This window comes from Vanellus vanellus (genome assembly GCF_965231255.1).
Source record: "Vanellus vanellus genome assembly, chromosome: 2".
NCBI lineage: Eukaryota > Metazoa > Chordata > Aves > Charadriiformes > Charadriidae > Vanellus > Vanellus vanellus.
The window spans coordinates 13,414,459-13,558,637 of NC_138906.1; positions in this window are offsets into that span (position 1 = coordinate 13,414,459).

Below are 144,179 nucleotides of genomic sequence, written 5' to 3' on the forward strand. Positions count from 1 at the left end.
GCAGTTTCCTGGGGGTGGGGGTGGGGGGTGTCCTATTGACTAACTCCTTGAAGAGCTGGAATTTTGCTTTCCTAAAATTCAGGGTCCTGACTTTGCTTTTTGCCTGACCCATATCCCTCAAGACTGCAAACTCCACTAGTGCTCCACTCCTTTTAGTCTTTTTGCAAGTACAGTAATGGCTTTAAAACATTTTATTTGAGAGAAAGAAAGAAAATATTTCTATCAAATGATTTTTTCTTTTGTAAGTGTTTATTTCTGTATTTTATTTTACATTTTAAGGGGAACAAATAATATTATTGAAAAAATACAGAAAGGCAGGGAAAAATTATTTAAAAAATACAGAAAGGCAAGGTAGGGATGAATTTGCAATTGTCAAGGAGAATCAGGGCAAAAATAGCCCATTCCTAGTCAGACAAACACCCATTCACTCAAGTCTAATGACAGAGTGCTTCCCCCTTCTAAATTTTACTTCAATGGTACGTGAAAAATATCCACGGCAATATATAACCCTCAGCCATTCCTCTCAGAGTTCGGCTATATCTAATATTAATCTTTTCTGTCTTTACTTCCCCCTTAAATCAAAGACAGAAAATAACAGAACTGCGTCTATTCTGCATGAATTCAGAGACTTCGATCAGAGTTACAGTTGATATGAAGAAATGTCACTGGGGTGGCTCTGCTCTCACACTGAGCCTGCATGCAGGCTTGCGGCGGCTTACTGGGGTACCATAGTCTGGATGAAACAGTGCTTGAATATCGTTGTCACCAAATTTTGCTCACATTTAGGAATTTTGCCTTAGCTGAATAAAATTAGCTCTTGAAATATATTCATTAACTTAAAAAGTTGGGTTTTTTTATATCATTCTTGTACTATTTTTTCCCCTCCCATAGCTCACTGAAGTTGAAGGTATCCTTTCCTTCTCTTCCTTCTCTCTTCAAACTAGAAAATCGCTTTCTTTTAAGGACTTGGCTCTGCACTGAATTGTCTACCAGCAAAAGAAAGGCTATTTTCTGACCATATCAAATTTATTTTACTATAGATTCTCCTTAAAATCTGTCTCTTCTCAGGTTTTTAACACTTTCTGAAAATTCTGTAGTGAAAGTGTTTTAAGAACACAATATAAAAACAAAAATAGAGACAGTGCCATAAAAATATCAGTTTTTAGAACCAAACTCATAAAGCTTTTTACATTGTATTTGTATTACTAAACTTATTCTCCTGTATCTTGTCCACAACAATTCACTGTAGTTACTCAAGAAGGGAAAAATAGCAAAAAGTGGTGATGGAAAAGAGCAGGAATGTGAAGCTAACTCCTTAATATCTCTGAACCACAGGAGAAAAAAATGGTGGAATAACACTTATCATTCCACAAAATCGTACAAATATGTGAAGTTAGTCTCTGAAGATTTTTATAAATGACAATTTTCAATAAACGTCATCACATAAACTGACAAGCTGATGCAGAGACAAGTCAAGTTTCTGTTACTGTTGGTTAGGGTGCTTTCTTCACCCATTGTTTCCCTTCATTTCCAAAGGATGCAAAACAGATGCAGGAAATCAAATAAATGATGCTTCTCTTAACAAGAAGAAAATATTATCTATACACTAGATTTTCAACATCTTCCTTAAATAGAAGGTTAAAATTTTACATGAAGAAATATTCTCAATTAAACTTCTTCCTGTAGTGAATAGTATATGATTGTTGCTGAGTGTAAGACCAAACTAAAGGGTTTAGTCACACTGCCATTTCCACATATTTTAATGGGAAGTTTGTCTGAATCAGGATTAGGGCACCAGGTATCTTACTAAATTATCCCTTTATGTAGCACTATTAATGTAGGCTGATCCTTTCATCCGTGAACTGGGAAATTAAAAATATATTAATACCAAAGCCTTCATGATAACTGCATTGATGGACAACACATAGTTTATATTTAATCACCTCTTATTCATAACATGTCATAATCATCCATCATGGCAGCAAGAAAATTGTCCAGCCTAACTCCTACACTGAAGGTAGTAATGAAAATATAATAGGTGAAAAAAGTTCAAGGGGAAAACTCATTGCAAAATTGATGTCATGGACTGGTGATCTTATAGGAGATGATGTCTTTATTCTGCATTGACATATTTTATTCAAGCACAGAGACATGTGTGAAGATGTATAGAAGTTACATATCTCAGACATTTCATGCTAAGCCTCTCACATCAAAAATCATGGGTTAACTCTCATAAAGGATACAATTTCATTGAACAACATAAAATGTCATCTATCTAATTTTTATCTTTGTCCTGACTACTTCCAGATCCAAGTATGTTCTAAAATTCTCAATAGAAAAGAAGGCTACTACTTGCTATTTAGAAAAGGCTTCTAGTCATCCTCTTTATTTCAAACACACCTCTCACAGTTTCTTATCCCTCTGGGTGAATATGTGTGGTCATTCATCTAATCTACCCATATCCATCCAAAACTTAAGTCTGTGGTCCAAACTAATTCAGTGGGCTGATACTATCATTAGCAAAGGGAGACAAGCACTTCCTTAGCGCGATTCACTTTTCCATAAAGAGGTGTCTAATGTAGGTGGGATGATTTGGTCTCTAGAGACTCCTAACTTTAAAAGAACCAAAGTTTAGCAGAATGATGCCAACCATGTGTAATACTACACAGTGTGAGCTCAAGGATAGACTCGGGCAGATTTTTACCCAGGACACTCATTACTCTCATTCACCAGAACAGAGGTACTTTAAGCTGCCTCTCCTGCTCTCCTATCTCATCCCACAGGGGAGCACCATGCTCAAGCTGGAAACTGCCCTAAAGTCAGGAGGAGGATGCAGTCTACTTCCTTCTTCTCCCTTAGTATTTTATTTAATGTATTGGACAATATAGCTCTCATAAACAGCTCTGATTTGCTTTAAAGCTGTCCTGACCAGCTCTCCTGAAGTGTATTCTGTGACTGTAATCTATTTTGGGTATCTCTGAGGGTTTTGTAGATGTAGATGACACTGACTGTAATTTATTTAGTTCTTGAGTAGATTGCCATTGCCTTGTAATATGTTATATGCATTAAGAAGTTCTTTTGCTCTGTAGATACTTTTTATTCTCTTCCCCTTGGCACTGAGTTTTCTGTGTTATGTTCATTCTCTGACCTGTAGCAGTGTTTTCACTTTCCTACGGCCCTATTGCCAGCCTTTTCTAGGCAAAGGAAAGTTCATTTCCTAAACTTACAATCAGGCTGACGGAGTTAGCCCTGTACTTTTTGTTATTTGGCCACAGACTCATCCTTTGCTGTGGTTATTTCATTCTCATTAGTATCCACTTTATGAGCACCAGGCCCAGTGTCATGCTGATTAGAACTCGCTACTTCAAGGCAAAAACTTCAAAGATCTCAGTGAATAATGGTATGAGTCATGGGTGCTACAAATATTGCGTTAATAGCACATTAAAATTAATCATATAGTCATTGGTCTAGTAAATTTATGTGCAAGAACTTCCATGAGCTTCAACGGGTATATCCACACTTCTGTAGCTCTCTGTATTCCGCCATCAACGAGAGATTTGGGAAGGAAATTATGATAGTTACATTGTTACGATTTTTAAAATTTCTGAATTAAAAAAAAAAAAGAAAGAGATGTCAACGATCTTAGCAAGGACAAGCATAAAATAGGTAAGAAAGTTCAAACTTCTTGATTTGTTAATATTTCATTTTACTTATCATCTGACAGATTTGTACCCCAAAAATGAGCTCCTGCTCTAAGTGCACTGCAAATTATTTCCTTTATCCCCCCCACCCCCCCCCACTTTGTAAAGCATATGGCTAATCCAGCCTGTGAAAACTTCCAATTATTTCAGAAATCATGGACCTTTATGACTAATTTCCTGTGCCAAACTATAATTACTTTAATTCTACATTGCTGGAGAGAATTTGAAAACAGGATTTCTTTAGAACAAAATTAACTTATATAATGAGTGAAAAGATAAATCATATTAGCTTAATTAAAGTATATTAACATTTTTGTTGCGTATGAATAAAAAATCAGACACAATGAAAGCAGGTTTCTCATAAAGAGACAATTTATGGAGATTTATGAAGATTTTAGGAACTTGCAAAATTCCATTACTTAACATCTCTATTAAGATCTTTACAAGCATACATAATGAAAGACCTAATAAAAGATTTAATAAATGGACTTCTGTTTAAAGTCACATTGATTCAATATAAGAAAAGGATCTGGAAGTTAATTTATACAAAAGGGATAATCAGTAGTCAAAATAAAATTAGTAAGTCTCTTTTTCAGGATTGCTAAACAAACACAGAACAAGCAAACATTGCCTTAAAATGCTTTTGAAAATCAGTCCAGTGCTGACTTTTTTTTTACTTTAAGTGTCAATGTTCTTCTGACCATAGGTTACCTGAAAGCAAACCTTAAAATGGGTAAGCAAACCATATTTAACAGGAATTCTCATTTAAAACTGAACCCATTGGACAGGCTACCCACAAATAAGCATGATTTAACTGTTAGACTATTCAAGCTAATGCATGTCATCTCAATGTTTCCTTGTTGTTTCCTGTAATCTGCTTTCTCTTGCTTTGACTCAAAGTTAAGAACTTAATGAACTATTTTTTGATTTTGTATTTATGAAATAACCTGTAAAATGAGGTCGTGGTTCATGGCAGGATATACCACTTCTCCTGCCATACAAAAAGGTAATATCAACATCGTCGTACTACTACACTTATGCCTGAATCCTTTTCTGATGCTTCAGCTATTTTTCACTATTCAGTTATCTCGATTTTCTTGATGCACGGGGAAAATTAGCTGGTGACATAGGTGAAGATAAGCATTTCATTTTGAACCGGATTGTGTACTTCACAATTTCTTTCTGCTCCAGTGAAGCTCCTCTAGTCCACAGACTTTCTTTTTATTGGTGTTGTAGAGCAGTGGAGTCTGCAAAGTTTCTGTCCCTTTTCGACAGGATGACAACTTCCTTCTCCAAGTGCTTGAGGAGATAACAAGGAGAGGAGCTATGCTGGATCTCGTTCTTACCAACAAGGAGGGGCTGGTAGACAGTGTCAAACTCAAGGGTAGCCTGGGCTGTAGTGACCATGAAATGGTCGAGTTCGAGATCCTTGAGGCAGTGAGGAAAGTACACAGCAAACTGACCACCCTGGACTTTGGGAGAGCTGACTTTGGACTCTTGAAGAATCTGCTTGGTATGGTGCCATGGCATGAAGCACTGGAGGGAAGAAGGTCCCAAGAAAGTTGGTTAATATTCAAGGACAACCTCCTCCAAACTCAGGAGCGATGCATCCCTACAAAGAGGAATGCAGGCAGAAAAGCCAGGAGGCCTGCATGGATGAACAAGGAGCTCCTGGACGTGACCAAAAGGAAAAAGGAGGCCTATAGGGAGTGGAAACCAGGGGTGGGTAGCCTGGGAGGTATACAGAGGAATAGTTCAGCCCATGAATTCTGAAAGAAACTATTGTGATATATAGATACAAGAGAGAGCCCTTATCTTTATAGGAGCTGAAAGAACTTGATATGATCTCCTCTTCAGTTGTGTGGGATGGTAGGAAAGCTGCACTTTTCTGAAAATCCTCTTGCTAGCATGCCCTAGACATCGTCACAAAGCCAATGTGGAACAGGGCTTAAGGACATAGATCTTCCTCCATTTTTCCCTGTCTCCTGAGGCCTTCTGAATTACATGAAGGACTCTCAATACAGATTTGGTGTTTCTGCACTCACTCATAAAACTAATCATTTTGGCTAGCTGCCTACCCACACTCTTCCTTCAACAACTGCACTAAAAGAAGTGCCAATTTCAAATAGTAAGTTTTATTAAATGTTGGTGCTTCCCCTGACATTTCCCAGAGCTGTGGCTTTGTCTCTGGTGGTTGTCTAATACAATTTTTTTCAAGAAAACTGAATGACTTCTTGATCCCATGAGGTATTCGAGCAGCCAGGGATTGGGTTAGACAAGCCCAGATAGAACTAAACCTGTCCAGGGACATTAAGACAAACAAAAAATCCTTCTTTAAGTATGTCAGCGAGAAAAGAAAGACTAGGGAAACTGTGGGCCCTCTCCAGAAGAAAACGCAAGAACTGGTTACTCGGGACAGAGACAGAGCTGAGGTACTCAATGACTTTTTTGCCTCAGTCTTCACTGGCAAGGACTGCAGCCGCACTGCCCATGATGCAGAATGCAAAGACGAGGATTGGAAAAATGGGGAACCACCCACTGCCATAGGTGAAGATCAAGTGTGAGACCACCTGAGGAACCTGAAGGTGCACAAGTCCGTGGGACCTGATGAGATACATCCGCAGGTCCTGAGGGAACTGGCAGATAAAGTCGCTAAGCCACTAGCCATCATACTTGAGAAGTCGTGGCAGTCTCGCGAGGTTCCTGCCGACTGGAAAAGGGGAAACATAACCCTTATTTTCAAAAAGGGAAATAAGGAAGACCCAGGGAACTACAGACCAGTCAGTCTCACCTCTGTGCCTGGCAAGATCATGGAGCAGATCCTCCTGGAAACTCTGCTGAGGCACATAGAAAACAGAGAGGTGATTTGTGACAGCCAGCATGGCTTTACCAAGTGACATTCCTCAGGGGTCGGTACTGGGACCTCTACTGTTCAACATCTTTGTCAGAGACATGGACAGTGGGGTCGAGTGCACCCTCAGCAAGTTTGCCGATGACACCAAGCTGTTTGGCGAGGTAGACATACTGGAGGGGAGGAATGCCACCCAGAGGGACCTGGACAGGCTGGAGAGGTGGGCCCAAGCCAACCTCATGCAGTTCAACAAGGCCAAGTGCAAGGTCCTACATCTGAGTCGGGGCAATCCCAAGCACAAATACAGGCTGGGAGGGGAATGGCTGGAGAGCAGCCCTGAGGAGAAGGACCTGGGTGTGCTGATTGACGAGAAGCTCAACATGAGCCAGCAGTGTGCGATCGCAGCCCAGAAGGCCAACCGTATCCTGGGCTGCATCAAAAGAAGTGTGGCCAGCAGGTCAAAGGAGGTGATTCTGCCCCTCTACTCCACTCTCGTGAGACCCCACCTGGAGTACTGCATCCAGCTCTGGAGTCCCCAACATAAGAAGGACATGGACCTGCTGGAGTGTGTCCAGAGGAGAGCCATGAGGATGATCAGCGGGCTGGAGCACCTCTCCTATGAGGAGAGGCTGAAAGAGTTGGGGCTGTTCAGCCTGGAGAAGAAAAGGCTCCGGGGAGATCTTATTGCGGCTTTCCAGTACCTAAAGGGGGCCTAGAGGAGAGCTGGGGAAGGACTTTTTACTCGGGCATGTAGCGATAGGATGAGGGGGAATGGCTTTAAATTGGAAGAGGGCAGGTTCAGATTGAACATTAGGAAGAAATTTTTCACTTTGAGGGTGGTAAGGGACTGGAACAAGTGGCCCAGAGAGGTTGTTGAGGCCCCATCCCTGGAGGTGTTCAAGGCCAGGCTGGATGTGGCCTTGGGCAACCTGGTCTAGTGAGAGGTGTCCCTGCCTCTGGCAGGGGGGTTGGAACTCGATGATCTTTAAGGTCCTTTCCAACCTAAACCATTCTATGATTCTATGATTTTGCTAAGACATGTAAGATGTGGAGGTGAAGCTGATGGATAAGTTGACAGCACAGTTCTGTTAGAACTTCAGAAATTTTGAAATAATCTTATTGTCTGGATGGAGTTGTCTTCTAGAATTTTATTACTCTATTAAAACAGTATATTGCTCATGTGCACATAATCCCTTGCTCTGGTCACTTATTACAATATATATGATCCAATGTAATTAATCTAGCTGCTTATTTTAAGAGAACTGGACTACCCTTCTAGCTGCCTCCAGAGAAACTTCACTGTCTCCCTTATACATATATAGCAATGTTAAACAACTGATTTCTTTAAGATTGTCTCAGCTCCCTCTCTCCACCCGCTTCCCTGCCCTGAGCAGGTACCTGGGTCCGGTATCCAATTTTGCAACGGTGTATCTATCTTAGCAACATATATGTGAAGTAAGAATAACATTGATTAAAAAAGCTATGTAGTGATGGTAAGGTGCACTCCCTTTCATTTCATATTCAGGGGGAATATAATCTCACTTTTGCTTTCAGGTTTACAACTGTTCGATTATTATATTTCAAAATCCTTTTGACAGAAATGATTAATCAGGATAGATAGATCCTGGAACAGACAAACCCTTTTATCCCAGAAGATCCTAAACCATTTGCAAATTATGAAATTTTGAGCTTGTTGAGGCTGTGTTTTTGGCATAAAGGCTTCATGGAGAAAAATTATAATTAAACAGATATACATAATTCAAATAGGCTTTTTGAACATTGTGTTGAGTTTCACTGAATCTTATTTTGCTGTTAAAAGTTCATAAAGAGCATCCTTTAGCCAGCATCCTTTAGCTGGCTTTTTCAGTGTCATACAGCCAATGCACGTTCATGGAAAATGAAAATAAGTCAGTCTCATAGAATAAATAAAGTATAGAATAAAGAATACAAAAACACGTAGCAAAGCACTCTGGCAAGTCATCTTAGACAAGACAAAATAGTCAGATCTAGATCTAAACCCTGAAAGCAGTTGCAGCAGGAAGGAGAGGATGTGGGACACAGAGAAGAGAAACCTCCATTGTTGCCTTTTCACCATTTAAAGGGTTTAAGTTGCCTTCTGCCTTTTGCCTTCAGGCAGCTGCTTCAGCTTGCCAAGGGTGTTTGTCTCCGTATTGTCTAGAGAAAACATTCATGGAGAAATCTGAAACATCTGTTGTTTGTCCTTCTACATTCTATTATTTAGAACAACATGTTAAACTAATTTGTAAATACATTCAAAAATCATAATCTCAAGGACTAAGCCCAGGAAGTAGGCGGCACAAGTGATGGCAATAATAATACAGTGCTCTGAGCTAGTCTACTAACGAAAAAATAAAGGCAATTTCTAGGCATAAAGTACCAGCATCCATTCATAAGTTAATTCTCTCCCACTACTTGTGTTGCTCTCATCTCATGTTATGTGCTCTTTAGACTGAGGTGGGAACAGTATAAATATTTGACCTCCGAGCATCCTTCCAGTGAATGAAATTCCTTCTGTAAAGGGCAGCAGAAGACAACAACTTATCTTTCTGAAGACCTCCATATCCGTTCTGGAGTTAGGAGCCCTCTCCCTTGCTATTTGCTGAGCATGAGCCCTAAATAGCTGATTTGCTAAACAGGAGTTTGAAAATTCTTGCAGAGGTTCACAGTCTACTTCATATACCAGATGGCTTAAAGAGAGACAATGTTATTACCATTGCTGCTAGGCAAAAAAAAATAAACAAAACAGTTTAAGTTAACAAATAGAGTAATTACAGTAGCCTGGCAGCACTGAATGTTTCTGAGTTCTCATAATGTGCACCATGTTTTAGAAATTTTTGAGTATGATCCCCATGAAAGAAGTAGGGAAACAGAATATGCATAAAGCATGTCGTGTAATATATTGCATGATATATTCAGAATTATAAAACTGAAACAAAATGTGTTGGATAAGTTGGAAACAATATATTATAATAATGTCTTTCCCAAAATGCTGAGATTGATCTGTTCAAAACAGAAATAAATGTCAACTTCCAGGATTTCTGTGGACTACATCTCCATTTTTTGAAGTGCTGCAATGCTAAGAGCTCCTAAAATTTGAAGTAATTTTTAAGTGAAAGTGCATAGGAATAGTAATGAATATTTTCCATGCTAGGAATCACAGAATCACAGAATGGTAGAGGTTGGAAGGTACTTTCAGAGATCATCTAGTCCAACCTCCCAGTTTAATTTCCAGTCTCCACAGAAAATTAAAATTATCTTTGCAGTCTTATTTCCCCCTCATTTATGACTTGGAAACAACTATTAGCATGACTTTTTGCAATCAGAGATTATGTTGATTATCTTTGGTAACACTACAGTAGTGAATGATCAATCTCATGCTAAAAGGTGGTATTTGTTTTATATTTGCTTTCACAAACAAGCTAATATAAAAACTCCCAAGTGTAACAAGATTTATTGTATGTATTTCCTGAAGAAAAATTTTACCACAGGATTGGTAGCCACTTTTTCTTAAATATTAGCAAATTTTCCAACATTTTGTATTTTACATCAAACTAAAGATTTTTAATCTTTTTGAAAGACATTTGGAAATGATAAGCAAAAAAAAAATAAGAGAAGGAAAGGAAAAGAAACACTTGCCCTGGGTTTTTTAAACCTTACTTAAAAGTGTATGAGGGGGGAAAGGTCTCTGACAGATTGGAGTGGCTCAGGGGATTGGTAATGGGCTATGGAGTTATATACCTCTAGGTCACCATTTCAAATCTGGAGTGTTACTAATTAAAGACATAGCACACACTGTTATTTGTATTTTTAAGGTCTATAAACTTCTTTGGGCTCTTGGTTAATGACTTGAATTAAATTGATTGTGAAAAGGGACGTCTGTCCTTGAATGACTTTACTGAAGACTGAGGTAAGAGGCTATTTTTCAGTACAATAGTAACAATCCCGCTGTTAGATGTAGAAAATAAATATTTCAGCTCTCAATACCCAAACTGAACTGACGAGGGGATGATTTGTTCAGAAGTAGAGGTAACTAGGAAGACTCTAGAATATTTATAGGCACCTAATGTTACCTGTCCAGTTACTTTTTCTCCTGCTTTCTTCCTATAATAATAACAACATTTAATTCGCACAAAACTCCCACATGTACCTAGTAACACAATGCTCAGTATGGATGGAGAATCCAGGCAAAAGGCAGATACAAAAGACTGGAAGAAAATGGTGAAGAGGCAAATACCTTCCTGTAAATGAAGAGAAAAACAGACACTAGGAGAATATGAAAATTCCTGTATTCTCAGTCTTAATATATTTTAGGCTACTGCTGTATCTTGGGTATTGTTGAGAGTTTGGGGTAAAAAAAAAAAAAAAAAAGGAAGCTTTTATCACACAGGAAAAGTTGATGGAGGGGAAAACTGTATTATTTTAACTGCCTTAGACTTCAGAGTAATTAGGAACCCAACCTTGCACACAATTACTTACAAAGTCGTCTCTGGTCACATGGATGACTGAATTCACAACTCATTTCAAAAGTGTTTCAACGTACACAAATGCTGAATTAAGAAACTTCTTAGACAAACGATTATAACAACACTCCTTCACCCATCTTTCATGCTAATAACTATACATTTTATGGCAAAAAAAAAATCACCTCTGTGTTGGAATATGGACGCTTTTGTGAAGAAATTTCAGGATTTGACAGAGCACCATCATGAGTCCTCTTTTGACCCCCTCAGAATACCAGGTATCTCATCTTTCAGAAGCTTATTGAAATAACATGTTTAACTGAAAAAGGCAAAATGAATATGACTTTTACAAGTCATGGATAACATAAGACCTGAATAACATTATAGGAATTATTGGATTGCCAGTTTCTAGAGGATGGAATAGAGCCTAAATGACAAAAATGGAAATTTCAAGTACTTCAAGATTTCAAGTTCGTCTTCTATATGGGGGTGTGGGGGAGGTGGAGGAGAATAGGGAGGGACATGGGACTCTAAGTCTTCCATACTTTCCCCAAACACGTTCTGTTTCTTAGTCTGAAAAAGTTTACTAGGAACGGACACTTCTTACAGGTTAATCAAATACAGAACACTTTCACTGCAATTCAAATACTGCTCTAAATAACAAAAAATACCTTCCAAAATTTCCTGTCTGTTTCCTCAAAAGTCTATATAATTCTTGTATATAGGTTTACTAAATCGCTCCAAAAACTGCTTCAAAATGTTTGTTCTCTTGTCTCACTTAGCGTTAACTCTTTTGTCAACTTGCTCTGAAGTTTGCAGTCGCAACCTGTCATACAACAGATACCAATTCGTACCTGGTACTTTTTATCACTGATTTTCATTCACTGCTGCTTAGCTAAAAAGGCTATTGCAATTTTTTCTCTCATGCTTTTACAAGCATGAACAACTTTGAACAGCTTTGATAGTTCTTGATCCTTAGCTCCTGGGAGCAGATTTCAACTGCTCCTGAAAATGGTGAAATGCACTACAGTTCTTATTCTGTTTGGCTTTGCCTATGTAGAAGAGAAGACAGGAGAATCTACCATATGCCCCATCAACTCAAGTTTGCTCTGCCAAAAGTGGAAAAGTAAACCTAATTACTTTCAAACTTACTTCCTTGTTCCCTTTTGTGGGATCGAGGCAGAATCTGCCACAGTGAGGAATGAACGCAACATGTTCTCCTCTCCCCATGTCCAGCTGGAACCAGCCTCTGGACTCTTCTTTTTGTCAGGTCATATCTTCCCATCATGATTCCAGATGGTACATTTGTTTCCCTCTTACATTGTTTTCCCAAGTCCGTAAAAAGGAGCCCAAAGCAATGTTCTATTATTTTAATGTGAGAGCTCTCTCTAGTGGTAAGGATATTATTTTCCTTTATGTTTGCTTGAATTGTAAAATATCCCCAATGGATACCCTTTCATACTGAATTGAACCTGTAAGCACTGACACTACATTAACACCGACAAGTATTTTAAAATAATTTCCAAAATTTCCATTCCACATTTTTGCTTTTGTACTAACATAGCTACAAACTGTTTTCAACTTAAAACAGTAAGATTTATGTCTGTCAACATCTCAAACACTAGACCCTGTAATTGTTTTCAGCTTCTAATTTAAGACATTCAGATATGGAGAATGAGAGGACACTGGGGATACAGACCGGCATTCTTGCGAGTCTTCGTGGGAAAGTACAGTGTGATTAGGTTTGAAAACAGCCCTCATATTAGGATAAGCAGGAAGGTCTGTTAAGATTGCTCAGTACAGGCGTAATTAAGGCCAGGAGAAAGATTTCAGATGAATAGAAACAAACTTTTCTAACAGTGGCTATTCATAGGAAGAAAAGAATTTCTCTGAAAATATTAGGAGGATAGTCAAATCCTGTCATGGAAAAATGTTAACTAAACAAGGGAGGATACCAAAACGGGGGAGTGTTTCAAAGAAACAATGGAAAGGTTAGATACAGCTCTTATAAGCAGGCAGAATCTCTATGATTTAAAGTACATATAATTAGACATCTGGTCATTTAATTTGGGGGCAAAACCAATTTAGAAAGTATTTTTTGCAAAACAAGAATGAAAACTCAGGAAAAAATATCAGTGTTCCATTTTATTCCCTTAACATTTAGTTTCTGGCTTAAAATTGAGAAGAATGAAACTAAATCCAAAGAGAATGTTTAAAGCCTAAACAAAATATTTCAAGTTGATCAAAACAGTTGATCTGAAATAACCTTTTCCATAAAATTTTGGTTGAGGAAACAGATAGAAATGCAATCATGTGAATAGTTCTATGTAAAATGTCATTTGAAATAACTTTTGAATTAAACCTAGGCACTGCTGTACCTAATTTAAACTTTGGACTTCATTAAAATTAGTGTACTCTCTTTCAAATAATCCTGTACAGTAGCAGTTGACTGGAAAATTGCCTGAATGTGAAACTGAAATTTAGCTTCTAGACTCCACACACAAACTAAAATCCTCCACAAACCCTCAGCATCAATGCTAAAGTACATATGCAGTGGTAGAAGTTTGAATTGCATTTCCCCAAACTACTAATTTATTTTAAGAATTCTTTGTCCTGTATTGACCATAGAATTGCCCACGCTCTTTAAACACAGATACATATGTTCTCTAGCAATTTTCCTTTTCCGCCAGTGACTGGTAAAGAAGTCTGAGTAAAGGCTTGCCAGGAGAAGGCTGGTTTGCCGAGGGTCAAGGCGAAGGCTTTGCTCACCGGCGAGTGCATGCTTTGACAGTTGTATTTCATTCTAACAGAGCTGTTTCCCCTGCTGCAATCCCATTTTGCAGCCCTGCCCAGTTGCGGCGGTGGTGGGTATGTCTGTAGGTCTCATTCAGAAGCCCCCAACATCTAAATTAGCTTATTCAAAAAATGCTGAGACTAGTGAGTAAATCTGAATGACATGTTCTCCCTGATGACAGTAAATTAACACATTTTTATCTGCAAATCATCTCAGATATTCCAACGATGAGCAAGTACTTGCAGTTTCATTTCTGCTTAGCCTTGCAGACTCTCGAATTATTCTGAAGCCACCAGCATTTCTAAAAGCAAGACACATTGATTTCCTCATTATATTAGGAAACAGCAAGTTAAGCAAATTTCAGAAGTCTTTTCAAACTCCAGAGTCTGTTCAGAAGTGATAAGACAAGACATCGTATTCGACTCTGTAAGCTTTTGTGTGGAGATAGTTCTCAGCAAAAGTACTTCTGTCCTAAGGAAAAAAAAAAAAAAAAAGAAAAAGAAAGAAAAAGAAAAAAAAAAGAAAGAAAAAACTATTTCCCTCTTCCAGCTGGAAGGGGAAGGGGAGGATGGAATCTTCAAATTCTAATTCATGTACTGCAACTGCTTTACTTGCTTTTTTCTATGCAAGGGAAACAGAGAATTTGGTATGCTAAAATTGACTTTTACACCAAAACCCACCGTGCAAAATTTTCCTAACCTCAGCTGTGCTTATCAAAGGCAAGCAGGCAAAAATAAAAAAAAAAAGAAATTTTATGATCACGATGGCAAATTAGTCCTGTTCACAAAAGAAAAAGGCAATGATTTTTCCCCAGAAAAAAATTCTAAAAGGGTATGTGTGAAAATCAATTCAACAAGCTGAAGTTTTCTGCATTTGTCCAACAAATGGCTTAGAGTGTGTTCATTTATTTTATTATATATTCCCTAGTGAACTCAAAATAATTACTGCTTATATCACATAGCGATAACTGACTATATTCAGATGCTACATTAATAATACGGAGTAAATAATCACTAACACTTGCTGCACCGCACTAGCTACTATCATACAAGTCATAAATGTGTTGTACTTCAGATTTCAGTATATGGTAACCGCAAAACATAGAGAATACTGTGGAAATAGTAATACCTCTTTGTGCAACTCCACTGTATCTTAAAAGTCAACTTGAATAATTTTTACAGTGAAATATATGAGAAAAGGATATCTACCCCAAATGACAGTCACAATTTCTACTTCTGTTCCAGTATTGTGTTCCAGATGAACGTCATAGTCATGGGCATAAGCAGAGAAAATGACATCCCTTTATATGTTTTTAGGGAGTTTGGATCTGGGTTTGGATTTTTGTGTGTGTGACTTGTGTCAGTCCAGAAGACATATTTATTTATCAAAAGTTGCATGTAAAGTCACAAGTGGTCCCAGGCTTGCTGATGGCCTAGAGAGACGCTTTTGTTGCTGTGGGTTTTCTGTGACCTCTGTATAGAGAAGGGTACGTTACCCGCAGCATTTACAGTGTCACTTTACTACCTCACGCTTCAAAAGATTTTGAATAACATCAGATGGAGGAAAATTCTGTTCAACAGCAAAATGCGTACGAACAAAATAAGAGCAGGGTATATGCAAAACAACATGGCTCACAATGAGCAAATTATTCCAGAGGGAATGATTTAGTTGTCTAAGCGTAATTTCTGCAATAGCTCGACTTGTAAAACAGATGTTAGAAACCTCCTGGTTAAGGCAAACTGACCTTCTTTCAGAGTAAATACATTTAAAAAACATATATCTTCTCTTGGCCTTTGGATGAGTTCTCACTCCTTGCAGTACCAGCACACATTGGTTTGCCCACGCGGCTGGCTAACTCAATTTCAATTTTAATAGCCAAAGACATCCACCCCATCAGTTTACATTGATTTGCCGGAGAAAAAGGGTGTGCTGCTTTGAATCGCCAAACATCAAGAGACGCCAGGTTGTATAGAGGTAAAGCAACCTTACCTCATCTTCGAAAAGACACGGGGTGGTTTAGCTAAAACATTCGGTTCTACAGACGCCAGCTATACTGACCTCTGCTCCTTGCGGCTCGGCATGTGCTGTGTACAACAGTGAAATGTCTCACGGAGTATTTGCGTTGGAGAAAGAGTGCTGAGTTGACAAGGAGGTCAGTCAAATCCCAAAGCCAGAAATCTAACAGACGAGGTAACCGAGAAACAACTGTAGCTGATCTGGAAGATGTTTCACCTACACACACCTACGCAGCCATTAAATCTTAAGGGTGCAGTTGTAAAGGATGAAAATGCCAGCGGCTGGTAAAACAGAACGGTAACTTATAGAACTATAAATTAAAAGAAGCCTGTGAGTGATCTGAAAGGTCAAAAGAATAAAAAAATGAGGTCTTCAGAGAGCCATATGTTTCTGAACTGTGGGGGAATTTCTGCACCTTAAGCAAAAAAGGCCAAACTTGTCATTAATATACTTTTCTTTGACAAATTGGTCTTTCATTTTGGATTAGTGAAGAACACAGTGCATTTGCCTGCTGATTTTTGTGTCTGTGAACATTACTTGAAAAACGAAAATTTCATTAACACCTATTTTCTTTCTTTGTAGAGCAGAATATACACAGGATTTAGTTTACTGATAACTTTGTAAAGTTTACAAATTTCATCTGCTAAGAATGCAAAAGGGACCAAACTAAAGCACACGGTTACAAAAAGCGAACAAAACCAGCAGTGAAATTCATTTTGCCCTGTGTCACTGCTCAAAATACCCACTCTCCTGAAGGGCGGCTTTTTCTGAGACACTTGTTTTAGATGCATGCAGATCTCAAAAGTAGTTTTACTTTTAGCAAATCACATGATTCATCCTGAAGTATTCATCTTCTTTTTGTATTGAAATGTTTTGATCCAAGTCTAAAACATTTATTATATGCGTACGACTGTCTTTAATCATCTTTATGCATCTTCAGTCAACTGACTCACTATTAAAAAATTAAATGGCTCTCTGGGCACGTTGTTCACTCCTAATGAAGCAAAAAGGATTAAGTACTGGTTTTGATCCCATTAGCTAGTAGCTTCACAAAGCCTTTTTTGGCCCACCTGATCATATTATTTTTTACTAGTTTGTATTATATTTCTGCATGCAAATTGCCAGAGCTTATGATCATTTGGATCACACACTCTCTTTGATCATTGCTATCTACGTTCCTCACTTAGATGCAACTTCACCTTTTTGAATGACATCTTCCTGATTCTAATGCTATGCTTCACTTTGCTGGTTAGTTATGCTGCCTTCCTCCTACTCTTTCTCCAGTCTTTCCTAACAGTTGTTTCGTGCTGCCACTGTGCCCCCACTATGGCATTCTTCAGTAACCTTAAAACTGACTATATGGACTCAGTTATCTTAACTGCATTTTTGCATTATTCCTCTTAGTGAAGTTGAACTAACCCGGAGTTATTTCTTTTGCTTCTCTAGGGTTGTTTAATATGAGCCAGTTGTGGTCATTGTTGTTGTTCTGGGGTGCTCCTTTGCCCATGAGGCTTTGAGCCAAGTCCTGCACGTTGCTCTGAATCAAGTCCAGGGTTGCAGTTTTCTTCTGGGCCTGCTATCCGGCCACTCCATGATAACACCTAAAAATTTAATCTCTGATTGACATCCCAGTGTGGCATTTGACCAGTCTACGTGTGGGCAATTGCAGTCACCCAATACAGTTGCATTTTTGGCCTTTAGTATTTCTTTGATATCTCTCAGCATATCAGCTAATGACCCCGTCTTGGCCAGGCAATTGGTAATACAGACACAGTACTATATTTGTCTTTTTGGGCTTGAGACTTCAATTCATACAGAGTCTGTGCTACTTACAGAGGCAGTTAAGCTGTTTCTTTCCTTTGTTTTGTCTTTAAGGCCTTTTACCACATAATAAAATTCTGCTGACAGCAAAATTACTTGTCTTTCCTGTATATTTTGTATCATGACATTACAGTGTTCTGCTTGTTGTCTTTCTTCACACAGTTTTCTGATGGGTTTCGTACATTGACATCTTTATTTAAGGCTCGATATTCAAATCCCTCCATCTTCTTCATTTATGTTTCTAGCATTTGTGGAAAAACACAATCATGCTGGGAAAGATTACTGATTTTGATTTGAAAAAGCAATACGGATTGTGCTGGTTCCGTTATCTTCCTAATTTGATTAGTTTTTCTAGCAGCAGGCAGAGAGTTGCTAAAAATGATACAGATAGCCAAAACTGAATTCCTATTTTGACTCAATAGTAAAAGTTGTAAGAAACATTTTCTAAAAACAACCCTATCACACTTTGTGGTGTCTCCCTCTCAAATGGTCTCATACTATATGCTAAAATCAACAGAACCTATTAACCTATTAAACAACCAAAAATTTAAAAAAGTAAATTCTGGACACGATCGGCAAAGCCAAGACAGAAATACTTTATCCAATAGAATATACATTATTATTATTATCTGATCTAAGTTACTTCTAACAGGTAATTAAAGTCCAAATCATGATATGCCAGTTCCCATAATTATTCTGCATGTCTTTCAGATGTCTGCCTTATCAGCTCACTATTGATCTTTACAGAAACTGAGTTAAGAAGAGAATTATCTTCACTCCTGAAGTAGGACATGGCTGTCAGGAAAAAAAAAAAAAATTGGAATAAATTTGGGGAGGAAATGTCATTCTTTTATTTCATCCTTTAAATACTCTATTTTAAAGCAACTCAGGATTTTTTTCTCTGTTTGTAGATTTTTTAATTTTATTAGAAAGTAGACAAACTCATTAAAGCCTAAATATATATACACACACGTATATATTCCAGTTATATAAATATAAGCAACTATTGAAAAAGGGAGGAAAGGGCTTCTGATGTGCAGCGTAGAATTCTTCAGAAGGCGACTTACCTGAAATAGAAACAACCTCGGCCAGGGGGACTCCACCCGCATCACAAACACAACCCTACTACTCAGCACAGGCACTGCGATCAGCAGTAGCTACCTACATGCTATTATTGTAGTTGGAAAACCCAATCTTCGTTCTTGCAATGGCATTTTAAGGTTAGCTCCCTTGTGGGATCTCAAAGTCTATTCCCCATACATCTTTCTTGTGGTTACAAATGTAAGAGACTTGACTGTGGTTAAGGGTTATGGGTGCAGGGCTTGGTGGGGTGCAGAGTGGTGGCCCAAAGGCTCTGCGCCCCTGCCCTGACACCAGCCCTCTGACCACACTGGGCTGCACCCGGAGCTGCTCTGAGCCCATCTGCCCTAACACGCAGAAATGACAAAAGTATCCCCATAGCTCTTACCCTGGAAATGCATCTAACCTCTTCCTACACTTTTATGCCTCTACGTTTGCTTGGGTTTTCTTTTTGCCAGGGGCTGTTCCCCGATTCATCCCCGCACCAATCCAATCAGTGATTTTCTTAGGCCACTCTTGTTCTTCACCGATTTCAGCTATACTCCCGCAGCTTCAGGAGATGGCGCTGATTCTAACGAAGATACAGTTGAGCATGAGAAGCAAGCATGGTCCCCGGAAAAGGTTGCGTGAACGTTTGTTTGACGGTCACCTGCTCAAGAGGCAGAGGGGAACAACAATCAAGCAAAACCCCAAGAGTGCAGAAATTTCGAAGGTAGAACTGTGAAGCAAAGTCAGGCTGATGGCAGATCTTGCTTTTACAGGGCTTAGTCTGGTTTAGGGGCAGAGTGTTCATTTAAATTACAAATCAAACCAACCTAATTGCTCATTCCAAGTCCACGAATTACTTTTTTGAAAGGCTAAAATATTTTTAGTAGAACACATCTGGCAGGAGATGAAAGACTTCTGCATTTGGACAGGGGTCTCAACTGTTTCATACCCAGCCTGAACAGTTCTCCAGCACAGTCTGGGTCTAAAATTCACCTTTGCTGTGTTTCTAACCAACACAATTACTTTATGGGGTTGCTGACGAGCAACATTTCCCTGAGGAGCCTGTTCCAGTGACCAACCACCTTCTTAGTGAAGAACCATTTGCTAATGTCCAATCTGAACTTCCCCTGATGTAGCTTCATTCCATTTCCTCGTGTCCTGTCACTGGTCACCAGAGAGAGATCAGTACTTCCCCCCCCCGCTGCCTTCCTTGAGGAAGTTGTGCCCATGAGGGCACTCCTCAGCCTTTAGTTTTATTTTTTCTATGTGGCACTGCACTGTAGTAACAGCTGTCCCAAGCCAAGAGTTGAGTTTTGTACGGCCATTTCAAATTTCACAGCCGCCTGTCATGCTTTTTCTAATCCCATGTACTGCACGTTGATTTTTTTTTTTTTGCATTTGTTGTTGGGTAGATGAATAAGAACGCAAGGTGCTGCAGGCAGGATTATGCCCTTTGCAAGACATGCAGAATCAGAGCGTGCTCTTGACTTGTATACAGTTGCTGAGTCTTGTCTTTCCCATCTTGCCCTTAAAATGATCTCTAATGAAATGCAGCAGAATCTTATTCCCATAGGAGATTGATTATTGTGCAGTTTCACACTCATTTACCTCTTCCTTTTCTGTTAGAAGGGTATGAGCTGGTTATTTGCACCACTGTCCACAGCCTTCTGCTTTGTCCTTTACGGAGTTTTTGCAGCGTCTGCAAATTTCTTTAGGAAAACTTGTATTTTTTGAGATCTCTTTATTATATAAATATAAAGGAAAAAAAGATTGTTTTCCTCTTTTTATTAAAGATAAGAAATGAGTGGAAATAAAATATGTAATACATCATATGTGAATAAAGAGCATAGATTATAGGGGGATTACAGATTATAGGGACCAATCCTTTTGTTTATACTGCTTCAGTGGCAGTAGAATTGGTTTAAAAACTGCAAAATCAAAAGGCAGGAAAGGCAAAGGAATACACCGGTGATGGGCAGTGTGGGAAAGGGAATAAAAAAAGAAAAGGAAAAGGGAGGAGAGGGAAGGCAAAGGCAAGCAAATCTTAATATAATATTATAATAATCTTAAAATCAAGTTGCTGCTAATGTCACTTCTTTGTACTCTGCCTCTTGTCCTTGCAATTTTAATATGACTTTGACTTGATGAGGAAAGCTGGAAAAAGAAAACTCACAGCAAGTGAAAGAGTGAAGTATGTTTCCCCAACACAGGGAAACATATCCCTTTAAAGGGAAAGGAGACAAGAGACATGAGGGAAAGAAGAGAATTTAAGGGACTAGGCCTCTTATCGTAAAATCAGTTTTAGTAAAAGCCTGAATGCCTGTAAAAAATCTGTCCCTAAATTACCCATACTCTTGACTATGCAACATATGCATCCTGAAGACACGTGCATCCTGAAGCACACCAACTCTGTTTAAATCTCCATATCCTTATAATCTGCAATTTAATTCTTTAGACAGATCCACATATATTCACTGCGCATTACAAACAGGAAAACTTACTGGTGCCTTCTCCAGGGAGCTTGAACCATGCTATCCTCATAATTCAAGTAGAGCTTGGTTTTGTATAATTGGATTATGCAAAATAGTATTATATATACAATTTACAACTGTTTTACTCCAGGTTAATGGCTAGCTTGACTGTAGGTAGGTATGGATATTGTCTATACAGAGGGTATTTCACTCCTACTTAAGCCTGGAATCTCCCTCACTGTTTCATGTAATTCCAGAAGTCTTCTTTCAAAGCGGTTATTGATGTTTTCCAGCCTCATTAGGTCCCTGTCATCTGATGCCTTGATGACTTTGCAATGAAGGCTGAATGATTTAGGATACTTCTTGACAGTATCAAAGATTTTCTTTTAACTTCGTTGTACTGTGCTCTGCTGTATTGATGAATCCCTCTTGCTTTGCATCATCAATTGTATCTCCCAATCAAAGTCCCTACACTCCACTCATTCACTTTCACTGTATGATATTTCCATGATTTCAGCACTTCTCTCTTCTTCACAGTGCCTCATCCTTCATAACTTATCCATGCTTATTCTATGTACCTTATTTTTGACCCTGACATATGACAGCCTATTTTCAGAATCACATATCTAAATCTTTCCAGCATTAATAGTTATTTGTTTCCTTTTTGATGATATCTTATAAACTTATAAACAACCGCTCAATAGCTGTAACATATAAGTACACATTCTGCCCAGTTTATGCTTTATGCAGATGTAATCTTTAACTTGGTATTTCAGCAAGCTACAAAGTGATCATACAACCATAGTCGAAACAACCTATTTTACCCTAAAGTAAAATGGGATAATTACATGCAATAATAACATCTATAAACAAGTGTTGTTTGGGTATTATCCAATCGCTGGGGTTGGTTGGTTGGTTGGTTGGTTGGTTGGTGTTTTTTACTTAAATTGGTGATGGATAAAGGTTAGGGAGAAAAAAAGAATGATAATATAGCCATGTCTCTAAATCACAGGTGAGTTTCCATTGTTTTAAATAAATTTACATTTAAATCACACAAGTGTTGTAACATACTTCACTATTTTTTATATGATTTTTATTATGCATTTAAACATTCTAATATAAATATTCTTTTCTGTAAGGGAGGAAAAAGGGAAAAATATAAAGTTAAAATATATATGAAGTCTTCAACTGAATGACACATGCAACTTTATATTACCTAAAACTTTAAAATACCACATTTTTAAAACAAATGTTTTGAAATATTTTATCATCTTGAACCTTTAGTTCTCCCTTTTCCTGCTTATGCCAACACGGTATTCTACAACAATGTTGAGGCAAAAGCCTCAATTCAAGTAGAGTCTCAGTCTAACAGGAACACAGGAACTTCTCTCAAGTATTCCGTATCAAAACATTTCAGGGACCTCTTTTCAAAAACTGTGAAAACTAATAGAAGATGCTCCAGAAGAGACCAAACACAATTATCAGAGGTCTAGAAAACATTAACTTTTCTGAAAGGTGGTAAGAACTAGGTTTTTTTTTTCAGTTGAAAACAGACACACAGGAGAAATTTGACAAGTCTTTAGAAGTGTGAAAAACTCCACAGAGGGCAAAGGGAAATAAAGATTTATCTTTGTACTTTTTAAACAAAAGCAAGACGTAAGGATTTTAAACCACAACAAAGAAGCTCTACATTGGAAATTATGAAGAAAAACATCTAGCAGCCCAAACCATTCAATACCGTAGGCAGGATCTTGGGAGGGCACAGAATCTGTATTACAGAAAGGCTTTAATAAGACAAACATCTGTCAGGAAAGGTTTGGTATATGTGATGATCTCCTTTGTGGGGAAAAAAAAAAAACGGCCAAGGCAATGTTTTCTATGGGTTACCTTTACTTGATTCTGTGAATACAGAATGAGTAATTGACTTCTCGATCTTCTGCTAAAACAACTGAATGTAATTAATAAAACAACAGATAGATAGATTCAATTACATCAACCCGGCAACTGAGGATACTGTGGGTCTGTTCAAGCAGAGAAGGTAACGCGCCTGTCTTACCTGCTGCGTTGCTGTATATATCCTTGCAATTCTGGAAATGAAAGTTGCTTCCACAGAGCTAGCAGCGGATAACTGCAAGGATCAAGAGAAGATTTGCGGCAGGATTATCCATAATATGAAATGTGTAGGTAGCAATATGGTTCTTAGCTCTAGTACCAAAAATGATCAAAGGAAGCTATCAGAAAAAGTAACTTCAGTGAAATATAAAAGTCAATCCAGAAAAGAAAAAAATAATAAAGGCTCAAAACCCCCATAAAAATGGTAAGGAAAGAGATACTTAAATGAGTCTCAAAGGTATCCGTGGTGTAAATTATCATGGAAACAGCATCAGCATACTTCATTTTTATGCCGTGTCAGAAAGTGTTTGAAAATAATTGCATTTTTTAAATAGCTTTTATTTATCAAACTAACGAATGGAAATCTAAAATGTCATTTGTTTTGGAATATAATTGAAAATTGTATTTATTAAAACGTCGTCATGTCCAAACAGCTATTAGCTTTGTTATATCCGTATGTGAATTTTTTTCCTGTACTCAGCTTAAAGGTAAGTATTTGTCTTACGTAGCGCTATATGGATGCTATTTGCATCTTTGTAACCGTGCTGAGGAACAGTTGCACTGCATCAAGTAAGGGTCCATCTAGCCAAATATCTTGTGTTTTGTGATGGCTATGAGTGGGTGCCTGGGATTAGCATATAAAACAGCCAAATACACAGGAATGTTTTCCTCCCTGTATGCTTCCGTTTTCACCCTATTTCTGCCTGAAAGAATTCCTAACATTTCTGTTTACAAGTCTTTCATGGATTTTTGTTTCAATACTTTGCATAATTACTTTTGGAAACTATCTGAGCTATGGTATCAAGAATGTACTGTGACAAAATGTTCCACGGTGTAATTGAGTGACGCTGAAAGAAAAACATCTTTTAATGGCTACCTGACAATTTTATACAAATAATCTCCATCCCCTTGATCTCTGTTGGGAAAACAGTGACTAAATCATTTCCTAAATAGACTATTCATGGCCCTTACTTCTTTCCTCTAGTCATCTCATATTTCTAGTCATCTCTTGCCAGACTGAGACTGAGACTTTCCAGACTCATTTTAATATTCCCTGCTGTAAAAATATGGGATTCCCTATCTTTGGTCCTCCTGTTCACATTTCACTTTATCTTTTGCAATCTACTATTTCGTTTTTAGAGATGTGAGAATTACAGGTACTACTGAGATGTGGGATCACCACAGAATTACACACTCTCTTTAAAATAGCAGCAAACTTCTACTAGGAAACTGCTCTCTTCCAGTGTAGAAAGGTTGTGCAGGAACACATTCATAGCTCTTGCTATGCAGTGACTGTTAATATCATAGAGTAAATAAAAATTTAGAATTTTTAGACCTGTAATATGAGTAGCCTATCCATGTGCACAAAAGCTGTCAGAATGCAAAAACCGACTGCATTTCTTGAGGTAATGTTACCTCCTAATTCAAATCACACTCAAAATATTATAAATAATTGATTTTCTCTCCTACTACTCCCCATTATATTGCCATCCTTCCAGCAATAGTGACCATCTGCTTCCAGCTATTATCTATATACTACTTTAGATACCAATGGATCCTTTTGACGTTCTTGCTCAGGACTGACTGCAGCAAACCTACTTTGGGAATTAAATATTACTAAACACAAGCAAAGCTATGTATGTCTGAGGAAAAATGAATAAAGAGAGAAAACCCCTCAACTTCTCTATTTTTTCAGACTTTGGAAAAAGTTCGTTTGAATTTTAGCTGAAAGCATCTCTTGGTTATCAGTTTGTCCAGACTCATTTCCCAAACCTAAATTTCAGTTTCTGGTTTTCTTTATATTAAATTGCACCCACTTTTTGCTTAGAAGAATGTCTCTCTTCTCCTGAGTTTGCATGTCTGCTTCTCTTCTGGTAATATGTTCTGTAGGGACAGCACTATTTATCTGAAATAGTTCTGTATATATTCTCTTTCTTTTGCCAATTTTGTAAGTTCATTTTTCTCTCAGTGTTTTGTTCTTTGCTTCTGCTAATCTTCACTCTTCATAGTTTTGGAAACTTCAGTTATGTCACTGTGAAGTGTCCTCTTCTTAAATGAGAAAAAAAGCTGAACTTCTTTAATCTTGCTTCATAACCAGTATTAATTTAGATTCTTTCACTTGCACCCCTCTAAAGCAATTATATTCACTCTTTTCCTTCTTAAGTGCAGATGCAAATTAGGATAAAGGCAGTGGGGATTTTTTTCCCCCAGTTTTTATTCCTAGCAATTTGCATTAAATAGATGTCCCTACTTTTCTCCCTCCATGACTCAGAATGAAACATATACTGTATCTTAAATTAGAAAAATGTAATCTCTAACAACCTAAGTGCAGTACTTAAATGACCTTAATCCCTCCTTTTGCATTTCATATAGCAGTTGTTCCCTGAGCAGAGTTTCATCCGACAACTTGGATATCTGGCTGTCAGATACTCTTTTCAAAAGCACTCATGCTTTTATAGCCAAACTTTTATAGCTAAAGTTCCCAGTGATAACCTGCACAGCACTCAGATTTTATTTAGATTACAGTCATCTCTTTCCTGCTTTTTTCCTTCTTTGCTTTAATTTTTCACTCATGCCAAAACTAACAGATCTCCTATAACCTTATTCACCCCCAGCACTGTATCAAAACCACATGTAGAATAAATGTCCATAAAACTATTTGAGATCACTTCATGTTTCAACAGGAAAAACTTAATTTATAACTTCAAATTGCTTAACTGCTATAGTCTACTTCTGTGACACTCTTGTTTCTCAAACACTTAACAAAGAGTTAGTAAAAATCCTTCAAATGATTATAAATAAACTCGTTCAAATTTGAAGCATGAGAGCGTGCTTCTAGCATTTGAAATTTCATCAAAAGGGAATTCAAGCATTTTACTTGTTTAATTATATATCCAGCTTTGAAAATTATTTCATCTGTAAAATATAAAATATAATAAAATATATCTGCTTACATTCTTTTGTTAAATAAAAGACTTCCAATTAAAATTATTTGCAATGAAAAAAAAATAAAAGAAAAGAAAAAGCTGGGGAAAATCTAAAACTACTTTTCCAGCAGATTTAAATCATTTCTCCGATTAGACATTTTGGATAGGCTTTTTTAAAATCTTTGGCTTTATTTTGGTAGTGGCTTAATATTTACCCATTGCCATCATTCTAGATCATGAATTTAAAAATTAAGAATCCCTGACAAAAAAGTTCAAAATCATCCTGACACTTTTTTTTTTCCTCAAGAAATAATTATCAAACCAAGTGGAAACTGCTTGTCTCAGAGGACAACTTTTGATTTTTTCCCCTCATTTTTAATATATTTAGGTATATAACTTCAAAGTTCTCAATAACCACTTTTTCCTGGGAAGACAGCTTGAAAAAGTTTCTTTATAAATTTAAACTAAGAAGTTAAATATAAAAGGGCAAAAGAGAAAAGTCATAATTATCAAACACTTAAAACTATATGACTGAAGCTGTTTGATCTGCATTAAATGTTATTAACTCGTGGAAAATTCTGAGACTTCAACTAATTCTTTGGCTTGGAAAGAATGTAATTTTTATTCTCTCTCCCCTCCCAAAATCAGTAGCCTAGGGTGTAAAAAACTAGGGCATTTTAGCTACCTATACTCTGGAAAAGTTTTGCCTAGGAAATAATTTTAAAATTATGCTTCCTAATTAAGGATGAGTCAGGGAGGAGCAGCCCCTTGAGTCTTGTGCTATTCTTAAACTATTGAATGTCATCAGTATCTCTCTTGCAGACATCATAGCACAGATGGATGTAGCTGTGGTGTGGGTGGAAAACGGACATCGCTACAGTGATGTAGTCAGCCCTGTCATGCTCGGCCTGTGGTATTCAAGATATGTGTATGACAACCCCCTTAGCCTTTTCCCTGCCCTCGTAACGTCTGCTCCCTCTTCTCCCTTCAATAAATCTTCATATTTCTCATGTTCATCCCATTATGATCTCGGTCTGTTCAGTTGCTATTCGTAGAGCTAGGCATGTAAGACATGCACAGCAACTATTTCTTTAACACATACGCACTACTCTTACTATTATTACCATACTTTGGTTTTGCTGAAAAATAACTATGACAGGAACAGCCAGCAGATATTATAACATAACTTGCATCTTATCTCCTTGTTTTCAGCTGCACGTACTTTTTTTAGATGTTTAAATCTTCCCATCATAATTGCTAGAAAAGATTTTTAAAAATTCACAATAGGTAGATAAGCCCTCATGACCATTTCCCATTTCAAATTTTTCTTTATGCAATTATGACTTTTTTAACAGGACAAAGTAAAAAATGCTGAAATTTTACCCTGAAATGTGCTGTCCCTAGGGAGGAGTTTCTCAGGAAAGTTCCTGCAACAGATCGCACAAATAATGCATACCAAGCCTATACAGTATTTTTGTTTTTTGTTTTTTGTTTTTTTTTTTAATTAAAGCAGTCCCACATTTGCACCAGTTATGGATTAGTATCTAGTGCACTAGTGCTAGACAAACTGAATAAAGATACAACTCAGTCTACAGCAGCTTACAACAGCAGAAAGTGGTAGGGAGTGCTTTTGTTCATAGACATGAACTTAAACCCACATTTGCCTGATACCACTGCTTTATCAACACTAAACTTATCACATGGGGATAGTCGTTACATCGATTCTTAAGTCAGTGCATACCTTCCACACTCATAGAAATTCTCATTCCAACTAGGTCACTTACACAAAACTAATAAAACCAGAAATGCACTTCAGCCTTGCTGGAGTTTATCACTGCAGTCGTGCTGGTAAGTCAGCAAGAGAGGCTGTCAGCTTTTCTAGCAGAAAATATTCATTTACTTTAGGAAAGCTGCCACACAGTAATAATAATCATAATAGCAATAGCAATGATAATTCTGGATAATGCTATTCAAGTTGCCATAAAACTAGTGTTACAAAAGGCTGACTTTACAACAATGAAAAAAAGAATCTTAGAATTTCTAAAAAAAAACCCAGCCCAATTAAGGCAGTCTTCAGGTGATACCAAGCTCTGGCTTGTGTGTGATCCCTCCATCCATTGCACAAGCCCAAGTCCACTGACATCAGTAGCAGGACAGTATTGTTTTAAGCTGATGTACTGGAAGAGAGAAACAAGCCTTTGCCACAGTCCTCGCTGAGTTGCAGTTGGTAACATCACTCCCAGAATACCTGATATCCTTCTTCCTGGCTGAGTAATTTTTCCTATTTGCTCTTATCAAGGTACTATTAGATGTTGCAAACTTGATCCTGAGCCTTTTAATGTCAGCAGTTAAAGTCTGATGGCTCTAACTGCACCAAGTCAAAGCCAGTGCTAACACGTTTGGGTTTGGGTTGATTGCTTTGCAATGAATTTGGGGCAATTTATAAAGCTAGTAAGTGCAGTAAATATACTTCAAGAAATATACTTATGCTAAGTACCCAATCACTTTCCAGCTTGAAAAGTATCACAGATCGATCACCTCATGTCCATTTTCCTTCCAGGTCTGTCATTCCTCTCTTAAGCTTGACTGATAGTTTTGTGTAGCCCTATTATGCCACGTGGCTAAAGAACATCTCAACACATAGCATGCATATAGGGCACAAGCATACTGCACCTTGGGCCAAAAGTCTCCATGGGCACTATATTCAGAAAGAGACAGTTTCTGAGTTGTGACAAAATATTTTTCCTATCCACTGACCAGAAGTGTGCACCTAAAGAGGTGGTCGCCCCATGTCTGTCAGTGTTTGAGGCATTTGGACCATGGCCTTAACTTTTGGTTAGCCTTGATGTGGTCAGGCAGTTCACAGGTTCACAGAATGGCAGGGGTTGGAAGGAACCTTCAGAGATCACCTAGTCCAACCCCCTCGCCAGAGCAGGTTCACCTACAGCAGGTTGCACAGGATGGCGTCCAGGTGGGTTTTGAATATCTCCAGAGAAGGAGAATCCACAACCTCTCTGGACAGCCTGTTCCAGTGCTCTGTCACTTTCAAAGAAAATAAGTTTTTCCTCATGTTCAGATGGAATTTCCCATGTTCCAGTTTGTGCCCGTTGCCCCTTGTCCTGTCACCGGGCACCACTGAGAAGAGTCTGGCCCCATCCTCTTGACACCTGCCCTGTGGATATTGATAAGCATTGATGAGATCCCATCTCAGTCTTCTCTTCTCCAGGCTAAACAGACCCAGGTCTATCAGCCTTTCCTCTTAAGATAGGTGCTTCATTCCCTTGCTCATCTTTGTAGCCCTCCACTGGACTCTCTCCAGTAGTTCCCTGTCTTTCTTGAACTGAGGAGCCCAGACCTGGACACAGTACCCCAGATGTGGCCTCACCAGGGCAGAGTAGAGGGGGAGGATAACCTCCCTCTACCTGCTGGCCACGTTCTTTTTAATGCACCCCAGGAGACCATTGGCTTTCTTGACCACAAGGGCACTTTGCTGGCTCCTGGTCAACTTGTTGTCCACCAGGACTCCCAGGTCCCTCTCTGCAGAGCTGCTTTCCAGCAGGTCAACCCCTAACCTGTACCAGTGCATGGGGTTATTCCTCCCTAGGTGCAGGACCCTATACTTTCCCTTGTTGGACTTCATTAGGTTCCTCTCCACTCAACTCTCCAGCCTGTCCAGGTCTCGCTGTATGATGGCTTCTGGTGTGTCAGCCACTCCTCCCAGCTTTGTGTCATCAGCAAATTGGCTGAGGGTACACTCTGTCCCCTCTTCCAGGTCGTTGATGAATATGTTGAACAAGACCGGACCCAGTACTGACCACTGGGGAACACCACTAGCTACAGGCCCCCAACTAGACTCTGTGCACCACTGCTCACAACCCTCTGAGCTCTGCCATTCAACCAGTTCTCAGTCCACTTCACCGTCCACTCATCCAACCCACACTTCCTAAGCTTACCTGTGAGGATGTTATGGGAGACAGTTGGACTAGGTGATCGTTGTAGGTCGCTTCCAAGTGAAATATTCTGTTCTGTTCTATTCTATTCTATTCTATTCTATTCTATTCTATTCTATTCTATTCTATTCATCTAATACACAGTTTAGCAGTAAATTTAAACAATATTGTGATAAGTATAATTTCAGTGGCCGTAGTTCTATTTCTGGTGTCTCATTGTAGTATTTTTAACTGTCAATTTAACTTAATGGGAACAAATTAGAAAAATCTAATTAGACACCTACTAACAATATCTGAGTAGATGGTTGTTCTGAAATCTTGTTTTGCATCCGTAGTGTGGAAGCAACTATCCCTGAAATATATGGGGCTGTTTGAGTACCCAGGTGCTACTCTGTATTAGTAACGCCTTAAATACCAGTGATGGGATCACAGGCACATAAAAAAACCAGGGTAAAGCTTCTGGCTTGGAAAAGAAGTGTTTCAAAAAATATGGCTATCAATGTTTTTTTCTGTTTCACTGTGGTTCTGACCAAAAATGTCCATATTGTTTGGGTTCCCTCTCTCTTTTTTTTTTCATAAAACTTTGTCTCAGAGTTACTGCTGCAGAAAAGGCCACTTTCTCCTGCTTTATTACCTGTATCATGTCCTCAAGAGAGTTTCATTTTAAAAGGCTTCAGACAGTAAATAAATTCCCTATATAGTTTGTTGGTGTTTTTTAACAAAGCCCATTTGTGGAGTAGCAAAAGAAAAAACCACCAAAGTTAGTTCTACGTGAAAAAAGAAAACAAACTTCTGATCCTCTTTCATATATGCGCAGCCTTCCATTATCACCTTCTATACAACAATTCTTCACTTACTGTTTTTGTGTTGGCTTGGGGTTTTTTTGAGACATTTTTTTTTCTCAATGTACATTGTCTTTCATTTCTTCTAATCTGTATATGAATAGAGCTAATGTGCAGCTATGTTTCAGCAGCCTCTGCTTGCTCCTCTGGAGGTGCTCAGATGACACTGCACTTCATGGCTAATGGGCACCTGGTTTTGGTCAGGTGTCTGTAACTGTGGGCGCCGTACAGCAAAGTGCTTGGTGGATGGTTCTTACGCATGCTCCATTGGGAGCTGATCATCAGTCTTAGTAAATGTCAGTGATGGTGAAACTTAAGCAAAACAAAAATTAGGAAAACAATACATTAAAGTCATTATTTTGTGTTTCACATTGCTTCCCCAACACTGCAATACCAAGAATCTATACAATTTTTAATTTCTTGAAGTTGTAGTTACTAAAAAATACACTCATTTTGTGGATACCACTAAAGACAGTAAAATGATTAAATAATATCATATTCTGTCTGTGCTGTTTGGAAAAAAAAAAGGGGGGATGGTACACCTGAGAGAGGTCTATTTGTTTAGTTTTCTCCATTTGCCATCCCCAGGTTCTTTCAGTGAGGATTTTTTCAGTAGACACTCTGCTCTGGAACATAGGTTTACTTCAAGGTTATCTGATGTATTCTAGAAAAAAAAAAAAACACAAACATTAATTCTGGTATCCAGATTCCCAGGAACACTGCTTCATTTCTCAGTACTTGTCTAGACTTGCAATCCCAGCTGTTAGCCTCTGTTGTAACCGAACTTCCCTTTGTAAGTGGTTCAATCCGACTCAGAGTGGTGTCCAGCGGTTTGGAAAGGTTGTTAATGTGATGTGACAATCTTGATGTTGGCTGCCTCGGTTGAGGCCAAGAAGCAAATCATGTAAAGCTTAACAGATCAGAGACAACACCTTGAATTTTACATAGAAATGAACCGAAAAAAGTGGAGATGCTGACGAAATGAAACTGATGCTTCCTAGGTAAGCAAATGTATTAAGAAGAGTTTTGTTGTTCTTACAGTCTGTGCAGTAAATTGAGCACTGTGCAGTCGTGCAGTGCAGCGCTCTTAATGGCTTGGAGACATCTTTTGAAGGCTATGTTTGACAGAAAAGATGATAAGTGCCAGGATAAATGGAGGTTTAATGAAGCCTTTAGGCGCTGATGACACTGGATTTCTGGGAGAGGTTTAATTCCATGGACGTGTCCAAATTTACTCCTTCCCTTTGCTGTGTGTAAACTTATATTAAGCTAGTCCTTGTTGACCCTGAGATTTTAAGCCCCATCCCTCCTTCGTAGGTGACTGACAGGCACACAGCTCAGATACCAGAGAGATGTAGACATGGGCATTTCTCATAACCCAAGTTGGCAGCCTGCCTTCCACTGTCGCTCAACGGACACTGAATAAAATTGTGAAGGGAAAACATGTTCTGATGAATAAAATGTGATAGATTGTGGCTCACAGGCCATGAATTGTCCAGGACACCCACCCTAAGATCTTTCCAAGAAGAAGAGAGAACCATCTTACCAGGCTTGGAACATCCCTGTCTGTCCCCTGCCACGCAATTACTGTGATCCAGCGCTCTCAGCCAGTTAGACTGCTCGCTCCAGTCCCATATGTTGAATGTAAAAGCAAAGCTACATGAAATCCTAATGTTTAAGAGAAAATAATAAATGATACTAAAGGAAGAATATTTACATGGTCGGAAACTTAGAGTCTTTACACTTTAGCCTGCCATGCTGCACTGTAAGGATGTACTTGGGCCATAAAGCCTCTGTCAGCTAGAAGTAATGGATCTGGGTGGTAACATGTCTAACCATTCTTTATTGTTACTCTGGGAGATAATGGCTAGCCACAGGAGGCCTTGACCTGCCGACTTCATTCATCATGTGCGCCGCTATTCTAACAGAGGTAAAACACACCAGACAGTTGTTACCTTGGCTTGTCTCTACTTGTTTCAATTTTTGGATGCCCAAATAAGCATAGACGACAATCTCAGCAGAGGTGTAAGCGCTAGAAGAGCTGTACAGAGGTATATTTTACAACTAAAACTTAATTTTCTGTAGCTTTCTTTATCTTATGGAATTCTGAATATTTTCTGCTTCTATTTCTGGAGGTTGGCACCTTTATCAACAGTAAGATGAAAGCAAATTAAACTGGAGGCCCAGAGACTTACAGTTTGGGGGAGGCAAGGGAGCAAACATGTTGGTGTCCATAAGGCATCACGTAACCTGTGAGGGATTACTGATGCTGGTTGAAAGCGAGCAAGTCCATAAACAGTGTTGGCTTTGGACAGATGTCCAGCTGCAAGTCTCTTCTGCTGTGAGACTGATTCAAAGAGAATAGAGACACAACTACTGCTGTGGTCTGAACGTGCACAGATGAGTTGTCACGTAGGCACTTGCCAAATGCCCAGAGCCCTTCACAAATCTCAGGGATTCGTGGAGGGTAAATGAGAAAACCTCTGGAAGCCAAATCAAACATACTGGGAGTGTGATTCCTCTCGAAGCATTTAACTGTGGCCACAAACTCTTTTTGTACAGTGATGACTTCATTTATTCATGAACAACTGCAGACTAATTGTCTTGTCATATGAAAAGGTAAAAAGTGCAGCTTTGCTGACTTCACTGTTAGCAGCAGAAGTGACAGAGGGGTTGGATCTCTCCCTTTCCCTGTCTGATCAGCTAAATGCCTTTATAGCAGTAGTATCCTTTGAAACCAGTAAGTCGTGTTTTCGCAAAAGCAATTAGGATTTTCATAAGCTATCACTCGAGAATTCAGTGTTCACCTCTAGGTCCCACCATCTTAAGAATGAAATATTGAAGACAACAGTGAACATGACAGCATGGCTTTTCCTTGGCATAAGAAATATCTGTATCAGATGCAGATGTTGAGATTGTTCTTTAATTTATAATTTAAAATCATCCAGCTCCTGTACTTTAAGCCCAGGGCAAGGATACTTCCTTCACGCTAAATAAATCGATCCTTCTTTATAAAAAAGTACATGGTGCCTAGCTATTCTGTGTGAAAAATGTTTATTCAAGAAAATAATATAGGACAAACTGGAGCAATAGATCCATTTATCTGTGCCCAGGCCAACATGTGAACAGGAAAGGGCAAATATATATTTTTTTTCAAATTTAATAAAATATATGATTAAAGTATTCACATTCTAAATATAGTATTAATATCAACAATATTCACATATTTTTATTATATTCATGTTTTTATAATAATGAAATATTAAGTATATACGCAATATATTGAGTTTAATTCCTTAATGAGAAAAATTTTCCCCTGGAAAATTCTTTCATTAAAAAGGAGAGTAGTGGGGAGAGAAAAGAGGATATTATTTTAGGATTTTTAATTTAATTTTATTTTTATTTTATTTATTTTAATTTTTAAAAGTTTATTTTTTTTAGAAAGATTTAAAAGATTTGTGTTTTTTAGAAAAAATGGATAAAAATCATCCTTTCCAAAGGTAATATGGGGGGTGATGGGAGTTCAAAAGATAAAGCTGATAATCTATGACTCAGTTATACCAACAGCAAAGGAAGTGCTTTAAAGACTATACTCAGAGTTGTTGTATCCCACAAGGTTTTTGGTGGAAAATAATTATGAAAGTACAGATCATATTTTAAAAAATAAAATTCTTACAGTGAATTGATCCAGGGGAAAAATCTATGGAATTTTGACAAATCTCAGTTTAGCAACTTGTTTGCTGTCCTGTATGCAGAACTAAAAGAGTGTTGAGAAATTTCCAACTTAGTTTACTTCAAACTGCTCTTTATTACAAATTATTTAAAGCACTTCACAGGAAATGTTTTGACAGGTTGTGGGGTTATGAACCCTTTCACTATATGGGGTTAATCCCTTTCACTATGAATTGTGGAAGGGATTACAAAAAGAATTACACTAAAATTCATTCCATGTACCTGCTAGTAAAGACTCCCAATGTTACCTTTAAACTTTGTCAGAAATTGATAAATGGGTCACTTCTTCCGCCAGACTAAGTTAGAAAGACATCAAAGTGCTATTGCAGCCTGAGTTGCTCTCAGTTTGTGTTTTGGAAATGATTGAAATAAATGTGAAAAAGACTATAGGTAACTGTTCTAGGGGTTTTGTTTGTTAGGTTTTGGGTTTTTATTCCTAGATAGTGAGTCTTTATTAATTCATTTAAATGATCCACAAGATCCTGGCTATTCTGTAAATAGTAAATCCATAATCATAGAATCATAGAATGGTTTAGGTTGGGAAGGACCTTGAAGATCATCGAGTTCCAACCCCCCTGCCAGAGGCAGAGACACCTCCCACTGGACCAGGTTGCCCAAGGCCATGTCCAGCCTGGCCTTGAACACCTCCAGGGATGGGGCCTCAACAACCTCTCTGGGCAACCTGTGCCAGTGCCTCACCACCCTCAAAGTGAAAAACTTCTTCCTAATGTTCAATCTGAACCTGCCCTCTTCCAGTTTAAAGCCATTCCCCCTCGTCCTATCGCTATATGCCTGAGTAAAAATTCCTTCCCCAGCTCTCCTGTAGGCCCCCTTTAGGTACCGGAAGGCCGCAATAAGATCTCCCCGGAGCCTTCTCTTCTCCAGGCTGAACAGCCCCAGCTCTTTCATCCCTTCACATGCAAATTACCCTCTTCTATATGTACATATTTAGCCTGATGTACCTGTCACTGAGTTACGCTGCATTGATAACTCATTATTGACACCCTCTTTCAAACTGTGGAACCAGGTCCCACCTGGTATGATGGCATCAAGTCTCTACACTTGCAATATGTCTCACTGAAATAAGCAAAGAACTCCAGATATTGTAGGACATTTTATATAGTTTCCAATTTCTGGAAGAGGTACCAAAACTGCGCCAGTGAGTGCTAACACATATGTTGAATTTGGTGCCGCTATTCAAGTCAATCTTCTATCCTAAAATAGTCTTCTAAAACAAATACATTCATTAGGGCTCCACAAAGGAAGACTGAAAATTCTATTTATTTCTTCTTCCCATGATCACAGTAAAGTCAGCACAGACTGAGACGATTGTTTTGCAAGACATTATACATGTGAGAGATAACACTGTGCACACAGTTCTGTAGCATTTCACTTTTTTAAGTGAAAGTGAGGGGATTGTCATTCTTTACAGACTTTATTTTGAGGGATTACAGCCAAGTCTTTGAAATTTCCTGTGACTGCTCCCCTGGGCTTGACCCAGATATTCTCCTTCAGACAAATATGGTGATCAAATAGTTCTTAGTCCCATTTCATACTGGTGTGAAAACTATTAGCCATGACTTGGTACAGCACACTTTGTTCAATAAGGGACATCAAGAACCCTTGCTGACAGCCATAGGGTAAATCCCGTGTCAGTTTAGAGAGCCACATAATGGTGTCATTTTGCTGCTCTTGCCTTGCTCTATTTTATTTTTCAAATGCCCACCCGGGGTGCCTTGCTAACGTGTTCGACAGACTGTTTTTCTTTTCTTATAAAGACTGCATTTGGCAAGATGTCCAGTGGTTTTCATAAACATCTTTGAATGAAAGCTGTACTTTTCTGTTGAACATGACACATGCAAGGAGACAGCTCTTCTTGTTACTTCTCTTTGTTTCTGTGGTGACTTCAGTTAGATAATCACACAATAAAAAGGAACACTGCTGCATTGCTTTGGAAGGCTCGTCATGAAAGTTGACTTTTTGCATATTCTCAGTTCAGCTAAAAATTCTTTTTTGTAGAGATACATATAGTTGGTGTTATACTATATGAAACTGATACTGCTACAAAAATGGGAGGAGACACCCTGAGGAAAAAAAAAGGGATCTGAATGCATTTTCATTGCTAAGTTTTATACAGCCGGTTTAACAGTTTTTCATTTCCTTCTTTGCCATTTGAAATTTTCCATGTTGTCTCCAGACTATATGGAATGGAAATAAGTACAGAGGAGAATTATGGAGCAAACCTAAATTTTTTATGACTATTCTTAGGACAAATCTTTCTTACCAAATCCACATACTTAACAGAAAGTGACTCAATATTTTCAGAGATAGCACTACTAAGAATAAACCATAGGCACAAATTTTATTTTCAAGGGAGCCTTGCATATTTCACTTCTTGTGTATATTCATATAATGTATAATAAGGGTATATTATAAGATAGAGTATAGTATATATACTTTATGTGGATCTTCAGATTGCTGAAAAAGCACATCTATGGTCTTTTCGTAGTGTCTTAAATGGCTTGCTTTGCCACAAAATCCATCAATAAGATTTCAGAAACAGAAAAGCTAAAGAATTTTGAATAACTTTGACAGAGAAACAATTGAGTCACAGCACCTGGTCATGCACTGAGAACAAAATGTTCTTAGGCTTTGGCCTCTTAAAAGTTCTGCTTGGAAATGTCCCTTGGGATAAGGCCCTGGAGCAAAGAGAGGCCCAAGAAAGCTGGTTAATATTCACCTTCTTCAAGCTCAAGAGCAGTCCGTCCTAACGAATACGAAGTCAGGCAAAAATGCCAGAAGGCTTATGTGGATGAACAAAGAGCTCCTAGCCAAACTCAGACACAAAAAGAAACTATACAGAGGGTGGATGCAAGGATGGGTAACCTGGGAGGAATACAGAAACATTGTCTGAGCCCTGATGGAATGCACCCACACGTGCTGATGGAGCTGGCAGATGTCATTGCATGGCCACTATTGATAATTTGTGATTGATCATGGTGACTGGGAGAAGTGCCTGAAGACTGGAGGAAAGTAAATGTCACTCCTGCCTTCAAGAAGGACAAGCAGGAGGACCCAGAGAACTACAGGCTGGTCAGCCTCCCCTTGATCCCTGGGAAACATCATTCTGTGAAGATGAAAAGAATGGGTTAGATGATGCTGGTTTGAATCCATCCCTGGCTCCAAGGTCTCACATATTGATTAGCACTGAAAAGGAAGAATTGATTTGGAATACGATAATCAGTAACAGCCTTGGTTCCAGTGACTTTGAAGTAGTGGAGTTCAAGGTCCTGAGGGCAGTGAGGCTGGAGCATGGTGCAGTCCAAACCCTGTACTTCAGGTAAGCAACCCTGAACTTATTCAGAAACTGGTCAGTTGGATTCTGTGAATGGCAGCTCTGAAGGGCAAAGTAGCTCAGGAAAGCTGACAAATCTTTGAGGACAGCATCCTGCAAGCATAGGAAAATACTCAGGAAAACAAGTAAGACCTATCAAGGGACCAGCTTGGCTAAGCAGGAAATTCATGCCAGAGCTCCAATGCAAAGAGGCAACACACAGGAGGAGGAAGCAGGGACAGGTTGTAAAGGAGGAATAAAGATACAGTTCCTGGGCACACAGGGACGGTGCTATGAAGGCCAAAGCTGAAATGTAGTTAAGATTTGCAAGGACATCACAGGCAACAAAAAGAATCTCTACTGCTACACTGGCAGTAAAATCCTGAAAAAAAAGAAAGTGTCAGTCCATTGCTAGGACAGGGAATCCAGTGGCAGCAAATACAGGTAAGGCTAAGGTATTCAGTGTCTTTTTTATCTTGTGCTTTACTAATCAGGTCTCCCAGGCCTTTGTGTTTAGAGAAGCAATGGATGAGGATGGAGTCTACCAGCAATGGATGAGGATGGAGTAACAGATTGCTTGGAGAACTTGACCCACACAAGTCCGCAGGACTCAACAGGCCGCACCTGAGGGTATGAGTAAACTTGCAAATGTCCATGCAAGGCTGTTCTCTATCACTTTTGAAAGGACTTGGAGATTGAGGAAGAAAGATGCTGCATCCGTCTTAAAAAAAGTCCAAAAGGGAAATCCAGGGAACTACAGGTTGGTCAGCCTCCCTTTGGTCCCTGGGAAAATCGTGGAGCACAGTCTCCAGATTCTCCACTCTTCCATCCCTTAAGCCTTTGGCTTCCTCCTCTGGTTGTTATTGGTGCTGAAAATTTTCCTGATCTTGTTTAGCCCAATTTTTTTCTTAAAAAAAGATTTCTCACCTGATTAAAAAAGTGAGGTCTTTAAAAGGGATTCCATTAATTTCTACATATTAGGCATCTGCCTGGGGTGCTAGCCATCCAGGATCAAACTGCTGAGCTTTATTCTCCGCCCAGAGGAGAGAGAATAGCTACAGATCAAAAGACAGGAAAAAAACATGTTAATCCAATGACAGTTCCCATGGTAAGATTCCTTGGTGCCAGTAGGGACTGAGTATTCCCACCTGGAGAGAGGGATGGACAATAGGACAGATTACCACCTCTCCTGGTGTCTCTTAAGAAGGACACATTTTCTTGGTGTCTCTCTTCAATTTGAAACATACTCTTAGCCGACCGTTAATCGCTTCATTCAAGGTGCAATATGAAACTAAGGGGCAAAACATGACGGTGGCACACAGGCAAGTACAGTGCACTCTGCAGGAGAGCCTCCAGCGAGGTCTGCACTGAGGATGCAGGCTGACTGCCCTTCTCCTGAAGGAAATCTTCCATTCAAATGTGGGCTGAGCTGCTTGTCACAGGTCTTCATAGCCATGTGGCAGCGCTCACTGCAACTCACACCCTAACAGGACTCACAGCCTTTATTGCATCTCAGGTTTCAATGCATGTTTTGTACCATGTTTCTTTTGTTCTTTTTTAATCAGGAAAGTAGAGTGTAAATCCAGCGTGCTACCTTAAAATGAGCAAAACTAGAGAAACCATAAAAATGCTTCAAAAACAAAAGGAATTATTTTTAGAAGACTGCAGAATGGTTTATAAGAACTGCATAGAGCTTCTCTTAGTAAATGTCGTAATAAAGGTTCATTGATTAAAAGAAATTGGCTCTATTGCTCATAATAGCATCTCATTGATTGAAAAGCATTGCCTGTAATGGTTTCCTCCAAAGCAGCATCTGTTATGTATTAACCTTTCAGCCTTCAGAATCATGGGATATGAATTTCTTGCTCAAACTACTGGTCAGATGACCCATCCATGACATTTAATAAATTGCAGCTCTGCACAAAGATTCAGGATTTCATAAAAACAGGGAGAAACACATTATAAAAAAGGCACATTTTTCATGATGCACGGTACAACTGAGTCCTTTATGTTAAAACAACAAAATCAACTAAACTCGGAGTGTAAACTCTGTTTTATTAAAGCTACCAAACATTTTAAATTAACCATCCAGGCTTTAATGTTAAACAGCGACGTAATGATTGAGCTTTAAATGAAAGAAAATTTGACATGTCTAGTTTGTTGGGAAAAAATCATACAAGGGCAAGACAGCTTTGATTTTCATCTTTGTGCTGGTTAAAATGATGTAGTTACCTGTCAAACTTACATTAGCCATAGGGTGTGTACATGGCTATAGGAATACAATTCATATATGTTCTTCTCTATTGTAACTTCCTTTTCTTAATATTAAAAAAAAAAAACTTTAAAAAATGCTACAGTTTATTATTATCAGAGTTTATGAGAGAAATTTTCTCTCATAAAAACATAAGGATAGCGTTACTATAGAGATTTCACTGTTTTCAGTCAACCTCTATGTTTTATATGTTCATTTTTCATTCTGTATAGAAGTAACTTGCACATCTTAGATTGAGATCTAAACTAGCTTTACTAGAAATGAAATACTGTGTGAGAAGGAAGCTTTTATTATTAAAAGTCAATTTTCTTATCTAATGAGACATGGTTCAAAACGATTCACTGTTGAACAGTTGTGATATGAACAATAATTTAACCCTTAAATATATTTGTATTTGTGACTACACAGTACCAAGAATGATACAAAACTATGTAGCATACTAATTTGTAAAACAGTTTATTAAAAATGAAGTCTTAAGTGGTTTGTCAGTTCAGGAGTTAAGTGGAGTCTTACTTTAATAAAGGCAAACAGTATACAAACAGCTAGGTTTTAAGTAGTTCACAGATCAGTAGTGTCTGAGTCACGTAATGGGGATATAAGTGGTTCAGGAATAAAAGGGGAAACCAACATTGTGCTGTTAATATGCTTCGGTGCCAGTATAATAGCTAATACTGAACACTGCGGACAAGAAGGAAAAGCGGGAAAAGCAAAGAAAAAAATGGATAGCTCAAACCAACGGCGCACAGGAAATTCGAGAATACGAGAGAAAATGGACTGGAAATGCTAAACGAGGAGGTAGGGGGAATAAAAGTAGTGAAGGACTCAAGGAGGGTCAGTCAGTGCAACTTCTTATCAAGTAGATTATCTATGTGCAGCATAGCATAGGAACGGCTAATATCCAGCAGAGGCTCTAGCTGGGAGCAGCAGGGTGCTGAGCTCTTTTAAAATCCTAAAGTATAAGGTCCAGATAGGCAAAAGTATTTATATTCTTAAAGAGAGATTTAGGCTGCTAAATCTAATAGCACTACACTGACCCCAGTGCTCAACTATAACCTTATAATAGTTTAGTCATCTAAACTCGTTAGTGCTCACTTTACACATGAAAATTTTGTGAGTGCAGAGGGTCATTCTCCGTACCTAAAATCTTCTCTTGAATTGTTTGAAAAATCTGGTCATTTTTGCTTGGTAATCTGATCATAAGCTTAATAAGGACCCAAAAATTAGATATTTCTCTTACAAAGTCTTCTAAGGATTCAGTCCAGGAGTTGAGCCACCTATCACAAATCGGAAGATTCAAGCTCCTTAACAAAAGCAATTGCAGTGACTGCATCTTTTAAAAGACAGCAGAGAAGGAACAGACTTGGAGAAACTGCTGTTGCTTCCCATATTTCCCAACTGTCTTCCCAACTGTCCAGTGAAGACCAACTTATTCTATAGCTCCCTCTGCTTTTTGAGATTCAGGTGCACATATCTCACCTGTGAGAAGAATATTACTAAAGCCACCAGCCTATAGCATAGACTGGATATAGGTCTAGCATGCATATGAGTCTGTTGTTCCTGTCATACCACACTTTGTCCCACTATGCAGAATATATTTCAAGGTATCTTGGGTGATAAGAGCACCAGAGTTGTTTGTTGCTCTGCATGCTACTTGTTAGGGTGCTCACCTGAGCAGGTCGAGACTGTGGGGAGTCAGTTTGCTCCAAGAATAATGTACTCATATTGCACAATGACAGTTTCACTTAAAATGAAGAAACAATCTTCAGAACACAGAATAGATATTGCCTCATAATCTGTTGTCTACAGAGATGTGTTTTCACTAGCATTTTGTCCTGGAGGTCAAGAGTATTTGAGGACGGCAGGTAGAAGAGGGAGGGAGCGGTGATATGGTCTGGCTAACATAATGACCCAAATTCTGTGTGTAATCGCTGGCAAGAGGAGGGTGTATTGAAAGACTGCAAGCAATAATGTAGTCCACCCAATTTACATGTTTTTAGTCACTACTTAGGGAAATCACATGCATCCACAGAGGAACTCTTAGGAAATAGCAGGTGTCACTTCTCCAACCACCATGCCTTTCATGCAAGTAGTTTCATTCCCTTAGGAAGTAAGAAGCAGTGATATAAGGTTTATGCAGCCTACAGAAAAAAAAAATCCTTATCCATGAAGTCATGTGGCTTCAGTCTCCATACTTCCTCTTAAAACAGATTCACTGTGTAGCTAGAAGGTAACCAGGCTGGAAAAGCCTGATTTTTCCCTAGACCTTGATGTATTCAGGTAGAGAGATGGGGAGATCTAGAGATCTGGCTCCTGTACTTGTACTGATTTTTTGTTTATTTTAACTACAAATTTGGAGATATTCTAATGTATAAAAATTGTATGTGTGCCAGAAGATGGAATCTAGAACTACATTTCTGATATTTCTAGTGTCATCATTTCTGATATTTCTAGTGTCATAACCACTAATCCCGAAACCAAAGTGTAATGTATATTCCATTATATATGAATTTATATATTTACAGATAGTAAGCTATAGTCATAGTCCTGCCTGTCCAGTTACTCTCTCTCAAGACAAGGGATGACAAACACATTCATCGTGGTCTAGTGGTGAGGATATTTTTTCATGTATGAGAAAGAGAGTTCAATTTCTTTCAGAAGGAACAGAGTTCCCACTTCTTGAGGGAATGCTATAAAGCCATATTATAAGGTAAAAGTTCAGTACTGTCTTTGATGAAGTGGTGTAACTCCGGGTTTCCAGCTGCCTACTCACACAATTTAAAATGGAGGTTTGTAGAATCAGAGAAATCTGCTGAAGATTTATCCTAAGACAAATGAAAAGGATCTCTGGGGGTCATCTGGTCCCGCCTCATCTCTGAGAAGCTCTATTGGCAACATTGGTCAATAGACTGGTGACTTTGAGTCACCAAACCTTGAAAAGCTCAATGGATAGGAATTAGGCATCACTGTCATCACTGTCCCTTGTTTTACCACTGTCATTGCTGAGAAGAGACCAGATCCATCATCTTTCTTATTTCCATTCAAGTACCCGTAGAGTGTAATTAGACACTTCCACAATTTCCATTAGCAAACTTAAGTGCCTCAGCCTCTCCTTATAGGCTGTGTGCCCTAAGACCTAAGTATCTTGGTATACTCTTCCCTGAAGAACATATTACGCACTGGTGTTACTGAATTATGGGTGTCTACATGGGGTTAGGAGTCCCGAAAAAATAGGCAGATTCAATCACTGTATGGAACTCAAGTGGATTTTAAATACCACTTTTGATATGGGGCGAGGCAGATTGGATTCCTCTTACATATTGCATATTTTGTCACCTAAATCCTTTGATAAATCGCACAAAATAAAATTACTAATGCAAGGCAGCTTTCACTCACCATGCATAAGACTTGCCAAATGGGTATTCCAGCAAATTGTACTGGTCTGCCAAGTATACCCAGCTTCTCACAACACCCTCTTCCTTGAAAAGACAAGATCAGACTCTAGGAACACAGTAAGCAATTGCCTTTCTCCCTAGAAAAGGGTCCACAGCTGTGATCAATATCTGCTGTCAGGGGATAGTCCTTACAGACTCAGAGATTTATGGGTTATGAGAGCTTGTCCGTGGTTTATTAGAGCTCCTTGTAACAGCAGTCAGCCGTATTACACTTCTCCATACTGGATATCAGCATGGAAAATCTTATATTTCAGCATACATTCACAGCATCCTGTTTTCTACTTTCGCCTAAGTGCCCCTTGTCACTTAACAAGTTTAACTTACTACTTGCTATATTATAAAGCCCAGAGAGATCACTAGGACAGCACAAAAAATGCTATTCTAGCAAGGGAACTGTCATTCCGATTGACTTCACTTTATTAAATTAGGACTGTGAAACACTTGTTAAAATATTACAACCACTTTGTACCCCTTAAGACAAATCAGTAACAAACCTTAAGAAGTTTGGGGGAATCAGTTAGTACTAAATTGGTTATAAACCAAATCTCCAAGTCTGGGATGATCAGGTCAGTGCTGGTTCTAGAGGCCTGCCAAAGAATCATAGAATAGTTTGGGTTGGAAGGGCCTTGAAGATCAACGAGTTCCAACCCCCCTGCTGGGGCAGGGACACCTCCCACTAGACCAGGTTGCTCAAAGACCCATCCAGCCTGGCCTTGAACACCTCCAGGGATGGAGCTTCCACAGCTTCTCTTGGCAACCTGTTCCACTGCCTCACCACCCTGTGAGTGAAAAACTTTTTCCTAATGTTCAGTCTGAACCTGCCCTCTTCCAGTTTAAAGCCATTCCCCCTCATCCTATCACTACATGCCCTTGTAAAAAGTCCTTCCCCAGCTCTCCTGTAGGACCCCTTTAGGTACTAGAAAGCTGCTATAAGGTGTCCCGAGAGCCTTCTCTTCCCCAAGCTGAACAACCCCAACCTCAGCCTGTCTTCATAGGAGAGGTGCTCCATCCCTCTGGATCATCTTCATGGCCCTCCTCTGGACCCACTCCAACAGGTCCATGTCGTTCTTATGTTGGGGGCTCCAGAGCTGGATGCAGTACTCCAGGTGGGGTCTCACCAGAGTAGGGTAGAAGGGCAGAGTCACCTCGGTCAGCACAGAGAAGTGAAGGCAAGAAATAACCACAGCACAGGGTGCAGCTACGCAGAAAGCAAGTCCAGGGCTTGATATATTTGCACGACGTCGTTAAGGGAGTTCAGGAAATTAATGAAGTGCATAGGGTCCCACGGGGATGTAAAAGGAATTCAGCCAAATTTGCAGGTTGCTTCGGGAAGAAACTCCTGTGCATTGTGGCTTGTTTCCACCAATGTAGTCCCCAGGCTTCAAATTAGGAAAGAACATTAAAGACAAGTATTTAGACAGCATAATTTTCTTGATTAGGTTAAGCCCCAAATTTTGAGTCACAAGGTAAGAATTTTATTGTGAGCTGTTACAACTATGTGAACAAATCAGGTTGTGCTGATATGCACAGTTGCTACATGAACTTCAGGGGCAAAAATAGAAACTTTGAAAATGTTTTTTTTTTTCCCTGTAAGTGGAAAAAAAGAAAAAATCCCTTGCTGAATATAAAACTTGAGCATTGCAAGGAAATGTCACAGTTGGGGATTCACGAGGTGGGTGACACTTGTTTGTGTAAGATATTGATGAGTAGCTGAGTCAGTCAGTAAAGAACTTTCTCAAGGTCTGAGCAACACCACAAGCCTTCATTTATTGCATTGTTACCATTATGTTCACTCCATCTTTCAGTGCTCCTGCTATGTATATTCCTTTACTATGGTTATTGCTAATGAAAATGCATGACACAGAACATGTCAGAACAACCTATCAAAAATGCTCTTTAAAAAAACATTCTGCTTCTTCAGGAGAGGAAGAAAAGGGAGATAATACCTGTCCCACATGGGAAATATTCATAAATTTTGAAAGAGGAAGGACAATGAAGATCATCTCGTGACCTCCAGCATAATGTGGCCCATAGAAGTACAAACAGTAAGTTCTACACTGATCCCTTTACTTCTGCTTTAACTGCAGGTCATGATTAAAAAGAAAAGAAGTCAAAACTGAAAACTTCAACTGATGTATTATATACAACATCCCAAGGTAAATTGTTCACATGGTTAAATTATTTCATTGTTATATATTTTCACCTCTTTTCCAGGCTCAATGTGACAGACATCAACTTTCAACTTCTGGATCTTTTCATGTTTTTTTCTGCTAGATTATAAATTAATCTGCTATCTAAAATATCTTCCCAGTGTAGAATAGGATCAAGACAGCTCTTAATCTCTTAGATAAATTAAAGAAATGCAGAGTTTCTTTATTTTATAGCAGGCTTTTCAGACCTTGAGCATTCTTGTGGGTCATTTCCTGAATGCATTCCAATTTGTCAACATCATTTTTGAAGTGTGGATCCCAGAACAGACTATTGTACTACCCTGACAGCTTCATGACTGCACCATAATGGGCTATCAGGAGGCATTCAGGTACTATGGCTGTGAATATGAGATACACATTTTTTTAAAAAGTAAAAGAATGGTGAAATTCACGCTGAGAACTAGATCAAAGGTTAAGTTGTGCCTAGATTGCAATAGTTGGGAGGCTTAACAAAGACTCGGGTTTGGTGCTGTTGCTTTACAATGTGGAATATAAATACCACCTGAAAAAAATCCCTTGGGATCATTAGCAATTGCCGGATTTTAGTGCCTTTTTATGTTTTCCTGACAGAGTTTGCTAAAGAAAGAAGACTTTGGACACACGGGCAGTTAACAATCTGGCCCTTGTTTCTCAGTATCAGGTGGAAACAATGAAAGATAGAAACAGATTTTCTGGAGAAATTCATATATGCAAGTAAAATGCAACCAGAAATAGTTCTGTTTGTATGTATATGTCTATGTCAAAGGAGAAAAGGGTCAGATACTAAACATATATTTGTTTACCAAGAGGAAACTTTCTTTTTCTTTTTTTTTTTCTTCCCCTTTTAATAAATGCTTACAGACCTTTTTTATCTCACATGCAGTAGTAAATCCTCTAAGCAGCCTGAATGCCCCTAATTTTTTCTTTCTTTTTTCTTTTTTTTCACCTGTATGTAGTATTTTTAACATCCATAGATCTTCTCAAATTAAGAACTGCTTTTAGGCTACCTGCAAGTTACATCTGTGGATCTGGGGAACTAATCTTCCACTCATTTTCCATTATACTTACTTAACCTTTTTATTCAATCTTTGCAGTTTAGGGGGAAAAAAAGATTGTACAAAACAGCGAATAAGACACAGTGGGAATAATTTCACTTATCTCTCACAATGCCTAGAACACAGCTGTTGCAGATAATTCTGTATGCATTTTTCTATTAGCTAACAATGGCTAAACAAACTAAACCTGGAAAGTTTCTCCTGAACTTTTTTGAGTGCTAAAACTAATGATGTTCTACAATGTTCTAAGATTATAGGGGCTTTACTGTTCTCTTTCATAACTATTAACATTACATTTAACCACCGATGCAGAAAGCAGGCTTCAGAAATGTGAAGAAAACAAAATTTTAGATTTTCATGCTAAAATCATCTAGTTGCATCTAACCCAGTGTGTCCTTTCCTCTTCAAATGTGTGTGTGGGAAGGGGGCAGTGGCAAGTGGGCACTCGTGGAACATTTTTTCTCTCTTCTTGTCTGGCAGCAACACAATTCTCCGGCTGCTTTAAGCCTATCAAAAAGAAAATATTTAACATTGTTTGGAAACGTAACGTTATTTTTCTTCTCTATAATTAATGCCACCCTACCATTCAGAACATGAGTGGAGCCAGCTTTCCTGGTGGTCTTATTTGAAGATTACATCAGATATCAAGACATATTTGTATACAAATCAGACGTTAATTTCACAAAACAGTAATACATGGTAGGGAGAATGTCAAACTGAAACTATGTTACATGTTCCTCCATTCTTATTATAGTTCTTTACAGCATGCACTGCTGCTTCCAAGGAAGCCAGTGAGAATAGTATTAATGAATGACTGTATGAGTAAATGAATAAATGAATGAATAAATTCCAGCTGTAGAATATCAAATTCAGGTCCTGTTTTTCCCGTTGTTACTTGTAAAACTCTCATTAAGTTCAAAGCTTTTCTCACCTTGCTCTGCAAAAGTATCTCAAGCTGGTCCTAGATTTATAGTGCATGTATAATACAAAAATAGAATAAAAATGTATCACAAATGACACTATCAATTACTTAATTTTGGTTCATATTTTTCATATATTACTCTAAACAGGCTGAAATCAGGTGAATTAAGGTGACACGCAGAAGAGGACTTTGGGACCTCCAGAACTGTCAAATAGGAAAAAATTGGTTTATTCTGATTTAATTTCAAGAAAATAGCATTATTATTTGGCCCTGAAGTATTGCAGCCATAAACTGATAAAATTATCCAGAAAGGCCTTAGAGACATCTGAATATTCCCAGTTTGAACAGCAATATGTTGAGGAATAAATCTACATTTTTAGTAGCTTAGTTCCACTTTATATAACCCTAAAGGGCGATGTTGTTCAACATACTTTGTTGAAGCAAAATATGGCTGTTTAGTGTGTTTATTTAACTAGCTAATGCTCATTTGCTTATCTGCCACTTAAAGACACTAACGCTGCATTGAGCTTCGTGTCACTTGTTTATTATTACCTACAGGGGAAGGGAAGAAATTCTACAGCCTGTTTGTAACCCTTTGCGAGAATGGTAAATTATCTGATCTTGTGCTGAGGCGGGGCCCTTGCCATGTCTACACTGCAGCAAAAACTTTCATGTGCCATCAAAGCCTCCTTCACAATCAGTGGCATAGCGTGTGCCTTTCACAGACAGTGTTCACAGAGCGATCGCAAATGCCATTCACAGAGTAATCATACGAATCCTGATTTACTGCACATGAACATGTATCTTCAGACCTCCACAGTGCACGTGCCTTCCCAAACAGGCAGTGTGAGCCAGCACAGTAAATCTGGCCTATCCCTGCAGAATAATATTGGGTACGCTCATATTAATTCCCAGGTCCTCTTCCTTCTGCAGATGAGAAGTAGCCAAAAAGGATGCAAAAGACAAACTTTTCTAGGAATACTGATGTTATTATTTAGATGTGGTGTCTAGAAGATTCAAGGAAGACCGAGATATGCTCATCCTTTAAAAGCAAGGAAGCAGAGATAGTCCCTGTCCAGAAAGACACCTAATCACATTATAGCAACACGTAGCACCCGAGCATACAGACAGCAGTCAGCTCTGGAGGAATGCCATTGATGACTACCTTAGTAAAATGAGAACGTTTACGTGGTAGAATAGTGTTACTTCTGACGCAATTACCTCTGTTAATGTGTATCCTACAGAAACCTCCATACACACAGGAAAGAATAATTTCCTGAAGTTTATAAAATCTTTATAACCTTATAACATAATATTTCTTTTGCTAGAGTTTTGTAGAGACTTAAGCTTCCTCATGGTTACCAGGAGAATGAATACACTTGAGAATGCATCTACAGAAATCTTGAAGGTAGAGAAAAAACACATCATTTGCTTTAATAGGCTTTGTGCTATACTCATCATGCGTTTAAATTTATATAATTAGTGACTTCCACCACAGTGAAAAATCTTATCTAAAAAGAGAGAGTAGTATCTTTAGTTTACAGCATTTCCCACTCACTGTAGGCAAACGTACCAAAGTCCTACAAAATACTGGGAATGGCAATTATCAGTCAAATCAGGTCTGAAATATTCCCAAAATATTTGATTCTACAGAAGGGAAACACATTTCTCATAGGCATCTGTGAATACTTATCTCAACTTAGTTACCCTACTCTCAAGTTTTCCCTTTTCTATTGTTTTTGCAGAGAAACAATGTTTCTCATAATTTATATTTCCTCAGTGTACTCATTTTGGCATATAGAAAGACAAGCCATCAACTACTGTTGTCATGAAGTACCTGCTCCCCTCACTTAACATTTTCTTGGTTGCAACCTATTTGTTATCCATGCCTACTCTCCTCTCTACCGTAAAGGGAAACACAATGCACTTCACCGCAATGATCATGCAAGACATTTTGCAGTGCATCCTTCTAGACATTTTGCAGTTGCATCTAATGCAACCCTAATCTTCCAAGTCCTTCATGTCCACGTAGCAGACATATCCTCCAGGATCTCTCTTTAAGTTTCACAGATGTTGGGTGAAATGAAGGAGACACTACGTGGAGCACATAATGATATGGATTGTCATATGGCATCACCACTTCCATATCACTCTTCCAAAGCACACACCACTGACACTCTTGCCTATTGACACTACTGGTAAGGTTCTGTATCATAACTTTCAGCCCCATATGGATATCTTTCCAAGTGGGGAACTGAGGGTCAGATGACACTATGTGTCTCTGTTTAAGCAACAGGAATGTACTCCTAGAGTTATTAAAAACTTAATCCTCAAGTCCTGAAAAATATAGCCCCTGCATATCTTTTTAAATAACCCACCATCATAATGATCACAGTGATCAACCACTTCTTGAAGTATGGTGGGAAAACGCATTCCTGTGTTGATAAATTCTTTGGACTTTTGTGAAGTCAGGAAATAGATGCATATCCAATCAACAGCCCCCATATGAAAATTTGGTTTCTACAGATACAGACAAGACAGCACCACCTTCTTCAATGCATGGAAAATGATAGCATCAGGATTTCTAGCAATTGATCTAACAGCAAACGTGGTAACAAAACAACCAAAAAAAGGTCACACCAAACGTCTAGGTGGTGTTGCAATATGCTTCTTGTCAGTATTTGATCATTAAAAGTGGGATCAAACCTCGCAAAGACAATGGCCTTTGATGTTCTGAATTTCTGCCGCTTTTAAAGGTTAGCCCAGACCACACTTGTGCCAACAAGTGAGTATGGTACACAGGGCAAGAAGGTCACATTTTAGGAAGGTGATTCTTTCCTTTTCCATTTGACATACTTTCATAACTTAACCACCTTAATCAAATTTCATATATGTAATATGGAAGAAAAACAGGATATTTTACCCATAGTCTACTCAAGCAGAGCAATGCCACTGCCACTGCCAATGTGTGCTCTACTTAGCTGGATAAAATGCCAAGTTTCCCATGTGGGAGACAAAAACTGCAAAGGAAATATGAGGAATTACCTTTTGGCAAAGCTTGGCACAATGCCATAGTCACAGAATCACAGAATTACTTAGTTTGGAAAAAAAATTTAAAATCATCAAGTACAACCATTAACACTGCCAAGTCCACCGCTAAGCCGTGTCCCTAAGTGCCACATCTACTCATCTTTTAGAACGACAGAATCATAGGATCGCCTAGGTTGGAAAAGACCTTTAAGATCATCAAGTCCAACCATTAACCCAACCTGACAAAACCACTACTAAACCATGTCCCTAAGCGCCACATCACCAGTCTTTTAAATACTTCCAGGGATGGTGGTTCAACCACCTCCCTGGGCAGCCTGTTCCAATGCTTGATAACCCTTTCGGTGAAGAAATTTTTCCTGATATCCATCCTAAACCTTCTCTGTTGTACTTCTCTGTTGTAACCATTTCCTTTTGTTCTATCACTTGTTACTTGGGAGACGAGACCAACCCTCACCTCTCTACAACCTCCTTTCAAGGGATAGATTTTTTAGTCTCAGTTGCAGCATTCCTGGGCTAACAGTTTATTGGTTGATAGGCTGCACACAATATATTACAAGAAAGGACATAATAATGGCTGAATTTGAAAAAAAAAACAGAGGCATGTGGATGTAGCAATTAATGAAGAATCCACCTTAAGACTGCATTACAGTGGTAGTAAAAGCTTTCAGTTCAATAATATTAAATCAATGCAATTAGACAGAACAAACCAGATCAATGTAACATCTTGGTGAAGACATGGCCTTATTGTTCATTGCTAGGAAAAAAAAGAAAAAAAAATCCTTTTGAAAGAACTATTCATGTAGCCATTGAGAAAGGAAAAATACATAATTGGATAAAAAATTCATGCCTTTTGTTCTTTACCTAAGAGTTTAGTAATAATTGGTGTGGCAATCATGTAAACACTCTCAGAACTTGCCATATGTTAGTGCCAGTAATGCTACTTTTATTCAGACTCAGTTGGCATCAAAATAAATACGGGAGAAAATATAGGATATTTTTTCAACTAATGATTGTGCATAGTTTCATCACCCTCCTTCTTTCCTCCTCCCTATTAAAAGCATTTTAAAACCTCTTTCAAATGCAGATTCTGTCTACTATCTTAATACTATATGCAGTCTTTTCCATGAATCATTTGAAAAATATAAAGTCTAATTTTTTTGTGCTTGGACTGACATATTTTAAAAAAATAGAGTAGTTGTTACAAAAAAAAAATGTTATTACTTAGGCATTTTTAACATTTGAAGACTTCATATAGCAAATGGTTGTTCTTGCCCACACAATATGAAATTTCTGCTCAAAGGAATCATTCTCTTTGGAAATGACCCTGGATACAGATTCCTTAAAGTTTTAGACACATAAGTGTAAGTAAAAGCATCTATTTTCCTACAGGATCTTGTGCAGAAATTGGTTAGAGAAAAATATCTCCTGAGCAGTATGTATGCAGGTATTCACATCCTGCGTCTCTGCAGACAGCTAAAAATTTGGATTACCACCTATGCATTTTATAAACACAATAGGGCTTCTAGTGACCTTTTTGTCATAAGAAACCTGGAAATATGGTGCCAGTTCTTGCCTTTTGTATTTGCCTCTCAACTGAGCTTAGGCTAAAAGCAATTCCAAATTTAATTGGTTCCATAACCTAGTTTCATGAGTCCATTCTGCTACCCCTGGCGTCACTGCAACTAGGCTAAACCTGTCATCTCTCTTTTACAGGCCGGTGAGCTCTTCATGGGTGCAAAACCTATTTTCATTAAAGTGGCTAAAAAGTGGGCCCTCTCATGAGATATGGTGCAATAATACGGTAGTACCATCAGGACAGAAGGGGTAGATAGAAACAACTAGGCTTGGCACGGTGTACCCCTCCTGTCCACCCTAGATAAAGATATGAGTTCATACTACCATGTATAAAGGATTTTACTCATGCCTTCCCTGAGCACGGGTTTGGGCCCATACAATGCATAGAGAGAAGCCACAGATAAGCTTGTAGAAGAGAAGAGTAATGGGAAGAAATTAATTGCTGCTCTTTGTTCCCAAACTGTTGGCTGTAAAGACGCAGCAAGTCTTTTTGGACAAAAGAGGACAAAGGGAGCAAGAAGAAGAGAGATAATGAACAAAAATCGCAGCAAGGGAAATTCCAATGAGATATAATAAAAAAAGTAATGCAATGCAGGTGGATAAGTACTGAAACTGGTTGGCCTGTGCAACCTGGAAGACTTCCATAAATTCATTGGACACATCCCTGAGCAATTTAATCTAACTCTGAAGTTAGCCCTGCTTTGGACTGGGGACTCCAGAGTTTCTGTTCAACCTATCCCATGATGTCATAGACATTCATCCACCTCCGAAAGGTGGCATAGATATAGTCTACCTATAGAAGAAGATTACAACATCTACAACAGTAGATGTAGCACTCTGTTTCCCACTGCTTCTAAGCACTATGACATACAGAACACACCACAGGCCAGTTTGCCACAGGACTGAAAGGCTTATAATCCTTTATTATCACCGCTTGATGTATCTGGCATCCCTTGTGACACGACAGAAAAAAGTCTGTGCACTGTGCATCTTTTCTCTCAAAATTTGTGTGCATCCAGACTTTTGTACATGTTTTAGAGAGAAGGAATTTCAGGCAATGCCGTTCAGCATTTCTCTAAATTTAAATTACAAGGTGACAGAATACTGCTGTTTAGCCATGTTATGTTCTTGAATAAGCTTGCAGCACATTTGAGCATATTTAGAAAGGTAGTTTATGACATTCAGCACAGGACGAAACAGATTATGAATTCTGTGCAAGAGCAGTTGTTATACTGGCTTGCTCCCAAGGCTATTTAAAAACTATTATTTAGCTGTTGGCTCCAACTTCTTTGTTTTGTTGGGGTTTTTTGCCTGCACTCTTTTGAGAATATTTTAAAAGAACTTTTGCTACAGAGGCTGGTTGGCGTTTTAGAAATGCTTCACAAAGACCATTGCATCTGCTGATGAAAGTATTGCTGTATGGTGATACTATGCAGTGCTATTGAAGGGGATATATTGAGAGTGTAAAGATGAATAATCTTCTGAATTTTACAGTTAAAATAAAACTACAGCTTTTCTTTAGAGATGACAATATCCTTCCTATGAGATTCCCAGGATTCTTATAACTGTGGTTTTACTTGTAACTGCATAGAGTTTCAATGAAATATGCAATTCCAACTGATCTAATAAAAGCTGTAAAAATCTAGTAAAAGAAAATAATCTAATTTGACTCTAAAAGTCATACACCATAAATAAGTGTTGCCTGCAGTACTATACTGAATACAGTATCACAGTTATATATCCCTGATTTATAGACGTTGATGTTCTGGGAGTGTCCTTACATTCTTCTTCCTTTTATTTTTGTTGACCCCTGAAGATACACTTGTAAAAAGAAAAACATATTGTTTGGTCTTTGTTTAGTCTCTTACAAGAAGGGTAAGAATTCCTAACTGACCTAAGCAAAACCCATGTAGCTATAAATCTTTGATTTTCACTTACTTTTTAGCGAGAGTCCATTTAACTAAAAAGCATTTTGCAACCTCGTGCAATTCAGAAGACTAGTTCATTTGTTCGATCAAACTAAGTTAAATGAAAGGACAAACACCTGCAAACAGTAAAATCTGAAATTAAAAATTGATGGAAACTTTTTTTCATTTTTAGCTATTATGGAAAGGAGACAGGGTGTCCCTGTCAAATGTTTATGTGTTTGTATTTGTACCAAAGGGTTACTTTTACCTAGAAGTGAGTAGTTTAACCTCTTCTCATAGTAAATTTAAATTGCATGACAAGGTGCAGTCTGAACCCTTCAAAACCACTGGGCTCATTTACAAGATACACATATGATGTTAGTTTTGAACTATTTTTTTCTGTATCATGGCACTCTAATATTTACTCTACAAGCTACAAGTCTGATGCCTTGTGAAAACTGTACTTGTAATTGGTTTCAATGAGTTAACACTTTTGTCTATAATAGTACAGGTTTTAAAAAAACCCATAGAAGTTTTCTTATCTTTGCTTAGAAAAGAAAAGATAACCACACCCCTGTTGTTGAATACCAGTCTTAAATGTTGTCTATTGACTTGTTTTAGTTTCTGTTAAAACAGACCATCACCATCTTGAGATGCACGTGTGCCATTAGACTGCTATTACTGATGTCCAAATACCCTAGTCAGAGATAAAGCTCACAAATCAGGATAGGCACCCCCAAAAAAATCATTGTCTCAAAGTAAATCCCCAAAGAGACATCACGATAGATGCGGACTGGCTGCAGAGACATGGAGAGATTTTGTAAGTAGTAGAACCTGTCAAAAATAGAGATGAAATCAGAATAACTAAGGTTCTGCACTCTTGTGGTAGTCTGCAAATGACGTGAAACAGTATTTCATGGCCGCTGAAGCCTGCTCAGTGGTTGCTCTCCGTAGACCACAGTCACCCCGTTGCTTCTCAAGATTTCAGTAGCCCAGAATGTAGAGGACTGTGTTATGCAGCCAAAGCTTTCAGACATGCTGATATCAAGTAAAAAAGTCAGTGTATTTCCATTTCAGTTTCATGTAATATCAGGTTTCATTTTTGTAGGATGTCTTGAAATTGACTGGGCAATCAAAATTTTGATGGCTTGACTTTTAAAGTACAGTTGACTTGTACAACAGTTTTTTATATTATACATAGTACTATAAACTTACAATGATTACATTATGCTTAATATAATAATGCTGTCATAATATCGCATTAAGAGTATGGCTGTAAATTGATGTGTAATATAATAACCACAAGTATTTTCAGGGTTCAGTAAGAGTCATAGAATAGTTGGACATGCAAGTTGTCTGTAAAGAACTTAAAGCTATTTATGTGCAAAAAGGTTCTTAAGCATCTAAGTCTCAGCTTTTCTTGCATTCAGCATATTCATCTTTTACTACATTGCAAGGATTTATGGCTGCAGTTAAGACCCTTAATTTGTAGTTTGTTCACTTCTTATGCCTAGTTCTACTAAGCTATTAACAAGTGTACATTTATGCAAAATTAAATGACTTGACACTTTGATATTAATAAAATAAACAGATAATTGCAAATATAAAAAAATCTGAGATGAATATATATTCTGTCTTCTCTCAACTGGTTATGCTGTAAAATATATTCTATTCTTACACTAAGAGCTAAATTAATTAGGTAAACTGACAGACAAAAATATTCAGTTCTTCCATTCTTAAGACTTTTATTTAAATCTTATGCTGAACATATGGAGATAATATACAAATACATGACATTTAGTAAAGCTGGGAGAAAAGCAGAAAAATCTGCTTTGGGAAATGTATAGGGCTACAGATGTAAATCACTACCCAACAGTGGAAAGACACTAGAGGAATTTAAGAGTACCAGGATGATTCACCTGAGCTGAAGTTTTGACCTCCATTTGCCTTACTCTTTATTTTCACCTTAAATTGCACTATTCTTGCAAAGAAATAAATCCGTATCCACCCAAAATCAATCTTAAAAATTGAACTGAAATTCTCCAAATGAATTAACTGTTCCCTTAAATATAACAGAAGGATATCTCCCTGTTGCATGACAAAAGTACGTAATCTCACTAACCCCACCAGGGTCAAAAGCATTGGTACAAAATCTGATTTAAAAAATTCAAGTATTTCTCAGAATCCCTCCTTATTCCAGGATTTGAGTTAAGTCTTCACAATTTTTGCCTCAGTTGACCAATCTAGAAAATCAGTGATAAAGTTTGCAAGCAGAAGCAGTTCTGTAGCTATTAGTATTTTGACTAAAATGAAATATGATTTGAAAGTCATTTGAACTGTACATCAATCATGACAGTTTGCAAATGCACTAGTACATTGTACTTAAGGATGAATGTGAATATTTTTGATGCTTTATTTTTCTTCCCCGTAGCCAGGTCTTGAACTGATAAAAGAGGTCTCAAATGTTTTAAAAACTATCTTCATAGCTCACATTCTTTACCTATAAAATAGGTTGCTTGGCTGGACAAGAGGACAGGTTTGATGTGTTGCCTTGATAATGAGTGATCAGAGAAAGTTGATGGGACTGCAGTATTTCATTTTAACCAGCCTTCTTTACCCAACCCCGGTAATTATCTAAATTGCCTTGCTGAAAATTTTGCATGTAGGAATGTAAGGAGGTAGAAGCAACAAGCGGGTTTGTTCAAAGCAATAAATATATTTGGCAACAGTACTCAGTGGACCACTATGTTCTTTATTTTGCAAAGAGTAGGAAGTCTGGATGCATTCTTTCATTCTTGCTGCCAGCTCCTGCCACAACAATATCCGTACTGCACACATTATATCAGCTCCACCATTTCAACCAACTGCATTCCCACGTTCAAAACATGAGGAAATAACAACAAAAACCTGAAGGAAAATGAAAAAAAAATATCATATTCTTCCATGTTTACCTGGCTGTACACAATTCTCCTCGGGTCATCATAGAGAACAAAGAGAAACAAAAATACTCTGTGTTGTCAAAGTACTACTGTTTGTTTGTTAAATACCCATGCAGTAGTACCATTTTTTTTTTTTTGGTGTGAAAAATAATCATAAACTATGGTTTAAATAAATGTATGTAATATTCCAATAAGGAAAGGCTAATATTTACCTACCTGGAGTAAATTATTTTTTTTTTCCAACCTCTTCAGGCCTAACATACAGCAGGTAGTCTGTAACCATAGCAATCGGCTGTATTGATGGAGAACCCAGCTAGGCTAAGCAAAAAAGGAATTGCAGTGCAAGGAAAGATCTGATTAGTGCAGTTGTGCGTGCTACCGGCAACATGAGGATATCGGCTCCTGTTGAGTGGAACTGGTCAAACAGTGAAAAATATTTTGGCAAATGTTAGCTAAAAATTAAAAATGACTTGACTTCGTCTGTCCTCGATTTTCTGCAGAGCTTTGGGATTCACTTGAATTTCTTGCTGAGATGGATCTTTTTATTTGCACATCAACCTACATAACAAAAGGGAGTATTATAAGCATTTGTACAGAAAACAATATAGGTTATATGGGGAGATAATCTGCTGATCGTGTCACCGAAAAAGGATCTTCCAAGGACCCCAGGAGCTAAACATACCAAAGATCCAATCACATCTTCAGCAGCTGGCTCAGGTATGACCTGGAAGTAACGAGATTGTGTTCCCCAGTGAGGCTGTGAAACTTTAAGCACAACTGAACAAGGACATAAAAAACTGCCAGATACTATAATTCTGATTAGTCCCAAGTAAGTTTGGGATAAAAACATCCAACTAGCAGTGCCATGAAAGGGCAATTAAAACAGTTTAGAGTGCCAGCAGTACATAGACATTACCAATTTCATTTATTATGGTCATTCTTGCTGTCCCAATATTGAAAAAAGACCAGTTGAGAAACTGCTGTGTTGATTTGTGAGTTGAAAATTCCCCAACTGAAGCTAGATTTTCTGGCAACTGCATCTTCCAGGTTGGAGGTTCCTTTGTGTTGTTCCAGTACAGAAAAGATCAAGCCCATCCGCAATCACCTTGTTGACAATTTGTGACAAGGATAAATTCTATCAAGCAGCATCCATCCTTCATTCCAGCAGCTGAAGCATCTAATGAAAAAAAAACCACTATTTACTTTCACAGTAATTAGTACTCTCATTATTTTTACAGCAGTTCTGAAGAACCCTGATTTTAAGCATTACACTAAATACATTACACTACATTACATTAGGAAGGAATAAATGCAAAAAGATCCCAACTTAAGCTCTCAGTATGAATACATTTTAAAGGTCAGACGAAGTGACACAAGGCTACGGGGAGTTACCATCGCAGACAGTGATTACAATACATCAGCCGTCTGGCTATTATCCAGTAGTAATGATTTACTGGGAAGGACTGGATGACAGCATGTGTAAGACTCAACAGCATCTGGAAAAGGGACAGGACCTACTGGCAACTTCTCTTCCTTCCTTCAAGACATTTTAAATACTTCTTATTAGTGACAGATTAAAGCACGACTCTTGACTTTCAGCAGGGATGAATTTCCTCAGGGGCCATTAACTGAGCCTGGCAGAATGGGAAGAAGCATGGAGAAAGCAAGACCCACTTTGACACCAAGCCTGTAACAGAACTGACATTATAGACTCTCAGCTGTACCATATTCCTACAAATATTATGATACAGTACATCTACCACGCAGCAGGTATTGCAGAGCACAGACCAAATGCCAAATTCCCTGCATCTTACTGTACGTTTGCGTGGATACACACACACATGCATGTGCATGCGCAAACACACGCACACACACACACGCACACATTATGTTCTCATTCTTTAAATGAAAGTTAGAAGGTACAATTTCTATATTGCAGTTGAAAGTTTAGATGATCACATTAACATGTTAGCATGAATAAGATGGGAAACAGATGACTGGAAATTCAAGAGTCACACCTGAAATCTTAGTGAAATTTAATTTAAAAATTAACTTGCAAATTTATGCTATACTCCTGAGTTGCATATTCAAAGCTACATTTAAAAAAGAGGAAAAAAAATACACAGACAAATTCTTCTGATTACGTATTTCCTAGTCAAGCATAGAACTCATAAGGATGTGTTCTTGGGTCTGGAAAGGAAGAAGGAAGAGCTACAGGATTTACTTCTACGTATTTCATTCTCAGCTGCAATTAGGTACATGCTGTAGCATTACATTTTGGTAAAACTACTGATAACAACGTTATGAACTGTAGCCTGGACATGGCCTACCTTGTGAGGCATGAAGGCTAGCAGGGGCTCCTGAGATTCATTTATTCTTATGTGATGGTCACTGAATAGAAAAGATTATTTCCCAACAAGCTTCAAAAATTATTTTGCAAGTTCCCTAAAGACTTGAACACAACTGAACAATAATTAATTCACTCCAGACAAGCTTAGTTCACAGGGTGTTTTTTTTATTCTGTTACTGAAAGAAGCTACATGTTAATTTTAGCATGTATGACTTCCTGTGAACTTACAATTTAAAATATCATCCAGGGAAAAGGTTCTGACAGTCTATTTCGTGATCTGTTGACTCTACAATGGTAAAGCCATACTTGGTTCAAATTCAGCTACCTGTATTTTATTTCTTTTATCTGTGGCTTATATATCAGGAATCAATCTATGCATAGTTTTCAGAATCCCAAATCTGGGGATCCACAATATAGAAAAATTAACGAAGATAATCTACAATGAAAACCTCGATTCACTAAAAGCAATCACAGAACAAAGAAGGTGTTACACACTCTACAGCCATAGATTAAAAATCCAGTAGAGACCACAGCGATTCCTGTTTGAAATTTTGCATGTCAGGTCACATATTTCCCCAATATCATAGAATCATAGAATGGTTTAGGTTGGAAGGGACCTTAAAGATCATCTAGTTCCAACCCCGCTGCCATGGGCAGGGACACCTCCCACTAGACCAGGTTGCTCAAAGATCCATACAGCCTGGCCTTGAACACCTCCAGGGATGGGGCCTCCACAACTTCTCTGGGAAACCTGTTCCAGTGCCTCACCACCCTGAGAGTGAAAAATTTCTTGCTAATATCTATTCTAAACCTGCCCTCTTCCAGTTTAAAGCCATTACCCTTCATCCTATCACTGCATGCCCTTGTAAAAAGTCCCTCTCCAGCTTTCTTATAGGCTCCCTTCAGATACTGGAAGGCTGTTATAAGGTCTCCATGGAGCCTTCTCTTCCCCAAGCTGAACAACCCCAACTCTCTCATCCTGTCTTCATAGGAGAGGTGCTCCAGCCCTCTAATCATCTTCATGGTCCTCCTCTGGACCCACTCCAACAGGTCCATGTCCTTCTTCTGCTGACAAATCCAAAGCTGGATGCAGTACTCCAGGTGGAGTCTCACCTGAATGGGTTAGAGGGGCAGAATCACCTCCCTCGACCTTCTGGCCATGCATCTTTTGATGCAGCCCATGATATGTTGGCTGCCTGGGTTGCAAGCACACATTGCCGGCTCATGTTGAGCTTCTCATCAACCAACACCCCCAAGTCCTTCTCCTCAGGGCTGCTCTCAAGCCATTCTCCACCCAGCCTGTATTTGTGCTTGGGATTGCCGCAACTCAGGTGAAAATACTTCCTACTTGAAGTAAAGTAGATCCTTGAGAGAAATATCCTGTTTCAATTGTCGCTGACATGGAGCCCACCAAATTTCTTCTGAAGTTGTTCACATGATTAACTATGTTCACTAAAAACTGCATTACCATGCATGTCTTCTTCATTTGTCAAACTTCATTCTGCATCTTATTTCGTCTCTGCCTTTGCACAGTAGATTGAAGAGCCCTCTATTATCAAATTTCTTCTGCATAGGGAGCATGCCCTTTAACCTTCTCTTTGGTAAGATAAACAGCCTGAGATCTTTCCTTCTTTTAGAATAGAGGCACACTGTATGGTCCTTTAATCACAGCTGTTCTCTGAGCCCTCTTCAGTTTATTAACATCCTTCTTGAATTATGAATAGAGCTCTGGGAAAGGGATCGTTTTGTCCTCAGAAATTCCCCACACCTCTCTTTTTCTGATTAGTCTATTGGCTGACTGGAGGTGAATTTAAAAATACCTGCATTGCCCTCTTCCCTTGTGCTAGGTGAATTTCCTGTATATGACAGTTACTTCAGTCAGCTTTGATTTTTGCACCTAAAAAGTGTACAAAATTCCCCTTACAAGAGCATCAAATATCAACTTCATGTTTGTACTCATGCTTGGTATTCTTTCATTTATGTGCACTTAAGCCCATTTGACAATGAGGTCTCATGATGAGCCCTGTTTCTTTTTGACTTCCAGAGCTGTTCCTCCTAAGGAGCCGATATTTTGAGCCCTGCTTGACAAACCTTCACTTACAAAAGAAAAAGAAGATTTCTTCACCCTGAAGATTTGGACCCACTCACCTGTCAAGCTACAAAACTTACCAGGAATGAAAGTGCATGGAACATGGGATCTAAGTTTGCACGTGCATGCAGATACATATGTTTATGCATACAAGTTCATAATGGCGTATCCACATTGTGCCACTTTAGTGTGGAGAAAAAAAAATCAGACTTTAACCATGGAAGTTGATTTCCATATGGAGGAATTAAATATATGCTAAATAGCAGATTCAGTCTTGCTTGATTGTCAATGAAAATCATAGATTTAGTCAAAGGCTCATAAAATTCCTTTTTATTTAGTCTTTCAAATATTTTCTGCGCTAAAGAATCACTGCATCGACAAGCACACATAATTATGTGGTGTAGTTTTTATCAATATACTGAATATAATTCTGATTTCCAGATACAAAGGATAAATAACAGGAGAAATTATCAAAAGTTGATTTTCCCAGGATAGAAAGTAAGAAAAAGAAACTGAGAATTTTCCTTGGGGAAAAAGAGGCATTTTGCGATAGTTTGCCTACCCTTCATCAAAATGCCTTCTTCTATGTTCAGCTTTTCAACAGCCATTAGACAAAATTTTATGAAGCAGAGCTTCAGGCATGCTTCTCTTTGGTGCATATTTTCTGCCTTTTATGAATCCCAGTCTAATACCTGTTTACCTAATCAACGTCCTAGGACCTTGGAAACATAGATCGGCTTGCTTTACCCTATTCCAGGAGCTGAGCTGCTAAATCGGAAACGTTGCAGTGCTCAGCATCGCAGTGGCTATGCTACGTTGCTGAATATCTGCTGGTACAAAGCCCATGTATCACATCTGACTGGCAAGACAGAGAGTAAAAGACAAGAAAAACCCGTGCTCATGAAATTAAAAGTAATAAATAGTAAGTCTTTTAAACACAGCATGCATGGTACTCGTGTACCCTCCAGGCTTTCCTTCGTCTCAGGCATTACCAACAGCTGCAGGTTTTAAGGGCTGGTTGTCATCTAATCTACAAACATAGCCTGCACTGCTTAACACCTCTATTCTTTGCCTTCCACATGACAGCACTTGACTACCTTTGAATCCTTGCACAGAGCGTATTCCTCTGCGTGATATGTATTTTTAAAATGGCTTTAGCAAATGGAGCCATTTAATTTGCCTCACGGCTTCCTACATACCCATGCAAATATCTTGGCTCAATCATGCATTTCTTCAGCTAATCACCCAGATGTGTACCTCTGGTAAAGCTGTATGAGCCTGGCAATATCCTTCTACTGAGAAACTTGTTGTTAAAAAAGAAATAGCTACAAACCCCAATTAAATTCGATGTGTAACTTAAAAGCAAGAAACAAATGAGGACAGCCAGGAATGAATTATTTAACAAATAATCTTCAATCAAGTCAAAAAGTGTCCAAAGCTACCAGATTTCATGCTTCTCATTAATATAAGTGTTTGAATGCTGTTCAAGCATTAGGGTTAGGGAAGGTTTTGTGACAGTTGTAATGAGACAATTTGGAAGAAGTAGACCTTATCCATCTTAAAATACTCAAAGGACATAATTTTAGATGTATAATGAACTTTTGATTGGCCATTTGATATTACTGTCAGGGCTTGAAAATGTATCAAATCATTCCCATAAACAATCTGAATATAAGACAGGAGGAAGATAGTTATAGAAATGCTTCGAACTGTCTGGTGTGAATGGATTTCATAATTATAAAATGGCCATAGCCACCTACTTAAGAACAAAAGATAATTTTTTGTATCTCTTTTCACATGCACAGACACATATATACTCATTTCCCCTAGCCCCAGTTAAAAAAAAGAATTCTGTAAGCTATGCTGAGTTAAAGGTTAGAACTGGAGTTTTAGGCTGTTCCATTAAATATTCACTTTTCTTTGTTCATGTATACAATGTGCAAGATCCCTGTGCTGATGTCATTCCTGTATACATTAATCAGTAGACTGTAATTTAAGCTTATCTCTCAATGTTCCAACCAACTGCTTTTCCATCTTTTTTCTTCTCTACCCTTCTCCACTTCTTTTAAACAAGCTCTCTTGCATCATCTTAGCCAGATGCTGGTCAGAAAGACTTACATGCAGATATGTTAGTAAAAACGTGGATGGTGCATTTGGTATGGATGGTGTTATGCTACTGTTCGGTTCACTCAGTAATAGCTGCAAGTTCCAAAGAATGCAACAAAACAAAAGGAGGAAACCATAAGTCTACAGCAAAAGCTGTTTTGTACATAGACTTTCGCAATTTCTAACCTCTTCTATTTTTACTATTCAATATTTATTCCACAAAATGCTGAATTTAATATTAGTCTTTTCCAGAAATCTAGTAACTCATGATTTACTTTTAAAGGTTAGAAATAATGTAATCTTCTGTACACATTTTTGTTTCTTCTCTACGCTGCTTTTTATTGCCTAGTGCCCATTCCTTTAGGTGGTCAGTTAGGCACTCTCGGATTCCTTGTGACAAATAGTAGTGAAATTCCTTACTCTGTTTTACAAAGAAACACATGATAAAAAGATTAAGTTACTGTTTTCTTTCTTTAGTTTTTTTCGTCTTCATTTACTATGCATGACAAATTTCCCAATTATTTTGCCATGATTATTACCGTAACAGAGTAAACACATACCGATTAATACGATGTAATATTTTAACAGTATTATGAAATATCAAATAATAGCAGTGAATGATAAATAAAGCAGTTGGAAAAGCATGGACAAAGAAGTGACAGAGTTTAGTGGCCAATTTGTTCACATGAATTGTTAATACTACTGACCTGTGGTTTAAGAAAAAAAAAACTGTAAATGCCTTTAAGAAAAATGCGATACTAAATGCTGCAGTTTCCTTTGGAAGTGCATATTTTTGTGTTGTTGTTTTCTGAACTTTGTGCTTCTAAGTGTATGTTTTATATAGCTTTTGCCTTGGAACTCCCTTGTTTCAATCCCCTAAAACTGTCAAGTGTGACTCCACCTGCTTTATTGTTCCCATAAATTCATATGAAACTAGTAGCTAAATCCAATTTGTGTCATTCTGTCTCTCTTTGTAGCCTATTCTAAATCTCCCAGCATGTTTCACAAAAGTAGAATCCTATTAACGCCAAATAACCACCACTGTATTTTATTCCGTGGTTATTACAGTCCTGCTACTGCCACAGCTCCTAAAGAGTCTTGTCTCTCCTTGAATCTATGATGACCGAAAACTGCAAACTCATTACGAGCTTTTTGTTCTTTTTTTTTTTTTCATCTGCTATACCTTTTTCCTGTATCTTTTTTTTAATGAACTTAGGTGTTATAAGTTGAGGCTCAATACTTTGTCAAGAAATTTGCCAACCTGTAAAGTATTATAGTTAACATGAAAGATCTGTTAAATTCAGAATAGATAACAGATAAGCTTAGCCCACAAAATTTATGTTCCTATCTTTAGCTTTACTGAAGTTCTTTGCTTTCAAAGCATTGCATAGGTCCACTTTTAATTTAAGAATTAAGGGTAATAATTTCTTTTTCTTTATTGCTTTCTGAGCAAGTGAGGGAGTTAAAATATTAAAAACTGGAAAACACTATGAATTTCTATAGAAGTCCTAAAATCTGGATTAAAACCCATGAAGTGCTGTTATAATCAGAGTAACATCCATGAAGTATTGAAATATCATCAGCCATGTATAATTGAATAAGTGGAAGATCATAGTTCTTTCACTTAAAAAACTAAAGAGAGAGAAAAAAGAAAATTAAAAAAAGCTTCTGATTAAGGTTCCAAGACCTGTAAATGTCTTGGAACCTCATCTCTACCTGAAATCCTTAATGACTTCTGTAATATATATGGACAGCAAGAGACAAAGAGTGTAATATGCTCATTTCAACTATATTCTAGAAGCTCCAAAACAGAAACGGGTTTTTTCTTTTTTTTTTTTTTTTTTTTCTAAATAAGTATCTTAATGGCTGGATCACTCCACCCTCTGCACTCATGCCTCATGAATAAGTTCTCTCTTCATTAATGCAATATGTATAATTAGACTCCAAATCCTGCAGTCTTAAAGATGCAAAAGTGCATTTGAAATAAGATACATGATAATTTTCCAGGAACTAAGAAGGCATAAAGGATGTCTTAGGCTCAGGAATGGTTGAGAGAAGAACTTAGGAGCTGCCGGAAATGATCACCTTTACAAAGTCTCAGGGAACCCTGTACTGAAAGGGTGTGTCTATACAGTACATTATGGATAAGGAAAATCTCCTTCCACCCGTATTGGAAAGATAGCATTGTGATTTATTACATTTAGTGCTGTGCCAAATACTAACATGTGGTTTCTGGAAAGCCTGGAATAAAAAAGTGAGCTCCTATCTCATGGCAATGCTGTGACCTAACAAAGCTGAGCCGGTTCTCTCATATCTGAAAGGGGAAAATCAAGTAGCAGCAGGGATGGGAACTTGCCTCTTTTAGGCAGTTTGGTTAAATTCTATGAGAAGCATGTGCCCTGCTTGCCTAAATGTATTTCAGAAATTATATGAAATTACTAGATGACTCAAAGCAGGATCATTTAAAAAAAAAAAATCTAGGAACTGCAAAACAGCTTTTAAGATGTGAATCAAAGAAGTTCATTATATTTTGTGTAATGAAGTAAACATTTACAGCAAATTTGTATGTATGTTTAGTAAAAAATTCCTGGTACAAAGATTAAACAAAATTGCAATATCTTTCCAGCCAGGTGATGCGGTTATATTGCTCAGAGGCTTTGAAAGAGCTTTACTCTAATTTAGGCTGAATGATCCTGTGTTTCTATTACATTCTGAATATATGGAAAGTGGCTTACTTCAGCTTTAAGCAGTAAAGATGGACCACAATGCACAGAGCACATTTTTTGAACTTGTGACAAGATCAAACCCACATTTTCTGGGAAGCTCTTAGGCAATGATATTTGGACAAAGAATCCCTATTAAGGCATTTAAATAGCATTGATGTTAAAACTTAAAAAACTTTTTAAAAGGACCTCTTAGAATTGTTCAGCTCAAAGTTTCTTGTTATTCCTTCCTTGCCCTGGAAATGTTAATTTGCTCTGTCTGAAAAAGGTGTCAAGTTGACATAGAATTTCAAGACTGGAAGGCGCTTTTATAATTATATAGCTGGGTTTTGAAAAATGATTGACCAATCATCTTAATTTTAATACCTGTTCAGCAAAATTTTGCTCTTCTTCAGTATTGTATTCTGGCTTTAGATTTTTTGAGGAATAAATACCTGCCACCCTGCCATATAAATTTTTACAGTGGTTAATTATTCTATCTTTTGCAGCGTGCTTGAGAAGTCACTAAACTCTGACTATTTCATATTAAAAAAAAAAAAAAATTAAAGTCTTGAGTCCATAGGAGAATATTTTTCCAAAAGGCATCTGTAAGAGACAGATTTGTAAGAGACTCTTATTCTTTTCAAATGCCTGGCAAAGCAAATACACCTCACAGCACACCCTGAAGTTCATTTCACAACCACTGCCGGGTCAGAAGGCAGTAGGCATCCTAGAAAGCTTTCAAGGAATATCTAGCAGCTTTGCAACCTGGCAAAAGGTATATTACCTATTGTGGGCTGTTGTAAAAGTCTGCATTTAACTTTTAGAAATACGTACATACATATATATCCATGTACATGTGTGTATACAATTTTATATTGGCTACAGGTATAATTTCAATTCAAATAAAACAAATATTTAGATAACCTGCAGTTCCCTATCATCCTTTACCCCTTTTGCAACAACATCACTGCCTGCCTCATATTTGTTTATTTTTATTCTTTCATTTTTTATTTGTATTACTTTCATGAGCTTTAATCACCAGGAAAGCAAAAACCAGAAGCTTCAGTTCTTCTCAGATGTATTACAGTCTGCAGCTCTGGATTGTCTTTTTATATTATAATCCTTCACAGTTATATCCACAGATAGACTTTACTTAGGTTTCATTCTAGTCTTTGTTGTTATCCTCTCTTGAAATTTCTTACATTTCAGTGTGCTGGGGAGGGGGTATTTTCTTTTCAGAATGAGATAATGAGATTTCAGAAATCTGTTTCATTCCTTCACATCAAAGGAATCTCCATTTCATTCAGCATATTTTGTACTAAACAATTTCTGCTTCCTTTTGTTGGTATTATATGTACTTTATTTGTTAAAAGGGATATTTAATTATACATTAAATGGATCTTCAGTCCTTCCCTTAACCTGACTTTTCATAACTAATTTGCTGGCCAATAGAATTACCAACTCCCTCACCATTCCTTCTTCACCCTCCCCGTCTTCCATTGTCAGGAGATTAATTCAAAACAAATGGCTTTACAGAACTGTTACTTTGTAAAGATCTTAAAGTGCCCTGACACCCACGAGATATTTTTAAAACTGTTTGGAATCATGGGGGACTGTAAAGATTATCTTTATTATATACTCAGATTTTTGTCCCCAGTTTCTATTGGTCTTTTGCATGCCAGGGTATTAACCGTGCTAAAACCACTAGTTTTGGGAACTTACTGCACTACACAGATTTAACGGATAATGACTACATTTAGGAGTATTTGAAGCAATAAATATTTTCACTGGTAATGAATGGGTAATGCTGGGTAAAAACTTAGACCTTCAATAAAATTCAAACATACTTCTTTCCAACCCAAACTATTCTATGATTCTATGATTCTTTACATGACCTGATGTCATGAATGTTTAAAATATTTTAGTATTTTAATAAGTTCATATACAGTCCACAGGGGAAGATGTGTACTGGAACAACACCGAAACGAAGCATTTTCTGCAATCATTACAAGTAGCTAACATTTCAGATGTTTTCTACAGTAAAACTGTATGGCAGTTAACACAGTGGTGTGCTGCGCCTGATTCTTGTAGGAACAACGGCAATACACTCAATAACAGCATCAGAAGTAATGAGTGGCGAAACCCCCTGTAACACTTAATGTCTCAATCTTCATTTTCACAGACACTTTGTGCATATTTCCTACACTGCATTGTAATATTTGTAATAGGTGACCCTCAGAAGCCGGCAATTTCAGTTTTGAATTGGAACCATTTATTGACATATTGATGGAAGACAATTTCGTACTGAAAATTAACTTTTACTCTTCTCCATTTAAAGTCCACCTTCCGGCCACACATTAATCCTACTGTCCTGTATTGCCTTAGTCTGAGATTTCCTTTCCTGGAACTCGTATTCACCAGTATTTCTTTTCTTGTTTCAGCACTTAAAACGCCTGCCTTGTTTTCTTTAGCCGTGCTCCTTCAAAATATATAGGATGAGATTTACTGGGGTGCTTGGTCTGCCCTAAAGCAGCCAGCCTACACTAAAGAATTAGAGATGTAGAACTATTAATTTTTCCCACAGAATTGTGAGCTACTATCTTGGTCAGATTGGCCTAAAATTTTCTGTGCTCTCACTTTGGGGAACAGTTTAAAATAGTTGAACACAAATAATCACTGTACTGCAAAGCACCAAAATAGATATCGCAATGGCGAAAGAAGAAACACACATATTTGGGTGCATAGTTGAAGCATTTCACAAGTCCCATTAGCAATTGAAACCAGGATTTGATAAATTCATTGAGGCTGAAGTTCTACCTTCTCTTCTGTTCCACGCAAAAATCACCAGGGAATTCATATGAGGTAAAAATTAGTTGCGTCATTCAATAAAATTTGTTCAACATGAAAAATAATAACCAAGGGAAAAAAACGATTATCTAATTACTTACTGGCCTGTCCACCTTCCTTATCTGCATGGGTTAGCATCACACTCCATGAACAACCATTGCCTTCTTTTGAAATACTCCTAAGATCAATTCTTGGCACCAAGGTGAGGGCTGGTGACAGTGATTCAGTAAGATTCTCACAAAGATTTACTCCAGGGACAGAGGCCTGAGGGATCAAACCCTAAATTAAAAGAACTTGGATATTCTATTTAAATTATTGTTTCTAAATCATCTAGCTGGTCTCCAAAGAGTTTTACGGCACAGGCCTTGGCCATGCTTAAGACGATGTTAGTGACAGTTAATTGAACTCTGACACTGTCATCTGCAGATTCATGCGAGACTGCGACAGCTTAGGTTGAGTCAGCCTTGCTGTTTCTCCTATTTCTCTCTCCTCCCTCCTGTTAGGTACCTCTTTTCTTTCCCCTCTTCTTTTCCACAATATTGAAGACCTTTTCCTGTGTGTAGGAACAGTTCTTTCAATTTTTAAAAAGTTATTTCATTGATGAAAACTCTTCCCTTTCAGAAAACTCTGTTCTCCATCAGTTTGTTTTTATGAACGATTTCTTTGCCACACAGTTTTCATCGTATCTGTGACATTTAGACACTAAGACATAACTGCGCGTGTCCCTGACAGCTCTAAGACAAGGGTGATAACTTTCTAAGTGACACTACTGTTAAATTAATATTCGGAATACTGTGCACACAAAGAGCACTATTACAGGTGGACACACACATAAAACATGTAAGAGGCAAGAATACAAATCAAGCTACATTAGTGGAGAGATCTTCAGTTTATTAAATTGAATTGTTGTTAAAAACCCCTGCTGTTAATCTGTTAATGCAGGTGACAGCAGTTAGACAGAGAGAAAGCGAGGTTTTCCTTCTTTTGTTTTTATTGATTAATTAGTCAATGTCTGCGCAGCAGCACAAACGTAAGCTGGTGTGTAAGTGCTAAATGGCACTGTTCATAGTGTGTTAAGCAGTCAGTTAAAAAATATGTTTTATTGATCAGATTCCTTCCTGGAGGCAGAACTGATGATAAACTTTACTGGCAGGGTTACGATGGTGGAAGACTGTTGGGAGATGGCCTGATGTTTGCCTCAGCTGTTCCATGTTTATGAGGCCAAAGATAAGATGCCACTGAAGAGCGATTCCCATGCTGTATTTGTTCTCTCTTGTACTTCTCATGCTGAATTCATTTGTCTGACTGTGAACCTTTGTAACAAGTGAACAGCTGGTAACAGCTCAGCATCTTTCTTGATATTTCTTTTTCTCTCCACTGCTGGAAGTGTAACACTGTTCATCCCAAACGCAGCAGCCTTCCTGTCTCACTGCACCTCTGCTCTCTCGGGAGCACTGCTGCTAAACTCATCTTCCCCTCCTGATACTCTGAACACAGCGCCTTTTTATTTCCAATTTCAATTCCCTTTTTCATTACGTCCTTTCGCAAATTCCTTTGCTTATCTCTACTCTCCTTCCGCCTTCTGTTCAAGTTTCTCACCCTTTCCTTGAAAGTCTTTCCCGATGGCAACCTGTCTGCATCCAAGTCCTCATTTCCTCCACCTCCCCACCCTGCTCTATTTGCTGTACTCAAACCGACCAGTTAAACCCCACAGCACCACGCACAGATAACCGCACTAACTGCTTTGAACTTGTACCTCAGCAGGGTAAAGTGGCTGACAATGAGCTTGGTGTAGCTGTAGATCACCCCGGCACCCACGACAGCTAATAAAAAGATAACGCGGGTCTGTCTGTGCCACCATTTGTATCTGATTCTTAATATCAATATTCTCTGCTAAGTATCTCTTTCACCATATGTCTTCTTATGAAGGGAAGTCCTTCCCATCATTCCCATCATTCCCACTGTCATTGTGCTAAGTATTGTATATTCTGTGAGTCATCCAATGACTATCAAAGTAAAATGTAGAAACAACACTTAGAACAAAGGTGAGGAAGTCAAGGTGGTGAGATTAACCTAATATTGGTGGCTAAGTTCCTACTTGAAGAGCAAAGTGCTTTTCAGCGTAAGCTGAGTAGAACCCATATCAGTAATAATTTACTTATTTTCTTTATAATATGAACTCTAAAATTCATATTTATCTAACAAGTAGGCCATATCTAATGAAGATATGAATTGCTTCTCTATTTTTTTACCTTTTCTTAATTAAAGTTAGTACAGGATGCTGCATTAAGTAAATAGAAACTATGATAACATAGCTCCTTCATGGATGTGGTCGTCTCAGCCACATCAGCATTTTAAAACTTTCCACTCAGTGTTTTCACCTGTGTATTATATATGTATACAGAAATATATATCTATATATACATAAAAAGGTTGTTTACATAATGCCTCAGGCTGTGATACCTGAAAAATATTTTCAGGCATGGAGTGAAAATATTTTGTTGCACAAAAACATAAGATGACATTTAGGTTTTTTAATATTTTGTTATACGGCCTTAGATTCATAGTAATTCAGATGTTGAATTGTATCTAAACTTTGTTTAAAAGGCCTGGAGAACCTAAATTCATCTGTGTTTCTATAGTGATATGGGTAAGAAAATACCATCTTTTCTTTTAGTAGGTAGATGTATATACAGTACAGTATAGCTCTCGGAACATCTCTTTAGCTTTTATATCTTTATAAGAAACAGAAATCATAGAGTTTATTGTTAGATTCTTTTTAGGAGAAGAACACTGAAAAAAGGTATCTGTAGGAAATCTAGCCATAGGAAGGTTCACAGGCCCAAGGAGCCCAGGTGCTGGGCTATAAAGATGTCAAAGCTGGAGATGAACATAGGTCTCTTTGATAGTCCTTCCACCAGAAATTTTCTTGAAAGGATGTTTTTCAGCAACTTTTAATTTTGAAACTCTGAAATTTTAATTGTACAACTTTATTTTTAATATTTTAAATTTAAAACAAGTTTTAAAAGAATTTAATTTTTTGAGGGGGTGACAAGTCATGACTGCTCTGTATCCTAGCAGAAGTACCCACGGTGTGCAACAGTAATATTTCTCTTAGCTCAAGAACACACGCCACTCCAGAGCACATCTGTATTAGTTCATTCGGGAGGGCACAGGCATGTGAGAGCATGTGCTGGGGCAGCTGCAAAGAAACAACTTGGTGTCTGCTCTCAGTCAGGTGTCCCGTGCTATCCAGTCCATGTATGACTTGTACTGGCATACAAGTATCTAAAGGGTGGGTTGAAGGAGGATGGAGCCAGGCTCTTTTCAATGGTTCCGAGTGACAGGACGAGGGGCAATGGGCACAAGTTAGAACACAGGAAGTTCAGTTCAAATACATGGAAACACTTCTTTACGGTGAGGGTGACAGAGCACTGGAACAGGCTGCCCAGGGAGGTGGTGGAGTCCCCTTCCCTGGAGATTTTCAAGACCCGCCTGGATGCAGTCCTGAGTGATGTGCTCTGGGCAATCCTGCTTTAGCAGGGGAGTTGGACTAGATGATCTCTAGAGGTCCCTTCCAACTCTGAAAATTCCGTGATTCCGTGACTTTTCCAGAGAACTACCAGGCTCTTCCTGAACAGAATCTAGATGAAAATTACAGATCATGTTCTGTGCTATAATCTTGTTTCTTTAAGGAGAAAATAAAAAAATACCCAAAGCTCTCAATGACCTCTCTGCATTACGTGTTCATTTTACCATGCCAGCCTCTTGTTTTAAAGCCATGAGGCTCAAAACCACTCTACGTGCCCAAGTTCATGGTTTGCTCTCATTGTCTGGAACGTCTTGGCCTCATGGTTCTGGCTGCAAGGAAAGTGGATTGTCCACTTGAGAGAAATGCAGGTGTCAGATAAAGACAGAAGCTCAGAGATTTTTCAGACTTGTCATTTTAATGACGCAAAGACATCAGGGAAACATATACGTCAGCAGAGTGAACACCTTGCAAACAGGGAGATAATAAAAATGCATGTAAATATGTATGACTCCATATGTTCTTGTTTCTACACCTAGTTCTGATACTTTCCAGGCTACAAGTATACACACATTTCACCCTTAAAGGAGGTTCAGAGTTTTATTTATAGGACTGTAACTATGCACTTTGTCTCCTCTATCTGCTTTGACAAAATGGCTGGACACAAAGGCAACGACAAAAAAAGGCTTGATATATAAGGAGGGGCACAACATCAGTGTTTAAAGGAAAAGAGAGAAAGAAAAACACTTCTTTCCCTTTTTAGAAGGAGTTTGGAATGAAAAGCACTGCATGTCAAGAGTATGAGAAAGATAATTTTGTACTGAATGACATTCAAAACTTCTCTTCCTGCTTGTTTTATAAGTAGGGATGTATATTTTCCCCTATATTTTCAGTTTCTCCTGTCTTTTACTACCTAGAAAATCAAATCAGAAAAAATGTTATATTTCCCAATGAATAAAGCAGAGTATTTCTGCTTAGGAATATTTTCATTGAAAACACTAAATGTTTGTGGAAATATTTGTTTCCCTGAATTATTTTTTTTTAAAGGCCAAAAAATCCAAAACAAACATACCTTCTTTTGGCCACCTATATTGAGTAGATGAAAGGCCTCTGTTTCTGGCTGCTACACAGGTGGTGCTATGTTACTTTTTCCGTGTTTTTCATCTTTCCCTTTCTGAGTGTATTTTTTCATGCTTCATGTAATCTCTTATTTCAGTGCAGTGTGGTTCACCCTAATAAAACAGTAATCAGCTGGTTACAAAGCAGCACACAGCTGTCTCCTAGAAGTTATGACCTAGAATATTTAATTAAACAGCACTGCTGTTTTTCAGATCTTTGTTGGCTTTGCTCCATGTCCAGATCCTGCATTTTCTCTAGTTGCTCTGAAGCACTGGTTTCAGCCCTGCCAGAAAGCAATACCAAAAGCCAGAGGAACAACCTCTCTGCTTTGTGATTTCACAAGACCATTGACTCTACATTCTGTAGAGTTTAATTTTCATGTGGCTAAATGTTCTAGATTACTATTCAAAATCCTTTATCATATTTAGACTGCTCTTTCCCAAAATCAAAAGACAATTGGCATTATATAGTTGCGTATGATTCTTCTTAACTACCAGGTACAGTGAAAAATATAGTAGACTATACTATCAAAACCCTTCCATTACAAATGTTGAAACCTCAGGCAAATGCATTGAAATGTGATATAACCGATAATGCCAAGTATTCTTTTAATACTACTTCTCTTGAAACTGTGATTGACTAAGCGTTCAGGGAAATTATGTTATGCAACTGGAGTTAGTTTGTTATCATGATATATTTTTCACTTTCAGTCTGAATGGAATTAAGGCCAAAGACTTAATTGCTAAACACTCAGTGACCTCTAGGATACTATTTTTAACCATAATGATTAAAATCACAAACTAGAAAAAGCATTACCAAAACTATTTGAAAAATACCAATGAGAATAGTCATAATTCTCATTTAAAAATAAACATATCCACTTGGATATATTCAGTTTACATATTGAGGATTCTTGTTTTATTTAGCTACCCATACGAGAGGTACCATGGCTATCGAAAATGATAAACTGCATATCTCCACATGCATGTTTATTGTAGCTTTTTATGCAGTGGCCATTAGATTTTGGGAAGGCTCCTACCTCTCTGTATTTGACTTTGAATCAGCATGATTGATGACAGTTGCCATTTTTTGTCAACAGGGCCAGTTTTGAAAGCCTGAAGGACCTATACCTGTAGGCTGCTCGGGGAAAGAGAAAGACAAGAAGTGATGGTTAGATGTTTTTGCCGTCCTACTCTGAACTGCAATTTGTCCAAGTCAATCTTTCCATGTCCTTACTTCATCCTTGATGTCCAGTATTTCCTTTACTTCCCCTTCATTCATCTCACAATTCTTGCCCAGTCCTTTTAAGTGGTATATAGTGTCTTCAGATATGTTCGTGACCTGTAGAGAACTGGTTTATGAGGGCGTACAACAAATTATTCTCTCTCAGCCCTTTTACTTTGAAAAAGTAATTATTCTCTCTCAGCCTTTTTAAGAAGAGGTGGATTTCAGGTACAGCTTTTGCTTTTCAACTTAATTTGAGGTAAGAAATACAGAGATATCAAAACAACATATGTAAAAATAAACTGAAAGTCCAAATTATTATAGGATAGGGTGAGGGTAGGATCCCATTCTTATTTCATCTTAAGTAGTTGACTTGCCTATAAATAAGAATACGCAAGTCAGGATACAAGGACTTCTCCCTACGGGAGAACTGCGAATGTTAAAAAGAAAACATGATATTGAAGCAATAAATCAAGGAGAGAACCCCCAAAATTTATTCTGCCACTATCATCAATGTCAGAAGACATCAGAATCCTGATGGAAAAAGGAAGACATCAGGGGATGGAATATTTAGAGCAAATGAAGCCTGGTGCCAAGGGAAATTACAGACTTTTTCAAGAATGTCACCCTCACAGCCCTGAAGCTTTAGCCCTTCAGAGAGAAACCTGAAGTTCAAGTAATATATATACTCAAAGTACTTTAACCCAAGTGTATCAGATTTTCAGCACTGCGATCATTGGACTACCCCCCAAAAAAGGCTTTTGTATATATGTAATTAGCTTTGTTTATACAATCACATAGAATATATACTATAGAAAAAAAAGAAACTGTTCATACACATTAGTGAATGCTAAATTATCTACTAAAGACAGGTACAGTCAGGAAGGATCGTTACTTAAGTTTATTTACATTCAAGTGCACCTTTCATACACACCAAGTTCAAGTCAAAATTAAACAGGGAAGAGACAGTCAGAGGCAATTTATCTGATAACAGGGTAGCTGGGTGAGGTAAGGGAAGGTAGATGTATTAGTGTTGTTTGGAAAGACTTTCTGCTTTTTTAATGAGAAAATACCAATCCGTCTCAAAGGTGTGAGACAGAGGTGGTTTTAAATGTCCTGTTTCAAGAAATGCATACATGAATTAAGTTTTAAAGATGTCCATCTTAAACATTATTACTGGGAGATCTCTATTTTTCAGTTAAGGATGCTTCTTTTTGTACTGTCAGTCTAAAAAGATTACATTAAAAACCCTGTTAAATTACAAGTTAATTTGGCCTACTCTTTTTAAAGTTTTGTGGTTTTTTTTTTCTATTTTACCAAAAGTGTTGGATAAGATATTTAATTTTCAGCTAAATTTGGAATGCAGACAGTTTGCCCTTTCAAATTTCAGGTTTTGCCAAGTCTGCTGAGAAAATCCTGTTTTTCAAAGAAGTTCCCACTGATGAAACTTTCTACCAGTCCTCTGACTTTGACTCTGGATGACACCTTTGCTGAAAAGGTGAAAAGAGAAAGAAGAAATACCATTACAATTTACCCATCTGGCATAAAGATGAGGCAACCCTTAGCATTGCCCTGATTACTGTCCCTTGGTTTTCAAGGTGGCTGAAGGGAAAAAAAAAAAAAAAAGAAAAGAAACAGAATTTGACCAACTCAACAGAGACAAGACTGTTAATGCACGGGCCATCACCTGGCAACGTGGAGGCTTGTGCAGTGTTTTACAAACATCAAGGTGTTGAGTCAAGGACTTTTCAGTAGTAGCACAGGCATATGCTGTTTAGCCAAAGACTGAGCCCCTCTGAAACATTTAGATGCCTTTGGACTTATCAAAGACGCTATATAGTCTGCACAACCATTTTCGAACGATACCCTATCCTAGGAAATGGCTGTATATTAGAAAAACAAATGGTTTTATGAATTAACAGAGTGAATTGTAAGACTGGTAGTTGGTATGAGGTGAATAATCTTTTTGGCTAGCCAGAGATGGCAGAATTTTTTTCCACTGACAATTGTTTTTAAATTTTGAATGCTAACTTCACCCAAATGTTTAAGTGCTATATGTTTCAGTGATAATTGCCAGAGAGAAAAAGCTGAAATAAAAACAAGCAATCTCTTGCCATCTTGGAATTCAAATCTGTGTAGCTGCATGCTAAATTATTTTGTCTCAATTAACTTGGCACTGTATCATGACATACCATAATGTAGCATATAGAAAAATAGAATAAAAAAAACTAAGAACCACATTGAGTAGAATTATAAAAGTCTTGGGCTGCAAATTCTTGACTTAATTTAGATTTTCTGTAGAAAAATATTCACTTGAAAGGAAAAAATTGGGAAAAGCGTTTGATTTTGTGCCAAATTAGAATAAAACCTTTCTTAGGAGAGCAGAAATTCTGAGATTTCCCCCGATCTGATGTCAAAGCTCAGCTGAAAAGTTTCACTGGAAGCAGGTGAGACCCTCCGACAACCAGGTAACTCCGTCTACTGTTTTTGTTGAATGTATATCATCCACCTGTCCAGGCATATATTTCTTTGTCTCTGGAGTGAATTTGACATCACCTTACAGCATCAGCTATTTTTACCACCTATTGTTTTTACCACCTATTTATAAAACTAATCCTTACAAAACACCACCCTACCTGTATCGTTACATTGTTTATGCTTCTATGCAAGGAATAAACATGGAAATACAAAGAATATTCCTAACGGTTGCAAAGGTAAAGACAGATGCAAAGGCAAGCACTTAGCCCTGTACAAATCTGCATAAACCACAGGGAGAACAGTTTCCGTGAGCCACAAAGTGAGCCAGGTCATACTACTGGCAATTAATAACCAGCCTGAATAATTGTATCTGAGCTTCAAGTGGTTTGTGTTTCTTCTGCTGTTTCCTCCAGTGTGACAGCCTGCAGGAACTCTCAGCACAAGGAGAATGATTGCTAAACGCTGGATCAGTATCGCAAAATGTACTTCTTTGCAAGGTTAAATGAAAACAGAATTAGAACCAAGTGCATTTTCCCAGCATTCTGTCAGCCGTCGGGACTGGGAATTTATGCAGTGACTGCCTTGAAACCCAATTTGGATTAACAGAAAAAACAAGCGCAGTCCACGAAGAATTTTGTCCTCTGTAAATGATCAAGATTTTGTCAATGACTAAGATCTCTCTTTAAATACTAACAATTAAAGATACCTTTGTTGGTTTTTACATCAAATCTTTGCTGAAGTGGGAAGGTATCTGAACTTTGTCACTGCATTTTGGTTCACCTTTAGCATTAACTGCCTGATCCTTTTTGTTATGATTTTATCTTGATGATGAATTTTCTTTTTATATCACACAGAGGATGTGGTAGAGAATTAGTGTCACCTTACCATTTAACCTCTTTCTGTCATTCACTCCTATTGCCATTTATTTCCAGATTGCTATTTATCACTGTGATATTTCATTTTGACTTCTAAACTTAAATCACATGTATAATCAGAAATTAAATGTTATATTCTTTAAATAAAGAAACTTCCAGCATAACCCCTATGATAGGCTGTGAGCGTGTCAGCTCCTGAACTCTATTTCGTAGCTGTAAATTCTCAGGAATTCTTTTATGAAACATTTTCAACAGAAAATGTCAATTTGTTGGAATTTAAACTTTCCACAGTTCAAGTTTCAGTGCAAATATAATCAGGAGGAGTTTGTCAACTAAGGATGGTGTCCTGGTTCCGGCAAGGATGGGGTTAATTTCCAAGGAGCCGGCAGGGGAGGCACGTATTCCATACCACGTGACCCATACCCCGCTATAAAAGGAGCTAGCCGGGGCGGGGGAGTCAGTCGCCACTCGGGGGCGGGTTGTGGCGGTGTGGGTCCGGTCGGTGCGCTTCGCGGCGGTACTGTAATCGCGTCCTTGTATTCCTTTACCGGTGTTATTGTTTTTCTTTCTTTCTTTTTCCCTTTGTCTGTTCTGTTAAATTATAATATTTCAACCCACGAGTTTTGCCCTTTTCTGCTGATTTTTCCCACGGCTGTGGGAGTCGAGTGAGCGGCTGCGTGGTTCTCTGTTGCTGGCTGAGGCCAAACCACGACAGATGGGAACTTCTAGCTACAATTATAAAAATAATTATAGAGGTAGGTTGTACTGATGACAGTTAAGGCACACTGCAGAACCGTGGGAGGTCAAGGTTCAAATCTCTTCATCAATGATTATTCAACCATGTAAACTATAAGTGGATCTATTTCAACCAGAGAGCTCAAAACACAGGAGATATGAACACCCAGGCTGAAATCCCCTCTTGATTTTGAACTTGATTCTCAAATTCCTGCACCCACGCTGCTACCAAGCAGTCCTGCCAAAGTCTACGTAGCCATCTCTGCGGCCCTTCCACTTGTATACCTACAGGATGCACAATACGCAAGCGCATGTTGCCACTTACATGAGAAGACAGCTGGATTATAATATATTTGTCATAATTACCAGATATTTCACAGCGCTCAAATGACTGTATAAAGTGATAGCCCAAATCATGTTCTTTAAATTTATAGCTCTTCAACATGGATACACAAATGGGTTTCTATGAGATAAGGGTTTGGATTTTTAGTACATTAGCTACTCTGTGGATAACCTTCACACTTCATACTGTATGTGAGATACTTTACACCTTCTGCAGAGTAAGAAACTGCACAACTATTTTTTCTGCAGTCCACTGTCTGGTTTGGTTTAGTGTGTTTGTGTGTATTTGTATGTATTTGCATGTACAAACATATGTTTTTATCTATGTATATATATGTACATACACACGTGCATGAGTTTGTGCAAGTATACCAAAAGATGACAGTAAACATTCAGGTTGTCATACTCTGTATGGTTTTACCATCTCTCTTCTGTTTATTCACACAGAGACACGGTGATTACTGCTAGCGTATGGAATGGAGAGTGTTAAGTTCTCTGTGATGATGCCTATAAGCTCAAAGGAGATATAGAGAACAGAGCAGTATCGGGGGATGCTGAACGGAATTTTTCTTCTTATAAAGACAGCTATTCCCTTTGACCTTGAACAAATAACAGGGTTTGCACAAAGGTCTTTGGCCTGACATCAGCTTTTAACTCTTTTCTGTCTTCTTTGCTGAAACCTCCTCAATACAGTGAACTCCAGGAAGGTTTCTCTCTCAGCAGGGAAGTCAGTTACTGACAATTTGCAGTACCAGAGAGGATGAAGAAGACAGGTGCTTCTTCATGCCATTCATTATGCTCGGTATATTCCTCACTTCACATCAAGCAAGCTCTGAATAAAATTCCTAAAGCCACCAATAAAGCTCCCTAATTAAACAGCAACAGTGTTTCGATATTCACTGTCCCTGCAGTCCCTTCTTGTACATGTTTGATTCTTGCTTTATCTCGGGTTCATTCATAAAAAAGGTTGTGGAAAACAATGTAACAAATCATACTGCCATGAAACTAACTGAAAATTAACTGAAATGAGACTGAAGGCTTTTTTTTTGTTTTTGACAGTAAGCACCTTAAGAGTTTTTTAAGTTCTTTAAAATTCTGCATTGCAGAATTTGCAGAAGAAAGTATTTTTATTTCTTTTTAATGTTGCTAGTAGGGTCTGTTCACTTTTACACAGGTATATTATTGGTCCCAGCTGTGAATAGATTTATAAAGCTCCCAGCTGTGAATAGATTTACTTCCCTTCTTTTTTTGGGAGGTCGCTCCTGAGACAACTTATCATTTTGGTAAAAAGAATAGAGGAACAGGTGTTTGATGTCTCAATTCAAGCTGTCTCAACTTGCATAGAATAAGCTACAAGTAATTGGCCACCAAAAAAATAAACCCAAACAAAAACAAAAAAGCACCAAAAACTTAATAAAAATAACTCTCCATCCTCTTTGTTGGGGACTGAGAATGGAGGGTGAATCATAGGATCTGCTCTTCATTTCAATGATAATTTAAATGTAGACAACTTTTTGCTATCTACCTATCCACTGGTCATTTCTGGAGCACCGATCAGAACATTCAAGGGAATGCCCAATTATTAAGTCAGAAACCCATCCTCGGCATTATTCTTTCTAACCTGATTAAGCTTTGAATTTTGTCTGCCAAACACAACAGGTGAATGACTAAGGACTAAGAATCTCTCTCCTCCTTGGGTCCAGCAGCCTGACAGATAGGGAGATGTTTATAAGTTGGAAGAAGTCAAGCAGAGACTCGTTAGAAGTCAGAAGGCAGTGAGGTGAATTTTCTTATCATTCATCAGTGAAGCACAAGAAAGCACAAGAAAGGACAGCTTGTGGACCCAAACAAGCAACATCATAACTACCAACTGTGTTTCCGCAGTCCTCCTCTGCACTAGGGCACACTGCACGTGTCAGACCTGATGTCTCTACAATTCCTTGTTCTTCATGATCTTTGTATGTGTTATATATTTGGAATGAGTCTATGAGTAACAGGGCTCTCACAAAGCAAAAGGGATATCGTGATTTAGAGGACGCTGTATGTCTCCAGGCTTTGTGCTATTTTGTTAGACGCAGTTCTTCAGGAAAAGAAGCATTGTATTCCTTCTTTAAGGAAATCCAAGTGTCAGGACAACAACTTACAGGTAAGATATGTCAAATGATGACACAGAAATCTGTTCAGCTTTTGCATATATTCTGTAGACATAGAACCAAGTTCCTTATCCTAGTATTGATACTCAATTTAATTAGAGACAATTTCATTTCTCAGAGATAAAATATTTAATTTCTTAAGATTTAGTTTCTCATTTAGGTGCTATCGCCTCTGACTCTCTGACCTTACATTTGAGGGTCAGAAAACAGTAAAAGAACACCAACATCCTTTGTGCCTCACTGGTTCTGTCTTGCTTTGAGATTCCTGGCCAGTTTATGTGGTATGAATCTGTGGATATCTGCTGATTTAAGAGAAATTATAACTATTTACACCAATGCTGAATACCTGACAGAAGTAAGTGAAATGCTGCCTATGAAACATATTTCTCATGTTATTCCCAAACTTTTCTATTCCCTTCAAACCAACTGCAAAGATATTTTCAAAGCCTATTTTCCCCTAAGTGCACATTTACTTTCAAAGCATCTACATCAAACACAGTCTTCATAAGCATTTTCAAATGTGTTCAGTCAGCATGAAAGAAGCAGAGAATCTCTTAAAAAATAAACCATAAAAAAATCACCACATGCATCTCGGGTAGGTTGTTCTTTTTAAAAGGAGGAAAAGGACCAGAAGTTTTAGCCTGCTTGAGTCTTCAGAGCCAAAACACACCATAGCGTTGTTCAACTTGAAGACAATTATGTGAAGGGAATAAAAGAAGTTTGGATGAAGCTTGTTCATCAGTTGGGCCAAATCATTTTGGAATTGTCAGCAACCTTTTTTGCCATTTTTTAAGTATATTAAACTGAATGGAAAGGTCTTTTCAGACAACAGCTGAACGGCCGTCTCAGACCTCCATTAATCCCATCAGCTACTGCCTATCCATCCATTTAGAAAAACACTGGAAGGGTTGCTGCACTCCTCACTTTGTTCAGACAGAGTAAATCCCTCACCTTCTCTGATATATTTTAACATTTATAACTCACTAAACATTGTCAACACATAAAATTCAGAGTTATAAAGAATCTTTCTGTTCCTCCTATCTGCAAGATAGCAGGATGAAGACACAGTAATCATCATTCGATAAAGTCACCTGAAGTATATAAAGATCTGTAAGTAAATATGGTGGCATTTAAAACACAGGCACCTATGCTGGAAAGCTTCTTGGATAAATTTGGTAGCGTAAATAAGGTTTGTTTCTTGTTTTATTCCATGCACATTTTTCCATTTAAAATGTTGAAATGGTGAAGTGTATAAGCAATACAATTTTTGCATGGAGAAAAAAAAAATCAGAACTTCATTCCTTTCAATATGAATTTGTACCATTGTAGTGCTGTTTAAAGAATCTCTCAATGTTTGTAGTAGTTTGAGATTAAGACGTTTGATAAAAGCTTATGTGAGGATTAATGATAAAATGTAGTCTGCTGTCCATCATGTTTGTTTTTTATCATTCACCATCTTACAATGGAAGCCAAGCAAAAGTCTCCAAAGCTGGGGATTATAAGAGTGCAAAAATTGCCTGGGACCTACAGAATGACCGAGTTATTATCATTTTTCAAGATTTGTAGATTTGTTCCAAGAGAAGGAATTTCAGCCTTTTTTTTCAAAGCCAACATTTATAACCACTTCATGAGGAAGTGCTGCTTATCTCCTACAGATCGAGGCAAGGCTGGGTAAAAAAGCAGTAACATTCAGACGATCTTTTTTGTAATATATATTTGAATATTCGGGGAACAGAAAGATTGAAAGACAATATGAAGCATTTTGAAAAATGGTTTCTTCAGCATAGAGCCTTCCTATCCAAATCTCTGTTTTAGCTGACCTGATGAAAAGCTTTGTTAGTGGACAGTTTTTGCCCAATCTTGATACAGGTCCAATACAAATTCCTAGAACAAAGTCAGGTGATAAGGCAGAGACAGCATTGAACTAATGGACAAAATCACAGAAAGATCACTTATTAGTGATCTTTTTATGCCACAAGTGAGAGACAAAGACAAAAACACTTTCTCAGTACTATTCTAGTCGGTGAGGATGCTGAAATATTTCAGAAGCAGTTCAGATACTAAGCCTTCATTGCTATTATATTAAAGCATGTAATAAGGGGCTACTTGAATACATGTGCCTACATGCCTCTAACAGAAACAGTAAGTAAAAGACTTCCTGATGGAGGTGTCCTTAGGCATTTGATCCAGTGGAGGTGGAGCTTCTTAACCTTCAGGGTCTGCAGCAAGGCTGGCTTTTTTCCCTATGGTCATTTAAAAGACTGAAATATATATGTCCTAGGAAAGAACTGACTTTGTTTATCCATTAAAGAAAAGCAAACTCAAACAAATATAAATTAAATATATGAGACAATTTTCTGTAGATTTAAATACAAGTTCCATAACTAAGAAACACCAAACAAAAGCTTCCAGATAGCCTATGTGAATATTACAGGGATTATAACCTCTTCAGGTGAGCTAAATTGGGACAGAAGATACTGCCCTCTGTGATATTCCCAAGTCCTTCAAGTCTTCAGAAGCACCTCTTTGAATTTATCTTACTTTCTTACCAAGATGATGAAGCAGACTCCCCACCACCTGAGAGGTGAAGTGGTTGAGAAGCCCCCAGGCTGATGTGGAGCTGTAAATTCCCAGTCTCAAAGCCGCCTGCTGAGGCCAAGGTAAAGTGTCACATTCAGCTCTGTGAGCAGAGACAGTTTATCAAATTTCCTGTGAAAGGAGGATCTTTGCTTTCCAAGCTTTTTTTCTAGGTGTAGGGTATTTTCCTCTAGAAATGACTATGGCCTAGGATTAAAAGTTTACCCTACATTCAGGCGGCAGACTGGAAGATGACTACCACTAGGAAGACCAGTTAATGAAGTAAAATAAAAAAAAAAAAAAGATGTTGGTGTGTTTGTCTTCTAGAATTTCTGATACGTATGTTTTCTCTTCCAGTGCATTTGGTGCCAAGCGTGACGGTAGCATGCATCTTGTTTTGCTTAGTGCAGAAGGAGATGAGATTAAGAAAGATTCACCAGAATAGATAAAGTTCTAGAGCACAGTAACCACAAAGTAAGAGACACATTTGCTGTTTCGCTTTTGTTTAGTTCAACCTAAATTGTATTTAATTTTGTTTGTGTTTAGTTCATGTCTTATTCTCGTTTTAAATCTAAACCACTCCACAGTAAATATGAAAACTACACATCTGTACTGGTACCCATCACCCTGCAAGAATAAGAACTTTCACATATCTAAAAATGATTCACACCAAAATGTTCTGGATTAGCAATATGTTCTGGGAGTCAACATTACCTCGTGACTGTGTTTTTTTAACACCACACGAATTTTCTCACAATTCTACTGAACACTTCAATTTCATTTTTAAAGTTTATTATTGCCACCTCCTTAGAGTGAATTTTACCAAGTTTTTAGGTCATATTAGAGACATTCATATCTTTTACAGGTCTACGCCTTTTATGTGGTTGCCTCTGAGTTACTTGTCACAATGGCATAACAAAACATTTAGAAATTATACCACAGTATAGAAATACTATTCTGTATGCCTAAGCCAGTGTTGTTAGAAAGCACAATTATTGTTCTGGGATAATCTTAATAAATCTTTTTGTGGCAGCAGAAAGTCAAAACTGTAGCCACTGTGCTGCATTTTTGATAACTTGCAAAATTTCTGCCTTCTTGCACAGAGAAAGTAGAGAGTCACAGGGCGTGCTGATATCTCAGAAGACAGCAACGTAGTGCATGGACACAATATGTATCAGCTGGTAAGCAAACCGACCGGTTTTTCACAGCACAACTATGAAGTGATTTGAAATTCAGAAAATCTGTTCGTGATTCAAAGCTTTGAGGTCAGCTAGTACTTACACCGCCTCAACATTGCACTGTCTGTCTCTCCTGCTGCGGTCCTTTGAAATACCGCGAGCATTCATCAAAAGTCAATTGTGTGTTTTAATCAGATTTCATGGAGAGTACATTGTAGGTGCAGGGGTTGTGAATTACCGTGCAAAATGGAAATGCTAGGTGTAATTTGATCACTATAAATGAGAAAACAGCAATTATTAAAAGTGAATAAAACTTTACCATAGTAAATCAAGAATGAGTTGAAAGGTCAGTACAATGACTATTGTAAATGAACCACATAAGTACTGATAAAATACTACTGTACTTCAAATGAAAAATATAGTTGATAACTGAAAAATAGAGTTGATAAAAACTGCTGCTACTGCAGAAATGAATGGAAGAGCGTCTATTGATTTCAACGGAACCAGAAAATTAATTTATGAATTGGCTATTTCTACAAGGCAAAATCACACACTCTTGAATATGATCCATAAAGTGAAGACTTACTTCTGAATCAAGTCTACATTAAGCTATTTCCTGTGTTGATACATAAAGATCCCAAATTCAGAATTAGTAATTAAATTATTTTATTAGTAACAGCAGGGGCAGAATCTCCAAACAAAAATATAAAATGCCAGCAACTGCCCAAATATATATTTTAATTTAATTTGGGGCTTTTCCTTACTTTGGTTAAAACTTTAAGTAGTTCTTGATTTGAAAATTGTTACATTGCGTACTGAGATGTTGTCACAGCTGTTGTCAGTGTCCCCAGCTCCCAAGACATTTTGTTGTTATCCTTTCTCTTTTAAAGTCAGACAACTGCTGCCTGTAGAGAAGGGGTGGGAACGTGCACTATAAGCGTGACAAAATTGTGCAGCTCTCATTTTAGCTGCCTGGTACCACAGCTGTGAGAAAGTGTAATATGGGAATAGTGCCTATTAATACAGTCAATAGGAATTGGGTGCAGATGGGGTATGGTTAACACAGACAGTATTCTCTCATAAATCTAGCTGCAGCTACTAAACTGGGCTGCATTTTCTCATGGAAAGCAAAAGACACTTTACTTTTCACTCTTCCATCACCACTTACCTCGTCTGCAATCGCTAGAGCTTCTGGCTGACCAAGTTGCAATAAATTTTGGCAAACAGAAAACAAATTATTTCTACTTAATTTCATCCAAGAGAGGTTATGAATAGCTGTTTTGTTTTTCTACAGCTTTCAACAGTAAAAAAAATTGAAACTCTTAATTTCAGACGACTGCACTTATTACTTTTAATTGCTCTACTTGAATTGAGAAACTGGAAGTACACTGTAGAAGCTGAAAATACAAACTGGTATTGCTGGTTGTGCAAATCATGGAAATGGAAATTACTTTCCCTTCCACATCCACTTCTAAGGAACAGTCTTGTAAGTGAATTATTGAAAAATTATTGTTCTTTAAGTGGATATGAAAAGTTGATTTAAACAGTTTTGAGTTGTTCTGGAATAACCTATTCTAAAACAAGCTTGTCAATTAAGACAAAAAAAGAGATGATGTGTGTTTGTTATTTGTAATAGTGCTAAGGGGCAAAGAACATGGGCTAATAGCCTCACTCTGTAGAAGCTGGTGACAAATTTTCTGTGACACTTCAGTGGCTAACCTACGGTGCTTCAAGATTTTGAAAATTTATCACAGGCTTAGATATAGATATAAATATAGCTATAGCTATATATACAGATACTGTTTTAGATATAGATACTGATTTCCTGGTGTCGCTCTATTTTCCATTTAAAACCAAAACAAAGTGCACAACAGTGAACAAAAGAGACCTACCCACAAAGACAGTCATGCACCAACTTTAACTTCCATTTCTGCTCTTGAATATTTCCCTCTCAAACCAATCCACCATCACTTGTTTTTTTTTAACTTTAAGGCAATACGTTTTAAGCAGCAATATAAAAAAAAATTCAAAATACAACATATTTATTTTAGTAAAACAAAGATTCAGCTTAACATCAAATGAGACATGACAGTTGTGGCAGTCCTGAGGTAGCATGAACTTTCTACCTGTTCAATTTCTGATTTACTGGGGTTTGCACAGCTCAGAAATAAGTAGTCCCATTAATGGCAGCAACTGAAGATAAGACTGTTCTCACAATTTTCTCTAAGATCTGCGTGAAATGCAGAATGCGATGAAAGGCAGTGTGGCATTTGTTCCATATGTGCACTTTTATCCAACAAGGATCCTGTCTGGTGATTTTTTTACCTCCTTTTTTTCCCCCTCACCAATTAGTAAATTTTTCAGCTCTCGACCTAAGGTGTAAAATTCATGCAAACCAATTCAGTTCATACACAAATAGTAAATCTGATAAACGTTCCAGAGGAAAGCAAAACCAAAATAGAATGTGTGAATAAACAGCACAGAAGCAGCCATCCAGAAGCAAAGGAGAAGGAAAAATAAGTAAATAAATAAATAAAATAAAAATCAAAAATCGTAACCTTACTGACGTGTAATATTTTCGGGAGTGAAAACTCCTTACTGACCCAAACCCAAAAGTGTCTTGTAATACTTTTGAAACCAAAATTACTGAATTTGCGTAATTATGATTCAGAGGTCTGTTTCCCATTCTTCAGATTAAAGTACATAATTTGAGAAAATGTGTGCTAGTCCTGAAAGCTTGAAGAAATTTAGCGTAACTGATGACTTATTTTGCAACAACTCCTGAGAGAGTCAGCCTATTACTTTTTTCTTTTTCTCTTGTTAAAACTATTCCAATCTTCCAATAAGGACCAGAAGCAATATTAGTTGATTCAACAACCAGTGACCTAATGTAAAACACATACAAACCATCAAAACATGGATGTCCTCCTGCAATCATAATGTAAAAGATACTTTCGTGATTTTCATTATTGTACATGTCTTTTTGAAAAGCATATGCTTGTACCCACATACATTCCTACTGAAGTTATAAGGAAGTATATACCGTAAAGAAAGGTCAGAACTGAGCATTCTAAAAAGTATCACACAATAAACAACACAGTAAACACTGTTGGATTTGCTCTTATAGGAATGCAAATAAATTATCACCTATGCATTTCAAGTTTCATATTTAGAAAGACAAGCTGTGGAACTCATTACCTACCGCAACAAAAAAGGCTACAGAAAAACTGCACATTCAAGTTTTTCCTGGGATGCCAAAGCCAGAAGGAGGTTCAGGCTGGATTCATCATCTTTGTACCTATCCCACTAAAACTTGTGGGACAGAGTGAATGTGCTGGATGTATTTCTGATCCTGCTAGTAAGGATTATTCTTATTTATCTAAAACCAAACGATTTCTTCAGTTGACTAATGAAGTGATAATCGCAAATGTTTTCCAGCTTACTTGTAGCAGACAGTCATTACTTAAGAGAATTTTTGCATTAAACAAGTCATGCTTTTAGTACAGAACTTCATTTCACCTGAAAAAGAGACCAAAGCTTATGTCTCAAAACAAACTTCTGCAACTTAGTCTTTCCCTAACAAAGGCTTAGAGTGGAAACTTTGTGAATATGGAAATGTAGTTTCACAGAGTTTTATGGTTAAGAAACAATTATTTATGTGAGGAAATACGTCTAAGTCTCTACTATCCTAAGCTAACAAAATGACTTTGCAGAGGAGAGACTTTGCTTGAAACCAAGATTATGCTCAAAGTAGAGACATCCCTGTGTACTTTAATTCATTAGTTACATGCCCACAGCAGCAAATTAAACATGTAATACCTCTCTAAGTTCCTTGCTTCTTCGACACTAATCTATTACTGGAGACATTACAAGGTGAAAATACCCTTAGAGTTTCTAACAGCTTACCTCTGATAATGCAGACTTGTTTTTTACTGTTATCTTAAAATATTCAAATCCTTCTAAGACCTGTTATAAACATTTCCAAATGCCAAGTGCTACCAAACAACTTTTATTAGTATACATGGTACTTCACTGCACTATCTAAATAGGTATCAAAGGGAAAACAAAAGGAAGAGGAGACATAGAGTGAAAAAAAAGTACTCTTTATGTTTAGCTTAAAACAAAGGTTAGACCACGCCTCTGCATTCTAGCAAGTCTAAAATGTTGTGAAGGCCGCATTGGTATTTTCTGTTGCTTTGCGTTAAATAAATAGTGTCTTAAAGATCAGCTTTAAAAATAATGGATTGACACTAGTCCCATAAATCTGGCTTGGCACTATAAAACTATATTAATGAATGATATTATATTTCTACAAATATTGTTTCTTGCATATCTGACCTTATTTAAATTTAAAACTTTGTATGGGTATAAAAGTGATTTCTAAATCCTGAAGAACTCCCCAGCTTTTCTCCTACTGATGGTTTTAGTCTGATACTTTCCATAGCACCATGTAGGGAGTCCAGATCACTGCATGCATTCCTTATGGCTATTTTCATGTCCCTCCGAGGTAGCAAGCAGGAAAAAAAATCTGTCTTTAGGAAGAAAGACCTAAGAGATGATTAGAAAATATCAGTGAGAGGGTGAAGAAATTCTTCAACGTGTACAAATGTCCTTTAAATTTTTTGTCTTTGGGTTACGCAACAGGAAAAGTAAAATGAAGCAATTTAATAGAGACTGATAGTCTCACAATGGCATCGTGTCATTTATTTCAAGTAACGTTATGAGGCATAACATGCTGTGTGGTTTATGCACAGGTTTGCTGGTTTGCCGCTTGGCTTGCGCTGGCTGCTTTGTTATCCATTGTTTTGATCTGATTTCTTATATTACATAGATCCTGGCAATATCACTGGCAGAGTCCCTGGTTGCTCTGAGTGTCATCAAACACGTGTCTGACACGTTGTCAGACGTACACATTTTAAAGACCTTTCTAAATCATGGGCATATATACTTGGACTTTTAATGAAAATAAAAGAAAAATTTCATATGAAAAAAAGCTGAAATTGCAAAAAGTGCAGAAAGATTTGGCATGTTCTGCTCAAGACGGTGAATTTTATTACTTGCAAACTTCAGTTTAATGAGAATACTGTGATCTAAATTATAATAAACTGAAATACAGTATTATCAACAAAACTGACGTGAATAAAACATTAAAGAAGAAAAACGCATAGGAAGCAAACTTTTTAGCTGGAAAGGAGGGAAGTTGGGGGATCAAAAACTATGGCCCAGTTGATTGGCAAAGTGACCTTCAGCAGTCAATAATGCACTTTGGTTTCCCACTAGTAACCTTGATTTCAGTCAATGTGTATTATATATGCACACAAACAGAATAACAGTAATGATTTGAACCAAGTTTGCTTAAAGTGTTACTATCTTCGTCATTTGTATAGGAAATCTATATTATTGTCCTGGCAATGTCAAGCATTAAAGACTGATTATCATTCTATTTTACACAGACCTAAACCTTCACATACAAAAGAACAGTTTTTGTATGTTCCGTATTCAGTCAGATTATTATAGCTAAAATCTACTTAAGGAAACGTTTTCTTCATTGTCATCTTTAGCTTTTTGCTGCTGAGAAACACTAAGCACATAATTAACTGACACAGCTTTTTGCATTCTCATAAATCCTTATGTATTCCTAAATACGGTAACACCTCATACAGAAAATAATCTGCTCTTAGAAATGGCCATGAGCCTGGACTAACCTAGGAAAACAGCTGTACCATGCAAGGTCTCTTCCACTAGCAGATGATAACACAGATGCATGAATTTGCTTCATGATCAGCTGCCCAATTTCATGTAAAAATATGAGAAAAATATTTTTAATCTGGCAATTTTTTGCCTTCTCTACCATTAGAGGTAAAATAAGGTGGCCAACATGCACTAAGCAACTTCTCACACAGGTCATCTTGTGAGGGATGCCTTCAGGAGGTGAACATTAAATACTCACGCAAAGTACTTCTTGATTTTAAGGATTAAAGTAGCTCTTTGGCAGAACTCTTTATCTTTCCCTGTGAATAAGGAACTGCTAATGAGAGAAAGAGAGGCCTGATCACCTCTTTTAAGGTAGGTTACATGTGCACAGGTATGAAAGCACCAATAAATCCTTCTCTAATACGTCATTTGAGTGCTTCCTTTACACCCGACAAAAGATTTAGGGAACTTGACTGCCAGCAATATCTTCTAAACACTAAATACAGAAATAAGTAATTATTTAGAATTGCTGAATCTTTTTAGATTCTTACATTCTAAGGCCACAAAATCTGAAAAAATTTTTGCATATGGAAGTGATAAGTTACAGTGGTTTATAAAATTATTAAATTATGATAAATTTATTGTCACAATAATTACTATTCACATTGTAAACACTTTTACACAGCAAACACACCTTCTATCACCTGCCATGACCTTAGCTCCCATTAAGTTCGTATTTGTGCAACGCCAGAGGCAATAAAATGAAGCCTGCCCTAAAATCCCTACTGCCTTCAATCACATTATCGGAACTGACTACTCAGCTTTATTAACTGCATTGTCCTTGGTATACATTATTTTCATTGGTACACTACTTACATGATGTCACGCCCCACTCAGAAGAGGGGGGGAATGACTCAGATTCGCAAAGCCCCAGAGGTGTGGACTAAGGCGAGACAATTCTCAAGGTCCATACAAAAACATTTATAAGATACCCACGGTGATTAATATATGACTTAACTAGGTCCACGATAATTGGTTAGGTATATAACAAATTATGGCAAACAGTAAAACAAAGTATGGCAAGCGGCAAAGTACACCTTGCGTTACTTAGCAACAGATACACAACAAATTAGGGTAAGCAGTACTTAACAACATATATACAATGAATTATGGCAAGTGGTAAGGTATGCCTTGCGCTACTTAACTTTAAAAGAAAGAGAAAAGAAAGAGAAACAGAGAGCAGGGTGGTGGTGGTGGTGGTGGTGGTGTAGATAAAGAGAGCACTGGTCTTGGTTCCAGCATTGGTCCAGCCAACAGGTGTCTCTGGTTTGTAGAAGTACTCCTCTGTCGACCCCCTTTGTGGTCATCATTTTACCCTTTTATGTTTGCAGTATCAGTATAACCTGCCCCACTGTTACAGTGCTCAAGTTCACCCCTCCCCCCCCTGCCCGCCAGGTGATGTGTAGCATGATTTGGGTGGAATGAGTGCTATAGTCATAGATGTTTAGCACGATCCCGATAATCTTTGTTAGCATATGCAGGGGTGCCAACTTTAATATGCATTTCGCAGATAATGAGGGAAAGGTCATTCATCAGACAGGATGGCCCCCAAAACAGAGAAATAGCAACTTCACAAGCTGAGCAGAAAGTCCTGTCTTCACAAGACTCCCCCCCCCCCCCCCCCCCTCCCCCAGATGCATCCTGTGCTATTCAGAGGAGTTTTCACAAGAGGTAAGCAAGTGTTAGCCTTATCAGCTCTTTGAGCACAAGGCCTGCATTGCCCAGACTCCACATTACCTGCCCCTGGACTACAGCTGTATTTCAAGGTACTTTTGAGTGTTTGAGACGTTCCTCAGTGAGGTTCAGAGGGCCTCCCCCCTCTCCTTCTCTCTCCTCAGGCTGCTTCTCTCAGTCTTTGTTTCGGGGAGTTTACAAGTTGCCTCTTACACATGAGCAAAATTAAGTTAATAATGACTTGTCTGGGACAAGATATATGAAGAAAAGAAGTATTAAATGAAATGACAGAAGCTGTCAAAAGAATAGAGTTTACTTCTGTAAACATGACTAAACAAGAAATAACTTTTCTTTTGCCCTGATCTTATTTAGTCTGTTTCCTAAGTCCCAGTGCAAGACCCCTGAAACAGGAACAGAAAGGAAGCCTAAATCACTTAAGGTAGGTGTTTTCTTGTGTGCCCTTTATTGACATCTTCCATTTTGTAAAGCCTAAGCAATAAACTGTCTTTTTAAAAACATCTGATGTGGTAAAGAATTGAGACAAATTACTTAAAGTTATTGAGTACTGAAAAGATGTTTGTAGGGCCCCGATAATCTGCCTTTACTGAGAGGGTATCTTTTGCTATAATCACACAAGCGCTTCAGCAGTTTGCTGCGAGGCGTTTTTCTGGTCTTTCACTGCAGGCAACAGGGGCTATTAAATGGCAGGTTAATTATCTTTTGCTGCCATATTTCCCTGCGGTATATTACGTTGTTGTTAATATTGATATGATAGGAGAGGCATATGATGGTAGACACTAACTATGCAGTGCAGTGCTGGTTTCAAACACGTATCTTTAAGTTCTCGGTTACAAAAAAAAAAAAACAAACACAAACTTGATTTGTTTTCTCCAATATATTCTTTTGAGCTTTTGAGTACTTCTTGTGAATGAAGACTTACTAAAATATTGGATTTAACAGAATTGTGGCATTTTCACATTAAATATTTGAACACAGCTACAATGGCAGGAAAATTAGGACATTTTAAGTAATACTAAAGATCATTTCTCCTTGTAACTCAGACATCAGACCTGAAAGGGATGCCTCCTCCACGCTGCCACTTCCTCTGTCCTCTGCACGAATCATGTTAGGTCCTTTGCACCTAAACTAGACCCTGCAATAGGGGGGGAGGGGAAAAATTAACATGGACGAGTTAATGTCCATGGGAAAATTCTTGAAGTCAGTTTTGTCCCTTTTTTTTGTATAGAAACTAGATTAATTTTGTTCTGTTAGAGAAAATATACAATATTTAAAATTGAAAATGGTGGGGTACCTCAAGCTTTTTTAACTCAATTATCTCATGTCTGCACTGTCCTCAACTTAACAGCCTCTTGTGCAAAATTCAATCGATTGTACCAGTCTTATGCTACAGTTTGTGGCCATGGATCACTATGAGAGATTATGAGCCAAACTTGCAGTAAACATTGATGGTTGTACTACAAGACCTCCTATTCATGGTCCACAATTAGGGATACAGTCTCCACTTGGGGCCTGGCCATGAGGTGAGATTAACAAGAAACTAGTGATCTAAAACTCCCCTGGGGCACCATCACAATCCCCTTATTGAAATATTTCCTATTTTAAACATCGTCCTTCAAGTTGAGGGAATAAAAAGATGAAAGAAAAAAAAAAGCTATTTTATTGACAGAAAGCAATTTTGTGTGCGTGTCTGAAAAATGCCATTTTTCCATTGGGAGAAACCCACAGAACAAAAATAAATCCCCCCTCGAGTTTCCTGGAAGCCTGAAAATGTAATGCATTTGTCTTAACAGGAAGCCAGAGGTCAAACCAGCGTGACCAGAGTGCCGCAAGAATCAAACACTTCCTTCAGGTATCCTTGGGAACAGACGGTGGCGATGGCAGCTCTGCTCACCTCTCCAAAGGAGACAGTATGGGAGGGAAAGCGACAGCGAAACGGGCTGCCTCGAATCCTTCAAGGTAGCTAATGCAAATAAAAGAAAAGGGATTAGAAATCAGACTAGCTAATTAGTGATGTTTTTACTACATGGAAATTTAGGTGGTTCTGACAGACAGCCGAAAGAGTTTCACGGTGCAGGTAGACCATTGTTTGAATTCATTACATTTATGCATTTGTCTTTTCAAGTGTTTGTAAAACGAAGTCTGAAAGTTTATGACTGCGCACCAAAAAAACCCACAGGCATAATTCGGTGCAGGACTGTCCTGATTTTGGTTATTTTCTTCGCATCTCAGCGGGAGAATCCATGGAAACACATTCTTGGACAAGATGAGCATTTAAAAGTAAGTTTGGTTTGTGATACTTATCAGACACAATATTTATACCCCCAGCCAATTTTATTCACAGAATGGCTTCTAAAAGGAGTATCAGAAAAACCCTGCTGTAACAAAAGGCACTAATTAAGGTATGTGAAATACTTTTGTCATCTGGATCAAGTTTGACCTATTCCAGTGGTAAGGATCCTGTTGCCCTCTCATGGCTGCCCTCCTGGGAATGCTATAGCCCTTAACGGTGGGAACAGGAAGCTGATTCTTCTACTACAGGCTTTATATTTCACTGTTTCTTCACCTGCTTTTCAGAAAAATTAACAAAGAAATTAATATTTAATGGAAGCAGACAGATTGAAAAGAAGTGCCAAAATAAAAACACACTGAAGTGATTTGTATCTCTTTAAATTGTCATTTCATTTCCCTTTTTAAAATAAGTAATTATTTAAAATTATTATTCAAGACCAAAATTGCATGGAAAAATTTACTGTGTTCCCAAATCTTTTGTTTAAAAACTGAAATTGACTATGAAAAATTCTGCAAGAAATCCTTCAAACTGATTCTTATATGGTAACAAAATTTCATTATTCTACTAAATCTAATATTTGCTGCAAGTTACCATGGTAGCAAAACAGCAATCAGTGCTAGTGTAAGACTAGACCAATGTTATTCTGTATGAATAGATCTGTTTCAAAGCAACTAGACAGTATCCATACTAATGCTCTTTAAGTATTAAGCATTTTACTTGCATTTAAAAGTAATGTATAGATTTTTAATTCCAGGAGACATTCGGAGCCTGCTGGAGCAATGATGGTGTCTTCATTTATATTATAGAGGAGGTAAACATATATCAAGTGAGTCAGATCAACTAAAGAGAGGAATCACAGGCACAGTGATGCAGGGCAATGTCTCCAGACAATCTCAATAGTGACAGTTTCGCAGTATCTCAGAATGGTCAGGGTTGGAAGGGACCTTCAGAGATCATCTAGTCCAACCCCCTGCCAGAGCAGGTTCACCTACAGCAGGTTGCACACGAATGCATCCAGGCAGGTTTTGAGTATCGCCAGAGAAGGAGACTCCACAACCTCTCCAGGCAGCCTGTTCCAGTGCTCTGCCACCCTCAAAGTAAAGAAGTTTTTCCTTATGTTCAGACAGAATTTCCCGTGTTCCAGTTTGAGCCCATTGCCCCCTGTCCTGTCGCTGAGCACCAGTGAGAAGAGTCTGGCCCCATCCTCTTGACACCTGCCCTGTGGATATTGATAAACATTGATGAGATCCCCTCTCAGCCTTTTCTTCTCCAGGCTAAACAGACACAGGTCTCTCAGCCTTTCCTCATAAGATAGGTGCTCGAGTCCCTTGGTTATCTTTGTAGCCGTCCAGTGGACTCTCTTCAGTAGTTCCCTGTCTTTCTTGAACTGGGGAACCCAGAACTGGACACAGCACATTTTGCTTTAATTCATTTAAGAGAACACAGGCCACAGGCTGAAAATTGGGCCAGGCAGGTTTGCTCCTCAGACATGGGTGTTAACTGTCTGCCACCAAGTTACAGACCCCAGCGCGTTCCCTCCACCTTCCCCCAAAGCTCTTCATCAGGAAGCAGCACCACCACTGCTGACCACAGCTCAGAGCTGTCCCTGCACTGCCCCCACCACGAAGGGCTTTGGGCAGCACTCACGCCCCTGCATTGTACCAATTGACCCGGAAGTCCCTCCCCTCTTCTCATCATGTGGTCTGTTGTGATTGGCTGACAGGAGCACACCCCCCCCCCCAGGGGACTGACAGGAGCACACACCCCCCACAGGGGACTGGCATTTTTCTAAACTGCCAGCCGATCACACAGCAGTATGAAAACACATGGGGCATGACTTTCACGAAAATGGTCGATACTGCCCATAAAATGGTGTCTGAAACAACACAGCAGACCTGGTGTATTGCAGGAGAGGCACTTCCTCCTCTGACCTCCTTCTGGGGTGAACAAGAAGGAGTGGCTGGTGCTGCCAGCCAATCACAGGGCTGCCTGTGGACATGTGAGACCGGAGGAGGGGTGGGACTTCCTGGGCAAACGGTACAGATGACTGCCTGCGGGGGGAGGGGCTGATCGCAGATGCTGAGGGTGGGGTGGGCATCATGGCTGGTCTTGGGTAAGAATGTCCCAATGCTACTTGTGAATTAAAGCCTGGTTACTGTAAGAAAGTAGTTTATGAAACTCGTCTACATTTTAAAGAGGCCAAATTACTTTCTAGCAACATCAGGTCAAGAATCTCTCTCTTTTTTTTTTTTTTTTTTTTTTTTTTTTTTTTTCTCCCTCCCCACTAGTTGTAAATGAAAGCACACCAAAGACAGGAAAGCTGTCTATGGTGGGAAGGCTTATTACACTAACATCTATGCAGCACATCAAGTTACTGTTTTGTTATTTCTGTTTGGGTTTCGGTTTTGGATTTTTTTTAAGGCAGATATTTATTACTGTGCCTAATTTGCCATCTGCATGCTAAGCTTGAAATACACTCATAAAAATATCCTTATAAGGCAAACAAATAAGGCATAGAGATAGAAACACACAGTTGTTTCAAGACTGCTTGTTTGATCTTCCTCCAGCAGGGCAGCTTTAGTGCCACTAAGTCGTCTACTGTTTTTATCCGTTCTGTGTAACCACATCTGGGTCCTATGAATTAGGTGAGCCTTCTGTTTTAGCAGTATTGCAGGAACCAATGCAATGATGTGGGGCACAGGTACCTGCATGGTTTTCTGAAACTCCAATGGTCAGCATAACAGCGTGACCCACTGTTAGCTGGAAATTGGCTCTCGTTGATCATGAGTTCACATTAATGATAACGTTGGTACTAGGAAGGAGGCAGAAGCATGGAGGAGGGAGAGAAAGAGTAGAGGAAAGCCCATGCTTATTTGGCCTTACTTTAGCTTCAACTGCTGTTGTTGTTTTCATGCTTTAATGTACTTACTTCAGGTACCATTGTTTTCAGGTCATCACAGGTCTTCTTTGTGGCTGTTTCACTTTCTGGCTGAGTATATTCACATATCAGCACCCACTTCTCAACCTTATCAGTACTTTGCCTGTTATTGCAAATGTTGCCAAAATTCCTTCTTAAGCTCTAAAACTCAGAAGTATTTTGCTTGAAGTTTCCTGCTTCTATTTCAGACTTGAAGAAGGCTTGTGTGTTCAAAACACTGTCTGTTTTCTTTCCAACTATATTAATTCATCTCTGAAATGTATCACTTACAAGCTGTGTCTTGCTTTAAAAACATCTGTGTTTCCATGTAAGTTAACATTAGGAGCAATGTTCCTTCCTGTGGCAATGCACAAGATAATAGAAATTAATAGTTTGCTGACTGTTAACAAATGGTGTTCGAAAAATTTGCTTAGTTGCGGTCTTCGATGCTCCTGCAGTTAGTTAAAAATCATCAATGATCAAAAAGCATGGATGGGTATGTGTTTAGAGTGTGTATGAGATACTTGTAGATGTTATAAAAGTGTTTTGCTACCCGCATGAATATTTTTTTCTAAACACAAACACCCCCAGCCACAAGTGCTGTTTAGACAATAGAAGTGGGATGAGCTGCAGATCGACTGAATTCACTGCAATGCTGCAAATAGCTGCTGCCTACAGAATAAATGGGCAAAAATATGTTAAAGCAAGGAGAGAAAATGTAATTGTGAAGACTCACTGGCGGAAACAATACTCATCTAGCCCATTCACATATGCCTGCGTGGATTCAGAAGTGAGAACGAGCTTGTCAGGCACTGGATGGGGAACGTGCAAGGCCTGGTTAAGGTCTGGCCATAACCTTAGTCAGAAGGGGTGGTCTTCCCTGCCTGTGGGCTGCCACAGTCTCTAGTGTCTGCCACGGGGCATCAGGCTGCAAGCTGCTCTATTTTGTCCTTTACTGACATTCACAAGAAGCACTCTCAAGAGGGAGTAGTTTGGATGTTCCTGTATTTTGCCTAGTCTACTTCTCCTCTTGGAAGCAACCTGACTTTTGGATTTAGAGTTCTCTACTAACACAAAAAAATTACTCTCCTTAAAGGAAACTTCAAAATGATAACTAGTGTGATGGGTATTGATGAAGCAGTAATACTCTTTTCTGCTTCACAAAATGCGTGCATTAATTCATCCAAGAACTGTGCTGGTAAAATATTTAGCTGAAGTTTTATTCAGAGGTTTTTATGACTGACAAAATGTGTATTTCATATAGTCAGGATGTTTCTGTCACAAAGCCTGAATATTTTACTGACAATATTCAATCTTTCAGAAAAATTAGCTCCATAAAAGCAGTCATAAAACAATAGTAAAAGGAATTTGTCTTTACATGAAAATATATATCTCGAAACAAATAGTTTTAAGCAAGGGAGAGAAGATTTACAAAAGCATCAGTTCACTCACCAGAGGATTTCTTTTTTTAATTACATCTGTCAGACTCAGTCTAAGAACATGAGAATTCAATTTGCTTAAATATGAATTTTATTAGTATGAAGAAGGATTAAGAAAAAATAAAGTAAAGACTTTTCCTTCTGTCTAAAATGAGATTTTTTTTTGGAACTGATAATCTTGGTGACTAATGAACTGAAGAACTACATTTTGTTTCTTGGGTTTTTTTACATACTAACAACTGTTAGTTGTCACTTTGAGCCGCTGCAAAATCATGCATGGCAGCTGTTCATTAAGAAGCTGATTAGTGCCAAAAACAATTTGCAGAATTTTTTTTCTTAAAAAATGTATCTCCATTTAAGGTACTATCCTGTGATGTTAAGACACATTGTAAAAGAGATAGTTACAGGTAGTATAGCACATTGCAAACTATTTTGCTTCTCAGAATTGGTGAATGAAACAGTACAATGCTATGCAGCAACTCCTTGGGAAGTAAAACCACTACAGTTTTTCAGATAGTACTAATTTATTACGTACTAACCTTTTATGATGTCTTATATTTCTAGCAAAAGTAGGATATATATAATAAAAAAAATTGCCTTAGTTAAGTCCATCTTATAAAAGTTACATGTTGATGAAGAAAGCTTAATTGATTCTGTATCCGAGTGAAGTGGAGGTCTCTGTTGCAGAAAGATCCAGATATTCCAGCCACCCGTATAAGTACCAAGTCTGTTGGAAGTATCTGGCCATCCAGGTGATAAATGACAATATTGACACCTATTCTGCAAAAATTTACCATCTCTAGCAACAGGAATTTGCAGTTTGCACTGTGCTTTGTTCAATTCATATTCAATTATTTGCATTAGGGTTGCTGTCATCAAGCAAAAATATCTAAGTGTTCGTGAATCAGCAGTTGCTTGTGGTACTTGCACTGGCAGTACGGATGCATTTACCCATAAAGTTAAGACTCAACATAATCTGTAGCTGGAGTTAGGGAATCATGTTTTAAAAATAAGTATACTTTTTGTACTTCTGCATACCCAAAGAAAAATCCCTAATACACATAGCAGAAATATTTTATCTTAAAAAAATAAAAAAAAAGCAGTTTCTCAAATGACAAATATTGTTTCTCTTTTTGACATATTTTGCATTCTGAAGGGAGCTAACTGGAAAATATATTTCCCTTCACACATGCACATCCTTATTTTCAGCATTGCTTGCAAAATTTCATTTTCAAATTCTGGTTCTGTGCGTGGTTCATGATTCCTTTTCTATGCTGTAATTCTAGCCCAGTGAATTTTAAATTCTGCATTCACAGTGATAGAACAGCAATGGGGTGATTCTAACATGCCCTTTCCTATTTTCCTTTCTTCCTTCTTACTAAAAAGACCAATACGTTATGAGTATGATATATTTCTGAGAAGTCAGAGCTATTGATTTGAATTCCTTCAGTAAAAGGTGAGCTGTGAATGTAAAAGAGCTCAGGGCTGTAAATGTTGAAAGAACAAAGAATGCTCTCTCATATCCCTGAGTGAAAAATTCATTCCTGTTCTAGACTCTGGTGCGCAATAAAGTAAAATATGAAGCTCTAAAAAAAACCACTACCATCTGTTTGTAAGGTAGCACTGAATATGATTCCTGCTGCTCTGTTGCTGTTAGTTCACAAGCTGGAGCCAGCCCTGCAGTGATGTCTAACTTGTGATTTCTGTGTCCTGTTGGATTCTCTGCTGCAGCAGGAACAAACAATGCTGGAAACTGTCAATTGCAAATGTATGTGTCATGAGTAAAAACTTGAAAGGAGGATTTCTTATGAAAAGAGGATTGTTTGCTTTTTTTTTTGTTGTTGTGCCGGTGAGTGGAAACAGTTGACTTCATGACCCGTTTAAGATGGTTGGCAATGGAATAGGAAAACCTGCCAAGTCCTTGTGAAAACAGTGTCTTTCTAGGGATCCTTTTAAATGTACTGTCACCAACCACAAATATAAGCAGAGCAAACTGACAGAATTGCTGGGTGTGCCCACGTACTCACTGTAGCCTGTGTGACCTCCAAGGATCAACCAGCAAACCCAGAGCAACTTCCCTCCCCTCTTGCAGGAACTACTCTTGTAACATTGTAGCAAAAATGTTACGACTCTCAGTGCCCAACTTTGTTTGAAAGTGAAAGCTGATTTCACTCATTCACACACTCTAATACCCCTATGTCCTCACCAGCATGGAGGCGCGTGTGTCCTCAAGGTCTCTCCAGATTTCACTCAGTGGGATGTGCACCCCAGTGTTGTGGTCAGATTCCTCAGGAGACACAGAGGATGCAGGACTCAGATCACTGGACCTCATCGTCTTCTGCCCTCTTCTTTGCCTGGGGACCATGTGCTTGCTGTTTTGGATATGCCTTTCCCATACACTTAGAAGCTGACACCAGTCATTCTCTCCATCCTGTCCCTCCTCTGTGGGTCACTAGGATTTGTTCATTACTCTTTGTCTCCTGATCTGGGTGTCCAGAGATGCTGCATCTAATGGTACAGGGATCCTGATAACTGTGATCTAGGTGCAGTTTACACATCCCATTCTTACAGCTCTTCTTAAGGAATTTCTTTTTTTCTGTTTTCCACTGCATGTTCCAATTTATTCTCCATCCTTGCAAACCATACTTCTATTACAGGTTTCTACATCACTACCCTTAGTGGTGCACTACGCTGCAGTCAGAGAATGATCGTCTCACCACTGCAAAACTGAGGAGAGGGAAGGAAAGGACAAGAGAAGCTTGCAAAAGCCCGTTTGGAGTCTTCAAATGTATCCAGTGAAGAATTTGATCTAAACAAACCCTGAGTTAAGTTGTAGCACCCGTTAATAATGTCCACCTATGTTTTCAAAATTCTCATTCTCCAAATTTTCTTCTTACAAATACTGTGGTTGAATCCATGCCCACTACAGCTTACTGGCAATTAAAGTACTAGCTGAATACTTGGGAAATAAGATTTTGATAGGCATCCTATGTGTCCTTGGTCAAATCACTTTTTCTATATTTAGACAGCAAGCAGCAACTAACACCCATTGCTTTTCCCTAAGAAATATTTCCAACAATTTTGGCCTTAATTTTTCTCTTCCAAACTCTTCAATAAATGAAATGGGAATACAAGAAGGTGTTTATCTAGTGAAGGTACTTTGAAGACATATTCAGGCAAGAGGGAAGTATTAATGTACTTTAAGTGACTAAGAAATATGAGTGATTTGCTTAAATCTGACATACACTTGGGTAGAAGTGTCAAACTTGACTTACTGGATTTATTTCCTTTATCTGTTTATAATTCAACATATGATCTTTGCTGTTCTTATTATGTCTTTACAGTTCTTTATAAGGTATAATGGTTAAGTGTAATACAGTTCAAAACCCATCACAATGATCAGCTAATTAAGATTTGCATTTTACTTTTGTTGCTTTAGCATGTTAACTTGATTCGGTTAAAAATGCTGGAAATTTTCTCAATGCATTCAAAATAACCTATTTTATCATTAATAACTTCAATGAAGTAAATTCTGTTCTTGCAAGATAATTTATAATCATCCAATTTGTCTTTTACAGAATACAGTTGTAAACAATTAATATTGTTAATTTACTTTTTGTGAAATTAGTATAACAATTCTTTCATTCATGCCGTAACTTGCATAAGCAGCTCCAAACCATAGTCACCAAATGAATTGCACTCCATATCTTTTAACTTCCTGAGCTGTGCAGCTTGGTAATGAGTGTGTGCAGGGAAAAGAGAAGTACAATATATTCTCAGGCAAAAATCTATAGAGAACATAAATAACAAACCCCATTTTTCCCATCAATCCAAAACCCTGAATTTCTAAAGCAGTGTATGAGGGCTTGATTCTAAATTAGCAGTAAAGTGATGACAGGTGAAATGTATGTTCATTGCTCAGTGGGTAGGAACAGCTGTTTACAAATGATATCATGGGCCAAAGTATATATTGAGTTTTTTGTGTCAAACCTAGCAAAAGAAGATCTCCCTAGGATATTTGTCTAATATAATCAAGATCAGTAAAACCATGGTAAAATCCTGGTCAAGAATAGGAAAAAGGAAAGCACATTTCATTTATTCCAGATTGTTAGATTTTTTTTTAATTTTTCATCCAGAAACTAGAAATTCTTATGTTTAATGTGAGATTCACAAGCAACATCCTCTGGAGATATGTTCCCTTCTGGCTTCCTGACCCCATAATCTAGCTGTCATTTCTGAACGTTCATGCACGCGTGCCCACACCCCATGAAGATTTTCCTTAAAGGACTGAGTGGGGCTCAGGAGGCCTTAGAGGACTTTGGAGTTTGAACTCTTAGAAAGAGGAGGACCTAGAAAAGGAGAGCTTACATTTCTTGGGTGTACGCTATCCATGCTAGCCTTAGCTGACACGCATATCAGTTGCACGATTTTTTATATAAATACTTCATATAAAGGCAAGAACCATCAAGTTTTGCAACGAAACTAATGAGGTCTTACCATGTTTTTTAAAGGAAAAAAAAGGCAATCTTCACTCAGGTGAGAACTGTGAAGATACAGTTGTGCTTCTTGTTAACTATGTTTGTGATTCCCTATTCAGCATCTGTATCTGGAGCTCCTTTCACTTTCTTTTGAGGAATGTAGAGCCTAACTCTTTAATTACTTTGGTGACCTCACACCTAATGCAAAGATATTGCCATCCATAGCTTAGCACTACCTCAGAGTGGAGTAAAGACCCCTCTGACTCTATTGCCTAAAATGCTTAACACCTGTTAATTCCATTGGCAGTTTGGCACTTAAATGCTTTTGAAACTCTACTTTATTTTTGCTAAGTTAAAAAAGTCTGACTGAATTTAGTTTTCTCTCTATAACCTTTCATTATAGTATTTTAGGTTTACATCCAGTGTCGATTTTATACCACTAGTGAAAGTTTTAAGACTTTCTATAGTGTAGGTTATATACCTTTTAATACAGCCAACAGACTACAGCACTCAAAGCCTTAAAGGTGGTGACTCCCAGTTTTATAATCTGTCAGGTTACGCAGTCCATGGTGCTGCCGCTTGCTTGCCACCAAGTTATTTTAAGATAATGGGCGTATGTTAAATTAATCACTTGCATTGTAAACACATTTAAAATAGTTCCAAGCTTAGTCTCTATATGTGGGAATAGTTATTTGAAGCATCAACTGAAGTTTTGCTGTTCTTTTTTAAATAGCTTCACAAATTGAAGGAAACATTTCAAAAAGAAGGCCATAATGTTTCGCTGTTCTTGCTTCAGGCACACAAATGTTATTTCCTCTGCAAAGTCATATATTGACCATCTGAAACTTGATAAATCAGAAGATAGATTGCAGTGGAGCTCTATGTATTTAAGTATCAAGCTGATCCATAACTTTCACACCAACCAAAAGCCATTTCTTGTCAGTGCTGTCCAGAATATATCCTGACAGTTCAGTGGGAGTTTCAGTGCCATTTATTTTCAAATCAATACTCAATTACTAAGAGGAAGATTCACTCCCTTGCCCATTTTCAAGATGAAATTATGGACTAGAGCAATAACACTTAGTCAAGGCAAGCCACTGTCCATTAACTCATGATGCTACCAAAAACCCATCCAGACACTTTATTAAAGCTCAGTCTTTTTTCAGCTTTTAATTAATCATTGTGAAAAAGGCCTTTCACATTGTGACTGATGACCAGAGAAAACAATTTTCTCCTAACTGCCTTTTAATTTCAACTCTGGGAGTGCTCATTGACTGAATCTCACAACAACCCATCAATGCTAGTTTTTAATGTGTTTTATCCTTTGTTATTGAGAAGAATGGAGTGGCAATGAGGCTTTGTGCTCCTCTTCATAACTCAAGTAATTGATTCAGTAAATGCCGCACATTTGCTAGTGGATAAAAAGTGCTGTCAATGTAGATAGTAGGTACCATATAAATTACTCCATTAACAGGAAATAAAGCTATTTACAATTTTTAAAGTGTAAAGTGTAAGTGGCTTTAAAAAAAAAAGAAACGAGTACTACTTCTTACATGTCTGTACAGGTTTTTTTTTTTTTTTGCAGTAAATGCTAGTAATAGGATACAAAGGATCAGAAAAAGATTAGCAAACTAAGGCTGCAATCCTGCAGCAGCATCCTTATGTGAGTAGCCTGTTGCAAACTATTCTTCTTGAAGAAACTCAAAAGTAACTCTTGTGGAAAAATACAAAGTACTCTTCAACAGCGGTCACCTCATAGCATAAATCCTGTTTTATGTTTCTGTTCTTTTGAACACTGGGATGACAGGTGAAAGACACTTCGCTAAGAAAGGAAAAAAAAATGAGTTATAAGCAAAGAGGTGCATTGTGTGTGTTTGCAGAAGCTAAGCATTCACTGAAACTACTTTGTATCTTCCAGAAACAGAATTTTCCTCCATGGCTGACAGTGAAATCCGGGAAGTACATACCCGCTAAAGCAGTGCTCTTATCAAAGAACGATGGATAGAGTATAATGCTACAAGTAGATATACTAACTGTATATGTTATTGCTGTCCTAAAACAGTAAAAAATACTTCAAGAGAATTTTATCTTTACATGTTCATGTAGGATTTTTTTATGTAAGCATATGTATTTGTACTCACTTGCAAATAAAAATTCACACTCTAGTCACTGAGTTTTAAAAATGGGTACTGAATCACCATAAGTTCACGTATAATAACATAATCATAGAATTATAGAATGGTTTAGGTTGGAAAGGACCTTGAAGATCATCGAGTTCCAACCCCCCTGCTATAGGCAGGGACACCTCCCACTAGACCAGGTTGCACAAGACCATGTCCAGCCTGGCCTTGAACATGTCCAGGGATGGGGCCTCAACAACCTCTCTGCGCAACCTGTTCCAATGCCTCACCACCCTCAAAGTGAAAAATTTCTTCCTAATGTTCAATCTGAACCTGCCCTCTTCCAGTTTAAAGCCATTCCCCCCCGTCCTATCGCTACATGCCCGAGTAAAAAGTCCTTCCCCAGCTCTTCTGTAGGCCCCCTTTAGGTACTGGAAGGCCGCAATAAGACATCCCCGGAGCCTTCTCTTCTCCAGGATGAACAGCCCCAACTCTTTCAGCCTCTCCTCATAGGAGAGGTGCTCCAGCCCTCAGATCATCCTCATAGCACTCCTCCAGATGCACTCCAGCAGGTCCATATCCTTCTTATTGGAGACTCCAGAGCTGGATGCAGTACTCCAGGTGGGGTCTAATTAATATAATAATAGTGTAATAGATAACTGCAGTAGCAGACATGACTATTCTGAGACCATAATTCAAAGATTAGGTAGCTTCTTAACTTTGAACTTTCTTAAACTTTTCTGAAGGTATTCCATCAGCATTACTTCTATGAAGCTAAGTCTATTGGTTAAAGACCAATTGCACTGGAAAATATGAAATGTACTGAAGTAAAGTGTTCTCCCAAAACAATCCGGATTGATGAACCTTGACATAGACGATGTTCTGTACATGAAAAAACATAAACATGTGACAACATTTACAGCCTTGGTCTGATCTAGAAAGGAATATCTGTGAGCCTTCTCCAACACATGAAAGATGTGTACACTTTCTGGCACTGTGAAAGTGAAAGGAAAAGTTAGCCATTTTATCAGTGTGCAGTAGAAAAATAAATGGAAATAAAGAAAAGATTCACAGAACCTAAAACAAGGACAGTCGTTTAAATGTGCCAGATTGAATTCTTGTATACCATAAGATGTTTTATTTTGCATGTTTACTCTTTCATTGAGACCAGTAACTTCTGTGTGTCTTTGTATGCAAGACACGGAGAACCTGCCACTTTCTTTGGAGTTTATATCAAAGGCTAGTTACACTCAGTGTCTTATGCTAGTTCTAATTTTTCTGAATACACACTGAACTATTTGATGCTTCCTTTTTTAAACACCCACTATCACCATCACACTTTTTGCTCACAGTTACACTGTTTGTTTACCATAATGCTTACATCTTTTTCTGAATTATTCTTTTGAAAAAACAGATCCATCAGGTATGGCCTGTCTGTTTTCAAAAGCAGTGGGAAATAAATTTATTCCTTTACTGTTTTAAAGCCCTGCCATTCCTGGATTCTCTTCTTTCAGATTTTTTAAATAAATTTTAATTATCTCATAATTTTTAATTTGTATTGATTGTTAGTGATTTCCTGCATTTTTACTTTTGATATATCATCTTTTGCCTCTAATTTAGCCTTTGATTTTGCCACAGATACAAATAAGCTTTTAATCAAAGTTATGTTCTTTCTGGATTATGAGATAGTCTTTTCTTGGCCATGCATAACTCCCAGTTTGGATGGGGTTTTTTTTAGCTAAGTGTTTCTTCCAAGGAAGTCTCATTCATAACTCCCAATTTGCCTAGGTTTGGAAAAAATAACTCTTTTTAAATGTTAATATATATTACTATACCCGTATTTTTTGTTTGTCAGTATTTAACATATTCCAGATATAATCACTGGTGCTAATTAATCAGCAACTCCAGATTACTATATCTTTTTTTTTCTAAGTTGAACAATAGAATTATCTATTAGTCAAGCAGTGATTTTTGCTGCAAAAATAAATATATTTAGTAGAAACTCATCATGATATTTTATTACTGGATGCTCTAAATTCTAGCACTATTTCTCCAAACTGCTTGTTCATCAAAATATCATAGATTTTATTTCAAAGTCCCCTTTTTTTTTACAGTTTAATTCTGTTGTATAAAATGGACCTTCACCTGAGCATTGTTTCTCAGACCTACACAGGCTGGAAGTGTTAGATAAATGAACCTTTTTTCCCCTCCATGTAGGAAAGTCACATGCCAAACTTGTCTGTTTGATTGATCATTACAGTTCCCTTCTTTAGTCCTTGAATATAATCTTCTGGCCACATAATTCTCTTCTTATTTATCAAAGAAAGCAAAAACATTCCCTTATGTCTTATGTTATCTGTGGAAGCATTGAGTATATTATCTGTAGTCACATTTAATGTTCATTCTCCCAGTATGACATAAAACAATTGAATGAGATCTTCCCAGATGTGGTTAATTCTATGAAGCCACATAATGCAGATCTAGAATGAGCTTATCATCAAGGAAGGGTCAACGTTTGTGACAGATGATAGTGGGAGTCTCACACAGCTCCTGTGTGCAACAGTGATGGATTCTGCTTTTGGTGAGATCACTAGTACCCACTGTGCGTCAATGCCCTTAGAAATGTCTGTGAGGAATTCATCTAAAGTTGTATTCACACAATTATGCCTGGGTTACCATGGCAATTCTCTAGAGCATCTCTGAAAAGGATAACATTGCTGAAGTGAACTTGGACACCTTATCCTGAATTGTGAAGTTTAGAGGTCAGAAGTTTACCAGCAGGCAGCGTATTTAAAAAGCTTTCTCTGAACAGGAAAATCAACATTGTGTTCAGTACCAAGAAAGGCTAAAGTATTTTGTCCGTCTCAGTTAACAAGAATCTTCAGTGTTCGCTCTTCCCCCTGCTTTACAGTTACCTCCTTTAAAGTAAAGAAAGCACTCCAAAAGTACTATTTTAGAGTCAAATTCTTTGAATAAGGTAGACAAAACAGAGCCCCTGCATTATATGACTGTTGGTGTATCGTCCAAAATTATTAGCTGTCAAAGTGATGATTACATGTTACCTTTCACTGTGTCTTGCTCTAGAATACTTATTTAAGTATCACTCAATCAGTGCTTTGTGCCATTTCACAGACTCACAGGATAGTTGGGGATCACAGAATAGAGGGGATCTCTGGAGGTCACCCAGTCCAACCCCCCGTACAAAGCACGGTCACCTAGAGAATGTTGCTTAGGGCCATGTCTAATTGGCTTTTGAATTTCTCCAAGGATACAGACTCTAAAACCTCTCTGGGTAACCTGTTTCAAGGTTTGACCACACTTACAGTAAGACATTTTTTCTTACGTTTAGATGAAATTGTTGTCCACTGGGAACCCCAGGTCTTTTTCTGTAAACTTTCTTTCCAGCCAGTCAACCCAGAGCCTATCCTGGTGCATGGGGTTATTCTTCCCCAGGTGAAGGACTTTTGTATTTCCTTTTGCTGAACTTCATGAGATTCCTGTCAGCCCATTTCTACAACTTGTCAATGTCCCTCTGAATGGCAGCGCAATCATCTGGTATATCAACCATTCTTCCCACTTTCGTATTGTTTGCAAACTTGTTGAGGGTGCACTCATTTCCCTCATCCAAGTCATTAATGAAGATGTTAAACAGGGTTGGCCCCTAGTATTGACGTTGGAGTATTCCACCAGTGCCTGGCATCCATCTGGACTTCACGCCACTGATCAACCCTCTCAGCCCAGAAATTCAGCCAGATTTCAATCCACTCGACCGTCCACTTATGAAGTCTGCGCTTCATTAGTTTGCCAATAAAGGCATTATTGGAGACAGCGTTGAAAGCCCTGCTAAAGTCAAAGTAAACAATATCCAGTGCTCTTCCCTTACCCACCAAGGCAGCCATTTTATTAAAGAAGCCTATAAGGTTGGTCAGGTGTGACTTCCACATTGTGAAACTATTCTGAATACTCCCAATCACCCTGTTATCCTTAATACATTTCAGAATTGTATCCAAGAGTATTCACTCCACCACTTTCCCCAGTATCAAGGTAGGATGACAAGCCCATAGTTTCCATGATCTTCCTTCTTGCCCTTCTTCAAGGCGGGTGTGACACTTGTTTTCTTCAAGTCTTCAGGAACCCTCCTCAGTTGCCATGACATTTCAAAGACAATCAAAAAAGGCCTTGCAGTGACATTGGCCAGCTCCTTCACTGCTTTCTGTAGATAGTTTAGACTGATACTGATGAGGACCATGAACCCTTTCTCTCTTGCAAAATGCAGATGGCATATTACAGATACTGTCTAGTCTTCATTATGTATAAATGTATTTTAAATTATCCCATAGTTTCTACTGTATTGATCTTAAAATAGCAGCATGAAAAAATCTATTCTATGAAAACTATAGAAGAGTGGGATATAACATATATTCAGTGATTATACTGAATCATACAGTGTGCTGCTTAGAGTGTGTAATAATTACTTCAGCTTGGAAAAAGTTTTAAAATTCTTTCACATCAGAAAATTGAAATCATTTCCAGTAAATATTTTTGCAGAAGGTCAGATGTAGCAAGATCTCATTTATGTCTTTCCAAGAAAATAGGAACTAAATGTGTTTGGGTTTGGTGTTTTTTTTCAGAAACTTTTGAGCATCGCTCAGAATTCACTTGAGCGTCACATTGCCTTGGAGACATCTGACAGAGTTCCACAGGCCAGGGTACATACCCCAGTTTTTGGTCTTTGGCCTGGTGATAAAGCAGAGATTATTAGAGATGTTAGAGATTATTTAGATCTTCACTACCTGAGCTCCTGTCAGTGCAATAGGTGTTCTCATATCATGCACTGCCACCAGATAGCCAACTGTGCTTCCAGCAGAGCAGTCAGTGCTCTCTGATGTTGGTCAGGGATGGAAGACTTAAGACTGAACTTGTATCAGTCAGCATAGTCACTATGGAGAAATTCTAAATTAAAAGACTAATTTTAGCACACTGGAATTGAGAAAACTGAAATTATTTTAGATTTTATTTTCAATTAGGGAATAAAAACCTAGCCCAGGTCACCCTTACGTGGCAATTCTAAAGCATGTTTTTGAACAACTTTTGTATACAGATTTTCTATAAGACAGCTGCATTTGGAGTAGGCCACACGCCATAGTCATCTTTAAAGCATCATCCTTTTTCAAAGCTTGTTTAAACAAAGATTTTGAGATACAGATGAAACAATACCGCAGTTGATTATTGATGGCTACATATTGTAGACAACTAACTTCTAGATGGCTACATTTGAGACGTATGTGGTATGGCAGGTTCCTCTAACTAATGAAATAGAGGGACACCGATATAGTATAGGACATACATCCTAAGGTCAAATGTAGAGGTAGAAAAAACTGATTTCAGGGTACCAGGGACTGGTAAATGAGTAAAAAAGGAGACAAAATTCTTGTCAGACATTCATTTCCATTTGAGTCAGTATCTATTACATCTTGTCCATGTCTTTTGAAGGAATCATCTAGTCTAAATCCACTGTAAGGCTAGATTAGCTTTATGCCTGTCATTACTGACAACTGTTTGTCTCACCTGTTCTCAAAGGTCTCCAGGAAGGCAGATTCCTTAAAATCCTTGGCCAATCTATTCCAGTCATTAACTACCCATTTTGTAAGATGTCTAAATCTGAATTTGGTCTGCTACAGTTTAAGTACCAGCAGTACTTCTTGCTTTCTCTAGGGCAGACATAAAAAGTAAATTAGTTTCTGTGTTTTACATTTGCATATTTGAAGAGTATTATCAGAGATGGGATTCAGCACACTGACACGTAGCCATCTTCGTGTGGATTCCCATATGTGACGTATGTGTCAGTTCCTATTATGGTTCTTTATAAAATAACAGATGATTCCCTAGAGAATATAGAATGCTCACGTAGGATTGCCAGACATGACAGGTCCTAACATGCCCTCCTGGAACAGCAGCTGGAGGTCAGGCAGGACACATGGAAACCTCTACAATAGTCCTTGATTCCTAGGTTTGGGTGACTGGCTTACGCCCTTAGCTACTACAACCAATAGTACAGTAAACACAGAGCTGCATTGGTAAAGAGTAATGTTAAAGCCTGTAAGTAAATAAGAACTTCAGCATAATGTTCTTTTAACATTTTAACACCATCCAAACAGTAGACGATATTTCTGTGTATCACACAGGAAATTTTAAGAACAATGAAGGACAGCTAATTCTCTAAGCTTAGCAAACAGACCTTCCTGAGTTGTGAGGCAATCATTCATTCCCCTTGTCTGTTTTTCATTGCTCTGCCTCTAAATCTGTCCTAGAGAGATATTCAGTTTATCAATTAAGTAATTAGATCATATTTTTGCTGGACAAAATAAATCTGAATTCTGCTAACGTACCTAAAGCCGTATTTAAAAAATAAAGCTAATTAGAACTTTAGTAGGCTAGCAGAGTTTGAGAAAATTGTTGCTTATGAATAATCACAGAATCACAGGATGGTTGAGGTTTGAAGGTCTGGAGGTCATCTGGTCCAACCCTTCTGCTCATGCAGGGCCACCTAGAGCCAGTTGACCAGGACCATGTTCAGACAGCTTTTGAATATGTCCAATGAGGGACATATTTCACTGCACTACCATTTTAAACAAAATGGTGTTCAATAAAATGGTATATTTTTGTTGTGAAATCCTAGATAAACTAGAAATACTTCAAAAGCATTGGTTTTATAAATTGCCTTAGTCAACCGTTTGATGGTTTTGAATATCTGTGTCAAAATTTGGTTACATATGTCCTAAAAAATTTTATTTTAAAATAAACTGACATTTAGTGTAATTAGACACTTTTAAAATTCTTATCAGTGTATTGTTTTTTAATAATGATATATTATTTACATTTCTACAGTGTCACATTGACATAAAACCCAAGATAATTTATAATAGAGTAGAATAAAAGTTTCTCTTTATAGCAGATTTCTGAGAATATTTTAAATTCATGGAAATTACTTATGAACTTTTGAAAATTCTCCCTTCCCATGGATCTTTTCCATGAATGCCAAATATCATGCATGTTGTTCTACATTGCTGTCATTGCGAATTTGCCATCTTTATTTCACTTTCTAAGAAGTTGTCTGCTTTCTATTAAAAACTGACTATAAAGTAACATTTTTGCCTGTGCCTTTGCTAAGGAGCACATATTCAAAGAACAATGAGAAACCTAACAAAGGTTATGGGTTGATTAAATTATTTGACAGGAAATATTCTCTCAACTCTAAGTCTTTTGTTACTTAAGTAGTAAAATATTTACGAGCAAGATACTGTTACTTTAAACAGAATTTATTAGAATCCCACTTTAGATTAGCAATAAAGTGAGGACTCTGTTTTGAATAAACAAGGAAGACCACTTACTAAGATAATTGGTTCATCCAGCCTGTACCCAGCATGCACAGCACAAGATGTTTATTTACCTGAAGCTACTCCCCGTAGAACCTCACAGAATTGTGTTCAGGTGCTAATTTTAAACACTGGAATGTAAAGACAAGCTAATGAGAAGGATTCTGGTTGTGGGTGTTTAGCTGGCAGGAATACAGAATAGCAGAGGTCACTGGTAACCAGCTGAACTCTGCTGCTGAAAGGGCAGAAATAAGATAAACACAGCGCTGATGCTACAGACTTCACTTGTTGGAAATAATGGCTTAGTTGATGTCAGGATATTATTTTAAATATCAAACAAACTTTTCAATCTCTGTGAGGCATAAAGGTCAGGAAATGCAGAAAAATATATTCCATGTTCTTACAATTTTAGCACAAGATCTTGTAAAAATAATTCTTCTGCAGAAAATCACCTTAAGCAGAGTGAAAAAGGGAGCTAGATCTGCATGGTGACATCTTGTCCAAGAGTAAGCTACTTTTTTTTTTTTTTACTTTTAAGAAGCTTACTCTATTTACGAAGATTATACTAATTTAGGAAATATTACCAGCACTGAAAGTGTAAAAGACAGCATTCTTAAATATTATAAATTCCCAAGTAAAATGAAACACAAGTGTTTCCTTTTCCCTCTCAGCTTTGAGTTTATTCAGTTTGCACTAAAATATTACCGCTCAAAAATCATGTATACATATGAGGTTTTGATGCTGGTGGGATTAAGTTTTCAAATGAAAGGGATCAATAAACTTTTGACTGACACAGCAGGTAAACTGAGATAGCTTTGGATAAGGAGCTGTGTAGCAGAAGACGTCACCACAGCTTGTTAATACAGGGAGAATAAGAAAAATGGAGCTTGTTTCTTCATTTCCCCCCTTGCAGAGAAAGGAGGAAATGCAGTGATACGTTCAACTTGGAGAGGATTATTTCAGCTTCTGGGTGTCCCTCTAACACTGGAGACAGAAATGAATGCTCCTGTGGGGCGGATTTCCAGCTCTCAGGTTAACCCATAGTAACTGGAAGAGTTTGACTTAGTCAACGTATGCTAGAAATTGAATCAGTGTCACCACAGATTCATTGAAGGTAGATTTTAAACAAAAAAATTCTAGTCATGAAAAAGAAATTAAGGCAGAGAACAAAATACAACAATAGTATGGTTTCAGAATCTCAGGCAAAATATTTTCAAATTAATCTTATTTCTGAGACAGACAATCCCTCAAAAGTTTATGTCTAATGAACTTTTCATGACCACAATGTCATCATATAGAAATAATCAAGCTTTCATCATCACCCACAAATTAATCTCAAATTATTCAAAATCCAGGCTTGTGAAACCAGAATAGAATTTTACTTCACTAATAACATCAAAGCAAATATGAACCAATGTTGAAAATCTTATTTTAAAAGTGAGCACTTTCTGTTAATCTGTATTACAAGAGAGAGGGACAGCTAGAAAGCAAGAGAGAGGGAAGGAGAGAGAAAAAAAAAAAAAAAGAAAGAAAAAATCACAGCAAAGCAGAGGCTGTCCATGGTCCAAAGCAATATAAAAGCATTTTCAAAAATCTATAATCCTGCCTTTTTGGCCTTGTCAGAAGGTGCATAACATTACTGAAAACAGCAGCCTCCACTTATGTTGTCATCTTCACAGAATTACCAACATCCCCTTCCACCTCAACAAGTGCTTACCAAAGGGGCTTATTTCTGCTGAGTGTGATGGGAGAGGAGAAATTTGCTGCACCTGGGTTTCAGCTGTTTTATTTAATTACTAAGTAAATGTCCTGTGTTTCTCCTGCATTCTGCACTAGAGTGAGAGTGAGGTGTCTACTATCGCTAGTGCTTTTTTACTGGTGTTAATGTCATGATGTTGCAGTGATTGACCAGAGGCCTGCTTTGCTGACTGTCATACACCTGAAAAACAAAAAATCGGTGCATACTCTAAAAAGCTGACTGAGGAAGGGAATCACGGCTTGGTGTGGGCCAACACTGCTTTTGAAGTGGCAGTAGGAGGGCATGGGGAAGTACAATGGATAAAAAGAAGGACCAGCACTTCTAAGGGACAGTATCCCTCTAGAAACCTCTGTTTGCAGGGATAGGGGTGGGGCAGTGGTAACGAGATGCCTGAAAAGACTTTTCACTCTTCAAGTCTTCTTTACAATGAGCTACAACTGGGAGATCTTTTCCAAAGTTTCAGTTGTGACTGAAATTTTGAAACATAGCGTCTCACGTTTCCAACAATGAACAGTCAACAGTCAATGCAGGACTTTTTTTTTTTTTTTTTATTCACTCCTTGGTTTGTGCAACAGATTCTCACACTTCACTCACACTGCCATTTATAGCCATTTCTCCTGATTTATAGACCATGCACAATTGATATAGAGCCTATTTATAATGAGATATTTTGGGGCAGGAAGCCAAATGTTTTTATATGAAGTATTTACCATCCAAAGGATCAGGGTGATGAAGCATTCTCTGAAATGCTCAGAGGACACTACTGCTGTTAGTTTAGGAGCCATGCTCATAACCAAGAACTTTAATCTGCCACAGGTCATTTGGAAAAATCAGTCTTGAAGTCATTAAAAAAAAAAAAAAGAAAAAAAAAGTGGGGTGAGACGGTGCTTATTTTTATTCTAATAATAATTAACAATGTCTAGAGAGAATAAATCCAGGTAAGGAGGGAATAAATGACTTTCGAAGGAGCATTTGGGGAAAGGCATTGATAGTGTAGTCCCCAAAACGCAAAGTAGTTGTGTAAATGTCAAGTTGAATAGAATTAGGATTCTTTTTAAGGAAGAAGCTTTTGTAAAGGCAAAAAATATCAAAATCCTGGGCAAAGATATAAGATATTCAAATAAAACAGCAGTGAAATTCAGGTACTTGGCCAAAAGGAGCTATGATTGTAACTGAATAATGTTAACAATGTTTTGGTCAAAAAAGTTACAAGGATTTGGACTGACCGGTCACTCCTCAAAACTGTCATTTTTTCCACAGTTTGTGGACAGAAATATTTTTTAAATACATAATGAATTTTTAAATATATTTTCAAAACAAATTTGTTTTTTTAATTTGGCAATTACTTTTTTTTTTAGAAAAAAGCTGGTATTTTAAAAAATATAAGCATTTGCAGAAGTTCCAAAAACCCCTCTATTTGAAACAATTTTAAATGTTCAAATTTTTCAAATAAATATTTGCAGCTCCACTTTAAAAAGTACTTCTTCCTCTAGAAAAATTACTATGACACGGAAAAATCAACTACTCAAAAATCAACTATTTGCACTTTAAGAATAAGAATCTGATTACAGAAAGATGATTTTAAAACCAGCTGCCTGATCATTTTAGTTGGCACAAGAAAGAGAGAGGTTCAAGCTCTGATTTTAGCTATAAGAAGTAGTGAAGGTCAGTTAACTAAGAATACTAAGACAAAAGTTAACTGATTCTTGATACACGAGAAAATTTAAATATAGGAAAATCAATAGATACATTAATAGAACAAGACATAAAGAAGTTTTTTAAGAAGAAGGCATGGTGACAAATGATGTCATATTTTTGTATTTGTGTTTGGAAAACAATGTATCAACAACAATCCAATAGATGATTTGATTTTAACTGCATGGCCAAGGAAAAAAATAGTACAAGGTTTGTAAGGTTTTCTGCTCAAATACCTTTTTTTTCCATCTTTATCAGCTGGTTACTTTCTTACATATTTAACATCCAAGGGACAAGCTGCCTGTGGATACTAAAGGCAATAAAATAAGAAAGTATAAAATCACGATAAATGGAAAACAAAAAGAACAATATTTGTAAGTGTTCTAAGAAAAAAAATCTCTGTTGTGCTTGACCACATTTTCAGGTAGCATATGAGAAAACAATATTTAGTTCTTTTTTAAAGTAAAGATATTCTAGAGAAAAGACTGAATATAGTGATCTAGACTCCATGTATGTGTGTATACATACCTGTGTGTATAGATAATAGTATTTATATAGGTATATTTTCTAAGGAGAATTCTAGGATAGAGCTCTGGAAAAAAAAAACAAAAACCAAAACACAAACTGATACGCAGGCTCCTGGATTTGGATTACAGGAAGAAATTGAGAGAGTTCTAGGGCTGGGTTTTTTTTTGGGTGTGCTAAAACAGCCTTGTCCAGCTTTTTGAAGATCAAGGTGATTATATAAATTATTTCTCTTGTTCTTTTTAATTTTATTATTCTTGATTGAGTTTTCTTTATGTCTCTTTATTCTTCTCACAGCACATTCTTATCTGAGACATCAAATAAAGTAATTTTCTCACTTGGTGACTTTCCTATACAATGTGCAACTCATCCAAGTCTTGCCATTCGTGCCAGCACACGGTTGCATATATATGTATATTTTGCTTGTAAATGCAGAACACACTATCTAAATACATCAGCTCTGAAATATCTGCAGTAATTTCATCTGGATTCACATGAAATACATTTTAGAATTATTTATGCTCACTGAAAATATCTCATAAAGAAACAAAAATGCTTTCAAAATAATAAATACTGATAAAACTGGCATTTATTAAGAAGCAAAATTTTATCCAAGTAAAAGAAGATATTTGAAACACTGACATGATTAAACCATATCCAAATTGCTGATAACATTGTTTTCTACTGAAAACCCTCCCCAAAGAGAGGGGAGAGGTGCAATTGTGGCAGTGCTTAATGAAGCATTTCCCCCACTTTTGGACCAGTGGACTGCTGACAATCCTCCAAATCTCTGGTGGACCATCCTGCAATTCTCATCAGCCTGGCTTCAAGCTGACTGCAGAAGAGCATCCCAGAGCCACTGGTTTGAAAGGTTTGCATGGGAGGAGTGAGCCAAAACTTCAATTCCCTTGCAGCCCGAGGGGGCTCAAACTGCCATTCTTGAGATAGAACTCTCATTACTGGATTGCAGACTCAAACCCTTTTTCTGCTTTTTACAGCACCAGGAATCTTTCATTCTTTAATACCTAAGGGCCTGGAGGCAATTAGATGTACGGTTACTTTCTCAGCCATGTGTACAGCCTGCTAGTTAAAACAATTCCTGGGGAGACATGGACTTGGAGCCATGTAAACTGTCACAGAAAACAAACCTGAATCTCTTCCCCTGTATTTATTGGATTAGATCACTGGCGGAAAAAAAAAAAAAAAAAAAGAAAAAAGGATAATTTCACCATTTTCTTCTTGAAAAAAGCAGTGTTGATCTTTGCTTCTGATATGAATGTATGGAGGACCTTTGACCATGAACAGCTGAAGACAACTCCGCATTATCCATCATACAGATGCCTAACGGCAACAAGAGTCCATATATCATATAATCATAGATTAGTTTGAGTTGGACAGGACCTTTACAGGCCATCTGGTCCAACTCCCCCTGGAATACGCAAGGACATCTTCTACTAGATCAGGTTAGTCAGAGCCCCGTCCAGCCTGACCTTGAACATTTCAGGGATGGGGCATCTACCACTTCTCTGGGCAACCTGTTCCAGTCTTTCACCACCCTTAGTGTAAAAAATTTCTTCCTTATATCTAGCCTATATCTACCCTCTTTTACTTTAAAACCATTACCCCTTACCCTATTGCCACAGGCCCTGTTAAAATGTCTGTCCTCATCTTTCCTGTAGGCCCCCTTTAAATACTGAAGGGTCTCTATAAGATCTCCCCAGAGCCTTCTCTTCTCCAGGCTGAACAACCCTAACTCTCTCAGCCTGTCTTAATAGGAGAGCTTCTCCATCCCTCTGATCATCTTTGTGGCCCTCCTCTGGACCCGCTCCCACAGGTCCGTGTCTTTCCTATGCTGAGGGACTCCAGAGCTGGACGCAGTACTGCAGGTGGCATCTCACCAGAACAGAGCAGAGCATCAGAATCACCTCCCTCAACCTACTGGCCACGCTTCTTTTGATGCAGCCCAGGATACGGTTGGCCTTCTGGGCTGTGAGCTCATGTTACTGGCTCATGTCCAGCTTTTCAGCCAACAGTTACCCCCAAGTCCTTCTCATCAGGGCTGCTCTCAGTCCCTTCATCCCACAACCTGTATTGATACTGGTGGTTGACCCGACCCAGGTGCAGGACCCTGCACTTGGCCTTGTTAAATGTCATGAGGGTCACATGGGTCCATTTCTCAAGCTTGTCCAGGTCCCTCTGGATGGTCAAGACTAGCTTAAAGCTTTGTCAATAAGCCCCACTAGCTTGTGAGCAAGACCTTCTCCCCCCTTTGAGAAAGGTGAATCCCATGCAATGCCAGCAAGCCTGGTGCTGTGTAGCCCATCCCATTATCAGAAAAAAAACAAACCAAAAAACCCCTCTGTCAGTGACAGGAGCCATGGAGCCACATAAACAGTTCATCTGTTTCTTCCAATGGTGTTGCCTGCAACTGGAAGGAGAGACGAAAACATAACTTGTGCTCCAGGTTCCCTTACCAGCTGTCCCAAAGCCCTGAAGTCTCTTTTGATTGCCCTTGGACTATGCATTGTGGCTTCATCACCACCCACATGGAAGAACAGTAATGGGTAATTGTCTGAGGGCTGTACCAGGCTAGGAAGTTTCCTAGTGATGTCCTTAACCTGGGCCCCAGGAAGGCAGCAGACTTCCCTAAGAGGAAGGTCTGTCCGGCATATTGGACCCTCTATTCCTCTCAGAAGGGAGTCACCTACAACTGTAACCCATCTTTTCTTCCTCATGGACATTGTCATGATATGGGGGTAGGGCTTTCTGACCTTGGGAACAGCTCTGGTGTAGATGGACCATCATCCACATCATCCATTGATTGGCCTTCCACATCCAGAGCCTCATGCCTGTTGTACAGAGGCACCCGGGAAGGGGAAGTGGGCAAGCAGGAGCCACTGTACTTCATGTGTCCTACTCTAGACAGGTCCTATTTAATTTGATTCTGTCTTGGATTTCCAAATGAAAGGCCACATCTTCCTATGCACTTCACAAAGAACCCAAACTTGGGCCTGGATGCTGCTCTGAGGATTAATAATCTAAAACGAAAATGCCACAATGAAGTCAACTGATCTGACACTTGATACGAAGTCAAAATAAACACATGGTTAAGGACTATTTTAAACTAAATCTTCAGTGACTGTACGTTTATTTTTCCCCTTCTTTTATCTAAAAATCATTGGTTCAGAGCGATAACATTAGCAAGTTAAAATAGAAAGCAGTTAAATTTAAAATTAAATCAATTATTTTGTGTTTGACTTTTTGATAAATGCAGAGGATAAGTTATAGGTAACCGGATGCTAAAAAATAAATGCTGAGATTGAAAATCCACAAATCATAATGCATGAGTTCGAGTACAAGGAGACATGATTATTCTAAGTAAAGAATTTATGACATGAGACCGATGTCCAATTAAATAAAAAAAAATATATGTACAGTTTAAAATTGCTCTGCTTAACACTTACCACCCCCTGCATAGTGTATTGTTTAAATATGTTGGGACAGAATATTCCATTAAATATTTATTAGTAAATTCAATCATGGCAAATGATTTCCCCCTCATTCCATGTATAATAGTGTAGCAATCAAGCTTCTTTTGTTTCACAATAATCACTGCATCAGCAATCTCTAATTATATATAAAGCTGCTGAAAAATTAGGGAAGTGAAGAAAGAGACACCTCTTTTGGTAACTAGTTCCCCTTCATTTCTTCTGAACAATTAAAATACCCATATACATTAAAAAGATGGAACATTCTGAGAAACAGGTCTCCAGTAGCAAGTGTTTGAAAATGCATTATATTTGTTTGGTTTACTTCGTGGGTGGAAATAGATTTATTATTTTTTCTTTGTGAATAAACTGTGAGCACGCTAAGACAGATTTTAATGTTGTTTATTCTTCCTCAAAAGTGAGATTGACTACATGGTTTAGGAAGAACGTCAGATATCTCTGTATTTTTTGTTCAGTAGAATAAATTTTACTAGGATTCTGCTTAAGTTCAGAAAGCCACAGAGTCTTTTGGAGGACCATTTTGCTTAACAGTAGTAGAGGGGTTTAGCTCACACCTAACTAGTATCTGAAAGCCACAGAGAGAAACAGAAGTTGGTATTTACAATTCCGTTACCAAGCTGGATCAGTTTCTCATCTTGAGCCAGCAAAAAGCCAAGTATACTTTGAGCTCCAGGGTGCTTTCAGGCTTGATAACTACTGCTCAGATGCCAACACAGAGCTAAACATGAAGTTACCTGTAAGCTAGACAATATAAATATCAGTAACCTAATAATAACAACAACAACAACAACATCAATAGATATATAATTAGGGCTCAATGACAACAATATAATTAGTACTCCAGGGACAACTAGAATTCATGAAGAAATTTTTAGCATATAATGAATATAATCCTTTTCTTAGTAAAAAAAAAGTGTGTGAAAAGAGCTCCCTTAAAAAATGTTGATTGTGGTTGAGTAAACTGTAAAATGTGACACATATCCCATGTAAGGTGATTTACTTGCTTTTCTGCTACTTGCTTTTCAATTTCCTCCTTGATTTACTTCTTCCAGTTATGTCTGGTCAAAATCCATATTTTAAGTTCCTGAAGGCAAGGAGTGTCTTTTTGGCATCTATCACCCAGGGGTCTGGATTGGTATTAGCAGGTGCAATAGTAATTAAAATAAATAATCTTTTTTGAGGATTTAATCTCTGGAGTTGCTCAACATAGCCTTGTTCTATCACAAAAGCTGAAGCACAGAGGATGGGGATTTTCTCATTTCCTTATGTAAGAGTTACTATTCAAAGACAGGATTTGTGAAACATTTAAGATATCTCCATTGTTTTGGATTTAGACATGAAAGGCAGATGAAAAGGCAAAATATTACAAGGTTGCTATTTTTTTCCCAGCAGTAAAAGAAAAATGAGACCTGTTAAAATGACCCCAGTTCTTACAGCCACCTTTCGTTGGCCATGTAATTTGTCCAGCTCCATTTTCATGATGCTATAATTTCATGCAAAGCAAATTTAAGAATCTTGATATAGTAACACTTCGGAAAACTGGCAGAAAAGGAAACAAAGCTCTGGGAACTCACAGCCAGCATGAGACGGTTTTAAATATTTTAATGTAATTACAGCGTAAAATGTCAAAGTTTCTGGAAGCTAAAGAAAAACTCTGTAAATAGAATGTGTTCACCTCATTTGATATGGTAACTAAATCAGTGTTGGGTACTAAACTAGGAACTAAGTATATGTTTGCACAGGTAATGAGAAGTAAAAGATATTCAAGAAAGAAAACCGGATTGATTTTGTTTAAGAAAAATATGGAATAGCTTGTCTCAGCCTAAACTCTGTCTTTGGATTAAGATCTGGAGTGATGTTCCAAATATCTTTTAACTTCTGCTTAAAGTTCTTAAATCAACAATCGTGATCTCAAAGCATCCCTCTGTACTTAATCTGAATAGTAACAGTAATCTGTAGTACTGTGAAAGACGCTTTGTACGGAAGTACTCAGTATTGCCTTTGAGGTTTTTTTACCTAACAAACCCAGCTCGTGACTTTAATGTAATATATTTGTTAATATATTTTATTAACTTTTCAGTGAGAAATATTCGAGAGTTTGAAATACTGATGATGCTTTTCATTAGGTATCAATTTCTGATGCAGTAAGGATGAGGAAAAATAGATAAATACACCTTCTGTTATTTTTTCCCTAAGCTGTTGTGCCTTCATTGGGATATGTGCTCACTGAAATATGTAATAGTAGGAAATTCCAAAGAAAATTATTTAAAACATAACTCATCTTTAAAAAAAGTCATTATAATCATGTTAAATAACAGCTGTGCATCTCTACCTTAGTGTTTATAGAGCTCAAACTCATAAAAGGATGAAACAAAGATGTCAATAAACCAGCCAAATTTCTAGATAATAAACCAGCAAAACTTGTAGGCAATAAGTACATTTCCAGCACTCACTAACAGTATGCATATTTCCTCTCACTACAAGGGACAAAGAATTTAAATTAATTATGTGAGAATGTATCTATGTCTCTTTCGGAGCTCTGTTCACTTCAAGAACTGTAACAACCGAAGGAGCTCTGTCTGGGCTAAATTCATTCTCCGAGTTTGAGGTGCTGTGTGCCTCCTCGTTGATTTAAGGAAAAATAAACACAGCAAGATAATGTTTTTAACAGAATTCTTTGCTGTTTTATCTGAGGTGACAAACAACAAATTGCATATAATCCCCCAAAGCTAAACATAGTTATAGCACAAAGCTGTGGGGTTATTTAATAAATAAACAATGAGAATACAAGTACAGAGAGGATGAAAAGAACATTTTCTTTTCAGGAGAATGCAAGAATTACCCTTTGTCCTAATCTAAAATACCACTCAGCTCACTCTGATCTGAAAGTGGCCTTCAGGACACTGTGAGAGAGGTTCGCTAGTTTAAATCCAGGCAGTTTCTGTCAGTGAGTCTATCTGTGCCAGCTAACATCAGTACTGTTACTGGGAAATGGAAAATCAGTTTATCACCCAGATAAAGGACCAATTAAGTTTCTATGCAGAACATTCCATCCCCAAAGCTTGCACACAAGGTGTATGGGTTCTGTTTTTGAGGGGGAAAAAAAAACATTTGTGCCACGTAGTATCAGAACCCCCCCCATGTATAGAAAAGGAGAGAATCTTCACAGAGTTGGGGGAACACTGTGTTATCATTTTATTGTTTCTTAGCTCACAAGAGATGGAACAATAATGGTAGACAGCAAGAAGGAGTGGGTTGAGTATATTTCCTATTAGAATACAATCATTTTTCCAGGTAATGCAAAAAAAAACCCTCTTCAATAGGTGTAGGTCTGCAAGAAGAACAGGTAGGCTAAGGCGTGGGAAGATCAAACTGAACCTTGATAGAAAGCAGGAGGCACAAAGAGCAATCTAAGAGAAACATTTATGTCAGGTATCTTCAAAACAAAACAAAATAAAGTCAAGAATTCATTTTGCCACCCTATTTGTCAGAAAACTGATTTTTCTTCTCATTCAAGCTTTCTTTTAATTTTACTAGTCAATTGTCTCCTTTTACCACTTGAAATGCTGGAGAAACATTTGAAATACTGGAGAACATATTTTGCATCAACATCTATGTCTTTAAACTTTTAAACAAGGATTAAATTATTTTAATGAAACAAGTGAAAGAACAAAAGAGAACATACATTGGCACTAAATAAGCAAGTGAACAGGAACTTACAAATCTATAATGTGGGACTCTGACAAAGCTGTTGGTCTTCGAACTTGCCACTTTTATTTCTAAATTGGCATCTCCCTAAATATGAGCCTCATTCTACCGTGTATGGATATCAGCTGAGCACAGTGTATGAAAGTCTAAATTCCATCTAGCATGAAGTTCTGTGGCATGTGTTGTGGTTTAGGCTGGGCTGGCCACTAAACGAACAACAGATGCTCTCTTTTAACCTCTCTCCCTTCCCAGAAGAGCAGGGAGAGAGAATAAGGGCGAGACGTATGGGTTGAAAAGAAACTGAAACGCTTTCTTGAAATATGAAACTAAAACTATTAACAATTAAAAAAAGATTATAATATTAATTAAAAAAAAACCAAAATATATACAAAATACACAAATACATGCAAAACCAGTATCGAGCTCCCAGGATGACAATCTCATCACCAGCAGGCATGGGGAAAGTCCCAGACTGGACTCAGTGACAGATGGGAGCTGGATTCCAGATTTGGATTTGGGAATGCACAGGTCAGGATCAAAGGCAGATGAACAGAGAGTCCTCCTTGGACACCGGCCATTGAAGAAAGAGCGCTGACCCTTTGATCCCTCAGCTTTTATACTGAGCATGAGGCAGATGGGATGGAATACCCTGTTGGTCAGTTTTGGGTCACCTGTCCTGTCCGCTCCTCCCCGCAGGTGGGACCCCTCTACGCTTTTCTGCTTCTGGCCCTCCAACGGGGCCAACAACAAAATCAGCTGCCCTTGGGGCTTACAGCAATGAGTATAAACAAGAGTTTCCCGGTATGCCATTCCTTGGTATTAACTGCTAGAAGCAGACACTGTTTGGAAAATATACTGTTGATTTCAGAGAGTGCAGTCAGTTAGAAGAGACTTAACTGAAATGTACAATTACTGTAAAGAAAAATGTTTGTTTTTTTTTCTACCTCATACCAGGACAGCATGATTTTGGCATGTGCCATCCAACATTGTCCTACTATTCACCCCTCCACCCACCAGTTTTTTGGCCTGTCTCAGGAGACCAGAACATCCCAGGAGACAGTCTTCACAGCAATGCCAGTGCTGGTGGAGGGCTCAGGCAGGGTAGCGCTTGACATGAGTGCTTCCAGCCCACCTCAGTATATGGGAATCTACCCAGACATGTTTAAATCACAAGTATACGTTTCCACTATACTAGCGTACTGCTTCTAACACAGTTGCATTCCAGGTTACCACTACTACTACAAATACCTTTAAATCTTTTCAGCTCAACTACATGATGGAAAATTCTAACAAATAGTCACTTCCGCTCACATCTATGTATTCCAACTCCAACCAACTGGCTTGGGCATCTGCAACTTCAAACGTACATTTTTTTTTCTCATTTTCCCAATTGATCAAAGGATTTATGATGTATAAATAAGCTGAAGAAAATCTTTGGGACTATATGAATTCAAGCCATAAAATATCATGCTGGTCAGCCTTGTGAATGTCATGAATATCTAAAGTGTCTCAAGGAGGACTCCAACATCCCACCTTAAAAATTAGCAGTTATTGTTGCAAGGCTTGTTCGTAATGAACAATCAAGACATTGTTTTCAATCAGTATCCACTTCAATCTCTTGAATAATTTTCCATCTTTTAAGACTAACCAGAGGTTTTCTGTTTTTTTAATACATTTAGAATAGGGGTTTAGAACAAAGACAAAGAATAACAGCAAAATAAAATTTTACTGGGAACTGGAGAAGCCTCCCACAAGTGATTAAGTGCCTTTATTCAGTTCAAGGGTGAAGTAAAAGACATTAAAACTCTGGGAGGTCAACACTGCAGTTTTGTTCGCACAGGCTTATTGAGCCTCAGGCAACACACTGTTGTTATAGACACTTTCAACCCTGCTCAGTTTGTGTTTTATTTAGTTAATTTAACAGATGTGCATAGCTTGCAATCATGATTTTGTATTTATTGCATTCTTTAATAGTCTGGAGAGAAGATGAATGATGGTCGGTCACTCCCTCCTTAGGCAAGTTTTAGATAGAAATTTGACTGTATGAAAAAATGGTATTTCTTTTACTAGCAAAACTGAAATTACAAACGTTCCTTCTCTCAATTCCCCTTATGCCCCTCTTGAAACTATGTACAGTCGAGGAAAAGACTGGCTGTTTTAAACCATATTTCAAATTTTAAACCATTCTCACATTTTTGCAAGAAAGGAAAATCAAAACTATGTTTTTTCTGAGCAGTTCTCCAGACAAGCAAGGGATGTTAAATCTTATTAGTGTTCAAATACTGTTAAAGCACAGAGAAGGGTTTCCTGCAGAAATGAATCACTATATGTTTTTCCTTCCGACAAGGCCAAGCCTTGTCAGTATTTGTTAGTTGTCCTCATTGGGATACCGTGTATTTTTAGAATCATTCTAGTAAAAAACAGTACATATCTCCAAGGGGTATTTTTGTCAGGATATTCTGATTATTGGAACTGGACTATTCCAGTGGTCTTCTATCCTCTGGATGCAAAATATCTACATTCTAGCTGTCTGTTTTAAAACCAGCAGGACCATTATCCCCTATCTGAAAACCTTTGACACTTGAAATATATTTGAGAAGCTTCAAAGCATCAAAGTAAATGCAAAGTGAGTATAAAAAAAAAAGCCATCTCAGAAAATTTCTCTTTGACATATACCAGGGACATCAAATATTCAAAAAGCAAGAAAGCAAAATAAATCAACATTATGATATAAAATGATGGCTTATGTCATTTAGAAGAAATGTGGGAGCAATGCACTATCTCTGTCTATAAAGTCATCAGTGGGTAAATACTGTGTTAAAGGAATGTGCTTCCTTAGAAATGCATTTCTGCTGGTCTAAATGTCAGCGTGTGTGTCAGTTTGTAACTCTTGAATTTTTCACTAAAACACATGCTGTCAATTAGAAATACAAGCATAGCCAGCAGAGCGTCTTAACTAAATCAATAACTGATGACTAATAACTAAAACAAATTAAAATTTTGTAAATAGAAGGAAAAAAAAACTAACAGCACAGCCTCACCTCCCAGATCTGCGTCCTCCAGCTCTTTACCATTTGATTAACGGGCCAGGAATTTGTGGTGGGAAGAGCGTTGCTGTCAAGGCTGGCCTGGCTGGACACGGCAGCACCCTTCCCTCCTGGCAGAAAGCTGGTGTGTTCCCACCGCATCCTACTCCCAGCAGCTCTGCCTCACCATGCTCCCCATGACTATGCTCAGTGTCTCCCATCTCTTCATGGACTCTTCTGATTTCCAGCCTTCACGTGGTTGTTGCTCATCTGTTTTTAAATTCTTGCTCTTATGTTAATATTCAAGGTCTCTTCTCCTCCCTTGTTTTATGGCTTCGAGGAAGGCCATTAGGTGACCAATATAACAACTATTGAAAGGAGGGGCATGCTGACATAAGGCAATGTCAGGGTCCTGGGTGAGGTGCAGAGGCTCTACAGCCTCTCCTGCCCTCCTAGGGGCACAGCCAACTCTGCTGCAATGCAAACTTGGGTGAGGCTTTTCTGAAACAAGTGTGTGAGAAAGGTGAGAAACCTCATTTGGGGTCTCCCTATCTTGGCTACATTTGAGTACCATTTGGAGAGAGGGACAAAGGTTTGTGACTGAACCACAGATGACTGCAGATGGATGACGTTTTCATGATGCTAAACAGGGAAGAGCTTTATGCGCATGCCAGTTCCTTCTTCAAATTTTTTTTTTGTGATTCTGACAAAAACAATTGGTAACTATTTGTCAGCAGCATTGCAAATCTAGAATGAATCTCAGTAGATTATCTGATTTGTCCTTCCATATCAAGGCAGGATCAAGTATTCTCAGACCATCACTGGCAGAAGCTTGACTAACTTCTTTTTAGAAATCTGCTGTTGTTGTTCCATGACTTTCTTCAATAATGTGTTCCAGTGCTTTAGTGTTTTTATAATTAGAATTTATTTTTACCTAAAAATTTCTGAAGTGCATGTTATGCTCATTAATTCTTGCTTTATTGTCCAGTGACATAGTAGGTACATAACATGCCAGTATTCTCTTTATAAAGAGCTTTTTGTGTTCTGGAAGTGCACAAAAATCATCCCCAACTTCTCATGAAAAGACTTTAAAAAACTTCCTTTAACCTTTTTTCATAAAATGTGTTTAACAGCCTCAGCATTCTCACTGATATTTTGCAAACTATTGCAAAATAGTGGGCAGAGTGATCATGAAATGATAGAATTTTCAATTCTTGATGAAGTAAGGCAGGGAGACAGCAGGACTGCCACCTTGGATTTCTGAAGGGCAGACTTTAGGAGCATGGTCAAAAGTGTCCCTTGGGAGGCAGTTTTGAAGAGCAAAGGTGCCCAGGAAGGCTGGGCATACTTCAAGCAGGTGCTCTTAGAAGCACAGGAGAAGGCCATCCCCGTGTCTCGAAAAATGAGTAGATGGGGAAGACGACCAGCCTGGCTAAATAGAGAGCTTTGGCTGGACCTCAGGAAAAAAAGGAAAGCTTACATTCTCTGGAAAAAGGGGTTGGCAACTTATGAGGACTATCAAGATATAACAAAGCTATATAGGGGGAAAATGAGAAGGGCCAAAGCTCAATCAGAACTCAGCTTGGCCACTGCAGTTAAAGACAATAGAAGAGATTCTTTCAGTATATCAATAGAAAAAGGAAGACTAGGGAAAATGTAGGCCCACTGGTGAATGAGACGGGTGTCCTAGTGGTGGAAGACACAGAGAAGGCAGAGTTACTGAATGCCTTCTTTTCTTTGGTCTTCACTGCTAAAGATGTCCCTCACGAATTCCATACTCTGAAGGCAAAGGGGGAGGTCTGGAGAGAGGAAGATTTTCCCTCAGTTGAGGAGGACTGGGTCAGAGACCACCTGGCCAAGCTGGACATTCATAAGTCCATGGGCCCTGACGGGATGCACCCGTGAGTGCTGAGAAAGCTGGCAGATGTTATTGCTCGACCACTCTCCATCGTCTTTGAAAGGTCATGGCGAACAGGAAAGGTGCCTGAGGACTGGAGGAAGGCTGACATCACTCCGATCTTCAAAAAAGGCAAGAAGGAGGACCCAGGGAACTACAGACCAGTTAGTCTCACCTCTGTCCCTGGGAAGGTAATGGAGCGACTCATTCTGGATGTCATCTCCAAACACGTTGAGGAACAGGAAGTTATCAGAAGTGGTCAACATGGATCTACCAAGGGTAAATCATGCTTGACCAATCTGATAGCTTTCTATGATGTTATAACTGGTTGGCTGGATGAGGGGAAAGTCGTGGATGTCACCTACCTTGACTTTAGCAAGGCTTTTGACACTGTCTCCCATAACATCCTCATTAGGAAGCTGAGGAAGTATGGGCTAGATGGGGTGACAGCGAGGTGGATTGAGAGTTGGCTACAGGACAGAACTCAGAGGGTTGTGATCAGCGGCACAGAGTCTAGTTGGAGGCCTGTAACCAGTGGTGTCCCCCAGGGGTCAATACTTGGTCCAATTTTGTTTAATATATTCATTAATGACCTGGATGAGGGGACAGAGTGTAACCTCAGCAAGTTCACTGATGATACCAAACTGGGTGGGGTGGCTGACACCCCAGAGGTCCGTGCTGCCATCCAGCGTGACCTGGACAGGCTGGAGAGCTGGGCAGAGAAGAACCTAATGAAGTTCAACAAAAGCAAGGGCAAGGTCCTGCACCTGGGGAGGAAGAATGCAAAGCACCAGTATAGGTTAGGGGCGGACCTGCTGGGAAGTAGCTTGGAGGAGAAGGATCTGGGGGTCGTGGTAGACAGTAAATTATCCATGGCCCAGCAATGTGCCCTTGTCGCCAAAAAGGCCAATGGAATCCTGGGCTGCATAGGGAAGAGTGTGGCCAGTAGGTCGAGGGAGGTCATTCTCTCCCTCTACTCTGCACTGGTGAGGCCACAACTGGAATACTGTGTCCAGTTTTGGGCTCCCCAGTTCAAGAGGGACAGGGAACTGCTGGAGCGAGTCCAGCGAAGGGCAACTAAGATGATTAAGGGCTTGGAGCATCTGCCTTATGAGGAAAGGCTGCGAGAGCTGGGACTCCTTAGCCTGGAGAAGAGAAGGCTGAGGGGAGACCTTATTATGGCGTACAAGTATCTAAAGGGTGGGTTGAAGGAGGATGGAGCCAGGCTCTTTTCAATGGTTCCCAGTGACAGAACGAGGGGTAATGGGCACAAGTTAGAACACAGGAAGTTCCGCTCAAATACACGGAAAACTTCCGTGATTGCTGATTTGTCTTTAATCTTTAAATAACGTTTCTAACACCAGACAGAATGCTCAGCACGAGGCCTCAGAAATGACAGCTAGAATGGAACCATTAGTTAAGATTGCTAAAACTGTTTTTTTGTATTGCAAACAGAACAGACCAGAGTAGAACTTGACTTCTTTTTTACAAAGGACAGATATATAGACCATAAACTAGAATTTTGCCTCTTGGTTGATTTTTTTTTTTTTTAAGAGGCCAAGTTTTTGAAGCTAACTTTCAAATCCTTCACCATGGCTCTTCTTAGAAATTTCTTCCCATTGTAAAGTTGTGAGTGTTTTCTCCTTCCTACAAGTAATTTTCTGTGCTCACCTTCTCTTATTTTGGGGGTATTTTTACTAATAGTTCTGCTAATTTTTCAAGGCTGTGTTTAACTCAAAATTTTCCTCATTTTCTTTCAATTTTCATCCAAAACTTTGATGTAATTGTAGAATTAAAGAATAATTTATGTTGGAAAGTTCCGCTCCCACCTCTTGCTCCAGCAAGAGCATATTCGAAATTTAATGAGGTTTACCAGGGTCTAGCCAGGTTTTGACTAAATCCAAGGACTGAGATTCTACAACCTCACTGGGCAACCTGTTCATTTTTTACAATGTTTCTTGTGAAAAAGAAAAAAATAAAACAAACCCTCACATTAAATCAGAATTTTCTTTGTTGCAGCATGTGTCCTTTAATTGTGCATCTCTCAGAACAGTCTGTATCTAAATACAATCTTCTTCTGTTACCTAAGTCAGTAATGAAAATAATCAGTAAAACATGGTTCATCCCAGATCCATCTGAGACATGACTTGAAATATTCTTCTAGTCTGATGTTGCACTGCTGGTAAACATGTGGTTAGGTTTTTTAGTCAATTGCACATGAACTTAACATATGTGTAGTTTGGTCCTAAACATACATTATAGGACAGTATCAAAGAATTTGCTAAGATATTCCTCATCTATTTTACTTCACCATGAGATCAGTTCAAGTCTGACTTCAGCTAAACTTAAAAATCTATGTTGTTCTTGTGTTCCTGAAGGTTTATAAAGGTAAATTTGCTTATCATATATTAGAAAATTCTGATGCCCCCAACCCTCTTTTATTATATTTATCTTTCTGGAGTCCACTTGGTCATCCCCCATTTTTTATGCATTTTCAAGGATAATAGCTCAGTGGTTATTGAATATCTCAGGTTTTGAATTTCTTCTGCATCTGTCAGTGAGTGTAATCAAGCTAAATTGGGTACATTTAATTTAGCTAATTTTTTTCTAAAGAGTTCTTTCCTCTCGTATTCCCTTGCTTAGAAATATGCTAAGTTTCAGGGCCTAATATTATTTATATGTTTGTTTATAAAAACTAAAGGGTAGAAAGTTATGAATATTTCCACCTTCTCTGTGAAATGCCTAATTTGCTTTCCTTCCCAGTCACATGATGGAAATGTCTTACATTTATTTCTAATCCTTTTAAGGAACCTTTTATTTTTGCTGCTTTTATTTTTGTTACCTACAATACATTTTCCATATTGTCCATTTTCATTTTGGTCCTACCTGGTGAGTTTGGGTTTGGGCTTTTTTTTTTCCTTATGTTTATTTCGATTGTGAGCCTTTCCTTCTACTTTTTGTAAAATATCTTCTTTCTTTCAGATAATTAGAATGTTTTAGGAAAACAATTAGGTCTCCCTTCTCTTTTATGCCTCAGAATGTATCAGAATATGCAGCTGCTCTTGTGCCTTTAGTTCCACACATTAAAGGTGCAAATTCACCTTGTGTTCCTCAGACTGTCTTCCCCACTAGCCTTTCTACTAATCCCTGAGTACACTGAAATCCGTCTTTCCTGTTTTCTCTTTCTTTTTCCTGTTTTCTTTCTTTCCTATTACTAGAGTCACAAATGCTCTAACTTCATGGTCACTTTCCCATTCTCAGACATTCTCTGAGGTTTTGGTAGTGATTATATTTAATGTTGAGAAGTTAACTTCGTACAGGTAGATAGAGAAATGTCATCAGTTTGAGAGCGTGCCCTTGTAAATTTGGCAGAATGTTCATTTCCACAAATGGGTCAGCTAAATTGTCCCAGCAGCACTGCTAGAAATGCATCTCCTTCTTCTTCTCCAGCTGACAAATGGATTGCTAAATGTGGTTCCAAACTGTCAGTGACGCTTCTTTCACTGGATTTTGCACTATGTAATCCAAGGAATTGAAGCAGATATTCTGCATGGAACCTTCAACTAGAAAGTTACACTGTTAGCAGCGCATCTCTGAATAGTTCAGAGAAATGGAAAGACATGTTGGGAAGAACAGGAGAAAAGTGTTTCACCCTCCTAATTTAGTTTCTCAGGTTTCTGATTGGGGAAGTGCTTCAGTGCAAGATCTGACATTAATCAAGCTAGCATACCTAGCTGTGCATTGCTTATATAATCGTTACCATGGTATATTGCATCAGCTGCCTTGAAGGTATGAAACAGATGCAAATGTACAAAATATATGCACATTAATTTGGCATTCTTGAAGTATGCACTTGGGCTAGATCCAGTAAGGTGCACAGCACTATTAATTCTTGCTGACATCAGATGTGAGGCTAAATACTTTAAGGAGTTAGGTTGCATGAGCCAAATTCTCCACTACTTTTGACCTTATAATTACTAATAATCATGTAAAGGACAGTCAGTCATCACAAGTTGAATTAGTGGCGGCTTCTCTCAGAGCTAGTTTGCCATGAGTACGAGTGGCAGCATGAACGGCTGGCAGTGAAGAATCAATTGCATAATGGGTATATTCTACGGTATTTCGCAGTTCCCTGTCACACGATTAAAAAAATCAGTTTAGATACTGTTATAAAGCTAAGAAGTGCAAATGGCAAACTCTGGTCTGAGTTCAATCAGCAAGTGAAGTATTTTACTTGGGTTTTGACCTGATTCCAGACAATAGATGTATCCTACATTCTTGCTGGGCATTCTGTATCTCCAACCCAAGGGAAACTGAGCTCAAGCTTTTGTTCCTGTTGAGCAGCTGCTGGCAAGTGGGTCTCAGTAAGTCTGAAGTAAGTGTTCTTACTAAGGCTGTTTATAAGTCTTCCGTAAATTATATAAAAAAAAAAAAGAACAAAAAACAAAACAACAAAAAAACCATGTTTATGAGACCTATCATGTTCCTGCTTTTGGCCTGTCATATTCTCTGTTTCACTTCCTTTTTCTCTCTCTACAGCAGAGACAACATCCAAGTAACTGTAGCTGTATCTACTCTAAAACCAAGATTAAAGTTTGAAGTCTATCTCGTCATAGGAAGCAGCTTCTCACCTTTGAAAATCCCAAAGACACTTTAATGAACCTGTGTTTATTTACTTCTATCTATGCAAATCTGTTGTTAGGTTTAAAACAAAGATAATCCATCCTTCCTAATTGTCACAATGAGAAAAATCAAATGCAGAGGTCATATGCCCCACCCGAGACAGATCTTTTTCTTATTTAAAACAACTGGTAGAAATTTAGCTTGATGACTGATAATATATTTTCAGGATAACACTTTATCAAAGCATGACAGCAGCTGTGAAATCTCAGAGTTTCTTCTCTCTCCTCTATGACACCTTGATAAGGCAATTACAGCATAATTACCTTAACAAGTGGCATTACAGGAAATTATTGTCATTCTCCTGTTAAAATAACACATAATCATCAGTAAGTGTATTCTAGAATCCCCAATCAGCATCTGATTAACTGGAGCTAACTCAGAAAAGAGAGTGTAATAGGTGGGCAATAATTGACAAGTTACTAGAAAAGGGTAAAATATATATATACACACATATATATAGCTGCATAGACTTTATTGCCGGTTAAGCTGGCTGTTTACCTGATCATTTCCAAAACAGCCCTCTTCAAAGCTTTTATGATTATTTTGCATGTAGAAAGAAAAGCCTACAGAAGGCTATTTAAAAATACTCAGGTAAACAACCAGCCTAATTTAAAAATACACATTTTATTTGTATTTAAGTGGCCATACTTGTGAACCTGCCTTACATTTCTATGCTTTTCCTCTGGTTTTCTGCTTTATCATGTAGATTCCTTCAAGGTAGACAGCACCTTGAAATTTATATTATTATGTTCTATGACACCACTTCCAGTTTCATGTCATCTTCACAAAAACAGGTTACTGAACCTACTTTTCCATCATCAGTTGGCTTATTGAGTACAACTCTACTATAGTAGTGGGCTACACTAAAAAACGGGGGGGTTACCCATCATGTCCTCAGCTCTACTTACCAAGCTGATGCAAAAAAACATTAGCTATTACAGGATATGTTCTAATTCTACCAGTTGTAAAGTTCTATTACTCTTCAGTGTACAGAAAATATATTCTTCTAGATGACATACTTTCATGTTTTAGTAAGAAAATAAAAAAAATCCCTACCCAAACCCCAAAAGCAAACCTCACCCCGTGACGATCAATGTCATGTTATAAATGTTTGTTGTCTAGAAGTCAACTAAAGGGCTCAGACTCTGAAGATGTGTGTGTGTAATCCATAATTAATTTCCATACCTTAACTATAATCAAGAAGAACAAAATAGGGAACATAGCACAGATCACTGCAGCATGAATTTATTTAAATAGCTACATGGCTCTCATGTTTAAGTATGCGTCTGTTATACACACTCACAGATAGGCAAAATTGAGGTAGATATCTGCCTTCGTAGGTACCCAAAGGCCTTGTTAAGAATCCCCCTCCGTCCAGCACTGGATACCTACTGCTGGTCTTAATGAGTTCATAAAGTCGGCATGACCCAGCCCGCAGTACTCATTGTAAAAACAAGCCTACAAGGTTGGGTTTTGCACAAAAAGTCTGCCAGAGGAAGAGAAAGTGTACTTTTTTCACCCACTATCCTAGTAGTAGAGCAGTCATCCAGGATAAGTAAAAGTAATCATAGATAAAACACCGGACAACAGAACTATTGGGAAAACTCTTAAACTCCGCTCCTGAAACTTGTCCATTTTGACTTTAGATATCTGAGTACTCATTGGGATGAAGCCTTGTAAATCTACCAGCATCTCCTGGTAATCATTATGTGTTACAGGCGCAACTTTGACAAACTGAGTGTTTTTCTATTAGATAGATAGGTTTCCCTATTACTGTGCTTGCTTTTATAAATCTTATTCTGCATCACTTACTGTTTTATACAAGTCTGAAAACTGGGAGAGGAAACTGCGTTTCACAGTGGGGTCTCGACAAAGACAGCCACTGCAGTGTTTTAGAGTTAGAGGGTAGGATTTGTCTCACATTTACCTGTCAGTGAAATGACATCTAATTTAAGTCACTCATCAAGACTTGTTGTGAGGTCAGTGGAGGCAGATAGGCACCTCTCTGAGTCATCAACTTAGGTGTAAGGTGAACTTTTAAATGGCCAAACTTAGGTTAGGAGAGATGCATCCTATCATAAATCACTTTTTTGTGATTTTTTTTTGTAAGCCCTATTGCTGGCTTACACTATAGGCAAAAAGGTCCTCTCTCAAGAAAGAAAGTGAAATCCAGGAGATGGGTCATTGTCTTACAGCTCAGGAAACAAAAGGATTATTCATGGTGCCACAGAGCTCCAATATGTGATGGTGAGAAACAACTTCCCGTGATACTGCCTGAATATTTCTGTGAGTATGGACTAAAGTTTTTTCAAATGCACTAAGCAAAACCATACTTAAGTTAACACTGTTTCTTTCTTTTTTTTTTTTCTTTTTAATGAATCTGAAATATAATTTACTGTCACAGGTATTACTCTGTAAAAAAGATTCTAATGTTAAATTTGAAAATACATCTTTAAAATGTCAATAGCAGGTAGAATTATTTTAAGTGCTCCTTAACAGTAAGACCTAAATAATTCTTCTACTTTCAATAGTGGCTTAAGTGTCAGTTTGGGAAGGGGATGGGACTTATATTTTAAGTTGTATTAAGAGAGCGCTCTCCAAACCAGTGAGTCAACTTTTCTTGTAAATGTGAACGTAGGGGCTGGCAATGCTCCTGAATTTGCTCTTGTAAGAGATATTTTTAATGGAGATTGCTTGTTACTTTGCTCTTGTCAAAATAAACATCAAAGTGTAAAAGGACAAACTGTCATGTTTAGAATAAAGAATATAACTATCCACGCATAGGCGGTAAAGCGAGTGAACAAAAGTGCAGCTGGTGAGAGAAATGATGCAAAATTGATGGTGCCTTTGGAAGCTCCAAGTGAAAAAACTATTAAATATGATCCAAGGTCATAGCTTTCTATGTACAGAGGAAATGATACCAATACAAAAAAGAACTTTGGCTGCTGTAAAGCACCCTGTATTTAGAATGAATGTGTCTTTAAATAAAAGCTGTTATGACTAATTGCTAGTTAAAAGCTTTTCCTGTCTTCATTTTCAGTAACTTTGTTATATTTCTTAGTCAAATATAAAAAATAATTTTCACAGAGACTGAATCTTTTGATTTATTCCAAAGTTGCCAACCCATCCATTTTCTCTTAGAAAAAGGTGATTAAAGATTCCTAAAGATTCCAAGAATGATTATGAATTCTTCTGTCCTATAAAATCCTCAGTTAAGGAAAGAATTTTACAAAAGCTAACTTCCTCTTATGCCTACCTAACAACGTTCCCCAACTTTGCAAAACCCCATATGTGTAAGGCCCTACAGATCTGAAAAATCTGGATTAAGTGAGGTCAATATTTTATCCCCCCCAGGAGTTAGGATAATCTTCTGTTTTGACATGCACAGGATTGACAAACAGATTGTAGGGAAAAAGTATACGGGCAAATGTGAGAAGGAAAAGCAAGACTGCAGTAGAGAAGAGCTCTCAGTATATGTGGAATGAGAAGGGGAACAACTCCATGTAGTTAAGTAAATCTGGAGGCTCATCCAAAAAGTAAGGCTTCGTTCTTTTCCTTAGAGTTTCTTTCACTGAAGGATCATTCAAATGAAAAATGTGGAAGCATGCTGTTGGGTGTTGGGGGGGGGGAAATAATATGTTTAACTTTACAGAAAATAGATTTGAAAATAAGGAACCTAAGAAAAACCTGTTTCAAACTTAATTCGTTGACTCCTTTTAAACCCAAATTTGCTGTGAATGAGTCATGGACATTCGAGTCAATTATATCTATTTTCTATGGTGAGCAATCCACCATATACACCTACTGAAAAGCTATTTTCATTCCATGGGTACCATCCATCAGCAATGTAATTATGGCTAACTACAACCACATATCCAGATTTCTTTACCTGCATGATTCCATGATCCCTGTTTCAGAGGTAAATACCTCTGGTATTGTTGGTATTATTTTCAAAGAATAAAATAAATAAAATACTTATCAGAAAGAACAACCAGAAATCACGTAGAGGCAGTTTGTAATATATATTTTTTGATGAAATCCCTCTAATGGAAAAATTCTCTTGGGATCAATATGGTCGAAGCCAATTTATATAGGTTTAATTAAACTTTCAGGAAGTTTTGCAATCAGTAACTTCAAGCTACTTTGTATTATAAATTTATGACTAAATGAGATTATATTCTTTTTATTATTTAAGAATACTTTTTCCGGGGTGAAACTGTTACATATGTGTATCAAAAGTTCTGCTTTTAGATCAAGGCAGTCAAAATGATGAGTGCATTTATGAGTCTATCTGGTATGAATTAGTATGTATCTGAAGAGGAGCTAGATTTTTTTACATAGCTAAATATCTAGTCCGTACAGTATAACATCATAATACAAAATAAGATAGAAGATAAAGACTGCTAGAAACTGAGATGTCTTTCACCAAGATCTAGTCTTTGCATAATACATAAAGGCCAATACTGAAAAATATAGAAAGCTTTCTACATACAAAATTGTATTTTAATGTCAAGGAGAATTGTCAGTTAACTGAGTAGCATCAGTTCTTATTTTTTATTCTGCAGTATAAAACATGCAATAATGCATATGCTAATCTAAAGAAATTGTTTAAAATTGTTTAAAAATCTCTCTGTAAAAACACCTATTTTTTCCTTCTTATTAGGAGGGAAAACATTAACTGCCCATGAAATGTTTTAATGAGTAGCAAATTTCTTTTTAACTTTTGATTTAACAGAATTGGATCTATGCTTTTAATGCTGTCTCCATAACATATTAAATAAAAAGCCTTTTGAAAGACTTATGAATCATAAAAGAACTATTAGGCTATTGTGATCTGTGATGAGCTAGTATTTTCCATATAATAATGTACACCTCTGATAACAACATAGGAACCAATAAAAATATCATTGCGTGGGTGGGCTGACTGCAATAGGCCATGATGAAGATTGTATTAGAAAATGTCCTCACATAGGTGTTCATTTCATTTGATTTCATTTGCACGTGTCTATTATATTTCAAAGAAAATTAATTATACAGTACTGAAAAGCAGGGCTAACAATGCTATGGAAAGAAACAAATACCTCACAGTCTGTTATGTATTAAGAACACCCCACTACAGTTTAGACTCTTAGTTTCATGTCAATATAACTTAAAATTATTCTAGATTTTTCACATGTGTAACTGAGGGGTTTCTGTAAAATATATATAGAAGAAACATATTTGCTTCTCTTAGTTGCCCAGAAAAGTTGTGGCTGCCCCATCCCTGGAAGTGTCCAAGGCCAGGCTGGATGGGGCTTTGAGCAACCTGGTCTGGTGGGAGGTGTCCCTGCCCATGGCAGGGGGGGTGGAACTCGATGATCTGCAAGGTCCCTTCCAACCCAAACCATTCTATGATTCTATGATTCCTAATCAATTTTTCAATTATATTATGTAGATGTCGATCAGCTAATATGTTAAAAAAATATTAAATTAGCTATAATATTAAATTAGCAATTAGACCATTTCTATAACTCAGAATTCATAAGTATTCATATAAGTCTGCATGCACTTCTATGAACCTTCTCTCATTGTTTCAAATATCATTTTGATATTGTTGATATTCAGATACGATTTTGATATTGTTGATATTTTATATTGTTTGCACAGAAAAGGAAGGTGAAATTTTTGTATGTTTTCTTTCAGCATAAAGTTTATTTTCACCGGCACAAAGGGATTTTTACATCCATTTCTCTGACAATGTAAACAATCTTACAGCCTGCATTAGTAACATTACACTGTATGCTGTTTCAAAAGAGCAAATAAAGGGCCTTTGAGAAAGGGTCTTGTTATGCTACTGCAATTCTGTAATGGTAGAACAAAAATACTTTCCGTGTTTCAAGATATCTGATTCTACTGAAGGACAAATTGTCCAAAAAAAAAATCATCCTCAAGTTCTTGTCTTTGCACTCCCACACATGATCTTTTGAATAAGAAGCAAAATACGGGGCTGCACAGAGCTTGGTGAGATTAAATCACTGTGTAAGCTACAAATGCCTCAAAACATCTTAGTCACTAAAAAAATTCATTGACCTAATAGTCATAATCAAATAATTAAATAATTAAAAACAGAAGCTCCCTCTTGTTCTCCTTTCCCATCTCTCTCGTCCTAAAATAAATGAAAAAACTAAGGAAAAATTCTAGCTGGAAGTGAGCAGGATGTTTTGTAGTGTTCAGTGCTGTTTATGTCAAGATAAACTGGAAAGGCAGAAAGAATAATGAAAGAAGGCATCTCTGCAGAGCTAAAACACGATGAACAAGATAAACGTAAGATCACCGCACAAGTTGTTGAATTCTTAATCAGGGTGTTTTTTGTATCCTGTGGGTGGTCTCTGGATAGTTGTATGTTATCCATACACTTCAGTAACGTAAGTAGTATTTCTTTTGTCACAAAACTGTTGAAAAGCCTCAAACACTTCAGACTTGGCATCAAGGTGAATTATATAGCAAGTGAATTGCTCTCATCTAGCCAGTTCTTCCTTGCTCTTTTAAGACATATTTTACATTTTCAAAATAAATATATATCAAGCCATGGTTTCATCCTGCTCACAGCTTCCATCCACCACCCGGTAAACACTCTGATGTATATTTCTAGTTGAAACTTCACAGAACTACTCACATGTTAAAAATAGAGTCTGCAGTGAAGGATTTTCACTGAATCAAAGAAAAATGCTCACCACATTGACAGACTGTATTTACATCCTCTCTAGATTAATGGCCTTATTTTAAGGACTTTTTTTTTTTTTATTTTTACCTTAACTCCAGATGACCTAAGCTGTTGGTTTTAAAAACTATCTTTGTGCAAATGACAGCAGAAGTCCACGGTTCCTGGGATCTTCCATTCAGCCTGCATTGCAACTCTCTTCTTAAATGCATTTCACTTTCAGCTTAATGTGAACATTATCTGAACTCCTCCTTTTGGATCTTTGCAGCATTAGATGAATCTGAGGATAGCCATAAAGCCTTTCCTCAGATTTGTGCTGAATCTCTAACTGCATCGTGGTTAAAAATAGCTACAATCATTTATTTTATTCGTTTTATGCTACATCAATATATCTCTTAAAGAAAATAACACTTGTGCTTGAATATATAAAGAAAAAGATAGTCTTCCTGTTGAACATCTTATCCATAAATATTATCCTTTTAAACTAATAGAAATAAAGTCTATGATTGAAGGCTCATAACCCTTCTTTTTCACTCATGACCAAGTTGCCTTTCACGTGCTTGATCCGGTGCTACTGCATGGCAGTGGCAAACCTCTGTTTAATATTATTGTTGCAAGATCAGAGGTCAGACCTCTAGAACAAATTTTCTTCTTATACGTGAAGCAAGTGAAAGAGAAAAACAAAAGGCAGTTTTAAGGACCAAATTACATTTCAGGAAGCTTTTCTTTCTGTTATCAACCAAACCAAAAAAAATTAAGCCATTTCATGTCTCTGTTCACCGGTTTTTAAACAAGGTTGCTAATATGGACTCCCACCTTTAGAGTTAGATTTTGTAAAGCTAGATTTAGACCTTCAACAACAACTTAACTATATACTTGCTTTATAAATTACTGAAATCTTACAGGAGGTTCCGATCAATGAAAAACCTGGCACAGCATTACAGTGAAGACCCTAACTGGATAACGTTTACTTCAAGTAAGACCCAAGAGCTTCAGCTAAGACTGTGATACATAACGTCTATCACTGTGACAGGTAGGATGAGACCAAGATTGGAATTGCTTTTGGGATGTGTTGATTTCTCCCCCATATACGGAAACCTAAAGAGACCAGCTTCCCTGCCTATTTTCAAGTAAAAAGGGTCTAGCCCTAATATCACGGAGTTTATGCCATTTATTTTTAACTTCAGAAAAAACTATGAGCACTCTCTAAAAGTCAGCATCCTTAGTCGAAGCACCCTGTTAACTGAAATTATAAACAGGTGATGATAATTAACAATTATCATCTAGAAAGAATTGGCTGGTGTATTCACATTACAGATCCCAGTTCCCCTTGATTGCAAGCTGCTAGGAAATTATATGGATTTTTTTAATTCTTTCTAGCAACAAAATTTTATCATTGATAGGATGGTGAAGGATCCTCAAATCTTAACTAAGCAAGGCAAGATTTTTACAATTACCATGAAATAGACAGACTTTCAAGAATGCTTAGAATCTATTTATGGGTTGCAATCCCTTCCCCTTTTTAGTAGAAGCTGAACACTTCTGAAATATTGTGTATTTTGTTATAAGAATTAAATACTTATTAGTTTACAGAATGGAAGTTGCTGCTGAGTTGCTTTTTTTTTATTTAGTTTGGTCTGAGTTTCTAAACAATTCCTATTGATATCTTCCCTTTGGATAAGCATCAAGCTTTGTATTTGGTATGTTCTGAACATATGCATAGGCAAACAGAAGGAGGAATCTTGATTCATAAAACAGTAAATGCTTCGAAATCTTTTGAGCATAGATGGCTAATTGACCTATACTTAAAATCAGATACATGTAGAAAATATTTTCATTTTATATGGAAGCAACACTGAAGGACTGCCCAATGCAAATATAAGGATATTGCCAAGACAAGGATAGACAAGACCTACAGTAGGAAATAAATAAAATGATATGCTACAACACCTGTTACCGTCTTCCTGCTCTTATAACTGCAGATGCAACTTGTGGCACAAGCTGTCATGATAAAAGTGTCATTCTTGATGAAGAAGAACATGTGTAAAGATTACTGTCATCTCCCTTTTAGACCCACTAAGGAACAGTGGTGGCCCAATTAAGATCTCGATCACTCCTTCAGTAGAGGGCAATTCAATTCATAGACTTAGTCCTGTGATTTGAGGAAACACCCAAGTTGGAGACCTTCAGAAATGGTTAAGGATCAGCTTCAGTATGGCCAGTTTCCACAAGAAACTCTATATTCAGATTGTCTGTCTTCTGTCTGTAAAATGGGTGTCCTTTTGTCTATTGACTTACAAGGTCTTTGGAGAAATTCTCCTTTAGTATGTGGTTAAAAGGCACTTGGTGTAATATGTTTACAGTATCAGTCAGGGCAATAAATACTACAGCTGTACAAACTGTCTTGGAAACTATAAAACATACAGGAAATTACTTTTTTAAGCAAACTTCTTAACAGTTATAAATGTTTTATAGCTCAAATACAGCTCAAATTGACCACTCATCCATATGCAAAGTGAAATCCTGCTGATTAGTTTGCAATTTGTTGAAAAGACAGACCCTTAAAAATGGCAACTCTTGTTTTCGTAGATGAAACGAAGAACTATCTGTACTGTAAAGTTCTTCAATAATCAAAATACAGTGAACATATATATCAGAGATGTCAGATTGCTATTGTTCCCTGTGGGGTTATTTGTGGATGGTGGAAGTTGAAGGGAGATCAAAATCATAAAAAGTCTTTCCCAATGTTAAATGCCAAAAAGGACTGTTGTGACTTAACTCTGGCCGGCAACTCAGCCCCACACAGCCACTCGCTCACTCCCCTCGCAGTGGGATGGAG